We start from the raw sequence: 117566 nt of genomic DNA, 5'->3' as shown, positions 1-117566 counted from the left end.
TTGAGTTATTTTATCAGACTTATTTATCTGCTGCTTCATTGTTTAAATAATTAACAACAAAGACAGATCACTTGGTTACCTCTTCAGATATAGGTGGTGGTCAGAACCGCAATCAGTCTGTTACACATTAGTAAATAGCTACTACAATACATCATTCTGAACTCAAACAACTGAGAAGTTTTGGTTTGTATGTCACGAAAATCGGAAAAGACGACGTCACTTTTCGTAAATCTGGCATTGCTTCGTCCAATCAGATGATCGTAAGAATAAGTAAAGAAAGAACCCTAGTTTGTGATACACGTTGATTAATGAATTAACAAAATTGTATCGTTTACATTGAAGACTAGCCATTCGTAATGTTACATTAAAAACTATTTTTAATCAGAAGAAACTCGGAATTTCGCCTTTACGAGATTTTATTTTAAACAAAAACTTTGAAACAACCAATTTGATGACGTTACATGCGTATATGGTGCAATTAGCGACTTTAATACACGCAGCGCTATAGCACACTGGCAATGTTTTGGTCAGAGTGTCATGGCAGCGAGCCACGCCCCCATGGCTTCAAAACGTAGTACGGCTGGGATACGTAGCGCCATCTCCCCTTATTCTTACCTCCATGGTATAGCCGCTGCACTGCTTGCCCAGTCTATTAGTATCTATGGTCGAAGGTTTATAGAGAAAGTATGCTAGCAGCACAACATAATGCCCTCTCTGCGCGACGGCAATGGAAGCACTATTGACGACTTTGCTGCTAAAATAGAATTACCGAACACGGCCTTCAGAAATTCCTTTGCCAAAGTAAATATTCCTAGGATTCTAATCGGTAAAAGCCGACAAACGCAATAATTTAGAAGAAGATATCCTCGGATTAGTGAAGCAACGTCAATCCCCCAATAAACGCGAGTCTCACGGTCCACACTGTATATCAGTTACGTTCCTTTCAGAGGATTCTGATGCAATAGCTCCATACTTAACAATCATATATAAGTGGTCACTCGACAAAAGATTTTTACTTAAAGTCTGGAAAGTTTCCCAGGTCACACCATTATTCAAGAAAGGACACAGAAGTAATCCACTAAATTACAGGCCCATATTACAAATGTCGATATGCAGCACGATTTTGGAACATATTTTGTGTTAGAACTTATGAATTATCTCAAAGATAATTTATTTATAAAACATTGTTCTTCGAAACACATCAAGCTCTTTACTTACGCAAAGTGCTGAGTGCTATTGACAAGGGATTTCAAATTGATTCCATATTTCCAGAAGGCTTTTGACACTGGCCCTCACAACTATCTTGTAATCAAATTGTGTGTTTATGGAATATCATCTCAGTTATGCGACTGGATTCATGATTACCTGTCCGAGAGATCACAGTAGTAACTGACGGAACTTGTCAAGTAAAACAGAGGTGATTTTTGGCTCTGCCAAAGGTATTGTTATTGGCCCTCTGCTATTCCTTATCTGAATAAACGATTTAGGACAGGATCTGTGCAGCCATCTTAGGTCGTATGCAGATGATACTGTCATTTATTGTGTGGTAAAATTATGAAAAGATCAAAGCAAATTGCAAAAAGATATCTGGGATGAGGTGCACAGGGAAACGATGCTAATTTGAAATTTAATCTATTTCATGATACTTTTGTGAATATATTTGAAAACAGTTTCCCTAATAAAACAGTGAAATATAAGTGTAAGAAACCACGTAAAAAGCCATGGCTTACTAAAGGGATAAAAATATCTTGTAAACAGAAAAGGGAAATGTATCTTATAGCTAGGAGGAGTAATAATCCTGAAACAATGAAACATTATAAAAACTACTGCACTGTATTAAGAAAAGTTATTAAAAAGTCCAGAAGTATGTGCATTATGTCTGAGATTAGCACATCTGATAATAAAATTAAAACAATATGGAATATTGTGAAAAGGGAAACAGGACAACCGAGAGCACAAGAAGACAGTACTTCTATCAAACACAATGAAAAGTTTGCTAACAAGAAGTCAGAAGTAGAAAACAGTTTTAATAATCATTTCTTAAGTGTTGTAGAGAAAATAGGTTCCAGCTATTCATTAGAAAATGCAAGGCAGTATATGGAAGAGACAATACCTACGCAATTTGATAAAATTGAAATTCAACCCGCCTCTACTACTGAAATTAGGAAAATAATAAATTCACTCAAAAGTAAAAGCTCACATGGAATTGATGGCATTTCCAACAGAGTACTAAAAGCTTGTTCCCAACAAATAAGTAGGATTCTCAGCTCACGGAAACAGGGAATTTTTCCAGATAGACTGAAATATGCTATTGTGAAATCATTGCATAAAAAAGGGGATACATCTGATGCTAACACCTACCGCCCGATCCACTTCCAACAGCTTTATCCAAAATTATTGAAAAAGTAATGTATTCAAGAGTGCATCACAAATTTGTAAAAAATGAAGTACTAACAAAATGCCAATTTGGTTTTCAGAAAGGCTTTTCAACAGAAAATGCTATATATGCTTTCACTGATCAAATATTAAATGCAATGAATAACCGAACGTCAACCATTGGGATATTTTGTGATCTCTCAAAGGCTTTTGATTGTGTGAATCATGAAATTCTAGATAAGCTTAAGTATTGTGGTATGAGTGGAACAGTGCACAAATGGTTTAACTGGAAGAATCCAGAAGGTTGAAATTAACAGTACATATAGTCTACAAAAACCAGCCAAGTCCTCTAACTGGGGAGGTATCAAGAATGATGTCCCACATGGCTCAGTCTTGGGTCCCTTATTGTTCTTAATATATATTAACGACTTGCCACCTTATATTCATGAAGATGCAAAGTTAGTTCTTATTGCTGATGATACAAGTATAGTAATCACTCCCAAGAAGCAAGAATCAGCTAGGAAATTGCAAATAATGTCTTTCAGAAAATTATTAAGTGGTTCTCTGCAAATGGACTATCACTAAATTTTGAGAAGACACAGTTTATACAATTCTGTACAGTAAATGGCATAACACCACTGATAAATACAGACTATGAATGGAAGTCTGTTGCTAAGGTAGAATACTCAAAATTTCTGAGTGTGTGCATTGATGAGAAATTGAATTGGAAGAAACACATCGATGATCTGCTGAAATGGTTAGGTTCAGTTACTTATGCTATTGGAGTTATTGCAAATTTTGGTGATAAACATATCAATGAATTAGCCTACTATGCCTACTTTCATTCACTGCCTTCATATGGCATCATATTTTGGGGTAATCCGTCATTAAGAGAGAAAGTATTCATTGCACAACAGCATGTAATCAGAATAATAGCTGGAGCCCACCCAAAATCACCTTGCAGACATTTATTTAAGGAACTTGGGATATTCACAGTACCTTCGCAATACATATATTCACTTACGAAATTTGTCATTAATAACCCATCCCAATTAAAAAATAACAGCCAAGTGCATAGCTACAACACTAGAAGAAAGGATGATATTCACTATTCTGGATTAAATCTCACTTTGGCACAGAAAGGGATGAATTATGCTGACACAAAAATCTTCGGTCATTTGCCAAATAGTATTAAAAGTCTGACAGATAGCCAACCAACATTTAAAAGCAAATTAAAAGAATTTCTGAATGACAACTCCTTCTACTCAATAGATGAATTATTAATATGAAATAGTAACTGTAAAAAATAAAATAAATAAATAAATGAAAAATAAAAATTAATTATTTTGTGTAAATAAAACTTATGTTAAAGTGACACATTCCACATCATTACAAAATGTCGTATTCATAATGTATGGAACAAGGATTAGTGTGTGTGTGTGTGTGTGTGTGTGTGTGTGTGTGTGTGTGTGTGTGTGTGTGCGCGCACGAGAGTCATTCATATGAGTGCTAAATGGAATACGTTAAATTTTGGTTACATGATAAATCAATGAATTCGAAACGCCGTAAGTTCAACTAAATACCTATGAATTACAACTTTAATTAGAAAGAACACATGAAAAATGTTGTGGGGAAGGCGAACCAAGGACTGTATTTTATTGGTGGAATACACAGAAGAGGCAACAGATGTACTAAAGAGACTGCGTGTCCTACACTTGTCTAACCTCTTTTGTAATACTGCTGCATGGTGTGGTTTCCTTACCAGATAAGATTAATGCAGTACATCGAGAAAGTTCAGAAAAGGGCGGCATATTTTGTATTATTGAGAAATAAGGGAGAGAGTGTGGCAAAATTTCAGTCACCAACTTTCTGCTCCGAATGTGAAAGTATTTCAACCTACACATGGAGCAACGATCATCATAATAAAATAAGGGAAATCAGAGCTTGCACAGAAGGTGTTCATTTTTTCCGCACGTTCGAGAGTGGAGCAAATAGAGAACTATTATTTCAATGAGCCACTTAAGTGTGAACTGCACAGTATCCACGGTGATGTAGATTGAAATCTGCGAAGGCTAAAAATGTGTTTAATCTTGCCCAGTACCTCAAAAACAGTGCAAGCAAAGAGTATTTATTCAAGAATGTTTGGCACGGATGCATCAGTGGATTCACCTACAACCAGTTGGGACTATGAAACAGATAATGATGAAAATAGTGATGGATATAAAGACTGATGTTTTGATTATATTGTAAGCTATATGTCACATTTTTCATCCTCCTTTTTTTAATACATAATTGTTTAACTAAGTCTTAAGATTTACTTCAACTTGACAATAACATCTACTCACCATGTGGCGGCAGGAGAATACACATATAAAGAAAGGTTTTACATATGCAAGCTTTCAGATCCAGTAGCTCTTTCTTCTGGCAGAACGGTTGATGGGGAAGGAAGATGGGTAAAGGAAAATGACTGGAGAGATTTAGGAAAAAAGTTAAAATCTGGAGAGGTCACCCAGAAACCCGGATCAAGGAAGACTTACCGTTAGGGATGAGAAGGAAAGACTGATTATTGGGGACTGCACCTGACGAGATTTGAAAACTTGAGAGCTTAAAGGTGGAAGACAAGGTAATATGGAAGATTACTGTTATAACATCATGCAAGAGTTAATAATACTGATGAGCTAAGTGCACTGTATGTAACAGAGGCGGGAGGGGGATGGCAAAAAAAAGACAGGTAAGAAAATGAAAGATGTAATTATTGTGAAGAAATGCTGAGCAGAAGAAATAAACATAAATTAAAGCCAGGTGGGTGGTGAGAACAAAGGACATGTTGTGCTAGTTCCTACCTGCAGATGTCTGGTGTCAGGGGAAAGAATCCAGATAGTGCATGTGATGAAACAGACACCGCGGTCACAATTGTCTTGTTGCCATGTTGTAGAGCATGCTCTTTTGCCAGTTACAGGGCTGGTATAGTGGTGATAGGGGGATACACAGGGCAAGTTTTGCAATTGGGACAGTCACAGGGGTAAGAGCAATAGTGTAGGGAGACAGGTGCAGAAGAAGCATAGGGTCTGACAAGGATATTGTGGAGATTGGGAGGGGCAATGAAAAGCTATTCTAAGTGTGGTGGGCAAGATCTCAGACAGAATGGATCTCATTTCAGGGTATGATTTTACGAAATCATGGCCTTGTCGCGGTAGCTGATTAATAGATTTAAGACCAGGATAATACTTAGTGAGGCAAGTTGTGTGCTGCAAAGTTGTTTTTTGGACAGATCAGCAGCAGCAGGATTGGCTGAGGTGACCCCGGAAATCTGCTTTCGAACTAGGCTGTTGGGGTAATTACGTCCAGTGATGGATGAGGTGAGAATGGTGGTGTAGTGTTGTAAGAAGTCTGCATCTGAACAAATAATTTTGCCTTGAATGCCCAGGTTGTATGGGAGGAAATGTTTGACGTGTAAAAGAATGGCAACTGTCAGAATTTAAGTACTGTTGTTTGTTAGCACATTTAATATGGACAGAAGTATGTAGCTGGCCTCAAGTGAGGATGAGATTGAGATCAAGGGATTTGGAATAGGACCTTGTGAAATTTAACTGGGAGAAGGCATTTACAGACTTCAGGAATTTTAACTGGTCAGCCTCAACTGTGAGTCCACATGGCAAAGACGTCCCTTAGCAGTAACCTCTGTCTTGCCTATTACCCTGTCTTCCATGTTTAAGCTCTCTGGTTTTCAAACCTCATCCGGTGCAGTCTTTCCTTCTCACCCCGCCCTGTAATTCTCCACTGACCTAGGGTTATGGATGACTTTTCCAAGCTGTAACCCTTTTCCTAAATCTCTCCAGTCCTTTTCTTTCACTGCTCTTCCTTCCCCTTGAACCCTTCTGCAGGAACAAGCCATTGGCTCCGAAAGCTCGCATACATAAAACCTTTCTTTACATGTGTTCTCCTGCCAGCACTTGGCGAGTAGATTTTTCATCTATCTAATTACATTATAATGTCAAAAATTGATTATTTTTGTCATGACAATAACATCTGTAGCGTATATAACTAAAATATTGTTACGACATTTTTATTGAATTCCCACTCTACTAAACCATTGTCCTTCTTCACACCCAGAGTATATAATTTGGTATTACTCAGTTCTGATAACATTCCTGATGTCTAGAGGAGATTTAGATGAAACAAAAACAAATTAGCTTCTTATGTGAAAGAAGATATACAGTTTTTTTGTTTTCACAAAACTGTGATTTTCTGGCTAGTGGGGTTTCTGCAAATCACCTCAATTGTATTGCATCTTCCAATGAATTATTCTATGACTTCTCTCTTTTCTCAACTTTGTACTCAAAATCATAAATGACAAGCCTGGGAGGGAAACTGTGAAGACGAACGGAACAGCAGAACAGTCTTTGTTGTATGGGCAGTAAGTAATAAGCCCTTAATGGAAGAAATATAATTATTTTCTACACTAAGATATTATTTAACACATTGACTGCCATTCTGAAATTTGGATCATGCGCTGCTATGCCACATTGAAATCATGAATATTACTTCTGAAGCCAAATTGATTTTTTGCATCACATGTCTTCTTTTGAACATGTAGAATTAAGTTACTTGATAAAATGTTAATATATGACTGAACTGGACTGATAACAGGTGTGAGCCATATATGGCTAACGTAGCTCAACAACAACATTTTAACACAATTGTAATCTGTGGCCACATGTGACTCAAATTATTTAGAACCGCAATAGGCATAAAAAAATCGTTTTTCAAGAAACGATTCAAACACTTAGTTTATTTGATTGTATTAGCTACATACAAATATAATATTATTTACAATTTTTTTACTTGGTCTGACAATGTTCATGAATAAGGATCTTAGAATATTCTACTTTTTCAACACAGAATTGTGAATGTCACTAAAACACTCGTTGCACATAAAACTATCACATTTATTGGATTTAGTGCACACCCTCTTCACTTTCTTAGCAGCATCCTTTGGTTCTTCACAGGTGCTTATAACAGCCCGATCATCATCTTTGACTCCTCTGCTTTGGTCTCTCTACTGTCACAAGGCGATGGCTACTACGAGAAAGGAATTATTTGTATGCAAGACTTGGATCCTTTGTTTGCCAAGTTGTACAGCACTTGAGCATTTACAACAGATGTTCCAAAAAGGATTTAAAAAATGATCTTTCTGTACCATTTAACCATACGTCGAAGTGCCGTTAAGTATGAACTCATCTGATTGGTTACATCAATAAATGATTTGTCAGCATTGTAGTCCATGACTGCTTTGTGTTTCAAAACTTCCATGCCATTTTTATGTTTTACAGGCGCCATATCATCGTTATGTTTGGCAGAAATCATCAAAACATCCCGTTTATCTTTTCATTTGATCACAGAGATTTTTGTGTTGCTCTGTGAACACAGTGTTTGCCCTTTTTTCAGTTTTGCAGATATTACAGTTTGTGGGTTACCTTTTGAGTGCCAACAAGGTGGGTAGAGGTATTCATTAGTTCTATAGTCAATGATACACTACTGTACCAATTGTCACAATACAGGGTCCTCCCATTGTGCAACAAAGGATCAAGTAACTCCATAACTACTTTTCGTGGAACACAAACACCTGTAGTTGCTTCCTTAGCTGCATAGACTTTGAGGTTCCACGTATAGCCAGATGGAAGGCAAAGTTTGAAGACTATTACCCCATACCTATGCCTTTTGTTTGGTTCATATTGCCGAAATGACGGCCTCTAAACGGGATAATAGTCTCATCAATACAAATTTCCTCTCGAGGACAAATCATGTCCTTGAATTTTGGTACTATCAGGTCTAAGACAGGTTGGATTGTGGAGTCTATCCCTTCATGTCTGGTTATTAGAAGCATGAAATAATCTGAGGAGTATTTCAAACCAATTATGTGACATAATGGAGCTAACCTTGTTAGAGTAAAGCATCGACTTGCTCCAATAGGAAGCTCAATTTGCCATTTTTACCAAGCCCATCCACATTATAATACCACAGAAATGTTTCATCTCTGCTATACTTATTCCTTTGCATTCCGTTAGCCTGGAATTACGACTGAGTTGTTGAGAATCAATTTTTTGTTTTGCAAATTGATTTGTTTTAGCCACAGGAAACTCAAACACGTCATTATCAATGAAATGAAAATATGCTTCCTCTGGTGAACAACTGCTCAACATATCCAAAACATCATTTGATAAAGCAGGGGGAAAGCATGTAGGAAACATCTTTGGCTCCGAAGTAGCATCTGCCCACATTAGATCTGTGACATTTACTGCAAATTAAAATTTTTCTTTAAAATTCAAGTTCAAAGTTATCATACATCCACAGAACACTTCCCATGGCCTGTGTGGCAAAATTTCAAGCCAGAAATGGTTAGCACCAGTTAGGGTTGCTGACCGCACTCTCCGTGGGCAGTGACTGAGGCAACTAACGTGTGCGCCTTGGAGGATGTGAGCAGTGTGTGCTGCTCACTTTCAGCCTCCTGACCAACAACACATACCTTTCCCCCACTCTCATTTCCTATTCTGTGGACTTTGGCTTACCTCAGCTCAGCCATAATAGCTCCTGGCATGTACACTGCCCCGTGTAATATTCCCATCTGGTGTTTCACCGGTGGCATTTTCGGAATTATAGACATCATGTATAACACTCACATCCACATTATTTTGCAACAATGGATGTTTTAAATAATTATGGTCAGTAGAGCAGGAAGGGTCTTGTGGGCCTAGTGTATCTTGCGAAGAGCTAGACCTGATACGGAAAGTATTACCTGGATTAGACGTATTACAGATATTCAGTTCCTCAAAGTCACTCTCTTCATCATCACTTTCAATAAACTTCTGTTGCTTTGTACAGTCTCTAACACAACATTTATTATCAGGCTCGTAATCAGGGTTGCTGTCTGTGTTATCAATAATGTAACTTTCACAACGTGATAAGCTATCTTGCATAGCTGTTCAAGTTCTTCAAAAGTTTGTCTTCTTTTGGCCATAATAATAAACTATAAAACTAATTAAATACACAAACGTAAGCTCAATTAGCATACATGATCAGTCAGGAAAATTAACGAAAGACTACTATAGTTGAGTCATCATTAAATATATCTCTGATGGTTGCAGTTAGGAATCACCATGGCTACCAACTGCAAAAATATTGAGTGCTACGAATAAGAGAGTGTTCAGCAGAGCCACCACTTTTACACTCATAGTTGAAATGCATTATCTGTGAGCCATATGAGGCTCAGGAGACCTCTAAACACAATGCTGCATAGTGGAAGGTGGGTGCAAGAGTTGTGTTAGATGAAGTGCGCGAGGGGAGAAAGGAGCAGGAAGAAGCGACAAGGGTGAGTGGCTAACAGTTAGTAGGAAGCGGCAGCAGGTGCACAGGATAAGAATGTAGAAATGGTAAGTTTGTTCAGACCTCAAGCAGAGAGCATTGTGTGCAGTGTCCAGTGATGGGAAGGAGTAGGTTGGGGACAGGGTCGGGGGTATGGGACACAGGAAGAGGAATACTGCAAAGGAGGAGGAGATGAGTGCAGTGTGAGTTAACCCTTTACTGGGCAATGTTGCCCACAAGCAACATCAAAATTGCATATAATTTTTTTGCAACCTGTTTCAAATTTCGTCCTTGGATGAGTAAAGATGCTTCAACCAATGTTTAAACACTCTGATCCAGTGACGTTTTCTTCCTTTCAGTCAAATGTTTCTGAATACTGTGCATCTTAGGCAACAGCGAGCTAGGTTATGTGAACATCAGTTACCTGTAGCAGTTTCTTTTGATTTTATGACGCCGTTTTACATTTTGTGATGAAAAATGCTTATAAACAGACACAGGAAGTCTTGTAAATGACTTATTTCACTAATATGACAGCAATTTCTTACCTGAAGGTTATAAAAATGAAATGCGAAAAAAATGTTGCCAGTACGCAACAATGCCCCTATATTGAACTTTGTGAACATGTGTTCTAATACTGTTATGAATTTTACAGTGAATGGAAGACCCCGAAGGGAGTGATAGAATACTAGAAAAAAATTAATAATGAGGAGTAGTAGATAAGAGTGTCATATATTATCAGTGATGCAATATATGAGGTGGACCACAGGGCAGTGTACACGCCAGGAGCTATTGCGGCTGAGCTAAGATAAGTCAAAGACCACAGAATAGGAAATGAGAGTGGAGGAAAGGTATGTGTTGATGGTCACACACTACTCACATACCCCAGAACGCACACGTTAGTTGCCTCAGTCACAGCTCACGAGGTGTGCTGTCAGCATCCCTAACTGGTGCTAACCATTTCTGGCTTGAAATTCTGCCACATGGGCCATGGGAAGTGTTCCGTGGGTGTATGACAACTCTGAACTTGAATTTTAAAGCAAAATTTTAATTTACAGTAAATTATCAGTAAATCACTTCTGGTATGCTGTCCAAACAGGTGACAGCCTGCACAGAATACTCACTTACAGGATACTGGAGACAGAAGCAGAGACATTTTATAGAAGAAATAAAAACCCTGCATTATCTTACCACCAAAAGACTGTTGCCTCTGATTGTGATGGTGACTGTATAAAGCATATTTGCTATCTTTTTCTTCACATTGGGCTTAATAATTCATATGAAACAGTTACAAATCAGATTGAAAATCTGTCTTTCCGACAACGAGAAAACACTCTAGAAGCATGCTCATGTGGCAGTTTTTACTATACAAAGGACAGAAATTCTGGGATCATAATTGTACGGTGGGCAGACAAAAATGTGCGTCTGGCAAGCTCTTTCTGTGGTATTCATCCTCGTACAACCATAAAGAGACAGAATATGGAGGAGGAGAAAAAGACAGAAGTGCCTTGTCCCAACACTGAAAAGCAGTACAGCAAGCATGGGAGGGGGAGAGCTGTAGTGATTTGAGAATTTCTGTGTAAATTCTATAACCACTCAGCCTTCTACCGTCTCGAATACACAATATTCTGGATATGGGTGTGAGATGGTAGAATCCCACCTACTGCACGTCACATGTTTGTGTGTGTAGGTTTACAATCAGCTGCAGGAAGAAAGTAGATGCAGCAGATGAACAGCACCGACAAGTACCTGACAGGCAATCCATAGATGTTCTAGTGAGTGTGTAAGGAAGAGCAATGGAGTTTATATGCAGCTCTGTGCTTATTGGGTCACTGACCACTGTTATTAAAACAAAGACAGTTGAAAAAGAACTCTTGACGTAACCTTGCAATGGGCAAGACTTACTTTCTGATTTATATTAAGAAAAGTTATGGTATCAAAGCCAACTTTCTTTTAACTATAATTTAATTTGTTTCTGACATTCACCTGTATGAGGGACTTACCAGAAGTTATATATTTATGTTGAAAGTGCGAGTTTTATTGTGTATGAAAGTCAAATACATCATTAATTGACAAAAAGCAAAGTTTGTATGTGTGCTTATTTCATAAGTGGACAGAGTCTAAAAATTCCTGTACCTAGCGTTATTCGACGGAGAAGAAGTCGAGGCTTTCCAGCAGCCAGCTATCCAGTAAAGAAGAGTGGCTGTAAATTCCCAGTAAGTCACCTGATAAAGAAGTGGGAGGTGGTTTGGGGGAATAAACCGAAATAACCCAGATTCACACTCACACTTTAAGTCAGTAGCATTAGAGGGCGAAGGGAGGAGTGGACTTGGCAGGAATGGTTACTGGACTGTACAGGAGATCACTTAACTGAAAATGATGGTATCTTTATCTATTTGGATTCTCTTTAGATTCCTATGTTGTGAATGCATAGCACTTATATCACTGAGATATTACAGCAAAATCTCACTGAAACAGTTCAATGGGTGCACAGCAAATGGACTGATGTTTTCTGAGAAGAGGAAGCCTAGCAGGCCATCACAGGACACACAACCACTACAGAAGAAGGAGAATATGAGGAATATTAACAAGAAGATGCTTTTGTTCCAGTGAATGATTTACAGCATGGTTATAATTAAACTTTTGCTACTTGAGTCGGTGCAGGCAGAAAACTATTTACTTTATAGGAATGATGTTCAGACTGTGAGCTGTAGGGCTGTATTGTTTGTAGTGTGTGTCATGTCAGACGCCAGGAACGTATGGTGACATGAGATTGAGACACAAGCATTTGCAGAGTCAACATGGGCTTGGACAAGGCAAATAAGGCTTTACTTGTAAAGCTGTTTTATCAAAATAACAGCAATAGTGATGCCACTCTTCATGAATATCAGCATATAAAGGAGCACAGGGAGGTCCTTTTCCCTTACTGTAATAATAATAATTGATAATAATTAAATAAATAATCAATCAAAAGGAAATGTACTAAATGAAAAGCAAAATGAACCTAAATATCTCACAAGCACACATACATCACTTTCTTAGTCTCTATAACATAAATTATTTTTTGTCTGAAAATGCATTCAATATTATCAACTATGTAAAAAAATCACTTCACTCCTTAGTTAATACTGTTCCTTTTTTATTGTTTGAAGTGTAGCTCGGTAGACTCGTGGCATGCTGAAAAATGTTTAATTTGGGTTTCTATAAACTCAGGGAAATTACTAACTGTCTTCTCGCCTCGCGAGAAAATTCAGAATAGTTAATTTAATTTCGTGGGCATTGCGTTGGCAACATAAGAGAAAATGTAGCAGAGCAAAATCTTTAACATTTATAAATTGGGGATTGATGATCGTTACTATGAAATGAAAGCAGAAATGCCAAATTAAACAATTATTATTTAACAAAAGAAGATTTTTATACAGACATCTGACATCTCATACATTAATCTCACAGTTTTGAACAAAACCAAGAATTTTTTGTTGTATTCCGGCTAAATACGTGGAAATTACAATAATCTTAGCCCAACTCTGGAGCGAAAGAAAAAAGTATTCATAGTAAAGTCATATCAGTAATCGCAACTGGCGATAATAATGGCACAATTAAACAAATTCCCAACAGGAATACAATTTCAGTTCATTTGAACAAAATAAAAGAAAATAAGAGTCTGATAGTGTAAGATGCTGTCAGATAGGCGTGTGACTAAAGACGAAGAGAGAGAAAAGACGAGTGCGCATTCTTGTACAGAACAAAATACAGATGATAATATAATGCCGCTCTCATTATCCTGGGCATACATATTCACTGACTTGCAGCACAGTTCATTGACTAAGTGGTTAAATTATATCTTTAACTCTTGGTATTTTGATAGGAAATGAAAATAGTATGTTATTACGTCACGGGGCAGAGTACAATATTACACTGTGATGGAATAACAAAATTCAGAAGTTCAAAAATTAACTGGTGATTTTGCAAGTGCTACTGGGAGAAGCCGATGGCCAATTGCGTCACAAATAGTTAAAGAAGTGACCGTTTCGATGGCTGGGGATTCGGGACACAATGTGCAATATTCAGGCGGTGCACAGGTTGTTGAAGATGAGCATAGCCAGGGAGGTATCCAACATCCCACTTGAGATGTTTCAGGCAGCAGAAGAGCAAATTCCAGTGCGCATCCAGGCTGTTGTGGATGCAGAAGGTTGTCGCATTGAGCAATGTTTGTAACCTTGAACATAAACGTGGCATGCAATTACACACTACCCTCTCACCTGGAAACTGAAATGTGTTTCTTTCAATAGTTTATTCATTATTTCTCTTCAGCACGTCCTTACAAATGTTTCCTCAATGTTTATTGTCCTTCAATCACTCACTATTCATGGGCAGACACTCATGTAGTGAAATTTAATCGTAACCACCCCCTGCCCTCGCGGTTATTAGACTGTAAAATGTGGAACTGTACTTTGCTTTATTCCTCCATTAAGACTCACAAGGAGAGATCCCCCATGGTGGGATCAACTTTTTGAAACCATATGCTTAAGGTCAAAGGTGTCACACCCTGCAGCCATTCACTCCGGTGGGCCATCACCGAAAAAAAAAATCTGGAATTTCAAGTGATGCTTTAAAAATAGAACATTAAATATACTGATTGCTTAGCAAAGGTTTGTTGTTTAGAATCTTGTCAGATGCTTGACAGGCTTATTTTTATGCCATTAATTGGTTTAAGTGTATTTTTTTGTCTCTGTTCATTTGTCATGTCATTTTAATCATCGTGTTTACGATTTCAATTACTCTCATTTTTTTCTCCATATTACTCTGTTTCCACTTGTAATCTTTGTGCATGTGAATTAATTATTTTTATTTACCTACTACAATATTTAAACATTTGAAATGACAATCTGTCAGTTAAAAAGCAAAAGATGAAATAATCTTTATACTGACTGTGCAATGGTGCCAAAAATGCATTTTTCATTACAAGAGGTAATTTTTTGTATGGTAATTGTTATACAAACATAAAAAAAATTATTACTGCACTATCTACAAAATAATACAGAAGAAGATTTAAATGAAGGTAGGAATTATAAATAAAATGAAATTCCTCTTCCTTATGAAAAGGAACCAAAAAGATCAAAATCATCTGTCTTGCATTTGCAGGTGATTTTGCTATACTTTCCGAAAATGTGGCGTCTGCTATAACACAAATAAATCTCCTGGAAGAAACAGCCAGCAGAACTGGTTTAAGAATTTTTGCAGAAGAAACAATATTTGTAACAAATGTTAAGGATGCTCCAAAATTTCTGAAAACGACATTGGCCAAATAGAAAGGGTCAGAAAATTCAAACATCTAGAAGAGATGATCCAAGAAAATGCATTGGAAAAATCTGCAATAGGCAGAAGGTTGCATAAAATAGAGAGAGCATATGGTATCACCAAACACCTACACAGTAAAAAGTGTCTATACAAAAATGCAAAAATAAGGCATTACAACACAGTTGTGAAGCCAGAATGTCTATATGTAAGCTAATGCCTGGCATTAAACTATAATTTAGTTGTAAATTACGAAGTAATGCTGAAACATGTCGAAATATAGAAAACATTTCAAATGTAATGAGAAAAAGACGACTCATGTTTCTTGGACATCTATTTCGAATGCAAGACAGTAGATTAACTAATAAGATTTTCAAATATTTGTGGGATAAGAAGTCCACCACAAGCTGGGTCAATGAAGCTAAAAAGGACTTAGAAAGAAACAATACAAAAGATAGAAGATATAAACAACAGCGAAGCCTTTCGGGAAAAAGTACTGAAAATGGAAGGATTCCAAGGCTGCGTAGCTAAAAAGACTGGTTCAAAAGTCTGAAAACAGAAAGAAGAAACATAGTGAACAGATGAAGGCATACAGGAAGAAAAAATACTAAAGAATGAGGAATTGAAATTGGAATGTGGTCATCAGATGGCCTATTTGCAGTAAAAAAATTCCAGTGAAGTGAGTAGTAGTGTAAAGAAAGCAATAACATGGACAAAAATATATGGCAGTAAAATGGAAGAATTATATCAAAGTTAATACACAACTGAAATCACATGAAGAAAGATTCCAAGTGGAAAAATGATAGAAAAAATGAAAACAAATGAAAAAGTTAATGGAAATTAAAAGAAATACATTTAAACCAACTGACTGAATAAAAATATGATCAAAGTAATTTTGATAAATATTTAAAAATAAGAAATTTCAAAGCATCTGATGAGATTGCATTTGAGGACTGCACCTTAACCACTATGCTACACCACCAGTTTGTTTAACATTTCTATTTTTAAAGCTGCAGAGCATCCTGTGAATTTTTTTTTTGTCATTTACTTGCAAACCAGGGACCACCAGGGTGAACATTGGCAAGGTGTGATACCTTGGACCTTAACCTACACAACCGTATAGATGGTTTCAAAAAGTTGATCCCACCACTTGGGCCCTCTCCTTGTCAACATGATGGCTCATTCCGCAAGTGTCTGAGCCTGTTATGGAACCATGATGCTAGTGCATGTTCATATTCCCAAGTTTTCCATGAGGTCTTTATTGAAAAGTTTTTGAGTATCTTGAGAAAGGCACTTTTACTCCCCATCCCTAATAACACATACACCATTATGTATGTCATGGATGAATGCTGCCAACTCCACCACTTAGCCCTTTTAATACCTGTATCATTCTTCCTGTTGCTGGTATAGCCTTTAAACCCATGGATGTACAGAGTTTTGAAATGCATCTCTTGTACACAAATGCCCAATGACCTCTCCTTTTTTAAAGCCTTACTTCCTCCACTTATGTTCCTAATCTGTTTTCAGTCCACTGCAGTACAGAAGCCATTAATCAAAAGGGGATTTCTTTGGATATATCTGTTTTGGTGGCACATTTTGGCCAATGAGTGAATTAGTAGGACAACTTGCCTATTCTTCACCACATATTTCCAGTTTCACTCCAGAGTTATCAACTGTTATTACAGACCTCTTTGATACTTTCATGGCAGGTTTCTTTGCAGTTTGTCTTTTGTTGTGATGCACGCTGTATAGTACATGTTGAACTACTGTTCACCTCTAACTCTTTAACTGAGATTAGTATCTTCAGCTGCTACCAACCTCTGCTAGCACTGGTTTCGAAGCAGCAGTACGATTATTACCACGATTCTTGTTGCAAATACTTGTGTTTAGCAAACTCTATTACCTGTGTTTGTGTGGCAGTGCTGATTTTTACTACAGCTTTCCCAATGTGAGAGCAAAGAAGTTGAGAAGAGACAGGTTTTTTGCCCTGGTATATAAAATTACAATTGCCATTTTAAGTCTTATTTCTTCTAAAAATACAAGGCAAATACAGCTCCAAGGAAGGTGATTACCTGAGCAGTTTACAGAGAACCTGGAATTGAACACAATGACACTGCTTCTTGGGCACATTTCCTGTATGTTGCCTTGTCATTACAGCCCAATACATTGTGACCACATCTGTGGCACTTACAGCACTGCATCAGATTACATTAAAACAGTTTTTTTCTTTCTCTTCCTTCTTCTTCATTTTTTTCCCCATGATGAAGACATCAGTATTTTACAGTTCACTACCCACATTCCTCCTCATACTTTGACTTCTGTTACACCTTCCATTTCCCATTTATTTCGTAGTTCAGCAGAGTCAATATCAACGATGTATTTACAACTTATGGAACATTCACAGAAGTTAAAGAGTATTGTGTTTTTCTAGTGCTACAGCATACTGACCACAACCACTTCCAATTATAGTTCTCAAATTTTTAATCCTCCAGAGTGAGGTACTTTCTTGCAAGACGTGAAAGACATCTGTTCTCTCTTTATCACATAAATAGCATGCTGTGCCTTGTAGAATAACTAAGGTTTGATTTCCCTGACACAGTTCCAAGGAGAATTCCACCTCACTAAAGTGGAGAGAGAGAGAGAGAGAGAGAGAGAAAATAACATTTTTTAAATAATTATTCTTAACTGAAAAATAATTTTATTTTTTCATCTTCATACTGTACCACACATTTACTTTTCAATCATTAAAAAAAATGTCATGTTTATAAAAAATGCTGTGATAATCATTATCAAGAAAAACAAACTAAATCATGAACATGTAAAACTTTTTGGGATGTTTTACTGCACATTCTAAAAATGTACTACCAACTTATATATTTTACAAAATAACTTAGATACATCTTAAGTCAACAGCTTTAAATATTTTCTACAATTCTGTATCACATAAAAATAGCAAAAAAGATTAAAAAGTGAGAGTCTACAGACTTCAATTACCTGTGCAACTCTGAGCTATCACTAACTTCAGATTGTACTCATTGTGATAATCTCTGTGATTATGTACAAAACTTATTGTCACAAACCTTGTCACACATATCTGATAACAACAATACAGAACCAATTTACCAGTACAGATAACTTTCAAAATCCTGGAATAATTCTTCCTTTCTTTGCAGCTTTTTTCAGTTTTGTAAGTTTGTTTTGTTTCTTCCTTGCTTGGATATTTTCCATTCTCTTATTCTGTTTTTCTTGCTGTTGCTGTTTCATTTTCTCATTTCTTGCATCCCACTTCTTTTTGCTCTTGCGCTTTTTCTCAAGTTCTTTACGCACTGACTTTCTGAGTAAGTTTGGATCATCTTTGACCTTGACTCCTTCAGCTTTTTGCAGTGCTGTTTTCCAAGCTGTCCTTTCTTTTATAACTTTTGCCTTTTCAGTCTCACCTTCTGATTCCAAATGTTTAAGCTTCTCATTCTGTTTCTCTAGTTTGTGTAGTATTTTCCTCGGGTCTTTTGGCTCTTTAGCCTTCTTAGAAACAGCGGCAGGTGCTGATGCAGACTCTGAGAAATCGAATTTATTAAAAACAAGCTTTCCTTCTTCATTATAAATTTGTTTTACTGGCTTTGATGTACTCCCCACTTCATTCTTAAGGACAGCTTTGTTCAAGTTCCTCTTTAACAACTTCTTCTTGAGGGTATTCTCTTCTTTCTTTCTTTTCTTGTTGAGTCTATTCTTCAATCCCTTCTTAATGAGTTTGTCCTTGTACACAAGGCGTTTGCCTGAAAAAGCCCATTACAAAAGATTTATTTTAATGAAAGTGTTAATGAAAGTTTCAGGCTTACTTTTCAATTCAAATGCTGAAACAACAGAGTTATAAAACAGTACATAAAAAACACACAAATTATATTCTTGTCGCCGCGCAGAGCAGCCCCGCAGTTTGAGATGCCATGTCACGGTGTGTGTGTCTAGGGACCGATGACCTCAGCATTTTTTGTCCCTTAGGAATTCACACACATTTGAACATTTGAATATTCTTGTCAGGTGATTCAGCAAAATGAAATTTCAAGTGAAGATGGTGGCCAGATGGACTGCTGAAATACTGTGTCAAAATGACTAGGATCCAGCTGCAGACCTGACAAGAATATAATGAATCAATGTACGGTACCATAAAGTTCACACAATCATAAATATACAAGGTCATTGTTAAGCACTTTAACCTTGAATGGATTAATCCATAAAATCCAGACTGAGTTAATATTAACTAGGAGGTACTTTGTAGAAATCTAATTGTCATTTTTTTTAATATAAAAACAAAGCAATTAAGTTAATAAAAGACGGAAGGTTCCCATGGGCAGTATCAAAAACTTGAATAAAACCTTTTTGGGGTATTAGGTTTTGAAAAACAACAGGATTTTATTAAAAACCATCCAAGTATATTCAATGGATAACTTGGATGGAACAACAAATGCTATCACTTGATCATGAAAGAACACAGAAACAATTCACTTACAAAAGTGTTCAACATCTTAAGGTTAGTGAAGTAAAAAAAGAGAAAGAGTGTCTCAGTTTGAGTAAGTTCAGAGAAAGAAGCTTCCTATGGTCAAATGTTCATATCGGACAACCACGATAACCTGAAATCTGTCTGTCTGGATCAGGATTGAACAACAGCCCTTTCTGATCACAAGCACAGCTTATTATCACACTCCCACTCTATGCATAGCTACATACAAGGTGACTTTGCTAAATTGGGATGAATTGCTGGAAATGATCCCTAAGAGGATAAGGAGTAAAACAGGTCATAGGGACATACAGCCAGAGATGTATTCCAAAAGAGAAAAACCCACTTGAAGGTGAAAATAAAAGATCTTTGACAGTATAGGTTTCAACGACTGAAAGTACACACAAGAACATATCACAGAAGAGGGAATGTTTCATCAGTACTAATATTTTATCTCCACATTCTTAAGAGGGCAGTAATGTTGATCATGATCACTACCACTATGGTATCACTTACAATACATGCAGATCTTATTACCTATTGACTTGCCTCTGTGGCACAGGCACCATGCGTGTCTGAGTGTGGAGCTAAAACGTTAATACACACAGAACATTCCCACTATCCTCGTATGTTCACATGTGTACTTATAATCACTGAAATCTACACTACCAAAGATTTTTTACCTCCAACTTCGAGAGGGTGTACCTCCCTTGGAACATACCTCTGACCAAATGTCCATACGACCCTTTTTGTTCCTTATCCTCTCAGGGATCTGCAGTTTGTTCCCATTTGGCAAAACCATCCTGTTTTACACAGAGCATCAACAATTAAAGCTGCAGTTTCGAATGCTACAGAAAGAGAACCACTGCTCATAATGATGTCAAATTTGGATGCATATTATTGATGCAGAGGGAAACATAATGGAACAAAAAAAAAATTAACAAAAATTTGACCAACAGATGGTGCTTTGCATCAGAATACGCACACCAGACGCGCAGCACATGGCTGTTCCTCCGTTTGTGTCTAAGACACCCAATATGACTGTCTCTGTGAAGGACTGTACACTGCTGTACAGCTGTTTTTACAGGAACGGTGACTGCATGCCAGCAGCTCTTCAGAAGTTCTGGGTACCAAGGGTATAAAAAAAAAAGCAAGACAAATGTTTGCTCTTGAATTTGTTGCTTGTATGGAAGTGGACAATGAATGGCCATAGAACATTCTGTGAACAGATGAAGCCCATTTCTATCTCCAATGAAATGTCAATAAGAAGGACTGAAAAATATGGGCAACAGAAAATCAGCACACACATCAACCATTACCACTTCATTCTGCATAGGTGACTGTGAGGTGTAGGTTGACAGCATCATTTATTGCAATGCTGTATTTTTTCAAGGAGACAAGTCCCTCGGGTCCTGTTGCTTGTACCGTCACTAGTAAATACTACAACAGTTGTTTGCCCGCCAACATCATTCCAATCCTTCAACAGCACGGACATGTGATGTGGGTAGTCTCATTTTTATGCAAAATGGCAATTTGCAGATTGCACAGCCAGTGAAATAATTGCTGCAGAGGCATTTTGGAAATGCCAGATTTATCGAGCCATCATTTCCTTATAGTCTAGCCATCCGGATTACCTGATCTTAATCTGTGATTGTGGCTTTGGGGTTACCTGAAAGATAATGTGTTCAGTGCTCCAGTTTCCAACATAGCTGAATTGAAGACACCCACTCTGGAAGAGATTCTGAACGTGATCCTCGAGACACTCCAATCTGTTCTGGAACATGTTTCTCAATTTCAACTTGGGGCAGAAAACGCTGGATAGCATATTGAACACATTTTATGTCAAGTCTCATGACAATCATAAACCAATGTCATTTTACTTTTTTGCTGGTTTTAACCTCCAAACAGTTAAAAACTGACTTATCCCATCCAATGTGGTACGACCTTGGCGTGGTGGATGGGCTTAACTTACTAACAGTGTCACAACTGTTTACTGCCAAACTGGTGCAGTCATGCACAATGAACAGTATGGATGGCATAATGTGCAACTCAAACCATAGCCGTAGGATTGTGATTCATCTGTCATTTGTAGCCACCCTCATTTACCTTACGACATTTACAACATCATCTTTTGGTAAAATTTTCATTAAATTTCTTCATTATAAGGAAGGATAGGAATACAGCAACCAGTCAAAATCTCATCGATTTTTTTATTTTTCTTGTATATCCAGATACCAGCTATAAATAGCCATATTCAATACATTTCACTGAGTTATAATCCAACAAACTCCCGGCAGTACATGTCATCATACAAATTTATTGGTGTACAGGCACTGAACTTCCTCCTGCCTGTACACCAATAAAGTCATATGGTGACATGTATTGATAGGTGTTTGTTGAATTATATCTCACTCAAATGAACTGAAGATGGCTATTTTTAGCTAAAATCTAGATATGCAAGAATAATAAAGAGAATCTTAGGGATTGCGACTGTTTGCTGTATTGCACAGCGTGTGCACACAACAATTCCATATAGAGTCAAAGTTGATAGAAATTTTGTTTTTGTTCCACAACATTTTCACACACACACACACACACACACACACACACACACACACACACACACACACACACTAGCTTGTGGAGCCAGTAGTGGCTACTTCCTCTGGCTTCTGGCAGAAAGGTTAAAAGAAAGGAAGAGGGATGAAGAGGTGTGTGTGCGTGCGCGCGCGTGTGTGTGTGTGTGTGTGTGTGTGTGTGTGTGTGTGTTTTAGAGTTTATGGGCACTCAACACCAAGGTTATCAGTGGCCTTACACATATTAAAAGAAATGAATTTGGGTAAAATGACTAAAATTGTTGTCACACAGTAAGGAGAACACCTATAAAATGACACTCATTCACTCACTCCCACCTCACTCTCATTAACCCACACAATTACTGCAAGTTGGACAGATCACAAAACCTTAAAATTCTAACCACATTTGTTTTAATGTCACTTAAAACAGAGGGCAGATCTGCTGGTAAATCTGCTGCTCCCCTCTTGTCCAAAACTAAAACACAGTCTTGTGGCGCACCGTGATCTCAATGCAACAAGCACCACATATTGTAAGGTTGTCGCAATGGAGCAAGAAGCCATGCATCAGAGGACTGTTGCCTATGCGAAGATGAATAAGGAAGACCTCATTTGGGTGAAAGGAGGTACATCATGGATGCATAGTGGGCTTTACTAGATGCAGCTTATTGTTTAATCATTTCAAGCCACTTGTCTTCCATTAATTCATAACTCTACACCTCAACAGCGAGGTGATGGCATGCACGGGGTAGCACACTGAAATGACTGAGGTTCACTACATGCCTCCTTGGCTGCTACATCCACCCTTTCATTTCCTGCAATACCCATGCGCTCTGGTAGCAAGCAGAAAGACACCATCCTCTTTCCCAGCCTTTGTAGTTGGAGAAGGGCATCTTGGATATTCTGGACTACTTTCTCTGTTAGGTACAAATGTTGCAGAGAATGAAGGGTAATCAGAGAATCTCAACAGACAAGGAATTTAGCACTCTAAGGATGTATCATTTGCTCCAGTTCCCACAAGATCAAATACAGTTCTGTGTCGAAGACAGTAAAGTCCCGAGGCAATCAGACCCTGAAGACAAGATCAGGGAAAACAACAGAGCAACCAACAGAGGCCCCTGTTTTGTCCCATCTGTAAAGACAGCTGTAGAGCTGTAGTGCTCAATTAAAATGCCAAAATGTAATGTATTAAAAACATATGCAAGAGTGCAGTCTCTGCTGTACTGCAACAAATCTAAAATTACTCAGGGCCTCTGCAGTATCAGGTTGGCAGACAGTTAAAACCCTGGCTTTGGGGTTGTACATGCTCCACACCAACAGATTCCAGCACATGCTGTACGCGGATCCCAAATGGACTTGTTGCTTGTGGATGATTGGAGAAAAGGCATTCCTTAAGCAGACGAGCAACAGTAAGATATGCAGGTGGAGCCGGAGCTGCAAGGCATGAGGAGCTGCCGCCAGATGGTGAGTGGTGGTTCCCCAGCCACAGCACAGAAATGCGTGTGGGGCTGGCTCTGTAAGCACCTATGGCCATCCTAATCCCCGCATTGTGGATACTATCTATGATCTTCAGGAGGGAGGGCCTCACCAACCCACACACTGTGCACCTATAGTTTAATACACAATAGCCTTATAAAACTGAAGCTGATGTGCCCTGTCTGCTGCCCAAGACCTGTTGCCACAACACTTTAAGACATTCAGTGTCTTCTGGCTTTCAGGTCTCTCAGGTGTGGTAACAACAACAGGTTGGAGTCACAAATGAGGCCCAGAAATGTCACTTGAGTCTTTAAAATGTGGAATGATATCCCTCATATGCAAGACAGTTCGTCCAGAAATAAGAAGTTTTGTACAATAATCCTTACAGTAGATGGGATACTGTTTATGGCTATGGCAAAGAGGGTCGCACTTCAAACATTGCCTTGAGGGATGCCATTCTCCTGCTCAAATTAAACTGACAGTGTCACCAACTCAGGACGTAAAATTTAACCATTTAGACAGGAAAGACTGTATGAAAATGGGAAGGTGGCCACAAGAGTTTCACTGATGCCGTTTGCACGAGAACACAAGTAGTATCGTAAACCTTACTGATATCAAAGAAAGAATATACCAATACAGTGATACTTATGTAAGAAAGCCTGCTGAATAGCTGCCTCTAGCAGGGTTACATTATTGACGGTGGACTGATACTTCTGGAATCCACTTTGAGAGTGGCTAAGGAGTTTCCTGGTCTCTAACAAGCAGACCAGACAACAGTTAACCATTCGCTGCAAGGTCTTTCCTACACAGCTCATCATGGCAATACTCTGGCAACTACTGGGACGTGCACAGTCTTCTCCTAGTTTGAGGAGAGGTATCAGAATTGCCTCTCTCCTCGAGTTGGGGAAGTGACCTGCCTGCCCTATCAAATTAAAACATACGAGGAGTATTTCTTTTGGCACTCCTGATGCATGCAGTACTGGATTTGGTCATGTTCAGGTGCAGTATCACGAATCTCAGACAGTGCCAATTCCAGCTCCCACATGGAGAAAGGGTAGTTGTAAGAGACAGAATTTTGGGATCTGAAGTCAAACTTGCCCCTCTCTACAGTCACGCGGTAGCGACGAAATGCCAGATCCTGGCTGGTATTGGCAGTAGTTTTTGCAAAATGCTTGCCAGCATCTGACCAATGTCTCCTGGTGCTTTATGGAGACATCCCTGTTTCACTTCTGCTACTATTGGTTATCAACCATGGTTAACAACTGTGTTAACTAGATATCTTTCTGATGGCTTCCTGTACTTTTGTAGAACAAGTGGAATAGTTGATGAAAATTAGGAATGCTTGCCATGACCTTTTCTTGCTCTCCTTAACTACCTGTTGAGCCTTGGCTTTGCGACCCAAAATGCTGTCAAGTGGGCTGCCTTTGGGCAGTACTTGAATCATCAAAGAGCCACATGCCTGGCCCAGGTTGCTGAGTGGCGCTCACCAGTCGACCAAGGTACGGGTTGCCTCCTAAGGTAACCAGATGTCTTTGCAATGGGTAAGTCACCAGCATGATAGATCACTCGTGTGAAGTTGTCCACCCATCCCTGGATGCCATCATGGTGTTCAAACACAGCCAGCTGGCTGAACAGCATTCAGTTAGTCCTGCAGGTCATCCATTTTGGTGGCTTCTGTTCAAGTAATGCTAAATCCAGCAGTTGAATGCGGAGGGGGAAATGGTCACAGGAATGAAGTTGTCCATAACTTTCCACTGAACAGGATCCACAAGGGCTGGAAAGCAGAAAGAAAGGTCGATAGCTGGAAATGACCCAGTAGTAACAAAGAAAAGAGTGGGAGTACCTGTGTTGAGGATGCACAGTTCATGAGATGTTATGAGGCTCCCCAAAACCTGACCCTGAAGGCAAGTAGAGGTTCAGCCCCACAATACATGATGGGCACTGCAGTCTCCCACTAGGAGAAATGGCAGGGGAGTTGTTCCAGAAGATTTGTGAGAGTCTCAGAGTCTATTGCATCTTTCAGAGTAGATACACTGAGCAAACTGTGATCCTCTGACACAGAAGAATTTCAATGGCAACTGCTTGGATGTCAGTCACCAGGGGGAGAGAAGAGGGGTTGTGTGCGTTATTGGCATACACAGTGACTCCACCATTGGCCTTTTCCCCTATCAGGTTATCCTGGCGGTAGAATGTATAGCCCTACAGTACAGGGGCATCAAAACTTTAAAATCCATTTCCTGCAAACACAAGCACAGGGGACATTCCTGTGCTAGGAGTTTCATTTCCTCCATGTGTCCTGAACTCATTAATGTTCCACTGTAGTACAGGAGCCACCTACCAAAGGGGTAGCACTTCCATCCTGACTTTTTGTTGGGGAGGGGAGCCTGCAATGGATAGAGGCTCAGTCTTGGAGCGAGATGAATGCCCCAGTCAGACATGAAAGTCCATCACCTGTGAAGAAGATTTGAGAGAGACATCAGAGAGGATGACACTGACATCAGTCTGACTGTGTACTTCCCATATCTGCCAGTGGGATACTCTTTGTCTTTGACATTGATTTTTTGTTTGTTTGGGGCAGCTTCAGAGCCACAACTCTGGAAGTGGTAGTGGCAGTGCTGACAGTGGACAAGACTTGATCTTTGGAGGGGGCAGGGAGTCCCACAAGGTCAGCAACTATAGACTTTTCTGAATGGGAGAGGAAGGGCAAGCTTTTAAATGCCTGAAGCAGCACAAGTGCATATACAAATGCTGGTACTAGTATTGATACTAGCAACCTCTGTTTGTGTAGCAGCACTGGCTTTCTGTACTCGTTGTTTAACTGAAGTAGAGGATTTGGCAAACGTTCAGGGCAGCACAGCTTTATACACCTTTTTTGTTTCATTATACGGGATGTGCTTTATAGTCTTAAGCTCTTGTACCTTTCATTCTTCAAGACACAAGCTGTAGTCCCAACTACAGGCTGGATGAGCACCAAAGCAATTCACACACTTTAAGGGAGGTGAAGAAGTGACTCCTCCTTGAGAATAGTAGGCTCAAAGCATTGCCATTTTAAACAGTGCATTGGGTTGGGGAGATAAGACCACTTGCTGAGGCAAAGGAAACCTGCTCTAATGTGCTATGGAAGTTTCATGCTGCTGAATATCAGGATTAAGGAGTTGGATTTGACAAGACTGCCATCCACTCTCTTTGTGATATTCTGCACATCGACTATTCCTTCTTGGGCTCACTCAACTTTCAGTTTTTCTTTGGGTATGTCCACCAGATCTTTGCATATCACAACATCTTTGCTATAATTCAAAGTGGTGTGGAGCTCGAAAATGAGATTTTCACTCTGCAGCGGAGTGTGCGCTGATATGAAGCTTCCTGGCAGATTAAAACTGTGTGCCCAACCAAGACTCGAACTCGGGACCTTTGCCTTTCGCGGGCAGGTGCTCTACCATCTGAGCTACTGAAGCACGACTCACGCCCGGTACTCACAGCTTTACTTCTACCAGTATCTCGTCTCCTACCTTCCAAACTTTACAGAAGCTCTCCTCCGAACCTTGCAGAACTAGCACTCCTGAAAGAAAGGATACTGCGGAGACATGGCTTAGCCACAGCCTGGGGGATGTTTCCAGAATGAGATTTTCACTCTGCAGCGGAGTGTGCGCTGATATGAAACTTCCTGGCAGATTAAAACTGTGTGCCCGACTGAGACTCAAACTCGGGACCTTTGCCTTTCGCGGGCAGGTGCTCTACCATCTGAGCTTCCGAAGCACGACTCACGCCCGGTACTCACAGCTTTACTTCTGCCAGTATCTCGTCTCCTACCCTCCAAACTTTACAGAAGCTATCCTGCGAACCTTTGGTGTGGAGCTCAGTTACCGTGCCATACTCTCCAAGGCATTTGACTTTCTGCAGGTCATTGCTTGCTGGGAATCAGAAGTTTTGTCCAATAGTTTCCCACTTCATAATCACTTGATTGATTTTAATGTCCCTGCGATGCCCTCTAAACCCTTTGGAAGGTAAAACGGCGAGACTTTCCAAGGGTTTCCCTATCAATAATACCTTCTGTCCTGCAGCATGCATTCTGTTACCAAATACCAAACTACTTTTAACAGCTCCAGAATCTGTAGGGCTTGTCATACGAGGCCTCTTTTGCGATTGTGTGTTGGTACCTCCAAGCAGTCTACCCATTCCACTGGGAGGAGGAAAAGATTTTTTGGGGCCCATCTTGGTCCCATGAGCAGCTATGGTAATACAAGTCCACCTAAACACAGCCCTGTGTGCCTCGCAATCTGGGTGTTCAACCCAAGATCCCTGTTCCCTGTGGCACACATAACTTTAATGTACTAAATAAGCAATAGAGTGGAAAGCTAAAACCATTATATAGGGTGTAACACAAATATATGGCCAAACTTTCAGGAAACATTCCTCACATACAGAAGAATTAAGTGTGTTACATGGACATGGGTCCATAAATGCTTTATTTTGATGATACTGCTCATTCTCTACTTGTTCTCATAATCACATTAATCCTGGGAAACATGCAGAAACAGAATATACCAGCATTACACGAAACATTTTCTTACATGAAATGTTCAAAATATCTCTTGGTTATTTTTTGTTAGAATGTACAGTAAGTTGTAATTATTAGTTTCACCACCAGTGTTTGTTATTCCAATGGAACAAACATTATTTTTACACGTGACGCACTTCATTGTTCATGTTGTCATGCAGCTAACCGCACTGCTCTACTCACTTGCATCGAGCATGTAGCATCAACTGTTTCGTGTTTATCACTGACTTGGTTTCTGGTACAGTGCAATTGAACTGTAATCAAATGCAGAGTTGGCAGATGCTGATTTGCAGTATAGATTAGCAGGTGGTAATAGCCATGATACTTAATGTTTGTATCGGGAGAAATTTCCAGAATGACAGTGACCTGACAGGAGGACATTTGAAGCAACTAACCGTTGACTTTGGGAGCATGGGACATTTAAGCCTGCCACTTGCAACTGGGGGAGGCCTTGAAGGATGAGGACACCTCAACTGGAGGGAAAACTTCGTCACTTAGTTGACAATAGCCCCAGTGTCAATGTAAGACAATTAGCTGCAACAGGAAATGCTGATACCATGACTGGAGAGTACTATATGAGAACCTGTTGTACCTGTACCATGAACAGCGAGCGCAGGCACTATCAACAACTGATTTTCCCACACAGGTACACTTCTGCAAATGGTTCATTCAGCAATGCATCAACTCTCACTTTAATGCAAATGTGTCATCCACTGATGAGGCTTTGTTCCAGTGTGATCATATTGTAAATTTTCACAATCGGCACGTACAGGCTATCAAGAATCGCCTTGAAATTGTGCAAATCGGCATGTACAGGCTATCAAGAATAACCATGAAATTGTGCAATCATGTTATTAAGAAAGATTTTCTGTCAAGGTTGGGGTCACATTTGTAGGCAAATGTATGAGAGGACCTCATGTTCTCCCACTCAGACTCAGTGGAGTAACTTACCATGTTTTCCTACAGAACACACTGTGTGTTCTGCTAGATGTGCCTTTACAAGTGCAGCAAAATGTACTTCATGCAAGATGGAAGAACTTCCAATTTCAGTGTTAATGTTCATAAGTTTCTAAATAGCAACTCCATAACAACAATCAAACAATGGAAATTCCAGGAAGTAATATCAACAGTGTAGGAAAAAGACACATTGCTACTTACCATAATGAAGACATGTCTAGTTGCAGACAAGCACAATTAAAAGCCACTTACATAAAGCTTACAGCTTACATAGAGCTTTCATCAGTAAGAGAGAGAGACACACACCATTCGCATACACAAGCAAGCACACCTCACGCACACACGATCACCAACTCCAGCATCTCAGGTCGGAATGCAACATCATGTAGGATGCAAGCAGCAAACTGGAGGGTGCATGGAAGAGAAAGGTATGGCGTACAGGTGGGGACAGAGACAAACACTGTCTGGTGGAACATGCAGGGACTAGAATGCCAACAGGTGCAGCATCAGGAAGTTGTGGGGCAGGGAGGTGGGGAAAAAAATTGAGCAAAAAAGAAGAGGAGCAGGGGAAGACAGGCAGCTGCATTACCAGAGGGTTGCAAATAGATGGGAGGTAAGAATGGGGAGGAGATGGTAGGACAGAGGGGTGGAAACTGTAAGGCAGATGGTGTGGGGACAGTATGTTACCGTAGGTTGATGCTGGGATAATTACAGGAGCAGAGAATGTACTATAAAGATAACTCCCGTCTGCACAGTTCAGAAAAGTTGGTGTCATTCCTTTCACACCAAAAAGTCTCTCCCATAAAGCCTGGCTACCCAGGGATGGTGTATCTTTAGTGACAAAAACTCCCTTGCTCAATATGCTTCACAAACAGGCACTAGCCCCCAGATCTTATCCGCAAACAGATCTCCCATGCCATTTCCCCCATACCCCGAATCCTCCCACCATCTCCAAGAACCAACCCTGAAGGAATGTTCCCTTTATCACCCAGTACCATCCCAGACTGGAACAGTGAAAAGACTGGAACAGTGAAAAGACTGGAACAGTGAAAAGACTGGAACAGTGAAAAGACTGGAACAGTGAAAAGACTGGAACAGTGAAAAGACTGGAACAGTGAAAAGACTGGAACAGTGAAAAGACTGGAACAGTGAACAGAAGTGTGTAGCTGACTCTTGGTGAGCACGAGGCCAACATAAGGCATAAGATACAAAACAGGATCATACGAAATTTAGTTCAAGGAATGTGTTTAGAGATTTCAAAATTTCAATTGGTCATCCTAACAGTGAGCCCATATGGCAAAAATGTCATCGATGTATCTAAACCAACAAGTGGCTGAAGGCTTAGAGATTCTATGCAAGTCCTTCTAAGTGATCCATGAAAACATCGGGATACAAAGGAGCCATCCTTGTTCCCAGGCTGTGCCCTTGATCTGTTTGTATGCCTGTCTCTCAAAGGTACAGTAGTTGTTTGTCAGTTATGAACTTGATTACGGTGAGCAGGAAGGATGTCATAGATTTGGAATCATGAGAGTGTCGGTTAGGGTTCTGTTCAGTAGCAGACAGACCATGTACAGGGGTAATGTTGTACAAAAGAGGTGGCATCAAGAGTGACAAGTAACATGTGTGCTGGGAGTGGGATGGGCACACATTTCAGAGGTCTAGGAAATTGTTAATGTCTTTAATGTAGGAGGGGAGTCTTTGTAATATAGATTGCTAATATTGATCAACCAAGCCAGAGATATGCTGCCTCACCTGTCTACCTTGTATAATGCAGTTATCTTTCCACTTTTATTGATGTTTTTTTCAGTAACCTCTGCCTTGCTTATTACCCTATCTTCCACTTTTAAGTTCTCAGTTTTTCAAATCTTGTCTGTTGCAGGTACCAAAATCGGTCTTTCCTTCTCATCCTGTGCAGAAAGTCTCCCCTGACACGGGATTCTGGGTGCGTTTTCTGTAACGCTTCCCATCACCAAAATCTCACCAGTCCTATTCCTTTACCCTTTTTCTTTCCATTAAACCTTTCTGCCACAAGGAGCCACTGGCTTCAAAAGCTAATATGTTTTCACATCTTTTATATGTGCTCTCCTGCCACCATTTGGTGATAAGATTTTATCTATCCATATACATATATAACAAAGCAATTAACGTTGCTACTTCCAAACACAGCAAGTGTTGAGTGTAGCAATCTACTGTTGTTATTCCATTGTGGATTTTCAACCGCTACAAACACTGGTGTGTGTGTGTGTGTGTGTGTGTGTGTGTGTGTGTGTGTGTGTGTGTCACATCATCCAACCACCTCCTTACAGGTACACCACTCTTAACATCATCAATCTATGGGTTATCACTAGTATACCAAATAGCTCCAAAGATATTTTAATTGCTGATGATAAAGGTAAAATAGTTACAAATACAAAGTAGGAGTGCTATGAGAATGAAAATACTACACTATACCATACTGGAGGGAACTAGTTCATAATTTGTACTGATATGCATATTTTCAATAACAATGTAACACAAGACATTTGGTTTATAACAAAATTCTGTTAAGAAAACAGCGTTACGTTAGTGGCATGATTTGTGATATGGTAGACATGGACCCCTTAAATCAGTGATCACTTGACAGTTTAGTGGCTGTGGCAGTGCCCTGCATTATAATTTCAGATAACAATTCCGTTAGCTATCTTTTTCTCGGGCATTAAGGTGCATGTCATGCTTTAAGTATCCCGATTTTCGAAAAGCAGAAATCTGCATACTATTAATCTCTCTCTGAAATAAGTAGCAACTTATTCAGTTATTATTTAATTCCACAGGCTTTGTTCAACAATGAAATTATGTCAATGCATGATCAAAATCTATACTATTCTTCCTTAGCAGCTGCAATGTAATCAAGAAATAAAATGTTGTATTTGATAAAGCTGTAAATTGCTGCAGGAAATTAAGTGTATTAGGATTTTCTAATATTTTTCAGGATGTGCTACTAATCATATCAAAGTTTCTTTATGATTCAGTTTTCCATCTCAGCACAAATTTTAACAAAACTGTTTCTATTTATATTAGATATCATTGGTATATCTCTATGGTTATGAACGAAATTTAGATGTCTTCTTGCACATAATTTTCATGTGGCTATTTTTTCTTCAGAGCTGTTTTTACAAATCTTATAAGAATCTTGATGCAACTCGGAAGCACTTTTATTCTCATTTTTGATAAAGGTGAACTTCTAGGGTCCATTGTTTTCTATTTCTTGCTTTTCAATGAAAACCTATATGTATAGCTACTTAAATGGTCACTTATTAGTGTGGGTCAATGTTCATCTGCCCTTGCACTACCATTAATAACACCACCATCAAGTAGCATTCACAAAGTCATATAACAAAGACCAAAGATAAGAAACAGACAAAATTAAGAAATTTTAAGATATATAAGAACATATTTCTTAATGCAGGGACTGACAAGGAAGATAACATTATTATTTAACCAATAATGAAATAAGCCACTGAAACAACTGGATAAAAAAGTGTCTTGCTTTTAGCAATTATTGTATTTACCATTTATAAGATGAGCGTTTTTCCCTAAATTCATCATTCAAAAAATACGGGCTTGTCTCACATTCTCAGATTAAAGTACTGCTGCTGAGGTCAATGTTTTTATGCTGTGTTATAAATGAATGGAAGGGTGTTCCTATGTTTATGGATGAACCTTTGGCAGTTGAGATCAAATGCAGACTTATTTTGAAGAATTCAGAAGGGATGGAGGGGGAACAGTGACACCAACTGGGTTGAGAACTGTGACGAACATAGGGACGAGAGTGGTTAGTGGCCAATAGATTTCATCATGCTCCAATAGTAGGAATGTATACCACCTACTGCAGCTTGCCTGAAGCCATCTTAAGTCTGAATTGAATACTTTAAAATTGGGCAAGTACTTAACAACAGTGGATGTTTCTGCAGGAGACAGTAATAGTCTAGATAGTGGCAAGTAGCATACTTATATGTTTTGTGCAGGTACGCTGTCAACATCCACCATGTGGTATGACGGGAACAAAAGAGGCTGTATCAGTTGCTGGACCCCTGCAGCCAATGAGACAGCCACAGACAGACAAAAAGTCTGGAAGCTTAAGATGAAGTAATGTTGTTGCATTTTCATACCAAAATAGATGTGAAATCCACTAAGTATTTTGGAAGAAAAACAGCTGTGTTCTCAGGTCTCACTTTAACCATAACCTCAGAAATAGCAGCATATTTGGAGTAAACTGTCAAATATTGGTGACAACCATGATTATAAATTTCATTGCTCTATGTACATAGAAATATGTTGCCTCGTTTCTCACCTCTCATTGGTTAGGTAAAACTATCATTTCAGATAATGACGGCGACAATGATGTTGATACAAGAGACAACTGACTTATTATGCAAGAAAGGAAATGAAGATAAATATTAATGTAAACTATTTCTTTTACTTCTCCTTGTATTATCAAAATGAAGAACATCAATAAATGACATATGTTTAGAATAGGTATACTGTTAACTTTTTCAGATAGATATTTTCTAACAATGAAACAAAATTGTAATTTTGATTAATTAGAATATGTTAAGAATAAATACAATATATGTATGACCATATTATGCAATACTAAGAGATTTAAAACATTTTATAAGGCAGTGGGTATGAGCATTTGGGGCAGGGGGTAGTGTGAAGCAAACGTAAATAATGAGCAAGTTTTACTTTGTTCATCAAAATGCAAAATTACTCAATAATGACAGAAAATAAGGGATGATATTGCAAGATACTAAAACAGAAGCACAAACATTCAAGCTGATATTTCTCAATACTGGTCAGATCACAAAGAAAACTGCTTGGTATACAACATGTGAAAAATTACATTTAACCAAAAACAGCTGTATGTTACCTTTCAGGCTATCCAGTTTCTCATGGAGTTCTTGCAAACTTCTTGCACGTGTTGTTTGTTCACCAAATGTAGCAAATTTCACTGGAATAAAGCAGACTATTTAGAAAAAAATAGCCTTTAATCATAATAATTGCAAATAAAGGGATGTTACTAATTTTTTTTAACAGAAAGTTATCTTTTCTAATCTGTAAGCAATGTACCCAACTCCATTACAAATCATTACTGTGGTCTCAGAAAGCTATTGAAGAAGGTAACAATACTATAATTAGTCTCTCATTCAAAACAGAACCTTCCTAATATTAAAATTCCACTTTTAAGAATATATTTTTTTACTATAGCTGACTAAATCTTATCAAAGTATTGGGTGCCTGGATAATAGTGTTGCAAGTCTTTATACCATTCACCCATAAGAGTATGGATGGTGCTCTGAAGGTTGTTTCTTCCTGATCCTACACTACAACTAAGACAATTGAGCCCAATTTTGTAGCTCATAATCTGTGACCACCCCTACCCCATTCAAATAAAACTATAAAATGACATTAAAATTTCCATCATTTTCTATTTTCTTATTTCAGTATAAAAAGAATTTTCAAAAAATCAAAAGTTTGTGCATCTTTTTCCATATTCTGGCAACAAGAAAACTATTTTGTACATATGTTGGAGGAAATAAAACATTTCTTCACTTCTATAGGAACATGGGCTCTAAAAATGTTAGGAGTAAGATCTTTTTAGGATTCCGTACCTCAATTCGTAAAAACTGAACTCTTATCGGATTGCTTTGTTGTCCGTATATCTGTCTATCTGCCTACCTAATTATTTAAAACACTTTCTCAGGAATTAGTAGTACATATCAAGTTGAAATTTAAGTCACATACTGAGATCTACAGCTCTTGGCAGTGTAATACATTGAAGCTTCTAAGTCAAAGCAATCAAAATGTAAGGCCATCAATCAAAAGGCAAGGCTGTTTATGTCACATATTGTAATACTTGCAAACTCACTTGTTAAAACCTATAAAGTACTTCCTGTTGGCGTAGAATTAAGCAATTTGGCAAGAAGCAAGGAATCACAGTACAATCAAAGGAAAAAATCCAAAATCTATAAATGTAATTACACATGGAAAAAAGAAATTGTCATTTGTTGTCAGACTGACTGACTGTCCCATTCGTCTGTCTGTCAAGGCCCCTTTTCCTCAACAACGGGACAACGTATCAAGTTGAAATTTATGTCACATACTAAGGTCTATAGTCCATTGGTGGTATAATGAACATTAGCTTTTAAGTCAATGCAATCAAAAGCTAATACCATTTATGTCACTTATTTGATACTCGCAAACTTACTCATCAAAATCAAGACCAAGAAGTATGCAATTTGGCAAGAAGCAAGGTTTCAAAGTACAAGTAAAGGAAAAAATCTGAACATTGTTAATTTGTAATTATATCAAACAAAAAAATATTTCTTCTGTCATTTGTTATCCAATGCCAAACATGAAATTAAAACAAGTAGTTCCGCATTCTGTCTGATTCAGTTGCAATGGTAAAAGTCAAATATCAGGCAAGGAATGACTTTATTGCTCATATTTTGCATGCAGTTTGAAAAGCATATTTTGCATACAGCTTGAAATGTCATATCTACATGTAATAATTGCTCCTGGATATCTGATGATGGATAAATTCCAAGCCACATCATAAGAGCAATAAAGTCACTCCTTGCCTTATGTTTGACTTTCATCATTGTAACCCAGTCAGCCTGAATGGAGAACTGCTGATTACTATAAAAATGATCGCCTGCCTCCTGCATTTGTTATCCAATGCCAAACGTGAATTTAAAACAAGTAGTTCCGCATTCTGTCTGATTCAGTTGCAATGGTTAAAGTCAAATATCAGGCAAGGAATGACTTTATATTACTGAAATTAAAACATACTCGAAAATCTTGGAATCCCTGGGACCAATATCTTGCCAGTATCAATGCTGGTAACAGGCAAAAATTATTGAGGTTCTCAATTCTCGGAATGAATGAACTATCTATATACATAATGGGCGAGTCCAACTCAGTTCTGGACAATTTTTTTAGTAATGCGCTCATTGTGAGGGGTAATCAAAGTTTTAATAACCACCAAGAAAAAATAAAGTTACATAATTTGTTGTTTGTCTGCAGGTACAGTTTGTAAGTTGTTTTGTATGTGAATTACATTTTCTTATGATCTTGTAACTAAATTCATGCAGTTTTTCCACCTTAAATCGCTCTGGACAATACTGCTACAGACTTCATGGATTTCCGATTTCAGTGACTGACTGCTATTCACATTATTGGTTGGTTAGTTATTTCCATATGCAAGCATCAAAATTCTGATCTTTTGCTATGATATCAAACAACATATTTTTCTGTTTATACACATTAAATTACATTTGTTGTGGTCAATCTTCACATAAGAAACTGATAACTGCACATCATTCTACAATCTTTAACCTCTATACGCACTAGTGCATTACCTGGAGACAGTCGCTTAGAGCTACAGACCTGATAGGTCATAGTAAGCAATGGCAGTACCAGGCAGGCTTCTTTTCTTCTATTTTCAGGGTTTAACATCCCATCATTGAGTGTCATTAAAGACAAGAGTATGTGATCAACAGGAGAAGATGGTGGTGAAACTTTTCTTCTGTGTTCTTTTCAAAGGAAGCATTCCAGCATTTGCCTTAAGATGTACAGAGAAACCACAGAAATCCTAAATATGAATGGCTTGAAGGGGTAACTGAACCTTCGAGCTTCAAAATCAAAGTCAAGTGTCTTAATCACTGTATCACCTCATTCAAGTTTGTATAGGTTGGCAATGGACCCATTTTATGTAACCAATGGAGAGGGAAGTTTTTGGGAACTAAAGAGAGATTATGACTGCCAAAACAAACAATTAAATGATAGATTAGCTCAATGGTAGATTAGCTAGATGTGTACTAGGCAGGTGTTATCATTCTTGCTTCTGGGGGGGGGGGGGGGGGGGAGACATACTTTGTCACTATTCAGCAGCTCAATAAGTTACCATTTTGATAATTTCTGCTGAATTTTACTATGTTTTTCTACAATTTTTATTTGTATCTATTGTGTTACATTGGCACTAACTGGAATTTTTGAGTGTTTCTAACTTAATTCATACATAGTTTGGAAGGAAATTCTTTCATGTATCATTGTATTCAGTTATAGAAGGTTTTTCCTGATAAATCCATTAATCTTCAGTGGTAAGGAGTCTGTCTGCAATTAGAAATGAACCACAGGCCTACTTTATTTTTCAGTCGTCAGTCTTCTGATTGGTTTGATGTGACCTATCACTAATTCCACTTGTGTGATGACCTCTTCATCTCAGAGCAGCACTTGTACCCAACACTTTTTCTAGGTTGACAAATTGTAATAGCAAGTCTTAATTTTTCCTTCAGTCTTGCTTCCATTACCAAGTGTAATGTCTGAACCATCTCTCTGGTGCCTTTACCTTTCCTAAAACAAAACTGATCACCACCTAACAGATCGTCAATTTTCTTTTGCAGTCTCCTGTATATTACACTTATCACCAGCTTGGTTGCATAAGCAGTTACGGAGACTGTGCAATAGTTCTCACACGTATCTGCCTTTGCTATCTTTGGATTTATGCAGATGAGGTTTTCTAAAAATCTGATGGTACATCACCAGTCTCATATATTCTACACACCAACTTAAATAGTCACTTGGTTGCCTCTTCACCAATGATTTTAGAAATTCTGATGGAATATTATCTATCCCTTCTGCCTTATTTGATCTCAAGTCTTCCAGAGCTCTTTTAAATTCTGTCCCTAATATAACATCCCTGTCTTCCATATTGACTCCAATTTCTTCTTCTATCATGCTGTCAAACAACTGCTCCACCTTACAGACATTTTCAATGTCTTCTTTCCACCGATGTGCTCTCTCCTTTGTGTTCAACAGTGGAATTCACATTGCACACTCAATGTTACACCCTTGCTTTTAATTCCCACCAAAGGTTCTTTTGACTTTTTTATATGATGAGTCCTCCTTTTTGACAATCACTCGATTTTTTCACATTTTCCCTGCAGCCACTTAGCCACGGCTTCCCTGCATTTTCTATTTGTTTAATTTTTCAGTGATTTACATTGCTGTAGTCCTGTTTTACCCCAAGAATTTTAGTACTTCTTTCTTTTATCAATCAACTGAAGTATTTCTTCTGTTACTCAAGGTTTCTTTGTAATTACCTTCCTTGTACCTATGTTTGTCTGCCCAATGTCTGTGATTGCTTGTTTTTATAGATGTCCACTCCTCTTTAACTGAACTGCCTACTCTGGTATTCCTTATCGCAGTACCCATATCCTTAGCAAACTTCAAATGCGTCTCTTCATTAATCAGTACTTTAGTGTTCCCTTTCCTTCCATACTGATAATTCCAGACAATTCTCTTAAACTTCAGTCTACTCTTCATCTTTACTAAATTGTGATCCGAGTCTGTACCTGCTTCTCGGTGCGTCTTACAATCCAGTATCTGATATCAAAATCTCTGTCCGACCATGATGTAATCCTGTTGGAATCTTCTCGGGTCTTTGCCATGTATACCACCTCCTCTTGCGATTCTTGAACAGAGTATTGACTATTATCACCTGAAATTTATAACAGAACTCAATTAGTCTTTTTCCTTTCTCATTCCTGCTGCCAAAACCACAATTTCTTGCAATCCTTTCTTCTATTCATTACCCTACAAACATGTTACAATCCCCCGTGATTATTTGATTATCAACTCCCTTTACATACAGAATTGCAGAACTCAATTAGTTTTTTCCTCTCTCATTTCTATTGCCAAGCCCACATTCTCCTGATATCCTTTCTTCTATTCCTTTCCCTATAAAAATCTTGCAATCTCTCATAATTATTAGATCAACATCTCCCCTTACATACTGAATTATACATTCAGTATCCTCAAGTACTTTCTCAGTCTCTCTATTTTCTGCTCGCAACATCACATATATACCTGGAATATTGTTGTCAGTGCTGGTTTGCTGTCTAATCTGATGAGAACATTCCTTTCACTGAACTTTTGCCAGTAGCTCACGCTCTGCCCTATTTTCCTATTGATTACAAATTCTACTTCCATTATACAATTTTCTGCAGCTGTTGATATTACCCTATATTTATCAGATCAGAAATCCTTATCTTCCTCCCATTTCACTTCAGTGACTCCCCCTATATCTAAAATGAGTCTTAGCATTTCCCTTTTCAGATTTTCTAGCTTTCCTGTTATGTTCAAACTTCAGACATTCCATACTCTGAGTCATAGAATGTTATCCCTTCATTCAATATTCCATCTTTTACTGACGATCACCTCTTGGCACTTTTCAGTTACAGGCCACATGTCCTGTGGATCCTTACTACATGCCTTCTGCAACCTCATGCCATTGATCACTGTAGATTCTTCCACCTTTCAGCAGCAGTTTCACATGCTAAGGGCACGATAGTGCCCTGAACCTCTGTCTGCTCCTCCTCCTTAGACAAGGCCGCTGGAAGAACAAGCATGACTTCATATGCTTGGAAGTCTTCGGTCACCATTGCTGATGATTTTTATTCAAAATTTAAGCAGTGGCTGGGTTTGAAGGCAGGACCCAGGACTTTTGATTACTAGTCAAAGACACTACCCCTCGGCCACAAAAGAGGCCTATTTAGTAGTGCAATTAACATTAATGTATTTGTGTCTGTCTGGTCTATAGATATTAGTGGCATTGGCAGTTTGTTTCTAGTCTGAACTCTGTGTGTAGTGTACAGCAATTATGGATTATGTTCTAAAGCTATATTTAGCAACTGCATTTTGCACTGCCGGTGCTAACCATACATAAATGAACAGAGTCATTCCATTCTCTGTCAATAAGTTCATTTTCCTGTCTTAAATCATTCCATTTCTGGTAATTATGATATGCAAAGGTTGGACAAAAATGTGGAAACACTGCAAGATATGCATACTCTTAACAGAAATGCAGATGCTAGCCAAGCCTGCAAGCTACGCTGTCGTATTTGAACATGGACAGCACCTGTGCAATGTCCTCAATAAGTTGCACATGTCGGTCAGTCAGAAAAGTATCCTGCATAGCTGTGAGTGCATTATGTCAGAGCCAAGTGAATTCAAAAGAGGGCAAATTGTTGGTGGTCATATGCGTTTTTTCCCATAACCAAGGTAGCTGAATAGTTGAAGTGTTTGGTGTTTCAAGAGGTACCATGTCAAAGACTTACACTACGTGCAAGGAAAGCAAAAACACATTGTCTGCCATGTTACAATGCAGACAAAGTGTATGCTGAGTAATAATGGTGGACAGTCACTGAAGAGGATTGTGAGTTTCACTGCAGAACTGGATGTTGCATTTGTTAACTATGTCAGCACCGAACAACAACGAGGGAACTCCAGAAGCAGCAAACTGCAGGAGGATGAGCTGGAATCCGAAAACCACTCATCAACAATGCAAAATGTAGTACCAAAGCCATGAAACCTGGACTATGGAGAAATGGAAGGAGGTCATTTAGTTGGATGGGTCTTGTTTCACTCCGTTTCCAACTTCTGGCCGATTTTACCTGGCAGTGGTTTGGTGATTTTGGCTGCCATATCACGGTATTCCATTTGCCTCATGGCTGCTCTGCAAGGTCGCATTGCTGCTCTCCAAGGTCACATAACTGCCAAGGATTACATACTACTTTGGCTGATCAGGTCCATCCCATTGGTACCATGTTTGTTCCCCAATGGTGGTGCTGTGTTCCAAGATGACAGAGCCCCTGTTCACAGCTCACATCGTCCAAGACTAGTTTGGTGAGAACGAGGAAGAGCTGTCACATCTCCCTTGGCCACCACAGTCACCAGATCTCGGTGTTATTGAGCCTTTGTGGCATACTTTGGATTGCAGGGTGTGTGATGGCTATCCATCTCCATCTCATTGCCATTATTTTGCAGGAAGAACAGTGTAAGATTCCCTCTAAAACTATACAGGACCCCTGTTTATCCATTCCATGACGACTGGAAGCTGTTTTGAATGCCAATGATTAACATACACCATATTAGGTATGGTGATATGTTCCGCTTGTGTTGTTTGCGTATTTTTGTCCACATCACAGTATCATTACATTTAACACTGCACTCATACACACAACATTACTTATGTTTCACAAAGGACATTTGCTTTGTTGTAAATTATTGACTGATTTAAGCTTTTGAAAGAAGTTTCGCACTATTTTGGTTTGTCATATGGACCACTTCAATGTCATTAGCAGCAATTTCAGATCTGGCAAGAATAAAACTTGTCATTATTTGTTATAACCTCCGTTCACCCTAGTAACTACAGAACTCATAAAAGTACTTTCACATGCTATAGTTACAGATGAGTCAACCACTGTAACTGTGGTGTCTTCTGAAGAACGAGGTACCATGACAAAATTGTTACCTCACGACAGAACCGTAAGAAAGCACAGTCATTGCCAGATGCAGCAATGAACAGGAAATGTTAGCTTAGAAACATCCTCAAGCCTTTCTATTCACTGGCACTGCTGAAGACCTGCTTACATCAGAGCAGAGTGCTGTTCAGCCTACTTCGCCAACATCACAAATAAGACAGCAGTGCCTCACTACAGAGCTAGCAGTGTGAGAGTTTTATTAGACAAAACTATATAGCAAAGTTTATAATCGATTGTACAGTATGAGAAGTGACTATTATTCTGTTCTGTATCATGTGATGTGTTATTGTTCAGTTACAGAATATAGCATAGCCTCCGGAAAAAAGGAGTGCAAAATTAACTTATTGATATTCAACAATAAAGAAGCGCTATATGCGCTCTTAGAATTGTATTAATTGTAATCTTTGTCTCGTAGTATAAAAGAAAAACACATTTTTGTTTCATTGTCTTCTGTGTCTTCTTGGTTCTGATGTCCTAGCTGACAGACACGTGTAAATTACGGTCTGTAATTAATACAATTATCTGTAGCATCATTATAATTTTTCTTGAATATATATCCAAATAATTACTGTAGAGTGTGTTTTTGTTAGTAGCAAGAAAGCACCATCCCTATCCATGATTTACTTATATAATAATTAAATGTTGCCCTGGCCATTAATGATAAAATGATGAAAACCTGTTTAGTAGTCATTTAACTCTGAAAGTACTGAAGTGATTAATCTCAATAAATACAAAACGGCATCTTGTAATATTTTCCAATTCAAGGCCAGAGGTACAGTTTTATTAAAAAATATTTTCTATAAATGTATACGCTGCCATTGCACATAGGCAGCTATACTGGAGCATCAAGCCTCACAAAAAAGGAATTAATTAGCATTGTATTTAATTGGCTTATCGTGTAACATTAAAGAAAGATTTTTTTTTTTTTTTCATTCATCATGAGTAACATGGATGTCTTTACATTGGAATACGTATGATATTTTTGGCGATAGCGCCATGAGAAAAATTAGTCGTGGCTTTTAACAAACATAAAAGAGAATTTTTAACAAAATATTTTATTCCAAATTTAACAGAATAATTTATTTCATTCACTTTTCAAAAAGTTACCGATAAGAAACAATCCTGTGGACATGGATTATGCCAAAGTTAAGTATTTCATCCAGTTCAAGTTACAATAAAGCGATGTAATATTTTGTGCAAGTTGTAGTTTAATTCGCCTCCTTCAGAAGTAAATCTGAGAACCCACCACAATGTCGATGAGTGGGATTCCCCCCCCCCCCCCCCCCCCAACCAGCACAATAAATGCAACCAGCACAACAAATGACAAGTCTGGTCCCTTGCACGATTACGAAGTTGGTGGTGATAAGCACACACTATTCTAATGTACAGCCCACCATGGTTTGCCTTACGGTTATCTCTAGAGTTCCATTAGTCAGTGGCCAAATATTCCTAGTGTATTCTGATTCTTACTGTGTATCCTATAAAATGTTTAACAATTCTGAGCCACCATGGGAAAAGTCTCTTAAATGAAGTCTTTCAGTTTCAGGTGCAGCAAACTGAACAACTGCTGCTCAGTGAACAATAGATGGCTACATTACTATCACAACGAGCTGCACCACTACCAGATGCTGCACTCAAGCTTTGTCAGTTTAAAAGTAATGAAGAAAATTGGTCAGAATATTGTGCGCAACTGGACATTCTTATCACCGCTTACAACGGTTACAGGTATGGCGGGTATTGCTTTTTTTCTGCTAACAGTCAAAGCAAAAGTGTACCATCTATGTTTAAAACTGTGACCCAATTCTCATCCAGAAGATGTTGCTTACAATGAAATAGTTTGTATGCTTGGTGAACATTTTGAGATTCAGTTTCACATCACTGCAGTGAGGTTTAAATTTTTTTGTCACAAGAAGAAGACTGAATAGACTTTAAAACAGGGGATAACTGAACTTAGAGGGATGACAAGACACTGCATGTTCAAGTTTTCTTGTGGACTCAATTACAGTGATGTTATGTTATGTGATAGAATCATGCAAAATGTGTTAGATGCATGCAATCACTCTGTTTTTTTTTTTTTTTTTTTTTTTTTTTTTTTTTTTAACTGCCAGATCCCAATCTGCCTATTGTGGTATTCCGAAGTATTGTGGCACAACTGAAGTCAATTTTGAGGCTCCATCAAAGTCTCTTGTTAATAGTGCACAAGACACTCAGTCTGAAGTTCATGATAATATTAAAGTGAAGATAAAAAGGCCTCAGATTAACAGTACACATAAAAGTAAAAACTTTCAGTCCCATGGTAAATGATGCGTACTACAGAATAGGATGAGGAAGTCTTGTCGTAAGTGATTTTCAGACAATGACAGGAAAACTTGAGCTTGTTGTAACGTGGTGGTGGTGGTGTGTTGGGGCTTTTGGGCGCTCAACATCGAGGTCATCAGCGCCCTGACACACATTTAAAAGAAACAAATGTGGACAGACCTAAGAAAACTAAAGCACACACTCAAACAAAGCAGGAAAAGAAGGAAAATGCTACCTAAGAAAGTAAAACCTAAGGAAAGGGGAAACATAGCAACAAGAATGCCACTGAAATTGTCACTGGCGGGCTACTTACATAGAATATGGGCGAGCTTGTCACACAGTGAGCAAATCAAAATCCTCTCCCTAAAATCTTTGTAAAAACATTTGACATGGCACAGAACTTTAAAACTTTAACCACATTCGTCCGAGTGTTGCCTAAAAGAGTTGCCAGGTCCGCTGGCAAGTCAGCCGTGGCCCGCTGGTCAGAAAATAAAACGCAATCCAAGAGAACGTGGCGCACAGTGACCTGGACGCCGCAAGCACTACACATTGGAGGGTCCTCTCGCCGGAGCAGGAAGCCATGCGTCATAGGGCTGTGGCCTATTCGAAGCCGAGTGAGGAGAACCTCGTCCCGTCGACGGGGCTGAAAGGAAGTACACCACACACGCGTTGTGGGCTTGACTATACGGAGCTTATTGTCAGTCACTTCCAGCCACTCATCCTCCCACCGACGCATGACCCGTGAGCTCAACAGCGAGGTGAGTGCGTGCAAGGGGATAGCACACTGAGATACGTGTGGATCGAGACACGCCTCCTTGGCTGCGAGATCTGCCCTTTCATTCCCAGCAATGCCGACATGCCCTGGAACCCAGCAGAAAGTTACAACCTTCCCCAGTCGCTGTAGTCGGAGGAGGGCATCCTGGATGGTCTGGACAATTTTGTCTGCCGGATACAAACGTTGCAATGAGAGAAGGGCACTGAGTGAATCGGAACAGACAAGAAATTTAGGAGAGGAAGAATGTCTCATGTGCTCCAGTGCCCGCAAGATCGCAAACAATTCTGCATCAAAGACAGTAAAAGTCTGAGGCAGTCGGACCTTAAGGACACGATATGGAAAAACAACTGAGCAACCAACAGAATCCCCTTGTTTCGACCCATCCGTAAAAACAGCTACATAGTCGTGGTGCTCAGATAAAATGGCAGAAAATGCTGCATTAAAAACGGTGGCAGGAGTGGAATCTCTCTTGTACTGCAATAAATCTAAAATCACTCCGGGCCTCTTCAGTAACCAGGGTGGCAGGCGGTTAAAACCTTGGATTTGGGGTTGTACAGACTCCACACCGAGGGACTCTAGTACACGTTGCACACGGATCCCAAACGGCAACGTAGCCCGGGGACGGCGGGAAAAAAGGCGGTCCAGAGGTGGATGGGCAACAAGATGGTGAGCAGGCGATCTGGGAGCTGCAAGAAACTTACAAGCCTGGCGCACCAGCAGGAGCTGTCGGCGGATGGTAAGTGGGGGTTCGCCAGACTCAGCACAGAGGCTGGGTACGGGACTGGTCCGATAAGCACCCGTGGCCAGTCGGATCCCAGCATGGTGAACAGCGTCAAGGATCCGCAAATAAGATGGCCTCGCTGACCCATATACTGTGCACCCATAGTCCAGCCGTGAACGCACAAAAGCTCCATAAAACTGTAGGAGACGCGCCCTGTCCGCGCCCCAAGACCTGTGGCTGAGGCACTTGAGGATGTTCAGTGCCTTCAGGGTTCTGGCTTTCAAATCACGTAGGTGTGGCAGCCATGACAACCTGGAGTCAAAAATTAGGCCCAGAAACCGCACTGTGTCTCTAAAATGTAGTACAGTATCCCCCATATGCAAGGCAGGCAAAGTAGAAAGATGACGAGAACGATTAAAATGAACACAAACACACTTTTCGGCAGAAAACCGAAAACCCGTCTTTGCAGCCCACTCCTCTAACCGCCGCACTGTTAGCTGCAACTGACGGCTCACGGTTGCAACACTGGAGGAGGAACAGAAAACAGCAAAGTCGTCCACAAATAAGGAGCACTGTACTGGACTCCTCACTGTAGACGTTATACTGTTGATGGCTATGGCAAAGAGGGTAACGCTTAAAACACTGCCCTGGGGGACACCGTTCTCTTGCTCAAAGCGATCAGACAGTGTGTTACCAACGCGGGTCCGAAAAAACCGCTGAGACAGGAAAGACCTAATGAAAATGGGGAGGCGGCCACGAAAGCCCCATTGATACATTTGTGCAAGAATACAGTGTCTCCAAGTAGTATCATATGCCTTACTGATATCAAAGAAGATACCGATACAGTGATGCTGACGGAGAAAAGCCTGCTGAATAGCTGCCTCTAGGAGGGTCAGGTTGTCGACCGTGGACCGAAATTTTCGGAATCCACACTGAAAGCGGCTAAGGAGCTGTCTGGTCTCTAACAGCCAGACAAGACGCCGGTTAACCATCCGTTCCATGGTCTTTCCGACACAGCTTGTCAAGGCAATACTACGATAACTACCGGGACATGTGCGGTCCTTTCCTGGTTTGAGGAGAGGGATGAGAATTGCCTCCCTCCAAGAAGTGGGGAACACTCCTGTCTGCCATATGAGATTAAAACATTCGAGGAGGATTTCCTTTGACGCCGCTGGCAGATGTCGAAGCATGGAGTACCGGATGCGGTCGTAACCTGGTGCAGTGTCAGAAGTCTCAGTAAGTGCCGATTCAAGTTCCCACATGGAGAAAGGGGAATTGTAGGCCTCAGAACTGTTCGACCGAAAGTCCAAGGTCGCTCTTTCGACAGTCGCACGGTAGCGACGAAACACTGGATGTTGATTTGCAGTGGCAGTACTTTGTGCAAAATGCTCTGCCAGCGTCTGAGCAATGGCTCTGGGTGTCGTTTGGATGCATCCCTGGTTCAGGACAGCAGCTATTGGTAAACGGCTATGTTTACCGGAAATCCTCCGGATGGCTTCCCATACTCTTGTGGAACAAGTGGAACGGTTGATGGAGTCCAGGAACTCCTGCCATGACCTTTTCTTGCTCTCTTTAAAGACACGCCGTGCTCTGGCTCTCGCGATTTGAAAGGCGGTAAGATTGACCGCTGTTGGGCGGCATTTAAATCGGCGAAGAGCCTGTCCCGGATTGCTGAACAGCACTCTTCTGTCCACCAAGGCACAAGGCGCCGCTTAGGAGTGCCAGAAGACTGTGGTATGGACAGGTCAGCAGCATGATGGACCACAAGCGTGATGTGATCCACCCATTCCTGTACGTTATTGTGGCGGTCAAAGACAGCCAACCGAGTGAACAGTGGCCAGTTAGCCCTGCCAATCATCCACGATGGTGGCCGCGGCTCCAGCAATACACCATCCAGGAGATGAATGCGGATAGGGAAGTGATCGCTGGAATGAAGGTCGTCAATGACCTCCCAGTGAACAGAGTCGGTGAGGGTTGGAGAGCAGAAAGATAGGTCAATGGCTGAGAATGACCCTGTAGCAGTAGAGAAATGAGTCGGAGTACCTGTGTTGAGGATGCACAACACTTGAGATGTTAGGAGGCTCTCCAAAATTCGACCTCGAGCGCAAAGAGAAGTGGAGCCCCACAGGACATGATGGGCATTGAAGTCTCCCAGGAGAAGAAATGGGCGGGGGAGTTGGTCGATAAGATCTGTGAAAGCGTCTAAGGTCATTGCATCCAGAGGGGGTAAATAAAGGGAGCAAACGGTAAGCCTCCGAGGTGAATAAATTTCAACTGCAACTGCTTGCAGGTCAGTATCCAGGGGGAGGGCAGAGGAGTGGTGGTCATTATTGACAAACACAGCGACTCCGCCTTTGGCCCTTTCTCCAGTCAGGTCATCTTTGCGATATGACGTATAGCCCCTTAGTACAGGAGCATCAGATGGTTTTAAATGCATTTCCTGTAAACACAAGCACAGGGGGCGTTGCCGTGCTAGGAGGTTCAGTTCCTCCACATGTGCCCGGAATCCATTCATGTTCCGCTGTATAATGGGAGCCATCTATCAGGGTGGGAGTACCTTCATTCTCACTTTCTGTTGGGGAGGAGAGCCCACAACAGGTGGAGGCTCAGTTTTGGGGCGAGATGATTGCCCCAGTCTGACATCAACCTCCATCGCCGCAGAAGAGGAGTCGAGAGAGGCGTCAGGGAGAATGACATCCACATCAGGAGACTGTATAACTGCAGTCTCCTTTAGTGGGCGAGTCTTCACCTTTGTCTTTGGCTTCGATGTTCTGGCTTGAGGTGGCATTGGAGCCAAAACCTCAGAAGCAGTAGCGGGTGTAGCAGTGCTGGGCAGTGCACTAGACTGGACCCGGGAAGGGGCAGGAAGTTCCATGATGTCAGCTACCACAGCCTGGTCAGATGGCCGTGGGGGAGCAGCAGGCTTCACAGGAACGGCAGCAGCACACGTACATTGACAAGCGCAGGTGCTAATGCAGACAGTAGCAACCTCCGTTTGTGTAGCGGCATCGGTTTTCAAGACTGGTTGTTTGAGAACGGAAGAAAAGGAAGCAGCGAACGTTGGCGGCTGCATGGACTTGTAGATTTTCTTCGCCTCACCATACGGGATGCGTTTTGTAGTTTTTAGTTCCTGGATTTTCCGTTCCTCAAGGAAAACTCTGCATTCCCTACTCCACACAGGGTGATCCCCAGAGCAGTTGACACACTTGGGAGGAGAGGAGCAACCAACTCCCTCATGGGCGGCTTTACCACAATTCCCGTAAGTGGCTTCCCCTCTACAGCCGAGAGTAGTGTGTCCAAAGTGTTGGCATTTGAAACACCGCATGGGGTTGGGGTAATAAGGCCGTACACTGAGACGTAGGAAACCTGCCTTCACATGCTCTGGCAATTTGGTGGTGTTAAATGTAAGGATAAACGAGTCAGTCTTTATGAGAGCACCATCCACCCGTTTCATAATGTGTTGCACGTCCAGAATTCCTTCCCGGGACCATTCAGCCCTCAGTTCGTCTTGGGGAATGTCAACGAGATCTCTGCAAGTCACAACGCCCTTGCTGTAGTTCAAGGTGTTGTGAAATTCAGTCTCTATCGCAAACTCCCCAAGAAATTGTGCCTTCTGAAGGTTCTGGACTTGCTGGAAGCTAGATGTTTCAACCAACAAGGTGCCATTTCGCAAGCGCTTTACAGATTTTAATGTGCCAGCAATATCTTCTAAGCCCTTCTGTATATAAAATGGCGAAACTTTTTCAAAACTCCCATCTTTTCTTTTAATTATGAAAAACACATTCTGCGAAGCAGCATGCGTTCTGTTACTACTACCTGAATCAGGAGGACTGGCTACACGAGCCCTCTTGTTGGATTGGGTGTTAGAACCCACCAGCGATCCACCCTTTCCGCTGGCAGGAGAAGAATAAAAGTTCGAGGGTTCCATCTCGGTCCCACGAACAGCTAGGGAACTAGAAGTCCACCTAGACAGAGCCCCGCGTGCCTAGGTAAGCCTTATACAACTGGGGCGCGGCAGGTGCCCCAGAGGTTGCCCGCTTGCGACTGTTCCACCCCAACAGTCATGCATCTTATAGGCGCGCAGCACACCGTAAGATTGAGGGGTTTTTATAGAGGTTTACCTTCCTCGCAATCCAGGCGGTCAAGCCAAGATTAGCATTCCCCGCAGCACACAACGTTCCACCGCCGCGCCATGCAGTGGTTGCTGAAGCATGTCCGGGGGTTACGGTGACAGGAGACTGGTGGCGCTGACCAGTCCCCAGCTCAGGACCCCGGGGTCGCCAAGCCCGTACTCACCAAATGAATGCTGAGCCCCTGGGGGGTTGTTGTAACGTAACATGTTTCCAGTGTGGTAGGCAAGGTCATATCGAAACAGCCTGTTTACAAGGCAGTCAGCACAAGCACAGGTCTGACACAAGGCTTCAGTGATGCTTTCAGGAAATGCATGTCATGTCGGCAATACCACTGGAAGCAACACATATGAAGGCCACATTTCCATCTCACGGAAACCTTCTACTCTCATCCATGGACAGAAGAACAAAAATTTTCTCCAATTAAGAGTGGCTAAAAAAACAAATTTTAGTTAGAAAAAGGTGCATCTATTTCCCTTATACATAAATACGCATATGAAAGGATCTGTAGCCCATGACTACAGAAGCCTACTTCTGTTTTTTCTGCATACAATGGACATGAAATACCAGTACTTTATGCGTGGAGTATGCCAGCAACTTTTTGTGATGTTACAAAATATGTTTCATTTCATATAAACAGTTCGAGGAACAGTGCAACATTTTTGGTTTATATGTCTTCATTTGTTTAACCTGTGCATCCACAACAATATGTTACTAAATCAGTGCCTCATACTAATGTTTTTGACTTGTCTAATAAGCACAGTGAACTGTGTGAAACAGGTTTAGGATGGCCTAAGGACTGCAGTATTTGAAGAACACGCATAGCGCACTGCTGACGTCAGAGACTGCATGAAGGCAGAGGGGAGGGTTGTGGGTTGCTGTTGGCAAGAATCATGCAAGGCTATCGAAACAAATAAGGTATAACAATATGGAAATATGAAACAGATACATTATTACTGTCATGGAGTAAGTTGCTCTCCATCACTTTTGGCAAGCAATCTATATGCTATGTAAAAGCACTAGCAGGTATTTATTAATATCATTAACTTATTTTTATATTTTATTATTAGAAATGTGAACCGAACTATCTTTTGAAGCGGTAGAAACTTTGACAAAATTCTAGTGATTCACTTCTATCTGTATCAGGTGCATGAGGAATGTTAAATGGGATTCAGATGAACCTAATGATATTACTACTTATTCAGATGAAGAATCAAATAAAAATATCTCTGATTCACAATGTAATATTATTATTATTATTATTATTATTATTATTATTATTTCTTTTCTTTTCTTTTCTCCCTCATTCTTTTCTTTTCATACATATAAGATTACATAAAATAATAATAATTTTGTACCACAGATAACATTGGAATAGAAACGAAACAAGTAGAGATATGCTCTTCAACTTTTTGATTTCTTAACATTCATCTGTTCGTCTCGATAAGTGATAGCAGGTGGATGTATTGCGAGCTCCACAGAGTTAATATTGCTAAAGAAAAAATCTGTTTGCCTCTATAGGTGGTAGCAGGCGGACGTATGAAGAGTTCCGCCGCATTAATATTGTTCAAAAATGTGTATTCTACTTGGACATTAAAGCAGTGTTATAAGCGTTATTTGGGACACGAAGTTTATTTAAAAAACCATCTGTTCATCATTTCACCGACGGAGAGAATCCTGCAGCAAGAGGATTGAAGCAGACGAGAAGAATTTGCGGGAGCAGAGGAGGGGTGATCCAGAACCATTGTCATACCAAGCTCTATGCACAACACAAGCAACAAGAAAAAGAAGTACGTAAAGTTAAATGCTGAATATATGTTTTAGTGCCTCAAGAATTTCGGGGTAAATTCTAGAGACACTTGGTCTTCTACCGTCTCGAACACTCAATATTTTACGTATGAGTGTGGGAGAATGGAGATGTTTCTACCGCACCATCAGTCTTTTGTGTGTGCAGGATGGAGGTGTATCGAGACAATACCGCAATTGTGGCGGTCGATCGGCACAGACAAGTGTTTGCTGCTTGCGCCATAGAAGCTGTATGTGACGTACAAGGAGCAAGCACACATTATTTTTTGACAGAGTAATGATTGTAATTGTTATGAACAAAGGAAATATGATTTGACTAGATACTTTTAATTCGAGTGTTAGACTTGCTAGAAGCATGAACTGTCTTTGAATTTCTGGTGGTTATTAAACTCACCACTTTGTAAATATACTTAATTTTATCTGACGGTTAAAGATGCAATTGACTTGCAAGAATTTGAATACTTATGTGAGACTTGTGGAAATATACCAGAACTGAACTGAGAGTATTATGAGAGTACCTAGTTACTTCAAGAGCACACACACACACACACACACACACACACACACACACACACACACACACACACACACACACACACACAGAGAGAGAGAGAGAGAGAGAGAGAGAGAGAGAGAGAGAGAGAGAAGTTTTTTATTTAATCACTCTAACCAGCATTATTTCATCGGAGAAGTTGTGGAGATTGACGCAGCCGCGTATCCAGAGAAGGGGATCAGCTGAATGTTTCAAGTAAGTCAATTGTAATAAGAGAAAAGGAAAGTGCACAATCCAGTTTTGTTCCGCTTCTCTCGTCACCAAACCGTTAGAATGTATTGAATATTGAAGGTCTGTTGATACTAGTGCCAGTTACAGTCCACTCAGGATATGTGTACTTTCCAATTTCTTTCAATTATTCTTTCCCTTTCCCTTTTCATTATTTAAGCAGCAAATTTTAATCAGTTTTACAATATATATTACATCTTATCTCTCCTCTCCCCTCCCGTCCCCTGCCACTATTCAACAAATAAAAGAACATTTGAAACATATTTACTTTAAATGCACAAAATATGTTGTTGTTGTTGTGGTCTTCAGTCCTGAAACTGGTTTGATGCAGCTCTCCATGCTACTCTATCCTGTGCAAGCTGCTTCATTTCCCAGTACCTACTGCAACCTACATCCTTCTGAATCTGCTTAGTGTATTCATCTCTTAGTCTCCCTCTACAATTTTTACCCTCCACACTGCCCTCCAATACTAAATTGGTGATCCCTTGATGCCTCAGGACATGTCCTACCAACTGATCCCTTCTTCTAGTCAAGTTGTGCCACAAACTCCTCTTCTCCCCAATTCTATTCAATACCTCCTCATTAGTTATGTGATCTACCCATCTAATCTTCAGCATTCTTCTGTAGCACCACATTTTGAAAGCTTCTATTCTCTTCCTGTCTAAACTATTTATCGTCCACATTTCACTACCATACATAGCTACACTCCATACAAATACTTTCAGAAATGACTTCCTGACACTTAAATCTATACTTGATGTTAACAAATTTCCCTTCTTCAGAAAGGCTTTCCTTGCCATTGACAGTCTACATTTTATATCCTCTCTACTTCAACCATCATGAGTTATTTTGCTCCCCAAATAGCAAAACTCCTTTACTACTTTAAGTGTCTCATTTCCTAATCTAATTCCCTCAGCATCACCCGAATTAATTTGACTAAATTCCATTATCCTCGTTTTGCTTTTGTTGATGTTCATCTTATATCCTCCTTTCAAGACACTGTCCATTCCGTTCAACTGCTCTTCCAAGTCCTTTGCTGTCTCTTGACCTGATGCATTTTGTCTTGCATTAACGTGACCTAAACATGTTTTTAATTCATGCATTCGTAAAGTTATTGCACACACAACTGATGATATGTAAACTAACGATAATAGTTTCCAATGGGCTTTTGACTGAAAATTAAAAGAATGCAGTACGTAATACTGGAAAATGACATGCTTTTTGTAATTTTCACAAGAGTAATATTTCTAAACCACAATTATTATAAGCACTATGTTCTGAATGTTACATAAATGAAATTGTTAATAGGAAAGCTAATAATACATTGAATGAAATAACTATGTACACACACACACACACACGTCAGTATCAGACCTTCTATCCAGTCAACTTATTCTCCAAGTCAAGATCATTATACTTTTCAAACAATTGGAATTAGATGTAAAAATGTTAATAATATGTTTGAAACAATGTTGCAAATGAGTTCAATTCTTTTTTGCAATGTATGTTTAAAAGCAACATTTGGAGAAAGAATACATGCAAAATTTGTTAACAAATGTATTTATAATATATCTGAAAACAAAGATGATGCAACTTACCAAACGAAAGTGTAGGTACGTTGATAGACACACAAACACAAACACACACACAAAATTCAAGCTTTCGCAACCCATGGTTGCTTCATCAGGAAAGAGGGAAGGAGAGGGAAACATGAAAGGATGTGGATTTTAAGGGAGAGGGTAAGGAGTCATTCCAAACCCGGGAGCGGAAAGACTTACCTTAGGGGGAAAAAAGGACAGGTATACACTCGCGCGCGCTCACACACACACACACACACACACAAACACACACACAAACACACACGCGCACACACACACACACACACACACACACACACACACACACACACATCCACACACATACAGACACAAGCAGAAAATGTAGGAATTATAACTCTACTAATTAAAATTGTTAAGTTATATCAATCAGAACAAGAATGTACAGATTCCTTGCATGGTTATATATCCACATTATCAAAAAATATACGAACTCACTATTCAAAATAGAGAATTTTATACAAGGCAAATAGAACCATTCCAAAAACCAGAATATTTCATTAGTTTCTGCAGTGTGTTCAAATTCCAAAGCAATTGGACACACATCATCTTCTGGCAAGACAAATATCAACACCATTATAAAATCATTACAGTTTTTTATAGAAAATTCACAAAAAACACAAAACATGGTAAATTCGTCTTTGTCCTTCTCAAAAAGCAGGAAGTAATAGTGAACACATCCACTTCATTCGCAACTGCAAACAACGTAATGGATCATGCAGATGTGTCTTCCAAAACAGCATCGCTTCTATCTTTGGTCAGGTCGAATTTACAAGGGTCATCGGGCTGACACCGATGGAAAAATCAATCTCCTCAAGTATTTCTTTGCAAAATCAAGATGGATAGGTTTCTTTGTCAAGGTCAGGCAAACCAGAAAATGTATTCATGATTTGTCAGTTTTACAATGGACAGAGAATCAAAATGTTACCACGCAATGTTTGGTACTAAGCTATTTTAAGGGAAATACAATTGTATGTCAATTTGGAGAATCCCAATTCAAAAGTGACTCAAGCAGTCCAGAAAAATCAAACAATGGAAAACCCAGGATGGAATGTAACATAATTATGAAAAGGGAAGTTAATACCATGTAGCAGAGATGCTGAGTCGCAAACAGGCACAACAAAAAGACCTGTCACAGATAAATAAAGTTTTCGGCCATTAAGGCCTTCATCAACAATAGATATAGGCGTGCGCGTGCACACACACACACACACACACACACACACACACACACACACAAACGTGACTCACACACAATGTGGTTTCAGTTGCCTGAGACTGCGGTGCACGCTACATGCGCAAGCGTGTGTGTGTGTGTGTGTGTGTGTGTGTGTGTGTGTGTGTGTGTGTGTGTGTGTGTGTTTTATTTGTTTGCGGCAAGCAGCCTGGATTATTATTTATTTTATTATTACAGGCAGCCAGACTATCCATAGGATCTCCTGGTAATGACATATCAACTAAATAGCAGTCCAGAATTTGATAACCAGTACACGAACTTAGCTGGACAATATAAACCCAGATCAAATTACCAAAAATACACGTTTTTGGAACTAGTTAATATTGCAGAAAATCATGTTACTGTTGTAATTAACAAGATACAAAGTACATTATTTCGGAGGAATAATATTTCTTTACATACTTGAAATGTTAATATTTTTTCAAATGTTACAAAACATATTCAAATTACATCAAGTGACTTTTCTGTAGGGCAATTTTATAATTATCTTTTGAATGCAAAGGTAGTACATTTAGTATATATTCAAACATATACACAATTTGATTCCTATTACTTCAATGAAAGAGAATCTTTAGATATAATTAAACATTTACTAGAATATAAATTTGGAAGTGACTGGGTTATTTTTATGATTTTATATGTACATCGTATAATGTATTAAACAAAACAAATGGAAAATGGAATTGCACTCAGTTAATAGGTCAATGTTATATGTTTAATATGTATGGATACGTTTCCTTTACTTCATGTCTATTTTTGTCGTAAGACTACCGGTTTTGACCTATATTGATTATCTTCAGATTTGTTTTATAAAAACATGTCCTAATATACTGGAGCCATAGTGGCATCATCAAATGTTAAACACAAAGTCAGCTTTAACATTTGACAATGCAACTATGGCTCCAGTATATTAGGACATGTTTTTATAAAACAGATCTGAAGATGGTCATTACTGACCAAAACTGGTAGTCTGATGACAAGAATATGTGACCATAGACATGAAGTAAAAGAAATTTATTCTATATTTGGGTCACTGTTTTATTCACGACCATGCTGCAGCTTGTGAAAATATGTATGGATGATCCTAATTTTGACCCTGGATCATTTAGACATTTAAAATGTATTTTTAGTGGTGATCGTACTAACATTCAAATAAAATGTTTTAAAATTGCGCATAGAGCACTGCTGACATCAGGGTCGACATGGAGGGAGGGTTCATGGGCTGCTGTTGGCAAGTGACGAGTCAAGGCTATCCAAACAAATATGGGTATAAAAGGAAGGAGATATGAAGCAGGTGTTCAGTTGTATTTCAGTGACAATGGGGACATAATGCCCAAGTCCAAAACATGGAAAGACAAAAAGACAGGTACAACTTGTTCTTCGTGGACTGCAATAGGAAGAATTAATATTACAAGATCAGCTACATCTGCTACTCATGCTACTGTTGGTGTTGTTTGTGAGAATTCCATTGCAGATAAAGTACTTGACACCATGGTCGACCTGTTTACTAATTAAGGTGATGAACCACAAGAACCATGAGATATTATTTAAGAAGCATATGATAGTGGTGAATTAAATGCTCCACCTGTTGAGGAAACAGATAAACATTTTGGATTAAAATGGAAAGCTGAAGAAGATCCTCAGCCTGGTCTGGTAGAATATAAGCAACCATGTAAAGATACTTCAGGTAACAGAGTTGAAATGGCTGAAGAACATTCTACACAAATTTGTTCTTCTGGAAATAATAATAGTGGTACTGATGGTGGTGCTGACAGCATGGATCAATTATTACACTTTTACGTGGAAAAGTATAGAGGCTACTAAAAATGGTGATATATGTTTTATTAATACTCATCTATTTCAAGTGTGGGGTTATGGACACAGGTGGCAAGATGTTAAAGATGCTCAAGGTAATGTTTATGGTAAACATTATATCACATCTGCATCCCAAAGGTATTCTAAGCAATTACGTCAATTTTTATCTAAATCTCAATTTCACAATCCACCAGATTATTGTTATGTTAAATTTATTGCTACTGATTTAATACCGGTTGGATTAGAAGCTTCTTTTTCCACACGTAGTACATTAAGTGGATTAAAACCTATTGCACATGCACCATTTGTAATTTATAATAAAGGTGGAAATTTAGCTATTGTTCATGAAATAGTGAAATAAATAGTACAGATACTAATCCCAGGTAATATCTTTCTTATACAACAGTAGTACGTAACTGGCTTAATTATGATTCATGGATTATACCATTTGATAATAGTGGTTCGGATGGGGGGGGGGGGAATATATTTACAAGGTATAGCAAGCCGTGCACTCCCAATCACCCCACATAATTTTATCTAAATCTTTTTTCTCTTAACACCACTAATTACCATTGGATTTGTACTTTTACTATTTATTTTAACTGTTTCTGGAACAATTAACAGCAAAATTCCCCTCATGCACAAACTACGAGGGCGGTTCAGAAAGTAACCTCCGATTGGTCACAGTGCGGGTTGTGGGGGGAGTAGCGACGCCATCTGTGCGTTCACGCACTCAACAGGTCAGTCGGCATCAAGCCGTGGTCGAGTGAACGTCGTACCTGCGCTAGTTTAGTTTTTGTGGCAGTTTGAAATGTGTGCTGCAATAGAAAACCCCGCCAAATGTGAAGTGCGTGCTGTCATAAGGTTTTTTTACAGCCAAAGGATATTCTGCAGCAGCTATTCATCGTGAGCTTTGTGCCGTGTACGGACCAAAAGTTATGAGTGAAGGAGTTGTCCGTGAATGGGTACGTTTATTTAAAAGTGGACGAGAAAACGTTCATGATGAAGAGAGGAGTGGTAGACCATCGTTGGTGACTGACGAACTCGTTCAGACAGTTGATGCAAAAGTCGACGTTTCTCAATGTCGGAGTTGTCTACTGGTTTTCCACAGATTTCTAAGACTCTCTTGTACGAGATAGTGACAGCAAGATTGGGTTACCATAAGTTCTGTGCACGATGGGTGCCCAAAATCCTTACCGACCACCACAAAACTCAAAGAATGGCCTCTGCATTAGACTTTCTGTCACGTTATGAGGACGAAGGAGAACCATTGTTAAACAGAATCGTGACCGGTGACGAAAGCTGGATTAAGTACGTGAACCCTGAGACAAAAGAACAATCAAAGATGTGGGCACATTCAAATTCGCCTACCAAACCAAGAAAAGCCTCGCAAGATTTTTCTGCCAGAAAACTGATGGCAACGGTGTTTTGGGATGCCAAAGGGGTGTTGTTGGTTGAATTCATGGAACGTGGTACGACCATTAATCAAGACGTGTACTGTGAAACAATAAAAAAGTTACGACGGGCTATACAGAACAAACGCCGTGGTATGCTGACTTCCGGTATCGTTTTTTTGCACGATAACGCCCGTCCTCACTCTGCTCGCAGAACAACGGCCCTTCTTGAGTCCTTCAAGTGGGACGTTATCAACCATCCACCTTACAGCCCAGACCTGGCGCTAAGTGATTATCACCTCTTCATGCATTTGAAGAAATGGCTTGGGTCACAGCGGTTTGATGACGACGAAGAGCTCAAAGATGCGGTCACAGGCTGGCTCCAGGCACAAGCGGGTGATTTTTATGCAGAAGGAATTTCAAAGCTTGTGAAGAGATACGATAAGTGCCTCAATCGCTATGGAGACTATGCAGAAAAATAGTGCAAAGATGTAGTTGTAAGATGTATATATTAAAATATTTTTATTTAACTTGATGTATTTTTTTAAATCAACCGGAGGTTACTTTCTGAACGTGTTGTTTCTGAACTGTTGTCGCAAGTTGTACACTGCAAATTTGAACTACTTCCTTGAAGTTTTTTGCGGGTAGCTTACAGTGCAACAAGGAAAACCGTACCTTGAATACTACGGACATATCACACATGCACTGAGTGTTCATCCCGCTAATTCACGCTTTTCAGGTGGTAATGAAGTGCTGGTACCACGTAACATTAATGAGCTCCAAGCTGTCATTGGAAAGCATAAATATTACATTAAGTTCATTGCAAACATTGCACACTGCACCACTGAACCATCTGCACTGGAATGGTGTTCCCTCTGTATAGTCTCAAGAATGTCAGGATGCATTTCAGCAGTTAGAGGACATGTTATTAAGTCATCATTGTCTGATTCATTTTGTTCCAGCTATGCCTCCTGAGTTAGCTGTGAATGCATCTTACCAAATCTGAGCTTGCTCTCCAACTGAATTAGTTCATCTGATAGGCCAATTCTTTTTGCCTTGAAGACTCTCAACAAAAAACAGTACAATTACAGTCAACTTGAAAAAGAGGTACTCACCATTATCTACGGTGTTATGAAGTTCCACAAATATTTGCAGGGTCAGAAGCTATATTCGATTATATATCATCAGCCTTTAACAGCTTTTTTGAATCATTCTAAGCCCATCCCACCACAGACAGCACAAAAATTGCAATATTGGGCTATGACGTCTGATTATCAACAGAGTTGCTGTACAGGACCACTGCCCAACTCTCTGTTACCAATCGGTACCAACATGGCATTTGATTCATCTGAGGAATCATATTATCAAGTTAACATTCAGGGTTTTGAAATTCTTCAAAATTTTCCTCTCAATTTTTGCCATGTTGCTGCACCAACTAATTTTGACCCAGCTCTTCAGATAGTTTTGCAATAAGTGTGCCATGGGTGGCTCTGTAGTTCAAACTAAATTCTTCCTGAGTGGAGCATCACTATTTCTCACATTATCACACACAGGTGTTCTGCTGTTGCATACAAAGTAGACGATTCACGAGTTGTGATTTCTCACTCCCACCAGCACAAAGTTTTGTCCTTGTTGCACCTATGTCACGGCATGTAGTTCCCACAAAGCAACTTGGCTGTGCGTAGATGCCCAGATTGAGCAAACAACCTCTTATTATAATGTTTGTGTGGAACATCAACCAGCTCCACCAAAATGCTTTTTTGTGAGGTCACTTTCGTCTAGGTAATGGCAACTCAACCACATTGATTTTGCGGGGCCATTCTGGAACACACGATGGTTGTTCCTGGTAGATTCATACGGTACATTTTCTTTTATTGTTACCATGACATTCACCACTAGTGCTAGTCCGGTATTGGCCTGGTCTTCTATTTTTTTGTCTTGAAGGTCTTCCAGGGTCCTTTTCTCAGACAACAGACTGCCATTAACATCAGCCAATTTTCAACAGTTCTGTACCATCAACGGCATACAACATGTTACAACTGCTCCTTTTTTTCGTCCTCAGTCTATCGGTAAAGCTAAACGGTTCTTTTGAACATTCAAAAGTCTATGGAGAAACTCCGTTCCTACCATATATGGAAACAAGCCTCATGACTTTTCTTTCCTCCTACCTCTCCTTGCCATGTGATGGGAAGTCATCGGCAGAATTATTACATGGCTGTCATCACCATTACATCTTCTGCACCAAATTCAGAATCAATTTGTTCTGCTGGGTCAGACAAAGTCTGAGTTGCAGGATGAAGTCTTCTTTAAAGATTTTGGCAAGAAACAGAGTTGGAAGCACGGTGGCATCACAAAGGTCTTGGCGCATTCTTTTTACATCGTTTACGGTTTTGCTGGAATGCAATGGTGTCACCAGAAACAGCTGCACTGCTCTTATGTCAGTGATTCTGTTGCAGAATTTTTACCCACAGACCCAGCATGCCACTGGGGTTCGCACAGCAGACATCTCCACGTCTTTTGGCCAGCAACCATTCAACATGATGCCAATGGATACTGACACTGTGCCACTGCTGTCATCATCCGTCCTGTAGACTAAGCTACTGTCTATGGAGGTGCTGCACCCAGACAGCCATCACACTGGCCAAGGAGTTCCAATTGCTTCAACTTGATCAAAGCATCCGTGTCACTGGATGTGGGTGTGCAACCTATGCCCATTTTTTTTGGCCGCAGATAGGGAGCTGCCATTGGCTGTCGTTCCCCTCTCTGTCTCCTTATCTACATCTGCATTCAGGAGTCTCCCCCACCCCACTACCCCTCCCTGCAACTGTCACATGATGCAGCACTACACCATGATGGTGTGGAGGTTTGAGCAGGGGGAGGGGGGAGGGAAAGAATGTGGTGGCATTATCTGAACAATAAGGTACCATGACAAAGATGGTCCCCACAACGAAACCACAAGTACACACAGTGATGAATGAGAGACAAGAGTATAGACACGACCTCAAAAGTTTTCATACCCTGCTGCTGCTGCTGCAGACCTACTTGCATCAGAGTGGAGTGCATCTTAGTCTACTTTGCAATCATTGGCGAAGACAACATCATTGTCTCACTGCAGAGCCAGCAGCATGAGAGTTTTATTAGACAGAACTATGTAGCAAAGTTTATAATCAATTGTACCTTGAGTGAAGACACCATTATTCTGTACTGTATAAAGTGACAAGTTAGTGTTCTGTGAGAAGAACAAATATACATAAACTGTTTTGTGGACATGAGTTGTTTCAAAGTTGAAATATTTCATCTTGTTTGGGTTATAATAATGTGATCTAACATTTTGTGTGTGTTGTTGTATAAACTATGCCTCCCCCAGAAGTTAATCCAAGAACCCACCACTGTGCTAATGAGTGTTTTTTCCATCTGGCACAATAATAAAGTAAATAAAAGGCAACAAATACTACTACAAAACTCTGAGTTACCAATATCAAAATTCACATTAATATTACTTAATTTCTGATTAGTGATGTACGATACATTATCCAGAATTAGCTAAACACTGAGAAAAGCTCATCCTTTAAATGCATAAATAGCATATGTGACTGATGGCAACTGTTAAAGATATACTAGATAAAAGTACTTACTCTTTTTCTTAGGATGGGCAGCTGTGGGCCTCTCTGTACCTTCATCTTCTGAAATGAACAAATAATTCCTTTATGCATAAAAGAAAGGACAATAAGTTCTCTAGGCACCTATATGAAACAAGCATTCTGAATGAAAGCTTGAGTTATATTGACAATAAATAAACTCTCTTATATTTTCCATTTTCTACCTATATATTGCAAAAAATTATACAATACATCAAAGAAAGAATATGAATTTACAGATGTCTCATTCTACCAAAACTCTCCCTCCCCCATGCTTTGAATAAAATGCAACACAGATGAGCTTACTGAAGACTGTATAAGAAGGGTGACAAACAGTATGTACAGCGACAGAATCGCCATCACTGTCATTACAAACATTACAAAGTCCATTTACAATACAAGAAGACACATTTGGACTTGAGCTTCTTAGGGGGCTTATCTAAATTTAGGTCACTTGACATGGAAAGACCCCTTAAGTAATGACCAGAGTTATGTGGAAGGAATAAATCAAACCATTTTAAACAACACAAAAATTTAAAGCAATAAAATGCAGGCATAAGAGCAGTGTGGACGAGACACACTAAGTATAAGCTCTACAACAATCCTTGTTATCAACTTACACAGCTGCTCTAGATCCACATAACAATGAAATTTACACCACAAACATCCAACAGCACATCCAATAACCAGTAAAACATCAAAATGCCCTCCTGTCTATAAATGCAACAAGGTACCCTAATAGAAGGCTACAGTTCATCAATGAGTAAACAATACAGAACTTCAAGAATAAGTTGAACATAAAACCATGCGTAAAATCTGATGCATGCTTTTTTAATGAAGTGGTGACAAAAGGCAGATGAGCTGATATTGCACTGGTTTCTGGAAAAAGGTGGCTGCCTTCTTAACCACAGCTGGACACCTGAGGCATGTATCACATAATGTGGGTGCAATTGTGCATCATTTGTAGGATAAATCACAAAAGCCATTTTACCTACCTGCTGTCTGACAATGTGTTATCATCAGGCAAGGATACTAAAAATTAGTCACACACTGAGATCACCTGCACCAAAATCAAGCAAGCCTTCTCGTTAAAATGTTGCCACATTTTACGAGGCAGGACTTTTATCCATATGGAAAGTTGAATAGGATATCTAAATACCAAGGAAATCAATTTAATGAGTTTAAGTGTTATTCTATCCCTCCAGATATTTTCCTACTGACATATGTTCTCCCCCTTTCCCCTCCCCAACAGAGAAAAGACAAGGTAACTGAATGCATGGGGATTTCACAGTAGACACCTTTACTTCCCTTTTTGATTATTGTGTCAGGTTCCATATTTCCCTGGATTCAGATAAGTCCTGGAGCTCATCAACAAAATTATTTTCGCTTATCCACCATACGAGAAGAAAAATGTCTGGCAATATGGTTGGCTACTTGGAACTCTTAAGGGAGTGGATTTTCATAAAGCACAGAAAAAACTTGGCATCAGAAGTGGATGTATCATGATCGCCCAATTGGAACTCACAAATGAAATTACAGAACAGAGCAACAAGTATGGATTGCCTCTTTGTATAGAATTGACAGATTTTGAAAAAGCCACTGGCTCAGTTTCAACAAAATCTACTCTAACAGCTCTTAAGAAGCAATGCACCGATTCAAACTATTAGAATACTGAAGAATATATATGTCAGAGCTACAGTTTCCAATAGACTTAATCATCAGAATGATGGAAGACTTAGTCATCAATATGATGGAAAATTCAAAATTGAAAGAGGAGATTGGCAAGCAGATTACATATCAACAAAAATTCCGCAGCAGTCCTAGAGGTTGTTCCCAGATTCTTAAACTGGGTAAACAAAGAAGGAAGATGTATTAAGGAACATATCTAATTAACACTTGTTTTCCTGATGACATGTTTGTTTCTTAAGTAGATAAACTTGACAATGAATGGAAGAGCATAAAAAGCAAATCTGGAAGTAAGCTCAAAAATCAATTAACATAAGACTAAAATAATGTGTAACCAACACACTTAAAAGCAAATAGTGTGAATGTTAAAAGAAGTCAGAGAACTGTCTGAAGAATTTCTGTATTTATGACAACTGATGATAGCGACATGGAAAGAAAAATAATTAAACGGAATTCTAAAAATGGTTTGGAGTGTTTTTGATAAACTAAATCAGATTGCAAAATTAAGTTTCTAATATGCTTGAAAAGGAAAGTTAACCATCTGTATGTATTAGCAGTTTTGACTTGTGGCATAAAGACATGGGCTTTATTTATAAATAGCCACTGAACAACTGAGGGTTGAAAAGAGAGCAATGGAGAGATGAGCATCAGGGATAATTACTAGAGAGAGGCAAACAAACAAATGGGTCATTGAACAGACTGAAGTGGGAGGTGTAATTAAGACTGCTATGATAGTGAAATGTAGGTGATAGGGCATGCAGTAGGACAAATGTGAAATGTAGGTAAGAGGGCATGCAGTAGGACAAATGGATAGCATGTGGACCTAGGCTATTGTCTCACAAATTCCAAAGGATAAGGAAAGACTGGAATAAAACCCTAATGTAAGATGGTTTTGGATATGGGGCACTCAACAACATGGTCTCAGCACCACTACAGTCAGCTGTGCCCACAAGCAGAGCTGTTTATACTGCATTAAAGTCCATATCTCCTCTCCAGTACTTTAGGGGGATGAGGCCCAACAGTTCACTAGCTGGATACTGCCCAAGGAGGAAACCACATGTTAAAGGCCTATGCGCAGTGTGGAGAGAAGCACTTCCTTCCACCTTTGGGGCTGGCAAGAAGCCCACCATGTCTACATTGTTGATTTGAGCGATTACTGTTTGTTGTCCACTATCTCCAATCATTCAGTCTCCCTCTGTGGCACATGGCCCTTCTGTCAGATGTGAAGATGGTGGGCAAGAGGACTGCACACTGATGTACAACAGCAACCCGAGATGCTTCATTGGCTGCATTTTGGCTATGTCGCTTCCCTGTACCCCGATACCTCCTTGCCTTGGTGTTGGAATTGCTGACATATGTCATGAATGACCTGAATCAACTGGTCTAGCAAGTACATATGCTGGACGGCTTGTAGCACACTGAGCGAATAATAACAGGTGAGAAATCTTTTGCTGTGATGCCTCTGAATTGCCTCCTGGGCCATCAAAATGCCATATAACTCTGCATCATAACCTGCGAATTGTTTAGAAAATCTAAACAGGAAAAACCACTACACAACCAAGGGCATTGCCTTGATGGGATCCATCCACATAAACAACTGTGACACTGACTTAAAATTATTGAAGACTGGTAGATCGGATGTAGCCTACCACACACAACCCAGGAGAAGAAAACCCTAATGTGAGTGAAGCTGAGACAAGTGAGAAAAAGAAGAAAGGGCGAAAGAGGAAGAAAAGCATGCAAGGTGTCCCATCTAGGGAGCAGCTGGAAGCCCTTGAAAGCAGAGTGTAATGAGGGGACATATGTACCCCCGCCCCCGCCACTTACCAGAGGTACTCTACTCCGAGACTGCATTGGAAAAACTAGCAACACAGACAGGGCAAGAGAAGCACAGAGAGACAAAAGATTAGCAAATATAACAGACCACACAAGAGGAGAGGAAGGGAGGGGGAGAAGAGTAAAAGAGCAGGTAGGGTGAGGACTGGGTTGGACCACCAAGCCCAGAGACAGTTGCAGTCTGGTCTAGGCAGAGGAGGCAACAGAGTGTTCTGCCAACCCCTCAATGGACCAAGAAGATTAAGTGGTCCTCCCTCAAGGAGGGTAGCAAAAGTCTGCTTCATGAATAAAACTTAAAACTAAGTCAGCTGTAGGGGCATCATTTCCTAACACCAGGGGTAGTGAGTTAGGGAGATTAGGAGTCTAACACAGGGAGGAGCTGGAAAAGGACAATACAGTCCTTGCAAGAGACTGCACAGATTCATAGTCTCCTTTATCACCCATAGTTTGTCTGATGAAGTAAGAGCAAGCCATTCCATATTCTAGGCACCTACATCTGGCCAGTTTGGCCAGGTTATCAGTGAGTTCATTCCCCAAGATCCCAATGTGGTCCATACAAAGGTTACCGAGTGTCCACACTGTTCAAGGGCATACAGGGAATCCTGGATAGGAATGACTGTGAGGGATGGCGAGGGTAGCACTAGTAGACAGATTGCAGAAAGGACCCACCAGTGCACGAACAGATATGTTCAAGAGCCCGAGAGATGGCTACCAACTCTGTAGTGGAAACACTACAGCCATCTGTAACGAGTATAAGCAAAGCCTACATGACCAGCAACCATCGAGCTAACAGTTAAGACTAATACTGAACCCTGGGATGCACCAAGGGTGGAGCAAAATTGGCGGCGAAGGGCCTTGGGATGAACCTAGTCTTTCGGACCTTGTGATAGGTCAACACAAAGCTGTGCCCAAGGGACGCACCATGGAGGTGTATGGGAGTGTGTCCAGAGGAGAGGTGGAAGAGTAACAACTGAAGTTCAGACAGGAGAGACCGAATGTGGATTGCGATTGTAATCCCTGATCGAGTCCGTCATATGGGAGATGGATTACCGTCTTTGAAAAGAAGATATGGTAGTTCAGATGCTTAGGAGAGCTGCGAACATGGGTAGCATAACTGACAAGCTGCTGTTGGCACCTGATCCATAGAGGAGGGACCTCAGCCTCCACAAGTAAGTTATTCACAGGGCTAGTCTGAAGGGCTCCTGTCACAATGCAAACCTCGCAGTGGTGTATTGGATCCAGTTTCTGCAATGCTGAGGGTAATGCCAAAAATTGAGGTGGGATGGTGTCAGGACTTTGTAAAGCTTCAAAAGAGTAGTGCAATCTGCATCCCAGCTGGTGTTACTCAGGCAGCAAAATGTATTATGGTGCAGCCAGAACTTTCACTTAAGCTGGCGAATATGGGGAACCCATGTTGACCGAGAATCGAAGAGCAATCCTAAAAAGTGATAAGCCTCCACCAAATAAGTCTCATCAAGGGAAAGTTATGGTTGAATGTGTGAGTGGTACGACAGTGACAGAAGTGTGACGTGAGTCTTTGTGGCGGAAAATCGAAAGCTATGGGTGAGGGCACAGTCCAGCGCCTTTTGTATGGTGCCTTGCAGTTGACGTTCAGCGACACCCACACTATAGGAGCAATAGTAGATGCAAAAGTCATCAGCATACAAGAAGGGTGATATTGGGGACACCACAGTTACTACTAGACCATTGATGGCTACCAGAAAGAGAGGGACACTTAATACAGAGCCCTGCAGTACTCCATTCTCTTGGCTATGGGAGTAACTATGGGAAGCACCAACACGAACCTGGAATGTAGAGTGCGACAGGAAGTTATGAAAATCAGGGGTGGACACCGGAGACCCTATTTCTGTTAGGTAACAAAGATGTGGTGTCATAAGCCTTTTGCATGTCAAAGACAGCTATAAGGTGTTGACACCAGGCAAAAGCTGTTCGGATGGCAGACTCGAAGTAAACCTGATTATCAGTACTGCAAAGACGTTGGCGAAAACCACCCTCAAGGAGGCAACATAGTTGCCAGCTCACTACGCATTCAAGCAACATACAGAGAACATTGGTGAGACCTACTGGGCGATAACTGTGCATCTCTAGTGGGTACTTACCAACTTTTAGTACTGGGACAATGCTGCTTTCTTGTCATTGCGATGAGAACTGACCCTCCCTCCAGAGGCATTTAAGAATAGCTAAGATATGACTCTGACAGTCCACTGGTAGGTGCTTGAACTTTTGGCTATTGATGCAATCTGGCACTGGGGCTGTATCAGGGCAGTGGACTAGGATACTGACAAATTTCCACTCGCTGATGGAGCATTATATGGCTCCAGGTGGCATTTAGTAAGAGGTAGACATCCAGCGGAGTGACACTGAGGGAGGGACAGAAATACCAGGAAATAGTCACTACCACACAGGTCATCATGGACCATCCAGGGGATGGATGAAAGATGACAAGGGCTGCAAATTGAAAGGTCAATGGTCGAGAAGGTCCATGTGCCACACTAAAGTGTGTAGGGGTACCAGTACTCAAGAATCAAAAGTCAAGTTGTGCCAGTAAATTTTTGAGGTCTTTACCAATGTCAATGGCCATGGTTCCACCCCTCAAAAAGTTCTGGGCGTTGAAATCGCCCAAGATTAGGAAAGGTGGAGGAGCTGAGAAATCAACGCAAACAGTATGTTCTGAGACAATTCACCATTGGGAGGGAGATAAACATTGCATTTATAATACCTTGAAATGCTCTTAACTGAACAGCTGCAGCCTCCAAAGGTGTATTAAGAAGTATGAATTTGCTACATAGAGTGCCTAGAACATATGTGCACACTCTATCCAACACCCTGTCATAGGCAGCAAGATTCTTATAATATCCCCAGTATCCACGAAGGGCTGGGGTCTGCATAGCTGGAAACCAGGTCTCCCAAAGGGCAATACAGAAGGCAGGTGAAATGCTTAAAAGATGTCGTACTTCAGCCCGGTGATGGAAAAATCCACTACAATTCCATTGGAGAGTAAAGTTGTTGATGTACAGTGAGGCCACGAAGGGACCAAGGGGGCAGGTTATGCCTTAGGGTCACCTGCTGTCACTGGTTGAGGTATTATGGCAACAATATACATAGGCTCCAGGTTCCATTGCTTGGTGCGAACTGGGGCCTCAGGGGCTGCTGTAATCTCTACCTCAGCCACAGGAGTGGATCAGGAGGGATCTGGTAATGTCAGGGGGTCAATGGAATGCCCTTCTTGGAGGACATTTTCTTCTCTTTCCTCTTCTTAGAGGATTTTGATGATTGCCAGGGCTTCTCTGAATCAGTTTCAGGTAAATATGATGATCGCCAAGCCCTGCAACTAGCAGTCTGTAGCTTCTTCAGCCACTGGCTGGTGTCCAGTTGTAGTAGACTAGGGAAACCTTGGAAGAAAGTGTCCCAAGGGATCCCTTCCTGGCAAGAGAAGCCAAAGGAAAGTGATTTGTCTCTGGCTGGGAGGTGAGGACCAATGTCCCTGGTGGCCGGAAAGCCATGATCCCAAAGTCGATGTGGGGGAAGCAGCAAGAGGGGACATCACAACCATCATGGAGGCAGGCATGACTGAGTAGCCCTCAGAACCCACTGTAGGAGGTGTAATGGGCAGGAGTACCGTCACCGAAGGGGGCGATGTCATCATAGCTGCAGCATACGGCACTGTTTGACATGGTGGGTGCAACTGCTCATACTCCTTCTTGGCCTCTCGGTAACTGAGTCTTGTATTCTGGTATTTCTTTCTCTCTGGGAAACCAAGCAATATAGTGGGCAGACAGAATGGTGCTTTCCACAGTTGACACGGACGCGCAGGGAGCACTCACATGCAGCACTTGTCCACACTCTATATAGATGGGGCTTTGAAACGGAAGACATGTGGCTAAATTTCAAGCACTTGAAGCACCACACAGGGGAGGAAACATATGGTTTCACACCACATTGGTATACCATCACTTTGACCTTCTCAGGCAATAAATCACCCTCAAAAGCCAGATGAAGGCACTGGTAGCAACCACACTGTCTTTTGGCCCCCTACATATACCATGGAAAATGTGTACAATCCCTTCACTCCAAGTTGCCAAGTAGCTCATCATCAGATTGTAATTGCAGATCTCTGTGGAAAATGATCCTCTGAATTAAATTTAGTCTCTTGTGGGGAGTGACAGTCACTGGTATGTCACCCAGCTTGTTACAAGCGATCAGTGCCCGTGTCTGGGCAGGGGATACCATTTTGATCAAACTTGATCCACTTTTCATTTTAGAGATGGCTGCCACTTTCCCAGACTTGTCTTCTAAGTTCTCCCTTTATGGCCGAGACAGAATCACCACCTGTCCTTGTACTAACCAAGTACTGCAGAGAGTATTGCTCTGCTTGCTGCTTAGCTGTACGTTCCTCCCACAGCGTAGCAGGGAGAGAACATTTTATGGTCATATCTCTCTCCTTTGAAAGAGGACTGTCCTATCATAGAGACTGCTGGGGCCGTAAGGTCACCAGCAGGAGATAACTTGATCTGCTTCATTTGCAGCTGATCTGCCATGGTGCCACCCACTCCAAATGGAGGCTCTCCCCATGAGTGCCACCCAGCCTCAGCAACGGCTACCTGGCAAATAATCCGTTGCCCGAAGTCCCTGTGCCCCAGTCAAGGCAGGCACATACTCCTTGGCATAAATGGGGAGGTTTTAGCTCAGGCACCAACAATGCAATCACTGTGTGATCAGGCAGCTACCATTGTGCAGGTACTTGACAACCCCCCCCCCCTCCCAATGGGATCACTACTGTGCTGGGTTCAGGGTGTATTACCGTATTAAAGGGAAGGGTGCACAGATGGAAAGGCACAAAGGTGGAGCAGACACCACAGTGGGTGACCTTCCCTGCATGATTTTTCGAGAATTTTTAAAAATTGGTGGCATGCCAAACCTAACAAAGGGGGAACATGTGTTGTAGAATGCACAAGAAGTGGAAACTCGAAGCCTGATCATAAACCAGGTCCAAGCAGGGTCAGCATCAAGAAAACCATTCAATGGAGAGGCAGAGAGGGAAAGGAATAGTAGCATGCAAAGGAAGTAATGCTCCAAAAGTTGGGGCCCTGTGGTAGCTAACCAAGTACTCACAAAACACTTGTGAGCCACGGGGTTACAAGTTTTTTCATAGTGTATCACAAAACAATTGTGAGCTGCTGGGAAAGGAGGGGAGAGGGGGTTAAGTTTTCTCATAGTGTGTCAGGCTTAAAACCACTTTGGGTCTCTGAAGTCATCACAGTGGAAATTTGTTGAGCTGGTAACCGTTATGTTCCGAGGAACCAAATGTTACATCCTCGCTGCTAATGATTAATGAGTGGAAAGTGACCAAAGGATCTGTCACTTAGGAATCTGGAAAGGCAAGCAAAATATTAGTTGACACAAGTGCACTTTACATAAATATATTGCATTCAACTTGTGGATGAAGAAATGCTAAACTGTTGACAACTTGTGGCAGCCACGGCTAAATATAATCAGAGGTCCAACATGGTCATGTGTATATGTACACAGAATGTATAAAAGCAAAGCTATCTATCAACAACTTGGTTTAATGCCTGGCACCAACTAACTAGCAGACTAGTGCCCAGATGCCTGCCACCAACACCACCATCCTGTTGGTCTTCATTGGTAGGCCACCTGGACGTTCTTCATTGGTGGTGATGTTCAAAGTGCCATACGTGGTGCCCGCTAAACTGTTGACAACTTGTGGCAGCCACGGCTAAATATAATCAGAGGTCCAACATGGTCATGTGTATATGTACACAGAATGTTTAAAAGCAAAGCTATCTATCAACAACTTGGTTTAATGCCTGGCACCAACTAACTAGCAGACTAGTGCCCAGATGCCTGCCACCAACACCACCATCCTGGTGGTCTTCATTGGTAGGCCACCTGGACGTTCTTCATTGGTGGTGATGTTCAAAGTGCCATACGTGGTGCCCGCAGAAATCTTCGAGGCACTGGCTCCGATCCAACAATGGAAATTCCAGGTTGTAATACAACAATACAAGGGAAAGATAGATTGCTACTTACAGTCAAGATGTTGCGTTGAGTTGCAGACAAGCACAATGAAAAGACAGTTACAGATTTAGCTTTCAGCCAAAGCCTTCTTCAGAAAAGGAAATGTACACACATTCATACACACATTCATTCACACAAGCAAGCACATCTCACTCACACATGCCTGCCACATCCATCAGCTTGGACCGGAATGCCAGGTCCATGAGACAGTCAATAGTATGTATCCCCAATGGCTTGGTCACATGAAGCCAACTTCCGAACAGCCTCTCAAAGCTGAGGTGGAGCACCACAAAAAATATCACAAAGATTGTAACAGTCTGTCAAACCAGGAGGTGGTGGTGAATGCCGAGTGGTGGTTCACCATCCTCTGTATATAAATTCTGAATTGAACTGGTCCAAAAGACTCCATTTGATATGTGAATGGCTTCATGCTGGACAGCATCTAACATCTTGAGATATGAAATATGGGCAGATCCATAAACCATGCCACCATAATCTAACTGTGATGTAACAAATGAACTATAAAACTGCACAAGGCAAGACCTGTCAGCTCCTCACACCTTTCCACAAAGGCATTCCAAAATATACAATGATTTTAAGCCCTTTGTTTGGAGGTCTTTCAGGTGCAAGAGCCAGGTTAATTTCAAGTCAAGCAGTGGGTACAAAAAGCACACCTTGTCCTTAAAATTTAAAACAGTGTCCCCAGTCTTTGGCTCCAGAGGGTGAAAACTGTGATAAACATAGTGAAAATTGACACAAATAGTATTCCTATGTGAGAACCTAAATTCCAAGTTTCCAGTCTCCTTATGATCCGCTGAAGTTGCCTTGTCATCTCCGTCACAAGATTGGAAGAAGAATAGAAGATTGCAATGTCATCCACACACAAAGAACTTTTAAGGTCTTCTTGCTGCAGGAGCAAGGCCATTTGTAGTGAGTGCGAACAGTATGATACTGAATGCACTACCTTGGGGGTCCACATTCTCCTGAACGAAGCCGTCAAACAGGGAATCACCAAATATAGCAAAGGCAACTCTCATCGAGAAGGGATTGAATACGAGGCAGCAGGTGTCTGCATAGTCCCCATTTTTGAAGTTAGCAAAGGATCTTGTATCTCCAAGTGGTGTCGTGAACTCTTCCACGACCAAAAAACATACCAACTAAATGGCTGCAGCATACAAAAAAATAAAATAAAATAAAAAAATAAAAAAAAAAGAGAGAGAGACTCCTGTATTACAGTCTCCAGCAGAATTAAGTTGTCCCACAGGTAACTTTTTAGGCAGGCATGATACTTGCCTGGTTTCCAAAAGGGAATTAATACTGCTTCCTTCCAAGTGATGGGGTACTGTCCATCAAAGCAGATCTAGTTGAAACATGATAGGAGTTTGTCTTTGGCTCCAAGGCACAGATGACACAGCATGACAAAGAATCTGATCTGGTGGAGCAGTGTCTCTAGCTGCAGACAGAAATGATTCCAGTTCCCACACTGAGAAGGGAAGATTGGTGACCACCTCACTACAGGACAATTAGTGAAGCTACCTCATCTCCACAGTCTTATGGAACTTATGAAGTTTAGGAATTTTCCTGGATGTGTTCAGCTTTTCTTTAGGTGCATCTACAATGACTCCATTTCTCAACAAGGCCATAAGGGGAGGTGTACTGCCCTTTCCTGAAATCCATTTTATTGAATACCTGAACTGCTTAATGGAAGTTATAAATTCTTTTCCAGAATTCTTCTATTAGCATAGGAGTTGTCTCACTCTTGCTCTCAAAAGTGTGAAGGCGCGAAATTTTTTTAGAGTTGGACGGTGTCTGAACTGCCATAAAACTGCACATCTGTGTTTGATTGGCAAGTGTCATTTTTCATTCTACCAAGGGACATGCCATTGTCTGAGGTGATTGTTAGTCTGGGGAATGGAATTGGCGGCAGCTCATTGGATCATCCAGGTGACATGGTCCACCAGCTCCTGTTGACATTCTGTCGTTTGAAGATGGCCTGCTAACAATATCACAACCAGTTTGCCTTCTGAAGCATCCATCTTTGCAGTCTGAGTCAGCAGGTGTATCCATACCGGAAAAATGTCACTGGAGTGCAGATCTGTGGTCACTTCCCAATTGAGCTGAGTTTACAACAGCTGGGTAGCAAGAATGAAGGTCAATGGCTGAAAATTATACTGTAGCTCTAGGACAGGCAGATACACTCTAAATGGATGGGTGCTCAATAATTCGACACTCAGAGGAAGTGGTCGCTGAGTCCCACAGTGCATTGTGTGCAATGTTGTCACTCTTGAGGAGGAATGGGCGGGGGAGTGCCACAAGAGCACAGATGTGAAAGATGTAAAGAACACACAGTAATTTTAATTCCACTGCAACTATTTGTATGTTCATGGTAACAGGGACACAAGAGCAATGGCATCTGTCATTGACTAAAACAGCTACCCCACCCTTAGCCCCATTTGCGGAAGATCACCCTTCCTGTAGGAATGGAAGCTCCTTAACTCAGATGTCATGGTGACTTTAAAATGAGCTTCTTCTAAACAGATACAAAATTGTTTCTCCTTGGCCAGGAACTATAATTCTTCCAAATGCGATTGGTATCCATTTATGTTCCATTGCAATACAGAAGTCCCTGTGGGAGTGACCGATGGTCCTTGCCCTTGGCATTGATGATTTACTAGAGAGGTCACGGGGACCTTTAGTTGGTATCCAGCTCTCCGGTTCCTCCATGAAGATATCACTATTCCTTAGTGTAAATACACTACCACAAAGGAAGAGTGCTCACTGGTCCAATAGTTTGGCTGCCACTTTCTTCCATTTACTTTTTGTGCAATGTTTTTCCTTCCTTACAAGAGGAGTTGGCTGTATGGCTAGAGAGGATAGCTTAGTGGGCATCTGATGTGCAGTGGTATGTGGTCGAGCTTAGCTCCCCACTGAGGACTTCTGAATGGCTTCAGGATCAAATGTAGCTTTTCTCCATGTGTACTGTGACAAGAACATGTACTTTAACTTGAATCTGTGGTCTGGGTCTGTGTGGAGGCAACATGCTTGGCAACTGGCTTTTTGAGGGCTGATGCAAAATAGGTAGCAGACATCAGAGGCTGCATAGCATTGAAAGCTTTTTTTTAGTTTCATCATAGGGTATGCATCTCAACTTTCAACTCCTCAATTTATCTTTCCTTGTTATAAACCCTGTACTTCCAGTTCCATACTGGATGATCCCCACAGCCGTTTATACATTTCAGGAGTAGTATACAAGAGTTGCCCAGTTCATAAACTGAGCCTCCACATTTCCACATGCAGCCCTTCCGTTACATGACATAGTGGTATGACCATACCTTTTGACATTTGAAGCTCACACTGAATGTGGACCAAACAGTAGAACCTTCAGACGGATATTATCTGCAAGAATAAGTTCAGGTAATTACATGGTGTTGAAGGTTAGAACAAACATTGCAGTTTTTTCCCATGTGGCACTGTCTCTCCTCATGTAACTCTGCACTTCCACAACAGCCAGATTTTCCATTCTTCATGTAACTCCCCAGGGTGTATCTCCATTATATCGAAGCAGCTAACCATGGTTGGTTGGTTTAAAGAAGGGGGGGGGGGGGGGGGGGACCAAACTGCGAGGTCATTGGTCCCTTGTTCCTGGTAAAATAGTTACATAATGGAAAGAAGAAAAGAAAGGAGACGTACAGCACAATAATAGGACAATGGAAGAATCAGAAGAACGATAGGACAACCAACACTACTATGGACAAAACAGTAAAAGAAAACCACAGAAACAAGAAACAGGTAGAAGGGATAAAAACAAGATAGCAGATGACCGTGGCTGGCCGACCATAAGAATAAAAAGGAAAAGCTAGCCACTCTGCAACACATTAAAACATCCAGCCTAAAAGCATTAGAGTGGAGAACACAAAGGGACAAAGGACATACACAAAAACTTATATAGAATGATAAAACCCACTGTCACGTATAAAACATAAAAGTAAATTAGCCAATGAGGTGCTGTCAGATAAAATTAATGGCAATGATTCCGGTAACTGAAGAGTCCATCGCAGGGCAGCCAAACAAGGGCAGCTCACCAAGATATGGGCCTCTGTCAGCCGGGCACCGCACCAACACTCAGGTGGGTCATTATGGCGCAGGAGGTAGCCGTGTGTCACCCAAGTGTGGCCAATGCGGAGCTAACAGAGAACCACAGAGTCCCTGCGAGAGGCCCGCATGAAGGACTTCCACACATTCGTAGTCTCCTTAATGGTACACAGTTTGTTGTGCGTACTAAGGTTGCGCCATTCTGTCTCCCAAAGTGGCAAAACTTTTCAGCTTAGTACTGAATGCAAGTCAGTTGCAGAGAAGCCGATCTCCATAAGTGGTTTCCGTGTAGCCTGTTTGGCCAGATTGTCAGCTAGTTCGTTGCCTGGGATTCCAACATGACCTGGGGTCCAGCCAAACACCATTGAATGACTGGACCATTCCAGGGAATAGATGGACTCCTGGACGGTCGCTACCAGAGGATGACGAGGGTAGCACTGGTCGATAGCTTGTAGGCTGCTCAAGGAGTCAGTACACAGAAGAAACGACTCCCCAGGGCGAGAACGGATCTGCTCAAGAGCATGAGATATAGCCAATAGCTTGGCAGTGAAAACACTGGTGCCATCGGGCAAGGAATGCTGTTCAATATGTCTTCCATGGACATATGCGAAGCCGATGTGAACATTAGCCATCGAGCCATCGGTGTAAACCACTTCATGGCCTCGGTACATGTCAAGAATCGAGGGGAAGTGGCAGTGGAGAGCCGCGAGGTTAACTGAGTTCTTAGGGCCATGTGAAAGGTCCACGTGAAGCCGTGACCTAGGTGTATACCAATGGAGGTGTACATGAATGGACCTCAAGTATAGGTGGTAAAGGCAAGGAGTCCAGTTCGGAAAGAAGGGATTGGACATGAACTGCAATTGGAAGCCCTGACCTGGGCCACCAATGTGGGAGATGAACTGTCTGGGTGGGAAAAGGAGACAATAATTCCGATGCACAGGAGAATTATGTACATGTGCAACGTAACTGGCCAGCAGTTGTGCATGCCTAAACTGCAATGCAGGAACTCCAGCTTCCACCAGGATGCTGGTCACCGGGACTCGTCATAAAAGCTCCTGTCGCTAGGCAAACACCACAGTGGTGCACTGGGTCGAGTAAATGCAACGCTTAGGGCCCCACTGAACCATAAATCAGACTCCAACAGTCAAAGCAGGATTGAACAAGGGCTCTGTAGAGCTGCAGCAGTGTAGAGCTATCTGCACACCAGTTGGTGTTGCTCAGGCACCGGAGGGCATTAAGCTGCTGACAGCACTTCTGCTTAAGGTGACGAAGGTGAGAAAGCCAAGTCAATCCGGCATTGAAAATCAGACCTAAGAATTGATATGTTTCCACTACAGTGAGTGGATCACCATTAAGGTAAATTTCTGGTTCCGGATAACGATGCGACACCGACAGAAGTGCATAGCACACGACTAAGCGACACAAAACAGGAAACCATGGGCTAGAGCTCATGACTGCACCTAGTAGATGGCTCCCTGTAGGCACTGCTCAGCAACACCAGTACTGGTGGAGCAGTGTGAAACGCAGAAGTTGTCTGCATACAGAGAAGGTGCGACCGACGGCCCTACAGCTGCTAGACCATTAATGGTCACTAAAAATAGAGATACATTCAATACATAACTCTACAGGATTCCATTCTCCTGGATATGGGGGAACTATGGGAGGCACCAACTTGGACATACAGAGTACTACATGACAGGAAGTTTTGGATAAAAATCGGGAGCGGGCCTTGGAGACCCCACTCATATAATGTGGCAAGGATATGACGTCGCCAGGTCAAGTCATACGCTTTTCGTAAATCAAGAAGGACAGCAACCAGGTGTTGGCATCTGGAAAAGGCTGTTTGGATGGCAGACTCGAGGGACACAAGATTATCAGTGGTAGAGCAACCCTGGCAGAAGCCGCACTGTCATGGAGTCAGTAGGCCATGAGGCTCCACGACCCAACCCAACTGCCGACACACCATACATTCCAGCAGCTTGCAAAGAACGTTGGTGAGGATGATGGGCCGACAGCTATCCACATCAAGTGGGTTTATACCGGGTTTAAGTACCGGAATGATGGTGCTCTCCCGCCATTGCGATGGAAAGATGCCATTGCACCAGATCCGGTTGAAGACGACGAGAAGATATCGTTTGTAGTTAGATGAGAGATGTTTAATCATCTGACTGTGGATCCAATCTGGTCAAGGAGCTGTGTCAGGGCAATGTGCAGTGGCATTGAGAAGCTCCCACTCTGTAAATGGGGTGTTATAGGATTCACTGTTGTTTATAGTGAACGACAGGACTTTCCCTTCCAGCCACCGTTTGAAAGTGCAAAAGGCTGTGGGGTAATTCTCTGATGCAGAGGCTTGAACATAGTGCACAGCAAAGCACTCGGCAATTGTGTTTGCATCAGTAGATAACAAGCCATTTATGTTAACACCGAGAACTCCTGTTGGGGGTCTGGTACCCGAAAACACGTTTGATCCTTGCTCAGACTTGGGAAGGTGATGTATGGCACCATATGGTCAAGACATATATCTCGTAACACTCCTGCTTCCGTCGTTTGATAAGTCGGCGAACGCAAGCAAGGAGCTGTTTAAATGCTATGAGGTGCTCCTCCAGGGAAGGACGCCACTTACGCCGCTGTAGAGCTCACCGATACTCCTTAATTGCTTCAGTGACTTCCGGTGACCACCAAGGGACTGCCTGTCACCGGGGGCACCCTAAAGAGCGAGGGATCACGTTTTCTGCCGCAGAAAGGATTGTTGTAGTCACCTGCTTACCCACCGCATCGATGTTCCCGCGTGGGGGAAATTCAATGGCGACATCAGAGGTGAAAGTTTCCCAGTCCACCTTGTTTATAGCCCATCTGGGGAGGCATCCTCGGGCCTGATGCCAGGGCATTGTCAGGAAATGGGGAATGGTCACTACCACACAGGTCGTCATGTGCCCTCCAGTGGGTAGATGGGAGAAGTTGTGTGCTGCAAATTGATAAATCAATGGCCAAGTAACTACCTTGAGCCACACTGAACTGTGTGGCAGCCCCAGTATTTAAGAGGCAGAGGTCGAACTGAGACAGTAAAGTTTTGACATCTTTGCCTCAGCCAGTAAGCACGGTGTCACCCCACAAGGGGTTATGGGCATTAAAATCTCCCAAAAGTAGGAAAGGTTTAGGGAGTTGATCAGTGCAGCTAATAGATTCAGGGATACTGCACCATCTGGAGGAAGATATAAATTGCAAACAGTTATTTCCTGCACCATCCATATTCTGACAGCCACAGCTTCAAGAGAGGTTTGAAGGGGCACAGGTTCACTACAGACTGAGTTTAGGACCTAAACGCAAACTCCACCTGACTCTCGATTATATTTACTATGGTTCCTGTAATATCCCTTATAGCCGCAGAGGGCAGGGGTTTGCATTGACAGGAACCAGGTTTCCTGGAGGGCAATGCAGAAAGCAGGTGTAAAGCTTAACAGTTGCCATAGCTCAGCCAGGCAGTGGAAAAAACTGCCGCAATTCCACTGGACGATGACATCATCGTGAGACTGGGAAGGCATGGAACATTCAATGAGGCACTTTACACCTCAAGGTCACCTACTGCCGCCGACTTTTTGCTTGAGCAGTCTATATCCACTGTGTCTGAAGGTCCGGCAAGATCTAGGTCCTCAGCGGACGCCAGAATCTCCACCCCGTCCTCAGACACAGAACTTGTAGATAGCGGTGGTGTGGGTGCCACAAGTCCCTTGTTCTTAGGGGCCTACTTATTCGATTTCTCGCACTGTTCCTTGGGTTTCCCTGGCTGAGAGGCCTTCACTGAATCAGTCTCCGGGACTGAGGGTGAGCATGAAGCCCTACGAACAGCTGCTATTTGGCTCTTCAGCCGCTTACAGGTATCATCTTTTCCACTAGCAGAAACCTGGGAAGTGAGTGACCCAAGGGACCCCTTCCTAGCGAGAGGAGCCAAAGAAGTCTTATGCTTCTCTAGCTCAGAAGTGGGGACTGAAATCCCCAATGGTTGGGGAGGTGTTTCTCCCAAAGTAGGTGGTGCGGGAGCCACACGAAGGGAAGTGCCCCCCACCATCAAGGGAGCAGGTGTAGTCTCTCGGTTCTGAGAGCCAACAGGAATTTGAGGAACTGATGGGGTGAGAACTGTTCTCGTAGCAGCAGCATATGAGGAGGTCATAGCCACAGGTTGTAGGCACTCAAATTTCCTCCTAGCCTCAGTGTTGGTCAGTCGGTCCAGGGTCTTATATTCCATAATTTTCCTCTCTTTCTGTACAATCCTGCAGACTGGTGAGCAAGGTGAATGATGCTCTCTGCAGTTGACACAGATGGGAGGTGGGGCGCATGGAGTATTGGGATGCGGTGGACATCCACAATCTTGACATGTGGGGCTGTAAGTACAGCACTTAAAGCACCGCATCGGGAGAGGGATAAATGCCTTGACCTTCTCAGGCAATGTGTCACCCTAGAGGGCCATGATGAAGGCATCAGTGGCAACCTGGTTACCCCATGGACCCTGAAGGACGCACCAGACGAAATGAACACCTCGCCGCTCTAAATTGGCGTGCAGCTCATTGTCAGACTGCAAAAGTAGGTCCCTGCGGAATATAACACTCTGGACCATATTTAAGCTCTTATGGGGCATGCTGGTGACAGAAACATCCCCCAACTTGCCACAAGTGAGTAATGTCCGTGACTGGGCAGAGGATGCTGTTTTTATCAAAACTGACCCAGAGCGCATTTTGGACGAGCCCTCCACCTCCCCAAATTTGTTCTCCAAATGCTCCACAAAAAAAAGAGGCTTCATGGACATGAAACATTCCCCATCAACTCTCGTAAATACCAGGTACCGGGGCGAATAAGCTTCATTACCATCCTTAGCCTAACATTCCTCCCATGGTGTGGCCAGAGAGGGGAACAACTTGGGGTCATATTTCTTAGCATTAAAGTCAAATTTTGCCTGCTTAGAGACTGCTGGCACTGTCATCTGCCCTGATGCCACCCACAATGACCAGGAGCCCTCTCCAAGGGCCCCACCCAGCCGCAGCAAAGGCCACCTAGCAGGATGGCCATTGCTGGGAGTCCCGATGTCCCAGGGTGAGAGGCATCTACTCCTTGGCATATGTGGGGAGTTAATGGCGCAGGCATCAGCAGAGCGATCACTGTGTTGTCAGGGGGCTACAACCAACAGGGTACATGGCAGCCCCACCATAAAGGACTGGCTACTGTGCTGGATATGAGGTACAAAGAAGTCAATGGTCATCCTGGACACAGAAAGTGACACTGAATAGTGCATGGTGGAAAACGCACCCAGGTAGGTGTCCAAGCCCAAGAGATGGAGAATGGGCAAGACTGCAATGCAATGAGGAGAAAGTGGGCTAAAAATCTCAATGCACGATGCACAATGTAAGGCACCCTTCCCCAATTGGCTCAATGTTTGGGAAAATTTTGAAAAATGGAGGTCAAACCCTACAGGGGACCATCACATAAAGGCCGAAACGTGTGAGACTCCTTTTAGTCACATCTTACGACATGCAGGAATACCTCGGGCCTATTCTTACCCCCGGACCTGCTGGGGTGGGGTGGGGTGGGGTGGGGGGCAGATGCACCAGAGGCTGCCAGCTTCAGACTGTTTTACCTTAACACCTAATCACCTCATCAACATGCAGCACATCTTGAAGTTGTTGTTTTTGAGGTGTATATATTCCTTGTGGTTCAGGTGATTTTTGGCAGAGACACAGCAAGCTCATGCAGTGGTTACAACACCAGACATTTTTATAAGAGGTTGGGTTTCTAGAGAGGTAAGCTGTTGGATTATGTTCATTTGAAAGTAGTGTTTTTCACAATCTCAAATAGTGCAATTGGTTATACACTGTCCAAGACAGACAAAGGGTTGCACACCAACATAGCTATTGCTCGCGAAAGATGTTCATGTGAATAATGTATGTAAAATCTCAGCAACAGAAGTGTGGGAACAAACCACATTTATTTTGTATGTGGCAAAAATCAGAAGTTCCTTATATCTCTTTAACCAGCTTTCAAATATGTTTCTAGACAAATGTGAGAATAGTATAATACTGAAGAATTTACCCCTTTGTTAATTGTGAGGCAAACTATAGAACTGCAAAACTGATGTCCATTTCAAAAGAATATAGCTGTTACAGAAAAGAGCAACAAGACTTATCCACGAGATAGAGATTCCTGTTGTCAATTGTTCGTGCAGCACAAATACCTACTAACATATTCTTTATATGTATTTAAATTTGTTACTTTTTTATGAAACAACCAACCAAATTTATGAAGTGCAGTGATGTACATGACCACAAGACCAGGACAAAATTTAACTATTTCCAATTTCCAGAAAACAACAGCATTAAAACTGAGAGGCAGAAGCCCTTGTATTAATGGTTTGATTTGGTTTAACATACTATGAAATTCTCTAAGAAAATCTTTCCTGACAGAAAATTGTTTATATTTAATTTTTAATTCTAATATGAATCAGTAGCATATCAGCTGTAAAGCGATAACTAGAGACGCAACAATTGCAGTATATAACACATTTTCTAAGTACAATTATTGTCATACTATTTTTTTATGTTTGAAAAAGATTAAAAGATAATCAGCAGGCTTCATTTAAAGTTATTTTTTCACTGTCCTATGATAAATTGCACCAGCCAAAATGCAACCCCACTGTGACTGCTGTTCTTGAACCAGGGATGGGGTGGTTGACATTTGTAAGCAGCTGGAAATCACCCTAACTACTGTCAAATGATTGGCAGCTGTTGTGAATCAGTGTGTTGGAAGAACTCCTGAGAGTCATGTATCTGTGACACCGGCACCAGAGGCACTTTCCTGTGGAACCTGTCTCCTCTGTGGAAAGTACAGGATATGTCATTAAACAATCAATTGACTGTGAGTGGCATGTCAATGGTAGATCTCAGTGTTTGTAAGGGGAGGATGGGGACCATAGAGGACTCAGGCTGGTGTACTTATCGCCCTAACAAACAAGTTTGAGATGCTGTCTTTCACTGAAACTGAGCCAGTGGGTCTCACTTCACCTGTTTTGGGGAAACCTGTGTTGTCCAGTGTCAAGAGGAAGCAAACGGAAAAGGGTAGAGGTCTATTAATTGTCAGCAGTTCAAATGTATGGCAAATGATGGTGCACCTTAGGGAAATGGCAGCAAGGGAAGGTGAAGGACACCAGGTGCATTCAGTGTGTATGCCCGGGGGCCTCGTTCAATTGTTGTGAAGAGGTTATTCCAGCAGCCACTGAGGGAACAAGGTGCAACCAACTGCAGACTGCGGTGCATGTTAAAACATATGATGCCCATCATCTGGGCTCCATGGTAATACCTGGATCATTCCAGTGACTGGCAGAGGAGGTTAAAGACCACCTCTGTGCATGGAGTTTCAACAAAGCTCACAATTTGCAGCGTTGTTTCCAGAAACGATTGTGGCCCTTTTGTTCTTTAAGTCAAATGGAAGGACTGAACCAGGGGCCTTGAAAGTTCGCGACAAGCTAGGCTGCAACTTCTTGGACTTACGTGACAGGGATGAGGACTGTGGGGTCCCCCTAAATGGGTCAGATATACACTACATGTCATAGGCTGCTACTCAGGCAGCTGATAGTGTGTGGGGTGCAAACAAGGGCTTTTTAGATTAAGTGTCTCTTCATCAAATCCAGATTATGATAGCTGTAGGAAACTGAGAAGTATCAGTGTAAGATCAACAGAAATGTCTCCCACAGTTCAGATAGTTAAAAGGCCAATGGTTAACTGTCAAAGCATTTGCAACAAAGTGCCAGAGTTTGAAGTGCTCATGAAAACCAGTGAAGTCCCACTTAATACTAGGTGCAGAAAGCCGGTTGAAACCTTACATTGATAGCAGTGAGATTTTTGGGGAAAATTTAAGTGTATATAGAAAGGATAGGCAAATGGAAATGGAGATGGTGTATTTGTTGCAGTAGAAAATAAACACTCAAACTGAAGCTGCATGTGAGATTGTTTGGGCAAGACTTGAGTATCAGGGGTGTGCATAAAATGGTAATTGGATCCTTCTATCGACCACCAGACTCATCTCTTGATGCAACTAAAAACTTCAGAAAAAACTTCAGTTCACTTGTACGTGAGTTCCACAATCATATTGCAATCACCAATGGAAACTTTAATAAACCAATGATTAATTGGAAAAATTACCTTTTCTTAGTGGTGGGCATGATAAGACATCCTGTGAAACATTATTAATGCCTTCTCTGAAAACTACCTAGACCAGATAGTTCAGAACCCCACTCATGATGGAAATACACTGGATCTAATGGCACCAAATAGCACTGACCTCTTTGATTATGCCCACGTTGAAACTGGAATCAGTGCCCATGGTGAGGTTGTGAAACAATTATTAACACAAAGGACAACTAAAACAAGCGTAAAGGTATATATGTTTAGTAAACTGGATTTAAAAGAATCAGTATTATCATATCTCAATGAGGAACTTGAATCTTTCATGTCAAGGAACTAACGGCTGAAGTTTAAAAGAATAGTTGAGCATGCACTGGATTGATATATACTGAGTAGAACAGTTCACAATGGGAGGAAACCTGCATGGTAGACAGTCAATGTTAAGAAACTTCCGACAGAATGGAGATTACAGCATAACATGTATAAAACAGAGTGTATGGATATAGATAGAGAGATGCTGAATGAAATGCATTTGGCTATTAAGAGACAGTATCATGAAAATGAAAGTTGCTCGCACTATATAGCGGAGATGCTGAGTCGCAGATAGGCACAACAAAAAGACTCTCACAATTAAAACTTTCGGCCATTAACACATTCATCAACAATAGACCCCCCCCCCCCCCCCCACACACACACACGCACACAGGAGCACGTGCGCACACATGACTGCAGTCTCAGGCAACTGTAACCACACTGCGAGCAGCAGCACCAGTGCATGATGGGAGTGGTGACTGGGTAGGGGTAACGAGGAGGCTAGGGCGGGGAGGGGGAGGGATAGTATGGTGGGGATGGCGGGCAGTGAAGCACTGCAGGTTAGACAGAGGGCAAGGGAGAGGTGGGGAGGAGGGGAGGGGAGGGGAGGAAGTAGCAGAAAAGGAGCAAAATAAAAAGTCTGGGTGTAATGGTGGAATGATGGCTATGTACCACTGGAATGAGAACAGGGAAGGGGCTGGATGGGTAAGGACAATGATTAACAAAGGTTGATGCCAGAAGGGTTACAGGAACATAGGATGTATTGCAGGGAAAGTTCCCACTTGCACAATTCAGAAAAGCTGGTGTTGGTGGGAAGGATCCGTAAGTTAAGGGATTGGGAGCAGGTGTTGTGTAAGGATGGATGAGTATATTGTGTGGGTTCGGGTCGTTGAAATGAATGATATGTTTGGCAGCATGTTTAGCGACAGGGTGGTCCACTTGTTTCTTGACCGCAGTTTGGCGGTGGCCATTCCTGTGGACAGACAGCTTGTTGGTTGTCATGCCTACACAGAATGCAGCACAGCGGCTGCAGCTTAGCTTGTATATCACATGCCTGGTTTCACAGGTAGCCCTGCCTTTGATGGGATAGATAATGTTAGTGACCAGGCTGGAGTAGGTGGTGGTAGTGAGAGGATGTATGGGACAGGTCTTGTAACTAGGTCTATTACAGGGGTAGGAGCCATGAGGTAAGGGATTTGGGAGCAGGTGTTGTGTAAGGATAGACAAGTATATTGTGTGAGTTTGATGAACGGCAGAATACCACTGTGGGAGGGGTGGGAAGGATAGTGGGTAGGACATTTCTCATTTCAGGGCACGACAAGAGGTAATCAAAAGCCTGGCGGAGAATGTAATTCAGCTGCTCAAGTCTCGGATGGCACCGAGTTACGAGGGGAATGCTCCTCTGTGGCCGGACTGTGGGACTTTAGGAGGTGGTAGGAGACTGGAAAGATAAGGCACGGGAGATTTGTTTTTGTACAAGGATGGGAGGATAATTATGGTCAGTGAAGGCTTCAGTGAGACCCTCGGTATATTTAGAGGACTGCTTGTCACTGCAAATGCGATGAACATGGGTGGCTAGGCTGTACGGAAGGGACTTCTTGGTATGGAATGGGTGGCAGCTGTCAAAGTGGAGGTATTGCTGGTGGTTAGTAGGTTTGATATGGATGGAGGTACTGATGTAGCCATCTCTGAGGTGGAGGTCAACATCTAGGAATGTGGCTTGTTGGGTTGAGTAGGACGAGGTGAAGCAAATGGGGGAGAAGTTATTGAGGTTCTGGAGGAATGTAAATAAGGTGTCCTCTACTTCAATCCAGATAGCAAAGATGTGATCAATGAATCTGAACCAGGTGAGGGGCTTAGGATTCTGGGTTATTAAGAAGGATTCCTCTAGATGGCCCATGAATAGGTTAGCATAGAATGGTACCATGTGGGTGCCCATAGCTTTACCGTAAATTTGTTACATTCCATCCTGGATTTTCCATTGTCTTATTTTGTAAACATTTATTGGATATTCTTGTTTTATGATATGACCCACATCCCAGAGGATCTCTTTACTATGGATCGATTGAAATGAAAAGTACATGTAATCTGATCATAAAACGGAGTGCAAATGAGCCCTGAGGTAAGGGATTGGGAGCAGTGGTTGTGTAAGGATGGACGAGTATATTGTGTAGGTTCGGTGGACGGCGGAATACCACAGTAGGAGGGGTGGGAAGGATAGTGGGTAGGACATTTCTCATTTCAGGGCACGACAAGAGGTAATCAAAACCCTGGAAGAGAATGTAATTCAGCTGCTCTAGTCCTGGGTGGTACTGAGTTATGAGGGGAATGCTCCTCTGTGGCCGGACCGTGAGACTGGGAGGTGTTCGGAGACTGGAAGGATAAGGCACGGGAGCCTTGTTTTTTGCACAAGGTTGGGAGGATAGTTACGGTCAGTGAAGGCTTTAGGAAGGGACTTTTTGGTATGGAATGGGTAGCAGTTGTCAAAGTGGAGGTATTGCTGGTGGTTAGTAGGTTTGATATGGACAGAGGTACTGATGCAGCCATATTTGAGGTGGAGGTCAACATCTAGGAAGGTGGCTTGTTGGGTTGGGTAGGAACAAGTGAAACAAATGGGGAGAAGTTGTTGACATCCTAGAGGAATGTGGATAGTGTCCTCACCTTCGATCCAGATAGCAAAGGTGTCATCAGTGAATCTAAACCAGGTGAAGGGTTTAGGATTCTGGGTTTTCAGGAAGATTCCTCTAGACGGCCCATGAATAGGTTGGCATAGGATGGTGCTACACGAGTGCCCATAGCCGTACTACGGATTTGTTTGTAGGTAATGCTTCCACACGAGTGCCCATAGCCGTACTACGGATTTGTTTGTAGGTAATGCTTTCGAAGGAGAAGTAATTGTGGGTGATGATATGGTCATGGTGACTAGGAAGGAGGTTGTTCTTTTGGAATCAGTTGGGAATTGGGAAAAGTAGTGTTCAATAACTGTAGGACCAACGCCATTAGGAATGTTAGTATACAGGTAGGTGGCATCAATAGTGACGAGCAGGACACCGTGTGGCAAAGGGACAGGAACTGTGGACAGTCTGTGGAGGAAATGATTGGTATCCTTTATATAGAAGGGTAGGTTCTGGGTAATAGGTTGAAGGTTTTGGTCTCCGACAGCAAAGATTCTCTCAGTGCGGGTACAGTAAATGGCCACAATGGAGCATCCTGGGTGGTTAGGTTTATGGACTTTAGGAAGCATGTAGAATGTAGGAGTGCGGGCAGTGGTAGGGGTGTGCAGAGAGATGGAATCTGGGGAGAGATTCTGGGATGGGCCTAAGGATTTGAGTACTGACTCTCCAGTCTTGCTGGATTTCTGGAATGGGATCACTGTGGCTATGTTTGGAGATGGAATTATCCGACAGCCAGCAGATTCCTCTTGGTTTTACCATTGTTTGATTTTTGGCTATTAAGAGAGAAATTCGTGATGCCTTCAACTATCGTAGCAGAGTACTGTCAAATGAAATTTCATGAAAACCAACCACAATTCTGGTCATATGTAAAGGCTGTCAGTGACACCAAAGTTAGTGTGCAGTCCCTAGTGAACAAGACAGAAACTGAAATTCAGGACAGCAAATCAAAATCTGAAACTGTTAACTTCATTTTCAAATGTTTCTTTACAAGGGAAAACCGAGGAGAATTTCCCAATTTAATGCTTGTACCACTGAAAAGATGAATGACATAAGTATTAGGTTCAGTGGTGTCAAGAAACAGCTGAAATCATTAAAACTGAACAAAATTCCTGGGGCTGATGAAATCCCTATCAGATTCTATACTGAATTTGTGGCTGAGTTAGCCCCTCTTCTAATTATAATCTATCATAGAACCCTCGAACAAAAAACTGTGCCCAGTAGCTGGAAGAAGGCACAGGTAACACTGGTCTACATGAATAGTATCAAAGTGATCCACAGAAATACCATACAATATCCTTGACATCGATTTGTTGTAGTATCTTGGAACATATTCTGAGCTCAAACAAAGTGAGGTATCTTGAACGGAATGACCTCTTCCATGCCAACCAGCATGGATTCTGATAACAACAATCATGCAAAATCCAACTTCTACTTTTCTCGCATGTCATACTGTAAGCTTTGGATGAAGGCAGTCAGATAGATGTATTTCTTGATTTTCAAAAAGCATTTGATTCAGCACCACACCTATGTTTACTGTCAAAAGTTCTATTACACTGTACCTCAAGTGAAATTTGTGATTGGATTGAGGACTTTTTGTTAGGGAGGACACAGCATGTCATCCTGGATGAACAGTCATCATGAGATGTAGAAATAACTTTGGGTGTGCCCCAGGAAATTGTGTTGGGACCCTTGCTGTTCATGCTGTATGTTGATGACCTTGCAGACAATATTAACAGTAACCTCAGACTTTCTGCAGATGATGTAGTTGTCTATAGTTAAGTAATATCTGAAAGAAGCTGCATAAATATTCAGTCAAATCTTGATAACATTTCAAAGTGGTGCAGAGATTGGCAACTTGGTTTAAATGTTTTGAAATGTACACTGAAGAGCCAAAGAAACTGGTACACCTACCTCCACCAACACACAGAAGAGCCAGAGCACGACATGCCATGGACTCGATTAATGTCTGAAGTAGTGCTGGAGGGAACTGACACCATAAATCCTGCACGGTTGTCCATAAATCCATAAGAGTATGAGGGGGTGGAGATATCTTCTGAACACAATGTTGCAAGGCATCCCAGATATGCTCAATAATGTTCACGTCTGGGGAGTTTTGTGGCAGCAGAAGTGTTTAAACTCAGAAGAGTGTTCCTGGAGCCACTTTGTAGCAATTCTGGATGCGGGGTGTCGCATTGTCCTGCTGAAATTGTCCAAGTCCATTGGAATGCACAATGGACATAAATGGATGCAGGTGATCAGACAGGAAGTTTACGTATGTGTTGCCTGTGAGAGTTGTATCTAGATGTATCAGGAGTCCCGTATCACTCCAACTGCACACGCCCCACACCATTACAGAACTTCCACCAGCTTGAACAGTCCGCTGCTGACACACAGGGTCCATGGATTCATAAGGTTGTGTCCACACCCGTACACATCTATCTGCTCGATACAATTTGAAATGAGACTCGTCCAACCAGGCAACATGTTTCCAGTCATCAACAGTCCAATGTCAGTTTGTGGTTTGGTTTGGTTTTGCTTTGCTTTAGGGTGCAAAAACCAACTGGGGTCATACGCAGCCAAGTCAAACCTATAAGAGATGAGTTAAAAAACAACTATAGGTCAGTCCCAATGAACATAATAGAAGACGGCTAAAAACAGGCACATGGAAAAGGGCTAAAAAAAAGACACCATACAGAAACAGAGGTCCAGAATTAAAAATTAAATTGCTTTCATCACATTCCTTTGGCCGATAATAAGTAAAACGTGGTCAACAGCCCGCACGTCATTTGTTAAAAGGGCCGAGAACTCAGATGGCAAACCAAAGCGGGAATGTAAACGGTTAAAAACTGGGCAGTCCATCAGGAAGTGGCGGGCAGTTAAAACTTGGGCACAATCAAAGTGGTGGGGTAGCACCACTTGCTAAAAAGGCATTGCCCAATAGGCAACCTACTTAAAATGACCTCTTCCCGGCAGGACGGCCGAGAGGTGGTCATCCAAGACACTGGAACAGACTTAATAAGCCGGAACTTATTCCCATCAAGCAAGGACAATGCCAAAGGGACACCACCTCCTGACAGATGGCAACACGGAGATCATCGGAGGGAATATAGAAACTTGCCGATGAGGACTGCAGCCGTGGCAACAGCATCAGCAGCCTCATTTCCTGGCAGACCGACATGACCAGGAACCCACAGAAACATCACACTGGCTGCACCAAGAGTGAGCAAGGGACAGTTTTCCTGAACCCACTGCACTAAGGGATGGGTGGTGTGCAGTTAACACAGACTCTGAAGGGCACTGAGTGAGTCTGAGCAAAGGATACAATCTAAAACACTGTGTCGCTGGGTGTACTCCATGGCCTGATACAGGGCGAAGACCTCAGCTGTAAATACTGAGTAGTGTTCCAGAAGCCGATATCGAAAGACACGGGTGCCAATGACGAAGGCACACCTGACCCCACGGTCAGGCCGAGAGCCATCAGTGTATACAAAGGTACTATCATGAAGTTCCATGTGAAGGTCGTGAAACTGAAGGTGATAGACCGAGGATGGAGTAGCGTCCTTAGGAAGCGAATGAAGGCCAAGGTTAACATGGGCTGCTACACAAAGCCAAGGTGGCGAAGAGTTCTCACTCACCGGAAAGGTGCAGGTAGTGTGAAGTTAAGCCACCGTAGAAAGTGACGAAAGCAGACTCCAAGAGATAACAGTGAAGATGGATGTGCCCCATAATGGCAATCAAAGGAATCATCTAAATAGGAGGCATAGGATGGGTGGCCACGCATGGCAGACAAACGGCATGCATACCTGCTGAGAAGAAAGTCACGGCAGTAGGACAGTGACAGTTCAGCAGTTTCAGCAAACAGAATCTCAACCGGGCTACTGTAAAAGGTGCCCGTGACCAAACGGATGCCTTGATGGTGGATAGTGTTGAGATGGCGTAAGATGGATGGACATGCAGAAGCATAAACAAAGCACCTATAGTCGAGTTTCGAAAGGACAAGGGGCCAGTAACAAACGGAATAGGGTGGTTCGACTGGAATCTCAGGAAGTACCATTGAGGACATGTAGGACATTGAGGAACCGTGTACAGCAGGCTGCCAGAAAAGACGCATGGGAGGACGAAGAGAGTTTCCTATCAATCATGGTCCCCTGGAATTTCGTAGCTTTACGAATGGACGGGCAAAAGGCTCAAGATGCAAAGGTGGTGGGAGAAACCAATTGCATCACTAGAAATTTATAGAAAGTTTTGTCAGTGGAAAAGCGAAAGCCATTGTCGATGCTCTAGGAGTAAAGACAATCAAGACATCACTGAAGACGCCACTCAATGAGACAGGTCCATAGAGAAATGCAATAGATGGAAAAATAATCAAGAAAAATGGAGCCGAAGATGCTCGGCGGGGGACAGGCCAGTATAGGGTTAATGGCAATAGCAAAGAGGACGACGCTCAGAACAGAACCCTGAGGCACACTGTTTTCCTGGATAAAGGTGCCGACAAGGCAGAACTCACACGCACCTTGAAAATGCGGTTTTTTAAAAATGGCTGAAGGAAACAGGGCTGATGGTCACAGAAGACTCACATGTACAGAGTACGGATACCAGTTCTCCAGCAGGTGTCGCAGGCCTATAGGCCATAAGGTCAAAACAAATCTTTAGGAAATGTGAAAGCTCAAAGTGGTCATGAGGGAGCAATTTCGTTCTCTGAAGGCAGAGTACAAGTGGACGCTGTGAAACTAAAAGCAAGTGCTGAGTGACAGCTGGTGAAGAGTCACTACTACAGGGCACAGGAGGAGGATCCTACTCCATGGTGTCCAACACTGAGAAATGGTTCGTGGTGTGATCTGGTGACACAGAGGCTGGCCGGGCTAAGGTTATCACGTGGCAACACCGTTGAAGACAATCTTCGAGTTGGTGAAGGAGAAGACCGTTTGCCTTTGGTGGACAAATTTGAGCCTTTCTGGTTGGAGGAATATTCGGGTGTTGTTTGGCCGGAGGGACAGAGAAAGTCTTCATGGGAATACTACTCCTGTCCTATCCAGCCTACAGGTAGCTTTGCCCCTTGAGGCAAGAGTTTGACGGCTTGTTGCACAGCTGGACATTCTGATGGTGATGGTACCTTGATACTGGGCAGTTTCACAACCTCAGAGCTGAATTGGAGGATGCACGTCTGCGTGGCCATGTCCTTCATGGAGAGAGAACTATAGGTGCCAGATGGGAGAATGCAGGATTTGCGACTAGCCAGCAAGCTACTGGGTAAGGAACTTTTTCATTTACCTGGATCTTCTGGACAGCCCACTCATCAAGATACACGGGACAATCTCAAGAGGAGACGTCATGGCCGCCATTGCAGTTGATACAGAAGGGAGAAGGAGGGGGACAACTGCCCTTGTGCGCATCCGTACAACAGATGACACATTTGGCTGGGTGTCGACAAGATGTTCTAGTGTGGTTGAAACGATGACACTGGTAGCAGCACATAATATCCTAGCCACTAAGGGGGATTTACCCTTTTGCATTACATGATGGATGGCTATCATGCCCTGATCAGAGAGGTAAGATTGGATTCCGGCCTCTGTTGGACTGTTGAGCAGCCTGGTGTAAATTACACGAAGGGGAGAATTCAAAGTTCTATGGGCCTCGACACGAACAGGGTAGTCATGGAGAAGCGAGGGAGCAAGCAGTTCTTGTGCTTGAGAACCAGAAGTAGTCTCCAAAAGCAAAGTACCATTCCATAAAAAAGAGAAGGATTTCACAGGGCTGGCAATTGCATCAACACCTTTCTAAATAACAAATGGATTTACCGTGGCGAAGGACTGACCGTCTTCAGTATGTGAGACCATGAGGAACCGTGGTGTGGTGGGAAGGGTCTTTGAATCATTAGCCTCATTACATTTACGTTTTGTAGATGTTGATTGGGAAGATGATTAACTCATTGCGAGAAAATCCCACATGATTGCCACTGCCTCTGATGGCACACTCCTTCCAACTGCGGGGCCCCTTCACAACAGCGCACACCCACCTTACGTGACTGTTCACACCTCATGTCACACCTCCCGAACACCTGACAGAGGGACCAATCGGTAATTTAGAAGGTTGCAGCTCTGGCAATCATCCATCCATGGGTCTGGCCTGTACCTGGAGTACGTGCAAACCCTATCTGTCAACCTGGGGCTCGGAATCATGCGTTGCCCAGTCACCTGTTACACACCAGACAATTGAGCCGGCTTTCAGGAGCGCACAGAGAGGAAGAAGAAAAAGAGGAACCTCAAACTGAGAAGTGGAGAAATAAGAGGAGAAGGTAAACAAAGAAAGGAAAAGGGAGCGAAAAACAAAAGTGAGACTGTTCTTATGTCAGCGACAGACAATGCAGAACATTCTCAGTAACGTCCCAGACATGTTCCCCAAGTGAGGGGAAAAGCGTAGCAAGAGGATAGACATGCAGCACAGAAGGGAAAAAATGCTGCAAAGGTTGGGGCCCCATGGTAGCCAAGCACGAACCCGCCAAAGAGTGGTGAGCCCACTTGGGAAGGGGGGAGAATGTCGGTGTTGACAGGCTCAGGCGAGGCATAAAGCTTTGTGTCATGCAGTCATCAAGGGTACACCAGTGGGCCTTCGGCTCTGTAAGCCCATAGCGATGTTGTGTCATTGAATGGTTTACACACTGACACTTATTAAGGGCCCAGCATTGAAATCTGCAGCAATTTGCAGAAGTGTTGCATTTCTGTAATATTGAACAATTCTCTTCAGTCATCACTGGTCCCGTTCTTGCAGGATCTTTTTCTAGCTGCAGCGATGTTTTACTGGATTCCTGATATTCACGGTACACTTGTGAAATGGTCATACAGGAAATCTCCGCTTCATCACTACTTCAGAAATTCTGTGTCCCTTCGCTCGTGCACTGACTATAACACCACATTCAAACTCACTCACATCTTGATAACTTGCCACTGTAGCAGCAGTAACCAATTTAACAACTGCACCAGACATTTGTTGTCTTATACAGGTGTTGCCGACTGCACTGCTGTATTCCGCCTGTTTACATACCTCCATATTTGAATATGCATGCCTATACCAGTTTCTTTGGCACTTCAATGTAAAACTGTGCACTTCATACAACAAAAGAATGTACTATCGTATGACTATAATATCAATTGGTCACTGTTGGAATTGGCAATGCGTACAAATAATTGGGTGCAACACTTTCTAGGGATATGAAATGAAATGATAAGATTGTAAAGATAAGGTTAGAATAATTATTACATGCACAGAGGCATTCAAATAATCATCCTTCCCACACTCCATACGTGAATGGAACATGAGGAAACCATAATAACTAGCACAATGGGACATCCCCTCTGCCACGCGTCTCTCAGTGGTTTGCAGAGGATAGATGTACATGCAGATGATGGCTCCATTGAAAGAAAATGCAAATAAATAAATGAACAGCCTGGGCAACAGAAGTGTTCTCTGCAAAGTCTACCATCATTACACAGTAGTCTTGTACAGACTGTGACAGAAGCCCAAACAAAAGGGGACTGATGTACTACGACATGCACTGATACTATGATATAGACGTATAATGGTTGCTGTGACATCCCATTTTAGAGCATATATTCACAATTTTGTTGTTTGCCGGCAAAGATAACAAACGTAAAACTAAAAAAACTGGTTGTTGTGACAGACTGATCTGCAGCTTGAACCGTTTCAAAAAATCATTACTTATCACATTGTAGCCACTCCAAACTTTGTGACATTGGCCCCTTACTTAGCCCGCATTTTTCCATGAATCTCTCACCCAGTGAAAAGTCCACGTTAATGGAAAATAGCACAGGAGACTCCTTTAGATAATAAAGGTAAAAGAATTGACTCACATAATTACAGAACAATTTCCTCAACATCGGTGTGCAGCATAATTCTTGAACACACTACAAGTTTGATTATAATACTACAAATCATGGATGGAGGGAAACAGGGAGATTCCAAATTTCCAGAATTCTGGATAGTATTTGACATGGACCCCACTGCAGAATGTAGACAAAGGTCCAAAAATATTGTTTAGGTTCCTAGATATGTGAATGGCTCGAAGTCTTTTTAAGTAATAGAACCAAGTAAGTAGTTGTCAACGGCAAATATTCACCAGAGACACGGGTATTGTCAACGTGCTCCAGAGAAGTGGGATACGTCTGATTTTATTCTCTACGTACATAAATGACCTTACTGACAGGGTGCAAAGCAATTTGCAGCTGTTTACTGATGACACTGTGGCGTACACAAAGATGCCGTCATCAAGTGACTAGAAATATACAAAATGACTTCGACAAAATTTCTAGGTTTAATGAAAGGCAGCTTGCTCTAAATCTAGAAAAATGTAAGTTAACAATATGAGCAGAAGAAACAGTCCCGTACAATTTAAATACAGCATTAGTAGGGTGCAGCTTGATGCAGGTACTTTGATTAAATATCTAGGCATAACGTTGCAAACCAATATGAGCTGGAAATAGCACATCAGGTTGCTAGTAGGGAAAGGTTCATCCTTCTCTTGTTAGAAGAATTTTGGGAGTGTGTAGCTCATCCATAATGGATGCAGCATATAAAATACTAGTGCGACCCATTCTTAGTACTGTTCAATATTTGGGATTCCCACTAAGTCTAATAAAAGGAAGACATCGAAGCAATTCAGAGTTGTACTGCTTGATTTTTACCGGTAGGTTCAATTAGCATGCAAGCATTATGAAGATGCTTTGTGAACTTTGAAGGGAAATTCCTGGCAGGATCTTTCTGCAAGGCACTACTTTATTGCACAAATTTAGAGAACATGCATTTGAGGCTGACTGCAGAATGTTTATACTGCTATCAATGAACATTTCATGTTAAGAACCATGAAGATAAGATATGAGAACTTAGGGGCTCGTACAGAGGTTCTTATACAGTTATTTTTCCCTCACTCTATTTGTGAGTGGAACCGTAACGGAAATGGCTAGTAGTGGTGCTAGCTACTCTCTTCAAAGCACCATATGGAGGTCTGCCAAATAAAGATGTAGATGTAGATATTATTTATGGCATTTGTTGTATGTTTCCTATGTCATAGGTTAAAGCCAACATCTTGTATTGAATATTCCTTTGGAAATACGGAAGCGTCTGATCCCACCCGTCCGCTTTGACCCATGACGTCACAAATATGGCGGAAACAAAAACAAACACACACACTTTCCACAAGAAGCCTAATGACACTAACGGGACAAGCGCGGGAAATGGGGTGTTTTGGGTGGGGGGCAAACTAAATATAAACAAATTTAGACGCCTTGCGTAGCTACAACGTGTAAGTGAAGACAGCCATGCATGAATACCCACCCACCTCCCCAGGGGTCGTAACCCCTGCAACCCATAGAAGATAAAGATGCTTCAGTAGCCGATTAGTGTTTTTTGTCTTTTTTAAAAAAAAAATCTCACGGGATAGAATGAACAGATCACAAAGATAAATATAATAAACTAAAACAGAAATTCGAGGAAACAGATAATTAAAATAAGTAATAAGTGTTTTTAAATTTAAAAAAAAAAAATCTCACTAGATAGAACGAACAGATCAGAAAAGTAAATAATTGATAAAACAGAACTGGAGACAACCACACTCAAACCAAACTCCGCGCCGTCATGACGTCACACACGACAACACCCTTATGTCACGGGTCAAAGCCGACGCGTGGGATCGGACGCTTCTGTCGACCCATTCCTTTATACCCAGTTTGGTTGCAAGTTGATTAAGTCAACAAATGTACTGTGACAATCTTTTTTGATATGCACTATGTATTCTGAAGTATTAATGAAACCCTCACTGAAAATTCCCATTTTCCCACAGTGGTCAGATCTTTTCAATATAGGTTTGAAGGTGTTAATCACATGAATAATCTCTTGATTCAAAACTTCTTATTCCCACTGGGGTCCTGATATCTACATAAGTGGTAGTCTTATTTGCATCACTGTATAACGACATAGTGGCCACACTGATTGTTAACAATACCGCTAAGTGAATGGCTTCATCACAGTTTTCAATACTTCCTGACTCCTAAATCTGTAATTCTCTTTGTTAGTAAACACGTTCAACCATGCGTTATTTTGTTTTCACAACTAGGTTCCATAGTGTTTTCTCCAGCAGCTTAACTGGTAGTCCACTACAGCAGATTCAGAAATGTCCACCCAAGTCATTTATGACAATAAAACAAGCACAACAAGGAGCCTCTATTTTTAGTAGCTGAATGTTTCCTCTGCTGTTTTTACAGCCTTTTTATAACTTCTTCCACCATCAAAGATGGAAAAAAAACGACTTGAATTTAGTCTCTCTTCTCAGACTTTAGCTTCCAGTTAAACTATAGGTTTCAGTTTTTTTATGAAAAAGAAAAATTAGTGTTTAATATTTCATCAACACTGAAGTTATTAGTGATGGAGCACAAGCACAGACTGGAGAAAGGTATACACTGTGCCCCTTTAAAGGATCTATCCTAGTGTCCATCATGAACTATTTAAGCAAGCTGTGGAAAACTTCACTCCGTATGGCAGAACCGGGATTAAAAATATCACTCTCACGAATATGATTACAGGTCTCATCAAGCTGCACCACATCACTAGGTCTCAGACTTTTCAGTCAAGTGTAACTTTCCCTGCTGATTATTTTTTCCTTGTGAGAAATACTTTTTGTTGTTTTCCAGCCACACAGGACCTGCAATGGATCAACGTCATGACTTCCCCAAACCAACTTCTAAGGATTATAGTGTGTACTTCTTATACACCTCATATTTCTTCTACAAATTATTTACTTTAACTACAAAATTTATGTTGAGATTAACTGGAAACGGAAAGCTCATAAGGGTAAAGGAGACAATGGACTGTGTTTTTGATGGGCTGTGTCACAGTTCTGTCTGTCGCCCCCATACAAGATCAGATTCTAGCGTAACATAAGCAATATTCGGGTGAACAAACGGAAAGTTTTTATACATTATTCATAAATAATGTTATTACTGTACCCTGTGAAATATCAAACCTAGTGTGCAGTGCAGACATTAAACGTTAGGAAATCTGATTTTGAACTACGTTAAAGTTTCTAATCAATGTACAAAAGCTAATGAAGTAACCTGCTTCAATTCATTAAAGCCTTTAGGTTAGCTTGTTTACGTTTGTTATTGTTCGTCCTGTAACTTCTCACATTCTACTGGCGCACATGTAGACTGAAATGTTCTCGGGCTTTGAGCAGGATGATCGCGTCTGAGGAGCAAAAAGTCTTTAAATCTGTCAGTCATCCTATTGAATATATAGTAAGAGACTACTAATGAATTTTTGAGTTAACTTGTAGTTTTCTGAAGTTTAAAGATCCCTGCGAAAACTCTCGTCATCTCAAATTTCTTACCTTGTACGTACTGTCCCGGAATAGGCAGGCATTTCCATAAATCTATTACGACTTTGTTTTCGGCCGCAAGCAGTTTTCGTAGAGCTGGGACATCAAGTCGTTTCACCTTCATATTCAACAACTATGCAATGCATGCACATTTCCTCTACATAAACACAAACACTACAAGGCTGAGTATAAATATCTCTGGAGTTGGCATTGCGTGCCAGGCGTCTAAAGCTAGCGAAATGAGGGATGCTCGACTACCGGACCTACCGATAGATGGCTCTACCAGCTGGTTACTGTCGTCTGTATTGTCCGCCATATTCGTATTTGACACAAAGTTTCTCTCGGTCTCTACGGTGTATAAAGAATATCGAAATGGTAATTTCTTGTTCCGCTTTCAACTGTACGAAGCGATGGAATAAGGAAAGTGACTTACCATTTCACAGGTAATAGGACTACCGATACAATACGATAAAAATAAAGACTTAGTGCGTTTGCTAATTCGATGTTTTTGAACAGGTTTCCTCTAAAGCACCCAGAGCTGCTAAAGAAGTGGATTACTTCCGTGAAGCGGAAAGATTTTAATCCTACGTCTTGCAGTTTTCTTTGCAGAATCCATTTCCGACAAGATGATTACGTACTGAGCCCTGGAACGTGGAAGAAACGTCTCAAACCCGAAGCAGTGCCACCAGTTTTTGACTTTCCGACACATTTGATGCCACCAAATAAACAGCCACGACGACATGTTGTTAGGATTTTGAGTTTTGAGTGACAACGATGCTTCTCCATTTGAGGTAGCTAATTAATTCCCTTGCTATGCGTGTGCTTTTTACTTTTGTGAATTTATTTCGTACGGACACAAATGGGCTACATAGGTCTAAGCAATGTTGTAATCCAGGTTCGTATTTTTGTTTTTAGCGTTCTGTCATGGAATCCATGCTCGATTTGCCCCCTGCAGAAGCTACTGATTGCGTGGAGAATGTTGTCAATGAGAATTCTTCCGTAAAAAGCATGTCCCATTTATCCAATGCAGAAGCTGCGAATTGTGTCGAAAACGTTATTATGATGTTTTCACACCCCCAAAGTTTTCTTATAATATTTTTTCATCAAGCCTTGAGTTATTTCATTCATATACAGGTTGAGTCACATAACATTACCGCTGGATATATTTCGTAAACCACATCAAATACTGACGAATCGATTCCACAGACCGAACGTCAGGAGAGGGGCTAGTGTAAACCATAAAAAAATGCACGGAAGTATGTTTTTTAACACAAACCTACGTTTTTTTAAATGGAACCCCGTTACTTTTGTTAGCACATCTGTACATATAAACAAATACGTAATCAGTGCCATTTGTTGCATTGTAAAATGTTAATTACATCCGGAGATATTGTAACCTAAAGTTGACGCTTGAGTACCACTCCTCTGCTGTTCGATCGTGTGTATCGGAGAGCACCGAATTACGTAGGGATACAAAGGGAACGGTGATGGACCTTAGGTACAGAAGAGACTGGAACAGCACATTACGTCCACATGCTAACACCTTTTTATTGGTCTTTTTCACTGACGCACATGTACATTACCATGAGGGGTGAGGTACAGGTTCGACGGGCGTTCCATAGGACTTGGAGGACGCATAAGGCGGCCAGCCCGTTCTCCTGATCTTACACCTCTGGACTTCCTTCTGTGAGGTACGTTAAAGGAGAATGTGTACCGTGATGTGCCTACAACCCCAGAGGATATGAAACAACGTATTGTGGCAGCCTGCGGCGACATTAAACCGGATGTACTGCAGCGTGTACGACATTCATTACGCCAGAGATTGTGTGCAGCAAATGATGGCCCCCACATTGAACATCTATTGGCCTGACATGTCGGGACACACTCTATTCCACTCCGTAATTGAAAACGGAAACCACGTGTGTACATGTACCTCACTCCTCATGGTAATGTACAGGGTTATTACAAATGATTGAAGCGATTTCACAGCTCTACAATAACTTTATTATTTGAGATATTTTCACAATGCTTTGCACACACATACAAAAACTCAAAAAGTTTTTTAGGCATTCACAAATGTTCGATATGTGCCCCTTTAGTGATTCGGCAGACATCAAGCCGATAATCAAGTTCCTCCCACACTCGGCGCAGCATGTCCCCATCAATGAGTTCGAAAGCATCGTTGATGCGAGCTCGCAGTTCTGGCACGTTTCTTGGTAGAGGAGGTTTAAACACTGAATCTTTCACATAATCCCACAGAAAGAAATCACATGGGGTTAAGTCGGGAGAGCGTGGAGGCCATGACATGAATTGCTGATCATGATCTCCACCACGACCAATCCATCGGTTTTACGATCTGTTTAAGAAATGCCGAACATCATGATGGAAGTGTGGAGGAGCACCATCCTGTTGAAAGATGAAGTCGGCGCTGTCGGTCTCCAGTTGTGGCATGAGCCAATTTTCCAGTATGTCCAGATACACGTGTCCTGTAACGTTTTTTTCACAGAAGAAAAAGGGGCTATAAACTTTAAACCGTGAGATTGCACAAAACACTTTAACTTTTGGTGAATTGCGAATTTGCTGCACGAATGCGTGAGGATTCTCTACCGCCCAGATTCGCACATTCTGTCTGTTCACTTCACCATTAAGAAAAAATGTTGCTTCATCACTGAAAACAAGTTTCGCACTGAATGCATCCTCTTCCATGAGCTGTTGCAACCGCGCCGAAAATTCAAAGCGCTTGACTTTGTCATCGGGTGTCAGGGCTTGTAGCAATTGTAAACGGTAGGGATTCTGCTTTAGCCTTTTCCGTAAGATTTTCCAAACCGACGGCTGTGGTACGTTTAGCTCCCTGCTTGCTTTATTCGTCGACTTCCGCGGGCTACGCGTGAAACTTGCCCGCACGCATTCAACCGTTTCTTTGCTCACTGCAGGCCGACCCGTTGATTTCCCCTTACAGAGGCATCCAGAAGCTTTAAACTGCGCATACCATTGCCAAATGGAGTTAGCAGTTGGTGGATCTTTGTTGAACTTCGTCCTGAAGTGTCGTTGCACTGTTATGACTGACTGATGTGAGTGCATTTCAAGCACGACATACACTTTCTCATCTCCTGTCGCCATTTTGTCTCACTGCGCACTCGAGCGCTCTGGCGGCAGATACCTGAAGTGCGGCTTCAGCTGAACAAAACTTTATGAGTTTTTCTATGTATCTGTAGTGTGTCGTGATCATATGTCAATGAATGGAGCTACAGTGAATTTATGAAATCGCTTCAATCATTTGTAATAGCCCTGTACATGTGCGTCAGTGAAAAAGACCAATAAAAAGGTGTTAGCATGTGGACGTAATGTGCTGTTCCAGTCTCTTCTGTACCTAAGGTCCATCACCGTTCCCTTTGGATCCCTACGTAATTTGGTGCTCTCCAACACACACGATCGAACAGCGGAGGAGTGGTACTCAAGCGTCAACTTTAGGTTACAACATCTCCGGATGTACAGGGTGTTTCAAAAATGACTGGTATATTTGAAACGGCAATAAAAACTAAATGAGCAGCGATAGAAATACACCGTTTGTTGCAATATGCTTGGGACAACAGTACATTTTCAGGCGGACAAACTTTCGAAATTACAGTAGTTACAATTTTCAACAACAGATGGCGCTGCAAGTGATGTGAAAGATATAGAAGACAACGCAGTCTGTGGGTGCGCCATTCTGTACGTCGTCTCTCTGCTGTAAGCGTGTGCTGTTCACAACGTGCAAGTGTGCTGTAGACAACATGGTTTATTCCTTAGAACAGAGGATTTTTCTGGTGTTGGAATTCCACCGCCTAGAACACAGTGTTGTTGCAACAAGACGAAGTTTTCAATGGAGGTTTAATGTAACCAAAGGACCGAAAAGCGATACAACAAAGGATCTATTTGAAAAATTTCAACGGACTGGGAATGTGACGGATGAACGTGCTGGAAAGGTAGGGCGACCGCGTACGGCAGCCACAGAGGGCAACGTGCAGCTAGTGCAGCAGGTGATCCAACAGCGGCCTCGGGTTTCCGTTCGCCGTGTTGCAGCTGCGGTCCAAATGACGCCAACGTCCACGTATCGTCTCATGCGCCAGAGTTTACACCTCTATCCATACAAAATTCAAATGCGGCAACCCCTCAGCGCCGCTACCATTGCTGCACGAGATACATTTGCTAACGATATAGTGCACAGGATTGATGACGGCGATATGCATGTGGGCAGCATTTGGTTTACTGACGAAGCTTATTTTTAGCTGGACGGCTTCGTCAATAAACAGAACTGGCGCATATGGGGAACCGAAAAGCCCCATGTTGCAGTCCCATCGTCCCTGCATCCTCAAAAGTACTGGTCTGGGCCGCCATTTCTTCCAAAGGAATCATTGGCCCATTTTTCAGATCCGAAACGATTACTGCATCACGCTATCTGTACATTCTTCGTGAATTTGTGGCGGTACAAACTGCCTTAGACGACACTGCGAACACCTCGTGGTTTATGCAAGATGGTGCCCGGCCACATCGCACGGCCGACGTCTTTAATTTCCTGAATGAATATTTCGATGATCGTGTGATTGCTTTGGGCTATCCGAAACATACAGGAAGCGGCGTGGATTGGCCTCCCTATTCGCCAGACATGAACCCCTGTGACTTCTTTCTGTGGGGACACTTGAAAGACCAGGTGTACCGCCAGAATCCAGAAACAATTGAACAGCTGAAGCAGTACATCTCATCTGCATGTGAAGCCATTCCGCCAGACACGGTGTCAAAGGTTTCAGGTAATTTCATTCAGAGACTATGCCATATTATTGCTACGCATGGTGGATATGTGGAAAATATCGTACTATGGAGTTTCCCAGACCGCAGCGCCATCTGTTGTTGAAAATTGTAACTACTGTAATTTCGAAAGTTTGTCTGCCTGAAAATGTACTGTTGTCCCAAGCATATTGCAACAAACGATGTATTTCTGTCGCTGCTCGTTTAGTTTTTATTGCCGTTTCAAATATACCGGTCATTTTTTAAACACCCTGTAATTAACATTTTACAATGCAACAAACGGCACTGATTATGTATTTGTTTATATGTACAGATGTGCTAACAAAAGTAACGGGGTTTCATTTAAAAAAACGTAGGTTTGTGTTAAAAAACATACTTCCGTGCATTTTTTATGGTTTGTATTAACCAATTACACTAGCCCCTCTCCTCACGTTCGGTCTGTGGAATCGATTCGTCAATATTTGATGTGGTTTACGAAATATATCCAGCGGAACGAAATTATTTCTTTATTTCAGACTGCAGTTGGTTCTTCAGTAATTGATTGTGGTATACAGTTGAAAGTAGAAACGGAAGACAAGGTGACCGAAACTTGCAATTTTTTCTCAGACATTGTGCACGAATTAAAACGTAAACTGAAGTGCGTCCATGGAAAACTTCGAAGAAGAGAGAAGAAAGTGTTTTCCATGGATGACATCATAAGTTCATTGAAGGAGAAGGGGCATCATCCTGAGAAGTTACATAGCTTTCTCAGTCATCAGAAGGAACACAAGTGGAATCAGTGTGCAATTTAGTGAACAATTCTCTCTCATCAAAGGGTAATAGATACACGACTAATGTGAAAAATGTTTGCAATGGCTGTGTACTTTTATTCACCAGCAGCATATGAATACCTGAAAAAATTAATGCCTCTGCCCCATAAATCATTGATTTCCAAATGGGTGGCAAGTGTTTTTAAGTACATTGATTTGAACCCAATTGTAAGGGACCAGTTCAGTGATTCATGTCTAATTGTAGACAGTATGGCAATTAGGAAGCAAGTAGTTTGGGACCAAGGAAGTAAGCTGTATACAGGTTTTTTAGACTTTGGTGGGGAAGTGCCTCAGTCAAAAGAAGTAATAGAGGCATCTGAGGCTCTGGTTTTCATGCTTGTCTCTATTAAAGGCAAATTTAAATGCCCGATTGCATATTTCTTTATCAATGGTGTACAGACAAATAATCGGGCCACACTGATAAAATCTGCTTTAGAGAGGCTTCATGTTCTGGCATTAGGGTTTGGTATTACATGTGATGGCTGCAAGGTAAATGTAAGCACTTTACATTCACTTGGCTGTACTTTAAACTTTTACAAGGGTGATTTTAAAAGCCACATTCCTCATCCTGTGGAAAAATACTATGTTTATTGTATCTTGGACTTGTCGTGTGATTAAGTTAGCCAGAAATGCTCTAGCAGAAGTATCTGCTATTTAGTCTCCAACTGGCATTATTCGATGGCATTTCATTGAGCAATTGAACAAGGTACAACAAGAAGGTATGACATTTGCCAACAAACTATCAGGACAACATATAAGTTATGTAAATAGAAAAATGAATGTTTCATTAGCTGCACAGACTATGAGTTCTAGCGTGGCAGATAGTATAGAGTTTTTGAGGAGGGTTGGTGATCCAAATCTTAAAGGAAGTGAAGCAACAGTAGAATTTTTTTATTATATTGATAGGATTTTTGATATTCTGAACTCCAGAAATCCATTAGGTAAAGGGTATAAGAGTTCCCTGAGACTTGACAACAAATCTTATTGGCTTGGTATATTCAGAGACACTGAAAATTATATCAAAAGCTTAAAAATCATTGGTGTTCCATTGCTGCTCCATGCAAGAAATACTTTTGCTTTTGGGATAATTTTCAATATGCAATTGGTCAGGCACATAGCTCTGGCAATTATGCTTAGTGTTGAATCTCCTCTGAAGTATTTGCTAACATATAAACTGTTACAAGAACACATAGGGCTTTTTTTCCTGCATTCGGTCCAGAGGTGATTGGAACAACAATCCAAATGCATACCATTTCAAATGTGCCATGAAGAAGTTGCTCTTGGGTAACAGTGTCACTGCAATGAATGGGAATTGCTCAAATTTTAATGTGTGTTGTTTGCCACCTGTTTATGATTTTCATGCAAGGAAGCATGTAGTAGAATGTGATGAAAGTACTGCAGAAAATAAAGTAGAGAAGTGGTGTGCACTTCTTGATGATAAGATTAAGTTCTCATTTTACAAGCAAAACATACTCTATTATATTGCAGGGTATGTGTCATTGCACCTGTCAAGGCAGATCACATACAAAGACTGTCTTCACATACGGAAGCCACCAGTAGTTAAATCTGCCTTAGAATGTGATGCTCTCTATGCTTTTGCCAATATGGCCAATAAAAATGCATTTGTAAAATTTAGTTAACTGAGGAAAACTGGTTGAAACAAGTGACTGCGTGTACTCTGTTGAAGAATATTCCGAGAAACTGTTTCAGATGTTTGTTATTGCTGGGGATATGTGACAGAAGTATATTCAGGCCAAGATATTGCATTGTGTTAAAAATAAAATTGTAGATTACCCATCTGCTGCTCTTGGTCATGATTACCATTATGAAATTGGGATTGAGGACTTACAACAGACTCAACTTGTTTGTAAGATTGCATCCCTGTACTCCTGCATCTGCTTAAAAACATATGGAAAAAAATGTCCGCTGAGAAAATTTTAAACAACAAATCAAGTATAAGGCAGAAGTTAAATAAACTAATATTGTTTAATCATGTATAGTGCTCAAATTGGAAAAGATTATGTAATGGGACATTCCATGCAGACATTTTGACAGATTTTTTAAAACTATTTTGTACATAGATTTGTGGTTGTGCAATGATGAACTTGAAAGGATGAATCACATTGAAGTAAAATTAACTCTTTACATCCTGTGTAGATATTGTAACAAAATTATAATTGTTTATTATATAAGCTTATTTTATGATGTTTGGTGTTACAAAATATGCACTTGCATTAAAAACAGGTGATTTGTGTGAAATTAATGAAAAAAATTATCTTCTGAGACTTATTTGACAGATGGCTTTCAGTGTGAGGAAATATTTCCCTCAATAACTATGTTAACTTCAATTTATCACTTTAAGAAAACAGTTTAATCATAGGATGGGTGTGATCCAATGGAGTATGCAGTGGCCCTATGTTTCAAACAGTAATGTTTGTGGATACTCTGCAACATAAGAGCAATAAAATTGTTACTCTGTTAATTTTTGTTTTAATACTTCCTAGAATGAACACAATGTTCCTATTGACCGTAAGCTTTCTTATTACTTTAGAACCATTCTAGAATAAGGGGGCCTGAGTGAGGCAAAACCTAATATTGTGAATTTTGTCTTTATTTTGCTAGGAGGTCTTTCTATCATATTTTCCTGTGTTGAGGGGGGGGGGGGGGGGGGAGAGAGAGAATGCAAATAATCATATGTAATTATCTTTCTAGCACTACAAAGTACAGAATACAGTGATTACAGTTACACTTGGAAATCTAGGAAATTTCAGTATTCATGTTACATGCCTAATTTTCATCATTATTTACCTTAATTACACAGTTACACTTTTTGCTGATATGAACTGTGTACTACATGTTAAAAAGATTTTGTTTAGTCATAGTAATAAAAGCATTTCATTTTGTTAGTTCATATGTCCCATACGGAACTGAAATTATCAAGTTATGATGCCAAAGGAAGGAATTAACATTAAAGAATCTTACTTTACAGAAAATATGTAACAATGGTTACACTTTTTGCTAGTTAACTTTAACATAAACCATTTAGTTTTCCATTAAGAGTGAAAGCAGTTGCACAAGTCATGTAAAGAACAAAGTTTCCCATAGGGAAGTAAAGTATTTTACATTTCGGTTATTGTAGACCCAAAGTATTGTGCTCTTCATATTTCTATTTAAAAAAGTTTGTAACTCAAATTCACAGACAATTTGGAATCTGTACATTCATGGGTGTAGCCAGGTACTTTTCATGTGCCATGTTGAACCTTTAATTTTCTGGTTTAAATATAATTTATTTCATGAATTACCTTTAATACCAACAATGTCTGAATGCATTATTTACCATTTAGAAGAAGAAATATTAGTGTACAGAATAACAAATGTCATGAAAAATGTGAAAGACTGTTCTGTACTGAACTTAGAATGGCTCTTAATCAATAGCAGGTAAAAAGGCTTCTATTAAATGTTCAAAGAAACCAGCAAGTACCACTGAATTCACCACAGAGGTGATACAGTAATAAAACAATTTACTTTTTTTTCAGAATTTCTGCAAAGTATTAAAATTGTGAAGACCTATTCAATTAGTATTTGCTTTACCAATAACCTGTAGTACAAGCACACACATAAGCAGGTCATTATGGGAGTCAAGAATTATGTTAAAATTAAAGATACTGACTGGTATTACTTGCTCACAAAACATTGTAGTTGCTGTACAGTTTATGTGGTGTACCCAATGTGATTCCTGGAGGACATAATATTCTGTTATCCTATGGGAGTGCACTGGTACCACACCTATTGAAAGTAAGCTTTGCTGTGGAATAGTTGTATCAGACATCTGTACCAGAAAACAAATCTCCACTGTGACACCCTCATGTTCTTGGTATGCTATTAGCTATTATTACAGAAACACTCTTCACAGGGAGGGGGGGGGGGGGGGAGAAAAAATCATGTTCTTAGGAGCAGCAAGCTTTACAGCAGCATGTGCTTTAAAAAGCATAGTGAGATTTTCCTTTTCATCATTTCCTACATTGTACACAACTTTCTTGCACTTTTATGTTATCACATTTTTCCCTTGAGAATGGAGGAGAGGGGAAAAAAAATTTTTTTTAGCGAGCTTTCATAAGAACTGAAAACTCTACTTGCGTCATTTGTTATTTTCAAAATGTTATTCTCTTTCCAAATACTGTTCTATTTCTTCAAACCAATTCTGAATTTCTCAGGTTATTACATATTATTTACTGTACATTGTCCAGCAATACTTCTGTTGTTACCGTATAGTTTGTAATTTGGCACTACCTTAGTGCCACTGGTATTGGCTAGTGTACTTTTGCAGATAAGAAAATCGACTGGACTAGAATGTCCTACCAGTATAGGACAAATTCAGACAATATGGAACTTTTTACACTAAATTTGCAATATAATGGCACCCTTGTCTCACACAGATTGTAGCAGCCATTGGGGGGGTGGGGGGGGGGGGGTGGGGTGCCTGTCTGGCCAGCTTCTGCAGCTTTCGCTTTCAGGTTTGTTTTCTGCTTGGGCCCTATAATGACAACCAGTCATTCCACTGATTAACACCGTGTCAAAGACTGGAACCAAGATTCACAGAAATAAAATTCCATGGTTGTAATTCATAGTGTAATTAATTTTGATCATTGACATGTTTTGAATTCAGTTTTAAAATAAAACCATGGTACCAGTCATTGTTTGGGTGTCAGACTGAAAAATTACAGTTTTAAGACACCCCAACCTTAAAATTAACAGCTGTGATTGATGTTATTTTCAACAAGTTCCTTCACTTCCTACATCATCATGGATCAGTCCAATATAATATTATTACTAGACTTAACTTCCAAATGATACAAGTCATGCATTTAAGAGGAGCCTTTAACCTTGGCCTTCGTGTTTGTCTCATTTAAAAGTATTTCTTGTCTTGTATCAAAGGCTGAAGCACTGCCAAAAACTGGTGCTTCTACCTTATCACTCAGTTAAAATACACCTTGCCACGTACAGGCATTAATAAAATCATGGCATTTAAATTTCTGATCAAAGAGAGAGCCAAATTCGTAAGTGCATGTTGCAATTAAAGTGTCAGCATATATGCAGATCAGTAATGTATCACTACAGATAAAGAAAAATAATCATTTTTTCCGTTTATTGTAATTTCTGTTGTCAGTAATGATACCCCTAAGCAAACGATATCAACATTTTTTTTCAAGAGACGTCTTCACTGTTTTCCACACTTGATTTTCCGAATTACACCTGTAGTTAAAAGCTTTGGCAAGTAAGCTAATTTGTTGACCTCCATTGAATCTTAAATAGGGTTTTAAAACGGGCAAATAAGTAAAGCACTCATAAAATTAATAGTAAACGATTTATAGGTCAGCTTGTCAAACTTCCAAAACACACTCGAATTTAGGAATTTCATAGCAGAACTGTCACTGTTTTTTTCTCACTAGATTAGAAACACTTCATTATGTTGATGTTTAGATATCTAGAACATCCAATATAAAAGACTTATGAGGGCGCAGATAGAGTAGCATGGAGAGCTGCATCAAACCAGTCTCAGGACTGAAGACCACAACAACAACATGAGGGCGCAGAATGAAAAACATTTTCATCCGTGTTTTGACACTTCGTTTTTTGCCAAATTCAGATATGGTGGACACCAGTGACCTCTGGCGGACACTAAATGATATGATCTTTGGTCGGCACGCGCTAGAGCCATCTATCGGTAGGTCCGGTAGTTGAGCATCTTTCATTTCGCTAGCTTTTAGACGCCTGTATTGCGTGCTGCCACAGACATACATTGCTGCATGGCTTGGCTCTGAGCACTGTGGGACTATATTACTGCATGTCTGTGCGTTCTGCGTATGTTATCATCTGGAGGGATTTTTTGTTAGCAACCGAGTACATATGATTGCATTGGTTAAACACCCATTTTTCCCCAAAGAGCGGGAAAAAAGTGACTGAGACACACACAAGTTACTCTTCTTTCAACATACACGGTAAGAAAATATTCTCTACTATTAACTCAGTGTGACTGTACTATCAAATTTCTGTTGCACCAGAAGAGATACACAGAACGGCTGTAACAGCGCCTTTCGATCTTTTTGGATTTGTGAGAATGGCTTTCCGACAGTGTAATGTGGCAAAGACATTTCAACGCTTTATGGTTGAAATCACATCTGATCTGGATTTGTGTTGTCTACATAAACGGCATTTTAGTGATGTCTGCATCGGAAGCGGAACATCTACAACATTTACCCAAGACATTTGATCATTTGCGTATGCAAGGTCTAGTTATTAGCCCTGCAAAAATGGACCTGTGTGGAGGTCCAATTTCTTGGATATACAATCGATTCCCATGGTATCCGACCTGCTATAGATAAGGTGGATGTCGTAGTCAAGTAATTCCGTTCTGTTACATTTTCGGAGCTACGTCGTTTTCTCGGCATCATTAATTTTTATCGTCGATTCATACATAATCGTACACTAATAACAGCCCACTGAATGAGATTCTGAAGGACGCACCGAAACTGAATGCCAGAGTGAAATGGACAAATCAAACACATACTGCTTTCCAAGCCATAAAACCCACAGTAGCAGAGGCTATGCAGTTACCTCACGCAATTTCACAGGCTACACTTCCGGTCATGTAGATACATCAGCTACAGCTATTGATACTATATTCAGCAACAAGTTGAACACAGGTGGTAGCCACTCACGCTCTTTAGTCGCAAGCTAATTAATAATAATAATTTTATCGTCATTCAGCCATTACAGCAATAGACAATGTCATATACATACTAAAATACAGTTAATAGTTTGAAAGAAACAACAGGTTTGTTGTTGACATAATAGTATTATATTACAGTTGATAAATTCTCTTATATCATAGAATGGGTGAAGGACTAGCCAGTCATGAATTGTTTGTTTGAATAATTGTTCAGGTAATTCTTGAACACATTGAGGAAGATTATTAAATAATTTGTACCCCATGATTTCATAGCTGATGAGTGACTTTGACAATCTGTGGTAAGGAATATAGAGGTATCTATTCCTTCTTGTATTGTGGCTATGTACATTTTCTCTGGTTTTTGTTTCTGGTAATTTCTTCTTCGTATAAATTAGAACATAGTATATGTACAAGTTTATAACAGTCATGATTTTCTGTTCACAGAACAATGATTTACAGTGTGCCTTATATGCAGAACCAGTAATTATCCAAATAGCTTTTTTTGCAGTATTAAGGTGTCATGTATACAGCTAGAATTCCCCCACAAAATAATTCCATATGTTATTATACTTTGAAAGAATGAAAAATAGGATGTTCTAACATACTTTTCAGGAACACAATCCGTAAGTCGCCTTAACAGGTAAATAACTCTTGGCAACTTACCACTAATATATTGTACATGTTGACCCCAAGATAATTTATCATCTACGTATACCCCCAAAAATTTGACATAACTTGGATCATCTGACAGAAGCTTGTCTCTAAGACTACAAACCATCTGCTGTGTTTTGTTTTCATTCAGCAGGAATCCATTTGCCTTGAACCAATAGGATGCTTGGTCAAGTGTCTTTGCTGCACAAGTTTTAAGGCTGTTGAAATCATCACTAGCATGAAGAAATGCTGTATCATCCGCATACAACACGGTGGTGGACTTGATAAATGACAGCAGATCATTTATCATTATCAGGAACAAAAAGGGGCCCAGCACATATCCCTGCGGAACACCTACCTTGACTTGTTCTATACTCGACATTTCTTTCCCTACACAAACAACTTGCTTACGATTCTGAAGATATGATTTTATTAATTTAAGGCTGTTATGTCTAATGCCACAGAATTCCAGTTTCTCTAGGAGTGGCTTATGCTTTACACAGTGAAAAGCTTTGCTTAGATCACAAAATGTGAGTTGAGCATAGTCCTTATCCTCAAACACTTGATGTAAGTATTTGACTACAAAGTCAATAGCATCCACAGTAGACAACTTTTTCCTAAAACCATATTGAGATTCACTAATTATTCCTAATTTTTCAAAATAAACAGATAGCTGTTGGTAAATTACACATTCCAGTATTTTAGAAAAAGTTTGGGCTATGGAGACTGGTCTGTAACTGGAAGGTGAGTCTATATCTCCCTTTTTATATATTGGAACTACCCTAGCCACTTTGAGTTCTTCCGGAAAATATCCATCAGATGTGTGTGTATTTATACAGAATGTTAAGGGGTACACAATATAGTCTATTACTTTCTTTAGTAAATTACCGGATATGTCATATATATCTGCACTGTCTGAAGATTTCAACCTTTTCACAATGCTTAGGACATGACTAAGTGAGACCTCGGAGAACATAAACGTGCCTGCGTCTGTTGATGTTCTGCAAACGTTTCTAGACAGTAAGTCTGATGAACTGATATCAGGTTTGATTATAGTATTTCCTACATCTTCAACAGATTTAATAAAGAAATAATTGAATTTTTGGGGACTTATATTAATTTTTTGCTTCTTACATCTTTAGCAAGACCATTTATTAATTTCCACGCAGCTCTGCACTTATTTGTGGAGTTATCAGTGGTATTGAAATTATGTGCTTTTTTGGCTTCCACAATGGCTTTTTTATACTCATTCCTGCATTTTATATAGGCTAATCTGGCATGTTCTGTTTTCTGATTGCTACATATATTGTGCAACACCATAACTTGGTTTTTCATATTTGATAATTGTTTAGTGAACCATGAAGTTTGTCTGTTTGTATCCCTGTTTGTAAAGCCTTTGTCGGTTAATTTACATTTCTTTATGGGGATGTTGTCATTAAATTGTGTCAGAAATGTTTTAAAAATCTCTCAAATAATAGTTTCCCTGACAAATCAGCACTAAGACTATAACTTGTGTCACCATGACATTGGTTGAACCAGTCTCTCTCAGCAAGGGACTTACAGAGCTGAACAATTTTGTCATCTGTGACAGGTCTGGTGATTATAACTTTTGGGACAGGCTTAGGAATATTACTATTATCAATACAGAACCTACTTGTATAGTTTAAAGATACAGAGTCATGATCTGAAAATGGAATCGCTGTAACATCACATGATTCTTCTGTAGTTTTAAAGTTGACAAAAATATTGTCAAGACATGCTTTATCTCTTGTGGGCCTGTTATTGATTGAGTGCAAATTGCACTGTCTTAGAAGGTTTTTCAACTCACTCACAGTACGTTTATGTGTTGTTATATCAAAATCTGCATCAGATCTCCACCAATTACTATGTCATAAAGAAACCATCTGGTCCCTCTTAGTATATCTAACAGCATGTCCAATTTTTCTAGAAATACATTGATGATACCCTTAGGTGACCTGTAAAGGGATACTATTACTAACTTAAAACTGTCCATAACAATACCAGTGGCTTCAAAGTTTTGTTCCTCACATAAATAATCTAGGTCCAACTTAACAATGGAGCAGCTGAATGACTGATTAATATATATTGCCACACCAGCTCTTATATGCAATTTTCTACTGTAACTATTTGCTACATTATAGTTATCAAGTTTGACAACTGGAAGTACACTCTCAGTAACCCATTGTTCACTCAGAAAGAAAATATCAAATTTGTTATCTAGTCCAAAACTGTTTACAATAAATTCTTTATCTATTAGTCCTTGAACATTCAGATAGCAAATTTTAAGAACATAATTGTTGTTTATTTTAGATTGAACGTTTTGGTGAGGTGTTATGAAATTTGTTACACTACTTTTCTCGTGGGCTTCTTCATCTTGCTGCCTTCCACTAAAAAATCATTTAGACGTAAAGGAGGTGCTGTTTTCCATTTACCCGTAACACTTGATGCTGCTTCTGCTGCTGCAATTCTCTGTTCTCCTTTTACAGGCACTGTAGTTACTGTTGCTGTCACTGTCACAGCAACACTGGGCAACTTACAATAGAGAACTGTGCATCACATATGCTGCAATTAGGATGTTCTGGCAGTCGTTAGAAAGTCGACATTTTACTTATACACAGACCATAAACCGCTGACATACGCTTTCAGTATGAAACCAGAGAAAACATCACCAAGACAACTTCGACATTTGGACTTATAGTCATTTATGACTTATATAGTTTATTTCCAAAAGAAAGTTGAATGTACCACGACATGCTCTCTCACGTGTTGATCAATTTTGAAGATGGCCTGAAGCTTTTGCTATGACAGACATTACAACCAAGACAGTAGCACAATTTTTTTTACGCAAATTGATCGCCAGGTTTGGTGTATTGAAACACGATACATGAGATCAGCCGGCCTGGGTGGCCGAGCGGTTCTAGGCGCTGCAGTCTGGAACCGCGTGACCACTATGGTCGCAGGTTCGAATCCTGCCTCGGGCATGGATGTGTGTGATGTCCTTAGGTTAGTTAGGTTTAAGTAGTTCTAAGTTCAAAGGGACTGATGGCTTTAGAAGTTAAGTCCCATAGTGCTCAGAGCCATTTGAGCACGAGATCAAGTACACCAATTCGAGGCTTAATTACTTAAAGTGTTGCCCAGCTTGTTGGGCACTAAGCCCATTCACACTACTGCTTTTCATCCAGTAGCGAGCAGAACAGTAAAACACCTGCGTCGCCTACTCATGGGGTGTAGCCATTACCTATCGGGCTCAGTGGTTTCTGCACGCCATTTAACAGCGACCAGAAGGCTACAACAACTGAATTAGTGTACAGACAAACACTGCACCTGTCAGGGGAGTTCATGCATAATGTGACTTATGATATGGTTGACACATCAGAGTTTGCCCCCATATTACGATTTCACGTCCGAAAACTCCGGGCAGTGGCACCTAGAGAACAAAGGGAACGACACCTGTTTGTATATGCAGACGTCTGCATCATTTATTCATATAGAACGACGTGGTTTGCAAGCTGCCGCAGCGACTGTATGAAAAGCTGTACACAGTTCTTGGTAGAAGCAACAAGACTTATACAATAGACATCAGAGTTGTGCCTATGACTGTATCCATTGAGAGACACAAACCTGCCATCTACACTACACAAGATGCCATGTAGATGGACAGCTCCATGACCACTCAAGATAAAGGTGCAGTAACTGAAGATACATATGTCCAACATGATGCCAACAAGCAACAGCCTATGGGCGCTGTGATGAAGAAAATGACGCCAAGTACAGTTCCCCACAACCTGCTGGTACCACTGAATTCAGGAGCAGGATACCTGGTTTCCAAACAACAGTGACAATGCATACAGGACATCATGCCTGATTCAACCTCAGATAGTGCTGATACTTTGGGGGGGGGGGGGGAGATGAGTCATGTAGGGTATTGTAGTGTAACGATGTAAGTTTTGTATAAATGATTATCTTTTGACATATGATCATGTGCAGACTTCGTCACCTATGTCAGTTACAAAACACTTCAAAATTATTTAAATTCTTTTTAAAGTTGTCTCTGAATGGTTCTTGAACGAAACTGTAATTAAAACATCATCATTTGAGTCGTATGCACAGTCATTTCTTTAAAATAAAACGTAACTATCACGAAAAACTTCACATGAATAAACTATGAACGCTCGTCTGTATGTAACATATACTAAATATTAACTTATTAGGAATGAAGGGTTTAATTTGATCGACAATATATAATCCTTTAATTACACTTGTTGCCAATCACCTTCCTTTTGGCAGCTTAATGATAAACTGCAATTGGGTCTTGTATAATTTTGACTAACAGTTCCCTTTGGTCGACCTGTACTAATGGACTTTACTAGTTTTCGGAACTTTCTATGATAACGTCACATACAACTTGACCTTCATTAATTACTTGAGGATAATTTATCTCAGTATCGTTGTTGTGTAATTTCCGCATTTTAGAGGTATTACCCCGATCTTTATCTTTAGATTCACGTTTTATATAATAAAACCGACTATGATTGTTCTTGTTAAATTTTCGTGGTTCTGAATTATTATTATTTCGAGAATTGTCATTTCTTCCCGTTCTCTATTAAGTACATCTAACTGTTCTAAATATCCTAATAATTCGCAAGGCTGTGACCATTCCCTATCTATCATTCTTTCCTTTACATAATATGGTAACCTACTAATTAGGACTCGTATTAGATGACTTTCAATAATTGGTTCTTCAATTAATTTAGCACGGTTTAAATGCCATTCGAAATAATTCCTATAACCTTCCCACCGTTTATAATAAGGAGGAGAGTCTAACAACTCTAAAGTTAAGGGGCTCCGGAACGCTCTATACTTGCAATGTTAAAATAACGCTTATAAACTACATCTTTCCTCACAAAGTATTTGAGGTAGGAAGATTATTTATTGGAATATGGGCTACAACTTAACATAGGGATTTTACAAAATTTTAGTTCAGTTATTAAAGATGATTTTTTTTCAATTGTAATGAAAATGCACAACATTTTTTTGCAATTTTTTATTTATATATTAAAAAATATACAGTTTTTTGGAAAAAGGCTGTGTTAAATTATGCAGAAGGTACTGTGTAATATTTACTGAAAGTCTGAAACAAATATGTTTGGAAGATCCTTAGAAAACATGTAATTAGTATGAGAAAATAAAAGTTTTGGGAATCGAGCGACAAAGATTCGATTAACTTTTTAGTGCATTCCAGGTCCATAGGATGGATTATCTTCATCCTCTGCAAACTCCTCCTCCAGCTTCCTCTTGTTCCTCCTCCTGTTTACTCTTGCTTGTATTTCTAGACTCTTTACAGGCCTGTCTGCAGCCCGAAGGCGTTCCTTGTCTAAAGCAAGCATCGCTCGTACCATGTTAGAACCTATCTTCATTCCCATACCTTTGGTTTTCCAACATTTCTCCTTTTCTTAAAAGCCTTCAGAGGATTTCTAATAACTTTACTTTTACTCATTATTATACTTCAACAAAACAGAGACTCAAGAAACAGAATTAATTACGAATATTTTCGAGATAACGACAGAGTAAATAAACATGAAACAATCGACAATCACACCAGCGATATATATTGAACCATCACAGGTTAGCCACAACACATACTTTATCTCACATCACTAAAATGTACCTGATGAACACGGACGTTAATACTAACACCATTTGACAGCAGTTTAACAGCGCCACAGTGGGTCACGCCCACGTAGAACACATTTCAAAAAAAATTTAAAAATAGTTGTAGTCTTCGGAATTGAATAAATTATATATTTATTAAAAGGTAATAGTCTGCAGATTCAGAAAACGCAAAAAAGTAAAAATTGAACTTTTCATGATTTTGAGCCCCTTAAGTGTTGTTTTCCTCTTGACCAATAATTTTGTTTAAACTGCTGAACAGAATCATCCCCATCCCTAAATTCGGTTCTATGCAGTACTGCCCATTCCGCAGCTTCTGCTTCTAAATGTCCTATTACAAATTGAATCCGTTTTTCATTACTCCATTTAGGAGATAATGAAGTTTCAAAAGCTTTTATAAAGATTATAGGGTGAAGTTCGCCTCCTGGTTTGAATACAGGAAATCGACTTGATACATTTGAATTTGTTGTTATATCACTCCAACATTCTGCGAGAGACATAGTTGGATTTTGTTTAGATTGCAGAGACGGAATTGCGTCGGATTTACTTGCTGTGATTTCTTTATTTGTATTGTTGTCGTCTGAGCCAGCAAACACGTTTCAACTGTTGTGTCTGATTACGTTATTACTTCTACTACTTGAAATGTTTTCATTATTATCTAATTCCAATAACCGTTTAGTAATTTCCTGTATTCGCATTTCTGTACTGGATACATGGTTAGCTAATATCGATTCTTCACTGTGTACATGATGTGAATGCTCTGTACCTTCATCAATATTATTATCTTTGGAAGTCTCAAGGTTACTGCATATTTCAGTAATTAAAAATTTCATGTTTTCTATTTCAGTATGATCTTTTTCTACTCAATGAGTTACTGTCTCTAATTCTACATTATTTATTTAAGAAATCTCTACAGGTTTGGTAGAAACCTCTTTAATAGATTCTAATAATTCTCTTCGAACAGTTTCTGTTTGCATAGAAAATTCATCTCATAACTTATTGTTATTTTTCTCTATTTCATTTATA

At 40.9% G+C, this 117566-nt stretch overlaps 1 protein-coding gene and 1 non-coding gene across 2 annotated transcripts; one reads left to right on the top strand and one right to left on the bottom strand.

Annotated features, from left to right (window-relative positions):
• Positions 1–17708: 17708 nt before the first annotated feature.
• Positions 17709–98123, bottom strand: LOC126475360 (surfeit locus protein 6 homolog). The gene is made up of 4 exons (XM_050103175.1): positions 97887–98123; positions 61663–61710; positions 33999–34079; positions 17709–18806 (listed from the first exon to the last, which is right to left on the bottom strand). Exons 1-4 carry the CDS (start codon positions 97996–97998, stop codon positions 18172–18174), a joined length of 876 nt encoding a protein of 291 aa, XP_049959132.1. The 5' UTR covers positions 97999–98123; the 3' UTR covers positions 17709–18171.
• Positions 98124–113767: 15644 nt separating this feature from the next.
• Trnas-gga (transfer RNA serine (anticodon GGA)) lies at positions 113768–113851 on the top strand. Its single transcript is given in 2 exon segments — positions 113768–113807; positions 113817–113851. It is a non-coding gene; the product is annotated as a tRNA-Ser (tRNA).
• The last annotated feature ends 3715 nt before the right edge of the window (positions 113852–117566 follow it).

This window comes from Schistocerca serialis, chromosome 4, assembly GCF_023864345.2.
Source record: "Schistocerca serialis cubense isolate TAMUIC-IGC-003099 chromosome 4, iqSchSeri2.2, whole genome shotgun sequence".
NCBI lineage: Eukaryota > Metazoa > Arthropoda > Insecta > Orthoptera > Acrididae > Schistocerca > Schistocerca serialis.
The sequence above is the reverse complement of the archived record's forward strand: the minus strand, read 5'-3'. Positions and strand labels throughout refer to the sequence as shown.

Bases quoted from the DNA above. Each gene is read 5' to 3' on its own strand.
- LOC126475360 (XM_050103175.1), bottom strand. From the start codon at position 97,998: ATGAAGGTGAAACGACTTGATGTCCCAGCTCTACGAAAACTGCTTGCG. The intron at 61,711-97,886 runs GTAAGAAATTTG...TGTTCATTTCAG, and splicing joins TCCGGGACAGTACGTACAAG to AAGATGAAGGTACAGAGAGG. The intron at 34,080-61,662 runs GTAAGTACTTTT...GCTTTATTCCAG, and splicing joins TGCCCATCCTAAGAAAAAGA to TGAAATTTGCTACATTTGGT.